Source organism: Phodopus roborovskii, unplaced genomic scaffold, assembly GCF_943737965.1.
Source record: "Phodopus roborovskii unplaced genomic scaffold, PHOROB, whole genome shotgun sequence".
In the NCBI taxonomy this organism is placed as follows: domain Eukaryota; kingdom Metazoa; phylum Chordata; class Mammalia; order Rodentia; family Cricetidae; genus Phodopus; species Phodopus roborovskii.
Window position 1 is genome coordinate 20272969 of NW_026126571.1, and position 128251 is coordinate 20401219.

Consider the following 128251-nt stretch of genomic DNA (forward strand, 5'->3'; position numbering starts at 1 on the left):
CCTGACTCAATGAGCCCAAGGGATCCCTGCATTTCTAATTTGCTCTAAGGGGGCTCAGAAGCCCTACAATAGGCAGCAAGACTGGCTAAAGCATTTGGAGGATTTGAAACTGTTTATCCTAAAACTCGTGCTGAGTTTCAATAAGTCTTTTCTATATTAGGATGGAGAGGTAGTTGCAAGATGAGGTAGGAGTCAAATGGGTAAGAGTGGCAGATGCACTGTTATAGGGGACATTGTCCTTCCTAAACCTGACAAGGGATTTTTGTTGTTGTTTGTTTGATTTTGGTTTGTTGAGACAGGTTTTCTCTGTATAGCCTGACTGTTCTGGAATTTGCTCTATTAGACCTGTTTCTGCCTCCTGAATATTGGTATTGAAGTCAGGCACTACCACAGCCTGACTAAAAAATGACGAGGTTTGAATGTCCACAATATGAGCAGAAAACAAAAGATATGGAAGAGTTAAATTTCTAATATTTATTGTCATTCATTCATATCTACATGGGCAATGTTTTCCTTAGACTTTCTGTCACACTCAGGCAAGCTCAGCACCAGTAGGTTCCTGCATCTCTTCAAGGCTACTAACCAGATGGTAGGAGCAGAAGCAAAAATTGCACTGGTCAGGGTCATGAAGGATTTTCTTGTGTGGAAATCCTGGCTCCCTGGACCACTGGCTGCAACCTAAAAACACTAGCCTCCCTCAGGCCCATGTCCATACTCAAGAGTGTTCTTCTGGTAGGAGCTTTTTCTTGAGAAAAGAAACAGGAACTAATGCCAGGCTGGGCTGTCACGGTAACATCAGCCAAAACAGCATTCACCACTGCCACAGGCACAGCTACAGCACCAACCTCCATGAAGGAGAGAGGGGAGGAAGGGAAGCGATCCTTCATGCTCGTGTAACATGGGGGAGAATCTGGCACAGGAAGGCCACCTCTCCTCTCCTGCTCTGCTTGTTTACCAGCAGTCAAATCCGACATTCGCCATCAAATAAAACAGTCACAAGTGGCGGCCACAGTCACCAGTAGTGAGGACCGATATCACTGGCCCACTATCTAGGTCTACGTGCGATGGCCAGCGAGTGTCACCTGAGAGTCACTTAAGACAGAAAAATGACAGTCCACATTTGCTGGCAGACTCTGAAGTCATTACCAGAGCAGTGCTACAGTGAGTGGCAATGTCACTTGCATTCATGTGCTACCTGATGTGCTAATAGTGAGGAGGAAAGAATCGGGCCGGATGCCCTCCTTCATGAGGCTGGGGGCTCCTCCAATGGAGAGAAATAGGGGTCGCTTGAGGGGAAAAGATGGACAGTTGCATTGGTGACCACATCCCTATCCCAGGGCAGCTGCACTTTGACAGTCCGCTTTAGACATCCCCCATGGACCCACAGGACAGTGACATAAAAGCTGGCCTGGTTTTAAAGATGGGAACACAGAGGTTAAGAAAACTGCAGGAAGCCACATAGCAAGGGATAGGGCAGTCTATCCTACCTGGGGTATTTCTGAGGACCCACAGGGGTCAGCTCTCCTCCTGCTCATTGTGTCTAGCAGAATCTCTGTAGGGAAAGCACCGCCTGGTGTCCCGACCCTCAGCGAGTCCCTCCCTAACTTCCAGCATTTCTGACACATGTAAGTAATGCAGCTTTTTAAAAGTATATACTTTCGGATTATGTGTCTGTGATAGAAAACTTACAGAATAGAGAAAAGAAGAAAATAAAAATCACCCACCATCTGGAAGCTCTTCAGCACATGCCTCCTAGTGGACATTTATTTCTCTATCTCCTTTACAGCCTGTCACCTACCATGTATGGATTTGGTCTTCGGTGAGTTTATTACTTTGCAAAATCTAGTGTTGATAATCTTTTTCTTGACCCCTCCATTACCTTTGAAAAGTCCTTACCTAGCCATATATTTTGGTTAAATGTGTTGAGATCACTTAGCAAAACAAACAAACATTTTTTTTCACTACCAAACCCCTAGATTCACCACATCTAGACCTTACTGTCTCTTTGTACCCACGTTTTGTGTGGTGTCTTCATCCTGTACACACTGACAGTATCATCTGGTTTGGTGCCCACTATGCACAGACATCACCCCCAGCCAAACTGTGCCATTTAATCTTCACTGCTGTTGTTGCTGTGAAGATTAAACAGCTTGGACCTTCATTACGTGTCCTTACCTACAAACGGAGAACCCGAGAAACAGGTTAAATTGAGTAATGCGCTCAGCCAGCAAGGGTCTGGAGTCTGAACCCAAGGAGCCTGCACAAGCAGGTTGAAATACATGAGACAAACAACCTCTCCGGAATATTCCCCCCACAACCCACAGAGTGGAATGAGTGGACAGGGAGAGGGCGCCTCTGCTGGCTCTCTGCCCAGCATCTCACAGGATGCCGGATCCAACACAGGCCCTGCTTTTACCCTGGCTTCCCCACGTTCTGTGGACATTGCTGCTCCTAATCAGTGTTCAGATGACAAAAGCCAAGCATGCTTTGCTGTCCTTTACAAGGCTCTGGCTAGAAATGACTAGTACACTTTGTGGGAAATATGATGAATTGGGGGGGGGGGAAGAATAGGATGGCAGAAAGGAGAAAAAAAAGAATGAAGAGTAACCTTTTCTTCGGAGCTCCAATGGCGCTTTAGTGTGTGTGATTTCAGTGTGTGGAGTGAGGCTCTGTGGTACTTTAGAGCAGGGAGCGCCTGTGAGAGGAAGGAAGGACAGTCCACAGACACAGCTCCAGGCGTGCCTTGAGGTGATTCTGCTCCTCAGGCCACGGCTGCCTTGTGACCAGCTTTAGCAAGGTCAAGCAAACAGGGGCTGGCTGAGGCCCTTGGGACAGCGGAAGGCTACCGAGAGACGAGGCCTTCTCTCCGCGGAGAGATTGCACAGAGCAGTGGCAGGTGACCTTGTGAAAACAACCATGGCCGGAGGGGTGCACACTGCCATTTTAAAGTCCCACATGTGCACCCTACAATGCAGTATCTCAAGGCACAGGGGAAAGCGTTATTTTGGGGGATGCCAGCACGCAGGGCAGATGCAGGGGGAAGGCAGCACGGGCTTCCTGGCTCACAATCCCTCCAAACTGGAGAAAATCTTCTCCGCTGGGCACTCTCAACTAGGACAGCAGCAGCCAGACCCTGCCTGTCCCATCTTTCTAAGCCCAAAGCTCTATACAGAGGTGAACGCAGGGAGACAAAAAAGCAGGTTTCCCCACTGACTCCCCAGGCTGCATTCTACCAGCACCAGGCCCCTGCGTTTCCCCCTGCAGCTCTCCCAGCCCCAGTCTGCCACTGCGAATTTCCTTCACTGCACGCCCAGGAAACCCAGATCCCACCTTTCTCTCGTTTTCTCACACTCTACTTCACTCCAGCAGCGAGGCCAGCTGGGCCTACTTTCCAGGCATCTCCCGCATCCCAGGCTCTCGGTCCACTCTTGCTCTTTTTGAGCTGGCCTCACATCTGCCTGGAAGATGGCGCTGGTTCTCGCTGCTGACGGTCAGTCTGAGCACTCTAGTGAGAGGGAAACTCTCAAAACAGGACATCATCATGGCCCACCTGCCCTAATCTCTTCCAGCTCTCCATGACCGGTAAAGCCAAGTCCTTCCACACCTATGAGACCGGATGTCCTTCTGGACTCCCCTCTCACTGCGCTCTGGTCCCCGACTCCAAACCTCTGTAGCTACATAGATACCTCCTATATCAGGCACATGGGCAATCTCCTGCCCTTAGGCTGTCAGACCTGCTAGTCTTTGTGCCTGGACACCTCAGCCCATCCTCATTGGCTCTCCTTATGATCATTGCTGACTCCAAAATAGCCTTCTCACTGAAGACTCCTAGATCTCTCCCAATAATTTCAGGGTAACACTTCTTACCCCCATTCTTGGTTGACTTCCTGCCTACTTGGCACCTGCTGTGGACACACTGGGTTGTACTTGCTTACCTTGTCTTCTCCTAGGAGATCACAAACTCTTTTTGGCCTCTGGTGTCCACCACCTGATCCCTGTGCTAGGACCAGAGCAGGAAATGGTTCCAATGGCTTGGTGGTCATTCACCACACGCTGACAGCAGACCCGAATGGGACACATGGGCCCTTTAAAGCCAAAGGGGCTCAGAAAATTAGCAAGGAAAATAATAGAAGGCCAGATGAATAGCTGGAATAAGAGAATGTGATGAAAGCCACTGAAATTCCATTTCTCATAATGGTCGACTGAGTAATTTAGAGCCAATGCTTCTACTGAGAACAGCTAAGACATTTTCAAGCATTTCATATGGAAATAGCCTCTTCTGTAGGGTGAGGACTTGGAAGCCAAAGAGGTTTGCCTAATCTGACTGGGAAAGCAAGAAAGTATATTGTATTTTTAGACTGTTCTAAGAACTATGAAGAAGGGAGTCAAAGCCGAGGGCCCTCTCTGGGAACAGACTTCAGCAGGGTCCCCACTTTAGCCTGGAGCCACCCCAACTCTTGCAAAGGCCCACACTCCTGGAACAAAGATGAGCTAAAGAGACAAGATCTGCAGCCCGTCTTTATGTCACCTAGAGTGCCTGGGAAACTGCAAATCAAGAACCGCAGGCTGACAGGGCTCTCAAGTCCCGGCAGGGCCAACAAAAGTCCTTTCTGGAAGGTACTGTCATCTTGGGCCTCAATTTATTCCTAACCACGAACCTGCATTTAGAAAATGCCACACACAACCGCTGGATACCACCAGTGCCAGCCAGGAGGCATGGAAGACTCCAAACGCTTACTAACCTTGAGATGTCAGAAATGCTGTTATGCAACCGACCTCCCTGGACCAGAAAACAAGCTTGAAATGTTTGGTAGAGAAGTAGAAACAGACATTCCACAGCACAGTACCGATTGCATGGAATATATTCACAGTGGGCAGGGAAGCACACTAGGGCATATCATGATGTTATGGATAGCTCTGGGAGAGAGAGGGAAGAAAGGAATCACCAAGCTAAGGATGCACGGTCAGTCACTTCATGCGGCATTAGCTATGAGGGATGCAGACCACCAGGAGGCAAGTTTTATGCAAGTACTTTTGAGAATGGAGACAAGTAAAGAGTCAATATCCAACGCCACCCTTTCCCACAGGCACAAATGTGGACAAGCTTTATCTAGATTTCCGGTCATGTCCCTGATGCAAGCACCACTAGGAGAAAACCAACCAGCTAAAAACCACACTACTTCCAGGAGGATTTGGAGTTTGCTGGGTGAGAAATGGATTACTTCATTGTGTAGAAAAGGCCCTGCTTGCTTTCACCCTGCCAGTACCTCTCAACTCAAGTGATGCTAGAAATAGCCACCATTCCCGCACCAAACAGCCTGTCACATCCCACCTCGGCCGCTGTCTTTATACTGCAGGGCCCAGCAGACAAGAGAAAAACAGTCACCCTGGGTTTGCCCCCTTTCCCACCATCTCTGCTATGGAGGTGCCGTTACGGGGTTACAGGGCGGCTTCAGAAGCCAGGCAGGCAGCACCTACAGGTCTGAAGGACTTGAAGACTTTTTCCAAGACTTCATGGAGCGTCTTCTTGCCGCACGACGAGATGTAATCCTGTGCTAGCTGCAAGAAGGGCAGGCAGTCTTCGCTCTCACTCCACACGTGCTGCGGCCCCGCAAGGGCAAGGAAGAAACGGAGAACACACGCCATTACTCTAGAGTTCTAAAGAATCACGCATGCACAGTCAGCCTGTTACAGAGTGAAACCCACCCACTCGTTCTTCATTTCTTTGCAGGGTAAGGGATCAGAAAACGTCCAGTCCATAGGACGCTCTCAAGCTTCCTGTTCCCAGTCCTAGCTGCTCTGTTTGCCATCTGCTCCCAGGTAACTAGAGAGCAGGAGGCAGACATCACCCCGGCTCACTGTCTCCAACAGGTGCATGGGGGTCATTTTAAAAGAGGAGGGAGGAGAAACCAGAGCCTTGGCCTTCAAATTTCTTTACTTTGCCTTCAGCTACAGCTGAAGAATTAATTAACCATAGTTAGTAATCATGAATTTGGAACAAGGTGTTCCCTCTGCAGGGGTGTTGAAAGGGGGTGCTGGTAAATTTCTTCAGAATGGAACAAACTTGTGAGAAATTGAAACGTCAGCACCAAGTCACTGGGAAGCCAGTTGTCCCTCAGGGCGCATTAGGTGGGCATCCTACCCGAGTTATCACCGAGTCAGCCTAGTGCATGTGGAGAGCAGCCTGCATTTAGGTTTAATGTTGTTCCTGGGGCTGGGGAACATTTCTCTATGTGAGGAAATCCATCTTAGCATGTCTTTAAAACTAAAGCGAGTTTTCCCCATAATGGTCAAAGATCTAGAATAAGCTGGAGAAACAGGCTGGTGAGGTCTGGATGGAGAAGCCCTATTTCTGCAGGGCCAACCAGCCAGGGACACAGGATAGCCCAAGGGTCTGACTCGAGGGTGTCAACCATGTTTGGTGGACTGGAGGAGATGCCGAGGCTAGGCAGTAAGAGACAAGACCTAGTTAGAGAAGGGACCGAAGGGGTCCACGCAACACCCACCACCTGCCTGCTCCTAATTCATGTACATAAGCAGGGCGTCACCCTAGGAAGTCCAGTTTGCCACCCCATGAGTGTATCTCATCACCCTCTTCCTCACTGCAGGAGCTGTGGAGTCTTCTGACACAGCTGGGGTCTAAGTGGGGACATGACAACACCATTTACTAACTGCTAATCATCTTATATCTACTGTCTTTAAAAATAAAAAAGATTTCATTTATTTAAACTTTTTCTTTCCAAAACCTAAGGTATCTAGCAGTGTTGGAATATAAGACGAGATGACCTGAGCCATAAGTATGAAGTGTGTTTATGTGTGTGTGTGTGGGGGGGGAGTGGACAAAAGAAAAATAATAACAAGGAAAGAAACATAAAACCAAGGGTGATGAGAGACAGCAAGCAGTCAGGCTAGAGGGCAGAGACTGCGAGCAGGGTCTGAAGTTCTTTCATACAAAGACAAATGGGTGGGTGGCTGAAGCCCAGAGTCCTGGGAAAACGTTTCAGGCACATATAACCGAGCACCACCCTAGCCAGGGAAAAACTCCAGCAGGGACCGGAGAAGCTGGCCGCAGCCGTAGAAATAGCTCAGCTGGGAGTGTCAGACGGAAGAATCCTAGCTGCTCCCGGGTACAGCCGGTGCTTGGAGCCCATGGGTCCAGTGGGCTGTAGGCCTCCTGGGATGGCAGAAGATGCCAAGGAGGAGGCCAGAAGTGAAATGGAGCAGGGGTTCTCAAGCTTTGGAAGCTTGTTACAGTGCACATTTCCAGGCCCACCTCCCAGCGTGTCTGACAGGAGGTGGGCTGCATTTCACTATTTTTTATGGAGAACTCAGGCAGTTCCAATACTGACCACAGCCATAAGCTGCAGTGAAGTTGGTCCATAACCCACACCCCAAGTGGCCTGCCTCTCCCACAGCAAATGCCCGATGTGAACACTGTGTCATCACAGGCCATCTGTGGTGCCACCACCACACTATGGATCTTCTTCCTGTTACATCCGGCCTGACCTCACCCAGCTGAGACAGCACAAGCAGTCACCCTCAACAGGAAGGGAGCATGTTCCACTTTCTATATAGAGATGACAGGCCCTGGTCATCAAAACCTGACATTAGATCAGCAAGATAACTCAATCCTGCTGAGTTCTTCTTGTCCTGGGAGGGGTTGAGAGGGATGCCACTAGACTTTCTGCTATGAGCTCATGAGGTCAAGACAGTTTGGAGCACACCCCTGACTTTCTGAACACCTGTGCCCTGAACTTTCTCATTGTCATGTAACCAGCCTCCTGTAGTCAGTCACAGGTTCTGAGCCAGGTGTGTGTGACCTAACTAGGGCGGGGATTATCGGAAGGGGAAACAGCATCTGTACTGAACATGCACATTTGTCTGGCATTGTTCCTGAAGAGTATAGAACAATGCACTCCCACTTCACATTCCCACTATTCTGAGCATCCTGAGGAAGACAGTTAAGGCATACAGGGAAATGTGTGTAGGTTTTGTGTAAATGTGTCATTTCACATAACAGCTCTGAGCAGCCTCAGATTTGGGAATCTGAGATAGGTCCTAAAACCAATTTCCCCATGGATGATCTAATATTCGATTCTTGCTCTTTTGGGGGGAGGGGGATGAGGGTGTTGGGTTTTGTTTTTTAGACAGGGTTTCTCTGTGTAACAGCCTTAGTTGTCCTGGAACTTGCTTCTGGCTCTAGTTTTAATTGGTATTCCTTAATCTAAACTGATGTCTGTCCTCAGAGCAGGCAGGACACAAAACCCACGAGCCACCTTGTGACACCAAACTACTTGCACACATAGCATGGTTAGCCAAAACTAAGGCAGCCTTGCGTTGGGGAAGAAACTGAGGCTCAAAAGCTTAAGTAACTGGGCAGCAGAAGGCATAGGGCACCCCACAGAGTTTCTGCATGCACACCCTCAACTGACTCTGTGCAAGCTGCTTAACCGGGTCTTAGCTCAGCCATAGTCAGTCACTGACGACAGTTATACCAGAAGGGATCTGAAGATCATAGGTGTCGGCCTGCAAACGGCCTATCTAGCAGATAATCAGTAACTGCTTGCTCCCCATTGTTTGGACTCATAACACCCCAACTTTACCCTCTTTATGATTAGCTGAATATACAAGTGGCTTTGATCTTCCTTGAAATAACTCTGTGAATCAGGCAGTGCTACTGTGCATATGACTCCTCATACAGTGCTCACAGTGCTAATGGCTTATCGTATGGTCATCCTACTCTGTGAACGGGGAAACCAAAAGTAGCAGGGAAAGAGAAGCTTTTTTTCCTTCACACTGTCACAGAATCACAATGCAGTTCCATTTAAATACACCGAAGAGACGTGCTCACACGTTAGAGCTATGTAGACATACACTTAAGAATTGGCCACAGAGTCCCTCCGTGAGTACTGTTTCTTTAATAATGTGACTTCTTTTTGCTTGGGTTTGAGGGGTGGGGGATGAGACTGCAATAAACATGGACCCAAATGTGTTTCTGATGGGTTGTCAGAAAAGCTGGCACCGCTAGGTAAACAGGGCCCTCCATACAATCAGTGACCTTTTTAAAGGTACCATCTACCATTCTTTTATTATTATTATTATTATTTTATGTACATTGGTATTTTGCTCACATGTGTGTCAGACACTGGAGTTACAGACAGTTGTGAGCTGCCATGTGGGTGCTGGGATTTGAACCCAGGTCCTCTGGAAGAGTAGTCAGTGCTCTTAACTGCTGAGCCATCTCTCCAGCCCCCCACAATCAGTAATTTCTAATCTAGGTGAAAGTGGGCACTCCTCAATTAGTGGACAAGGGAGGGGAGCAGCCAACTGGATACACACCTGCATAGTTGCTCATGCGCATGCACGCGCGCACTCATGTGCGAGCGTGCGCGCGCACACACACAAGCTTACACACACACACACACACACATGCTCACACACACACACACACATGCTCACACACACACACACACACACACACACACACACAGAGTTCTGTCCACCTGGCACCTGAATGGCTGTCTGCCCACATTCCCCTTCTCAGGCCCGATAGCTATCAAGACCTTCTGAGTTGGTAGAAGAGGGTACATTGGCAAGTGGCCTGTGAAATGAGAAGACAACAACGAGCTGCCCAGGGGTGTGGCAATGAAAAGCATCTCTGTCCTTGGGCCTCTGGAGCTACCACAGGCCATTCTTCAGTGAGGGCTATCAGAGTCTCTTACACACTAAGCCTCAGTTTCTTCACCTATAAAATGGGTCTAACATCTACCTCATAGAAAATGTGTGAGGCCCAATAAGAAGTCATCTTTTAGGAATGAGCAGATGGATCAGTGGGTAAAGTGCTTGCTGCACAAGCACAAGGAACTGAGTTCAGATCTCCAGTACCCATGTAAAAACTTATAACCTTAGCAGTGAAGAGTAAGATACCCAGGTCTCACTGCCCTGAGGCAGGAAGTGCCTGTGTTATAGGAATTTAGAAATGCCAGGAGACAGGTCATGTAAAGGCCTGAGGACACCCCACACACCTCTGCCTTCTGAGTGCTGGGCTTACCACCACCACGCCCAGCTCCAGATCATAATTTAGACACTTTAGAGAGACGCTGGTGGACAAAACATGTGAGGGCCCATCCCCAAGTGCCTTTGTAATTACAGAGGGAACGAGAGGGGACTGCATACACTTTCCCCAGGATGCTGGGACAACCCTGACGATCTGGACCCCGGAAGTGGGGAGAGAGGGTAGGAGGGCTTTAGAACTGGGGCCAGGCCCTATCATAAGGATGGCAGTAACTTTCACAGTGATCACGGTAAGCAGGCTTCCAGATAAGAGCACTGAGCATAAGCAGATGTGCTCTCCAGTAGCCCTGCCAGGCACTGACTACAGGGTGTCCCTGGAAGTGACGTAACAGGAGCTCACAGCTGTCTGAGTGGCAGAGCGGGCTGCGTGTTGTCTCCAAGCCCACAGGCAGAAGTGCGAGTTTGAGTGTCTGAGCAGAAGCAGGGCTGACACATGACTTCTGAGCTAGCTAAACGTCCTGACAGCCACAAGGCCATTTGTATGTTGGATAGCCCTGACCCGGGGAAGACCAAACCCTTACAAGTGTTTGTAAGTTTTTCAATGATCTGAAATGCTGTACGTGGAGAGATGCTACGTAACATTCTTACTGTTACCAAAATCTTCAAATAGCAGAGATACCACTTAATTCAAATTTCTTCAAATGCTTTAACAGAAAAATGACAAGACCCAAGAGGTAGGTACTTATCACACCCAGCCCGGTATGGGTTAGAGGAACAATATGTCTAAGAAAACACCTGTGGTTGGCAACTTGTCCCCAGAAACTTTGAGAAAGTGCTAGTGCCCAAGGAATTATCTTCTCTCTTCCTCATCCCCTCCTTCAGAGGGTCAGCCAACACTTTGCTCATGTTAAGAACATGATATGCGCTTACGTGAATCAACAACTTATCTGACTCCACAGTGAACACCCTTCTGTGGTGAGGGATTATTTTTGAAGAGAGTCTCAGGATCCTAGGTTGACTTGGAACTCTCTAGGTAGCTTTCAGAGACCTTGGATTTCCACCCTCTGCTTCCACCTTCTAAGTGTGGGGATCACCCCCCACGTGCACCCCACCTCTGCTTGTGCAGTGCTGGGGATCCAACCCAGGGCTTTACACAAGCTACATAAGAACTCTACAACTGAGCTACAGCCTCAGTTCCAGGTAAGGCTTTTAACCAAAGCGTGTGTTGAACACCTGGTCTCTAAACTTTAAATTTGTAGGACACGTTGTGCATCAGACTACTAGATATGCCTAAACGATCGCCAGAGAACTGGTACTAGGAAACTAATTTTGTAGATAGGCAACTTAAGAGAAGACAAGGGGACAGAACTCCAATCTAGGTGCCACCCAAAGCCAGGAGCATACTGGTCAGGTGTGCACCAGCCTACACTTGTCCGGGTTTGAGAAAGTTCTCCCTGTTTTGACTGTGAACTATTCTATAGGTGAGATTTATGATTTATTTTTTATTTTTGAGATAGGGTCTCACGGATCCTAGGCTGAACTTCCCAAGGATGAGGTGCACCGGGCACGTGGTCCATGCCCAGCTTTGTCACTCCACCTGATGAGCCAAGCCAGTTAATGCACCGCCCCATCTTTCTCGGCAGAAGCAGCAGCAGCAGCGCCTGCTCCAGCCTCAGGCCAGCGACCACAAGATAACCCTCATTCCCAGCTGCCTCCATCTTACATTTGGGGACTATTATTTATAGTGCTTACAAACACTCCATGGCGCGCCTTCCCCGCCTTCCCCGCCCTGCCTCCACGCTTCTCATCACAACCGCGTGCTCTCTGCATCCCCTTCCTAAACTGCCAGAGCCAGGATCACCAGTGGGCGAGACACAGGCTGAAGGTTTGGCCATCATAGTTCTGGTCCCGGTCCTTCTGGGCGGGATGTGTGGGTTCTTCCTCTGAAAAGCTGAAAGGCCTCGGTGGGGCCACAGCAGCCTCATGGCTGGGCAGAACCTGCACAAGGGACACACACTTGCTAGCTACCCATTGAGGAGCTAGGGAAGCGTGGGACCGAGGATAGGCGTGCCCCCCACCCCTCATGAGCGCGAGCGCGTGTGTGCACGCGCAAACATTTTCAAGCTTCAGGGCGTAAATCCGCAAATAGGGTTCAAAAGATCTAGCACTGCGGGTGTAGACAGAGGCTTTGTGTCCTTCCGAGGGATTCGCAGCCTGGGGCTGGGGCCCTTCCGGGAGGGGCGGCTTCAGAGTTGTGTCTGAGATCCCGAGGGAAAAGGACACCTCCCCGGACTGGACTTTGGATATAGACGCAGGGGCTATGCGCCCCGCCCGGCGGATGCCACACAGAGACTCCCTGGGGATGCTCCGAGCCACGCGTCGGGCACAGGGTGGTCCGGGAGGTCGCCACACATCGGCTCCGCGGCCCCGGGCACCCTGTCGCTGTCACTCCGCCCCACCCGACTTCCCTGGAGGGGCTCGGGCGCAGCGGAACTCGCTTTCCCCAGGTACTCACAAAACTGTCACCGCAGCCGTTGTCGGGACACAACACGTAGAAGGATACACCCGGGTCGGCATAGAAGTCCATCCTGCGCTCGGTCTCTTCGGCGGCGATGAGCTCGAAGGGCGTGCTGGAACACCACTTCTCCGCGACATCTGCCAGCTGCTGGAAGTCCATGGCGGCGCCGCCCGCGCCTCCTCCGGGGCTCGCGGCTCCCGGGTCTGTTTACACCGCCCGCTCCGCCTCCGCCCCGCCCCTGCCCCCACCCCTGCCGCCCGTCTTGAAAGGAACCCAAGCACCCGGGGGCCCCGCCAGCCCCGGGCCGCCCCGACTCGTGACGTCACGAGCCCTGGCCAATCCTCGGAGCCAGACCCGGCGCGGCCCCGAGCCTGGTGACGTCAGGACGTGGGCGGGGCGACCGTTTCGGCAGGTGGTGGCGGCGTGGGGCGGGGCTGGCTCTGGACCCTCGGTATGGAGCTAGTGTGGTAGGTAGGCTTGCTCCGGAATCCAGCTCTGAACGCCAGAGTCTAGGAAAACAGCTTTTTTAATCTACAGAAACCAAAATTTTCGGTCCTGCAAGGAACCCTGAATGTGTCTTCCAGACTGAATTGGTTCAGTGCTTTTACAAATATGTTCACTATTATTCTGCTTGAATTTCTGTTGTATGACCTAGAATGGCCAAATGTTTTGTTGGGTGGCTTAGGGGGTTTGGGAGTTTTGGTTTGAGTTCCTGGAGATTAAAACCAGGGTCGTATTCTTTTTATACAGTTGTACTACCACTGAGCTACATCCCTAGCTCGTTGGGAAAGCAGGCAGCCTGACCATTGACCACACCTGTTGAATGTTCAGGATGCTGCGTGTCCAACAAGCACAATGGATTACACTGAACACTCGGCTTCTGGGAGGGACACATTAAATAGCATCCATTCTATAAAGATCCATCAGTGGTTATTTTTAAAGTGTGCCTTGGTAGCTGGGGTTGTAAACATGAGGGGTAGGTCTCTGCCTCAATGAGCAGGAATTCTAGCCAAGTCTTATTCCGGAAAGACCAGAGGTGTTCTTCTACAGTTGTCTGTTTTGACAATTACCGGGACAAGAATTTTCATTCTCTTGGCTCCCCCTAGTCAACTGAAGGCTGTGAGTGAAGGAAGAGACAGTGAGAGGACCAAAGGCACCCTGTACAACACATCTGTCTGGATCCTTTTCTTTTCCTTAGCTTGTCTAGAACTTCACCCAGTGAAACAGCTTCCTGATTTCACCTGTCTTCCTTGAAGCCAGTTTAGTTCAGTGACCAACTGTGGAGTATCTGTTAGGTACCAAAGATGCATGAGGCACAACTTTGCCCTCAAGGAGCATACAACTCTACACAGAACCTAAAAGGCCCACCAATTATCCTGTCAGATACTAATAGACGTGCTGTTCTGCGATTTTGCAGGTGCACTTAAGGCACATAAGATAGAGAGATGATCCTCTGTGAGCCTGGTGAGGTGACCTCTTAAAAAGTGCTGGGTACATTCATGGATTCATCACTAGGGATGGAGGTGGGTACCTGGCTGGGAACAGGTGCTAAGAACAACCCTAGCCAACAACCAGTAAGGAAGCCGACTTCAAGAATAAGTTTAAGTTGACTTTCTCACAAAGTTTCCAGACAAGAATTATACCTAGCTGATGCTCTAGTCTTGAGATACCCCAAGCCAAGAAGCCACGTATGCATGTCTGAGCTGCGCTCAGAACTGTGGACCACTAACTAAGCTTTTGAGTTTGTTTAACTTTCTCCTACAGTAGTAGAAACAATGGAGAGGCAACTAGAGATAGGCAGAACAATTACAAAAATTTGGTAAGTTGTTCTGAATATACTGTTACAAAGTTGCAAAGTGGACAACAGAAGATATCTCAAACATTCTTCTAACTTTACAACATTCTTCTAACTTTACCTGGTTCTGACACTTAAATATGTGTTTATCTGCAGGGCAAAGTCGCCCTCCCTGGAGGCCACAGATGGAGAAAGGGATGCCTGGAGTCAGTTCTGCCTCTGTTGCTTACTGAGCAGTTAACAGCTTGTCCATATATCACAGCCCACATCTGTTCCAGAAAGCATTTCACTTGAACCTTAGTCTCCCTATATGACTGGGAAAGTGACCTCTCTTAGATAAGAGCATCAACCTTCATCAAGCCTCTGCTGCCTTGGGCTGGTCCTGGGGGGTGGGGCAGCCCAAGTATTCCATTTCAAAGGGCAGGATGGTGTCCCCTTCCCAGCTCCTACCAGGCCTTTTGTGTTGTCAGTGGGTGAAGGAACTTCAGGGCCCACAGAACTTTTCTTGTGTTCCCATGAGCCTATTACCATGGTCTGGAAGTAGACCTTTTATCACTACCAGTGAGGAGAGCGTTGAAAGGTCTTCATTGTACTTAGAAAAATATTTCTGCTCAGAAGCCTTGCTGTTTTAAAAAATTACTACCTGGCTTCTGGGAGCTGTGCACTGGGAAAATAGAAAATGCAGATGCACACTTTCAGGCCGGGAGGTCTCAGGAGCTCAGTTTGGAGGAGCAGAGTCTGCCCTACATTCAAGCTAAAGGCAGCTTTCCACTCACCTGACTCTTCAGTCCTCTGGGGTTTTAAATCTCCTTTTGAGTCAAGTTGGCTTTAACACACAAGTGGACCTCCTATTTGCTCCCACGTGGCAAGTCCATTTATTTAGTCTGCTCTTTGGCAAACTCAGCTTTGCCCACACAGCCTCATGATCCCATAGCAGGGGGAGCTAGGAGAGGAGAATGCTGTCTCCATGATCACCTTTGGTCTGAGCCCCAGGCAGGCGCATCCTGTCAGCAGACACTGTCCAGGCAGTTGGTCAGAGGCATTTGTGGTTTGATCCAGCATCTGAGGAGTGACATACAAAAGAGCAACCTAGGAGAAGGAGAGGGCCCCCTGAAAGGCAGTCTGGAGGGGGAGTAGAGGGGCAGTAGAGGGGGAGGGGGAGTAGAGTGTGGGGGACGTGGAGGGACACAAGAGGGTAGGGTTTGCACCAAAGTTCCCCCCCCCCTTGAAAACAAAGTCCGAAGAAAAGTGAAATTGAGAGATGAACAAAAATTAAAATTTACACTAAAGAATCATTTGAAATTTACCCTAAGTGTCTACAAAGCTTAGGGGAGTGAATCTGGTCAACAATCGTATCTTCTAGCTGGGAAAGCTCATTCAGAATGGGGTTTTTGACTATGCCATTGCTAGTTTTCACTTCTGTTGTTGTTGACAGTCCTCTAAAAAGGCTCAGATCTAGGTCCATCCCCAAAGCTGGAGATCAAATCCAGAGCCCCAAATGTGCTAGTATCCCAAAGTAGTGTGTGTGTGTGTCTGGGTCTAATATCAGAGGTGTGAATGGTTTATGTAGGTTCTCAGCCACTGTTCTAGCACCATCCCTGCCTGGCTGCTATCAGGCTTACTGCTGTGCTACTCATGGATTCAACCAACTTTGCTCTGAAACTGTAAGTCCCTGATAAATTCTTCTATTAAAAGAAAGCAAGTTAGCAAGTTGAGAAAGCCATGGGGAACAAGCCATTAAGTATCATTCCTCCAGGGTCTCTGCCTCCATGCTCCTACTTGAGCTCCTGGCTGGACTTCTTTGAGAGCTGTAAGAGAAAATAAACCCTTCCCTCCCTAAGTTGCTTTTGGTCATGCTTTATCACAGCAATGGAAACCCTAAGACTCATCGCGCATTCAGTATTGTAAATAGTTTGGAGGCAATTAAAAGTATACAGGAGACTGTGTATAAATCAAACAAAAATAGTCTACTATTTTATTTAAAAGAGTTGAGCAACCATAGATGTTGGTAATTGACAGAACCCAAAAGCAATTCTTACAGACATCCAGAGGTGATTAGGCAGTTAGTTCAAAGTAGCTTAAGCAAAGAATACCGAACAACCAAGATGGGTAAAGTCACGTGCTGTTAAGCCTGAGGATCTGAATTCCATCCTTAGGATCCCACATGGTGGAAGTGGAGAACCTAATCCTGAAAGTTGTCTTCTGACTTCCATATACTTGCTATGGCATGCTCATATCCTACCACACACCCACCAAAATATAACAACAGCAGCAACAACAATAACAACAGTAAATAGTAAATACAGTGGCGGAAAACGCAAGAGTTAAACAACTACAGCCATGGCTGAATCTAGGTGCCTAAGTAGAGTACCTGTCTCCTTCTATCTCCCAGTGTTCCTCCCAGTGTTGGCCGGCTATTCACAAGCTACCATTTTATTCTGTAACCCAACTATCACACTTACATGACTTGGATCTCAGAAGTGAAAGATTGGTATTTCCCTTTTCTCTCCAATTTTGTTTGTTATTCCCCAAGGCGTTATGTACTTCTTTTCTTCTATCTCCTCTCCTCTCTGGGAATATAATGCAGAAGGCGGCAGTCCCTTAGTGATCAGCCTGCATCTGCAGTACTCCCCATGTTTGATCTGATGGCACTGGATCCACCACACTCCTGGGCCCGATACAAATGTTCAGTGCACCATCAGATCTAAATCCCAGAATCAATGTGAGCCTGGAGCCAGGCTCCTCCCTGGAGCCAGGAATCCATTTACAGCCAAGAGGGTATTGCCATAATCACAAACATGGCTGCCTTATGAAGATGAACATTCTCAGAAATGAGGGTAGAGCTGGGAATGCATTCCATATGGCACCTATTCCAGCAGCTCAGAGAAAGCACACACAGGAGATGGAGACGTGCATCACAAGTGAAGTCCGTCCACAACTCTTCCAGAGGACCTGGGTTTCATTGCTAACACCCATATCAGACAGCTTACAAACTCCTGTAACTCCAGTCCAGTGGATCTGGCACCATCTTCTGGCATCTACGGGCACACACATACACGTGGCACACACATCCATAGATATACAAATAAATCTTTAAAAATTACACACAGGTTCATGACAAACCCATAAAGAAAGAAGAACTTTAAGGCGATGAGACTCAGGATGTTTTAGCAGCAGCAACAGCAGCAGCAGCAGCAGCAAAAAACCCTGGAAGAGGGTGTGTTCTGAACGTGAGTCATAGTAAGCCTTTTAAAGAAATAAAGTAGGGCAATGACACAGTGGGAAATCCAGCTCAAAGTGTGACACACACACAACATTTTAGGGTCTTGCATGATCTGTGTATACTTGGCAACAAGGACCCTGAGAGATCCATATATAGATATGATGGCATTTCTTTCCCAAAGACAACTAGGATAGGCATATGGACCAATTCTTGCAGCAGTTCACAAGCTAGTGTGTTGTGATTCTGCATTTTAGAAGGAAGGTCATTGGATGGAAACTCAGGAAGAATCGGGACTCTCTTGGGTTTGGGGGTCATTGCTCTTCTGTTTCTCTATACAGATTCACTTATGACTGAGATGTCTGCCGCCTGTTGGATCATCATAAATGGAGACTATGTAACTTCAACGATACATCCATATACTAACGTGCTGGATTAATCACCTAGCTCCTAGATGTCAGTGGTTTTCCTTTAGGGGAACAGGGCCAACTGGGAACTGCAGTTTTCAGCACCATTCAGCATAGATGGAAAGATTACACCACATGTCACTAGCTCGGGACTCTTGCTTTCTACTGGATACATGTTGTTCTCCCATCTTCCTTAGGAGAAAGTGTCTAAGCTAGGGGCCATCTGCACATACAGAGAGCAAGGGAGGCATATTGCTTTCTCCTAAGACCCACCTGGCTCAGCCATTTTCCAAAGCTCATAGTAGCTATCTTAGCTAGCTAGATGGAATTCTAAATGGCTTTAAACAGGAAAAATATGAGCACCATTCTGTGGAGCGTAGATGCACAGTGATGAGGCCAGCACTTCTCCTGGGAGCGGCAGTCAGCTACTTTGGATCTTTGACATTGCTTCTTTATTGACTTAGAAACTGAAACATCCTCTCTAAGATCTGCCTCTGAAAAGACAGTCAACGATTAAGCCACAAATGAATGCAGTCAAGGCAAGGAACATAGATAACCCATAAACTCTCCATCCTGTTTGTGTGCCAATCTATTTCAAGTCTGCTTCTGACCACTCTCTTCTGATCATTTTAAGACCAGCTTCCCAGAGAAGGAAATGGAAACACATCCTGGTCCATGAAGAGGCAGGTTGACAGAGGGGGGAAGCTATATGTTTTCCTGGGCAACTTTGCCACTCAAAGCTTCTAAATCTTATCCTAATGTGTAACCTCAACTCTGGGTCTCTGTCTCATTTCCTCTTGGTAAACACACACACACACACACACACACACACACACACACACACACACACACACACTCGACACTGGTAAAGAATGAGACAGAAATTTTATACTCAAGGGGGTGAAACTGAATGGAACAATCTTTGAGGTACAGTTCCAAGAATGAGAAGCTGAAGATGTTCACGGGTAGAAATCTGGGCATAAAAGTTTTGTCTTAAGAATTTTCATGAACTCAGTAAAACCTTAAAAACATACTTTAAATTTTTAAAAATTAAGAGTAACATCTTTTACTCCCTTCATTTCTTCCCCCTATCCTTCTCACACAACCCCCAACTCCCTCTCTAATTCATGGTTACGGTTTTTCCTTTAGTTGTGTGTGTGTGTGTGTGTGTGTGTGTGTTATAGTATTAGTTATGTTATATATATGCACTAATATATAGATTGACCTGCTGGGTCCATTTTTTGTTGCTTGCATGTGCATGATTTCAGAGTTCACAGCTTGGTACTGGATAATCAGTTCAGGGCTTATCCTTGAGGAAGACTAATCCCTGTCTCAGCATTCCTCAGTATCCTGTAGTTCTTTGTCTAGGGGTGGGGCCCAATGCGGCTTCCCCCTTCCACATTAGTGTGTCTTGTCCTTGTTCAGGTCTTGTTTAGGCAGCCACTTTGTTGGTGTGTAATGGGTGAGGCTTCCCTGGCATTTCAAGGATAAAAACAATCTCAGAGCAGATGTATGGTCCTCTGCTTCTCACACCTCTCTGCCCCTCTTCCCCAGGTTTCCTGAGCCCTGTGTGCAGGGATTCTGTTATGGCTGTGCCTTTTGACCACTGTGATTTTCTGTGATGGTCTCTCATCTGCTGCAAAGACAAGCTTCTTTGATGAGGGACAAGAGCGAGGCTCATCTGTGGGTATGAGGGCAAACATTAGGAATTATGCCGGTTTAGTAAAGTAGCAGTAGAAAGTTCTCTATTAACCAGCCTCCAGTAGTTGGCCAGGTTGCAAAGACCAGGCATGATTTCCGTCCTGTTGAGCAGGCCTCAGGTCCAATTAGACCTCTGGTGGTAACTGCTAAGATATGAATGTCACCATTACTCCCTTAGGACTATCCTGTCATGCTGGCTATTGTGAGCTGTGGCTCACAGGTGTCACAGCTGGGTAGGACTTTCTAATCTCATTCATTCACTCATACACTTGAGAAAGAAAACTTGGTTCTCTTGGCAAAGAGGTCCTTTTAGGCATTCCTTAGGAATTATGGGGAAACTGTTGTCTGACAATCATCATTCTCTTTTACAACATTGTAATTGCCTCAAATGAAACTCCCATATCCATTTCATTAGTCATATCCCATTCTCCTCTCTATCAACTCCTGGAAACCACCAACCTGCTTTCCGACTCTGTGGCTTTACCTATAAATGCTTCATACAATATGTGGCCTCTTACATCTGGGTTCTTCTACTAATGTTTTAAGCTCCATGTTGTAGCATATATCAATTGCGTCATTGCTTACTATGGTGGAGTACTACTCCATTGTACAGATACACCACATTTCATTTATCCATTCATCACTTGATGGACACTGAGCTATTTCATTTTTTTGGCAATTGCCATTTGTGTGTGAGCTTTTCTTTGAACATCAGTTTCCAGTTCTTGGGAATCCAGGAATGGAATTGCTGGACCCTATAGCAGTTCTATGTTTAACCCACTGAGGAGTTGCCCAACTGCTTTTCTGTAACAGCTGTGCCGCTTACACTTACTATCCACATGCAAAGGTTCCAGTTTCTCCACATCCTTGCCTTCACTTGTTATTATCTGGTCTTTCACTCTCTAATTATAGCCATCATAGTGAATATGAAGAGGTATCTTATTGTGGTTTTAACTCATGTTTCCCTAATGACTAAGTTCTTGGTTTTTTGAGGTCATAGAAGATTGGGCTCATAACATGGATTGTATTTTAGAGAACTCAGGGCTGAAAATACAGTAGATCAGTGGTTCTCAGCCTTTCTAATGCTAGTGACCCCAACCATAAAATTATTTTCATTGCTACTTCATAACTGCAATTTTGTTATTGCTATGAATTGTAATGTAAATATCTGTGTTTTCTGATGGTCTTAGGCGACTCCTACAAAAGGATCATTTGACCCCCTCAAAGGGGTCGTGACCCACAGGTTGAGAACTGTTGCAGTAGATTATTGCTCATTACCCACTGGCAGTTTTTCTGCAAAGACAGGATGAGCTTTGTAAATCAGCTGAGTACCCCAAACTGTTATACTTGGCTTGGGGAGTCAGGAGATCAGTGCACATGAATACATCCTAAAGGCTAAGACAATGCACTGGTAAGCTAATAAATTTACAGTTCAACCCAAGCCTCTCTAATCCATTATGCTAAATGGTGACTGAAGGTCAGTCACAGCAGAGACCGTCATCACCCACTGTTTTCATCTCCATTTTCACTTTTAATAAAATGTGTCTCGGCAAAAACCTTTCAAGGAAGATGGGTACCCACTTCTCAAGAGGGTTTCGTTGTAATAATGTGAGGAAAGCACTCTGTGATGGTAGGACCGCTGCTGTAATGGGCGGGTGAGAGGCTCTTATTAATAACCTTCCAGGGCTGAGCATTTGCTGTGTGGGATCTTGCTCCAGGCAAGTTATTAGTAGTGAGAATGCACAGCTTGCAGACATTATGTCATTCTTAATAACAGTTCTCTCCACGGCAACAAGCTGATTCTGTCTAGGTTCAGGCCCAAGCTCTGCCACTTGCTAGCGAGCCTCTGGGAGTACCAATTTCATTATCTATAGATATGGAAATTAAAATGCTCATCTCTTAGGGTTGTTTTCAGGGTGTGTGAAGATAACCCATTTAACTTCATATAGTGCTAGATGCATGGGCAAAAGACAACTCGTGTCTGTTACCCTTGGCTTCCCTCAACAGAGGAATTGACCTGACCGATATTCTTCACTTTGTGGCTGGGGAAAGTGAGAGTCTAGTCCCACAGAAGGCACCAATTTTGAGGGTGCCTCCCTAGCTCACAACCATTTCCAGGCAGTTCCCTGATAGCTATGTGCTGACCTAAAGTTAGCACACAGGAGTGACATCAGTGTCCCTCAGGCCACTATTGATTGAGCATGGAGATAAAAATGGGACCTAAGTAGGCCAGCCCCGCTCCTGTCTGAGGATTTGGGAATGAGGTCATAGGACAGATGGCTCAAACTGTATGGAGCTAGTACTATGGCACATGGCTTAGGAATGCTGCCAGTGGGGTCTAGCTTAATGGTGGGACAAATGGAAGTGCACGCTCAGAAAGAGCAGAAGGAAGAGCAAGCAGCAGGGGACATCCAAGAGAGCCAGGAAAGGCCAGCAGCCCCCCGTTCCCAGCACCTGCCTGTCCTGAGGCAGCCCTTGCCCGTCCTGAGGCAGCCCTTGCCCGTCCTGAGGCAGCCCTTGCCCGTCCTGAGGCAGCTCTACTGTTCTCTTTCATCTGGAAGCACAGCCACCTGCTTAGCTATAATAACGGCTTGCAAGGTTGCTTCTCTGATTTGGTGGGCAAGGTTTTCATAGGCCACGGACTTAACCGCGCAAGCAGTTGGGCCTGACTTAATGTCCCATTTGAAACCTCCTTCCATCCAATGGCCGAAAAGCAACCATATCAGCTCCAGATAAACTCAGGCATTTCCAGCTGCCCAGACACCTTAGGGCTCACCCAAATTCAGGGTATTCTCACAGGTGGACTTCTTTCCAGAATAGTACCACAGGGCTTCTTGGGTGCCCTGGAATGGGGGACAGTTAGTCCAGAATCATTCTATTGTTTATAGTACAAATCTTAAGAATCTCACTTGGACTGGGCATGGTGTAATCCCAGAACTTGGGATATGGACACAAGATGATAAGAAGCTGAAGAGCATCCTCAATAATAATAATAATAATAATAATAATAATAATAATTTATATAATAATAATTATTATTATTATAAAGAATATCACTTGGAATTAAATTTGAATGTCAGGACCCAACTTGCATCATCATCATCATTGTCATTGTGGTCATCATCATCATCATCATCATCAAAAACCTGACTCAGAGTCCAAGTATCTTGTTGAGCCATTTCAGTGACAGATGAGGAGGGCCATCATGTGACTTCTAGGCTGTGCATATTTACCATTTATCAGGCTGTATGAGTTTGAATTCATTTCTTGATTGCTAGAACCTGCCTTGAAAGAATGCTTTTCATCTTGCAAACCTACCACCCCGCCATGACTCCAGGATCATCTCCCCCCAGATATTCAGTCTGCACCCCTCAGTAATTCTGTAACCTGGAGGAGACAAAAGGCTGAGCCAATGCTAGGCTGGCATCTACCAGAGCAACTGAAACATGGTGCCCACTGTCTAAAGTAAAGCCAGACTGCTTCTCCGAAGAGGAAAGAAGAGTGCCATTCCATCTAACAAGCTTGTCACTTCTTTCGGGTTATCTTTGTCTTTTGGCCTAGCGGGAAACTTGTTGATCCATTCTAGTCTCTCCCAGCATGTAATGCAGCTAGTTGTAGGCCCACTTCAAACGTCCCAGCCTGGCTGAGCAGTCTCCACCAAGAAAGGAAGACTGGGGGAATATCTAAGTATGGGAGATTTTTAGCACACTGGAAATCAGAAATAATGGTTGAGTTACTCAGGATAATCAATTAAAACCATGTTCTTTGAATTCCACCCTTTAAATAGATGGTGTCTAATGGAGCTCTAGAATGAACTGGAATCACAGGCATATTAACTTGGGCATTTCTTTTTTAAATATCTAAGAGGTGGGTACAGAATAGTATATTTGCAGAAGAGACAAATACATGCCGGAAGCCTCCCATTTATTTATTCTCCTGTTTGTCTGTGTGTTTTGTGTGAGGGGTGTACCCCAAAGTACATATGTGGACATCAGAGAACAACTTGGAGAGTTGGTTTTCTCGTCCCACTACAGGGATTCTGGGATGGAGCTTAGGTGGTCAAGCTATACAGCAGACACCTTTACCTACTCTTTAGGCATCTCAATGGCCTCCATTTATCCACAGTTTTTCTTTCTTATTTTAAAATAAATGTTAAGAAACACACAATGCAATATTAAGTAAAATGACAGATACACTTGTAGACATACAAACCCAGTTGTTATGCATAAATATGCATGCATATACAGACACATAAAATATAAAAAATAAGGAAACATACAGCCATTTTCAGTACTGATTTCTTTTTTTTTCATTTCCTTCTAATAATTTTATGAATGTTCTTGACTTTTTATTAATGTAATAAAAAAGAAAGTTGTTTAAAAGAGCAGAATGGGACTTCTAATTCCCTTTTGCTGTATTGCCTGAGAAAGCTGCACAAAAGCTATCAAAAATATGTTAATACTTGGATGAACTGACAAGATAAAAAGAAGACCCAGGTGTGTGCCTTACAGAGGGAAGGCAGCTGAGAGAATGTGAAACGTTTCTACAGCTGGGCTTGGTTAAAAGCTGCAGTGATGTCTAAAGGGCTATACCAGAAATGAAATATCAGAGAACCATCCCTACCACAGACAGACAGAGAAAAACTTGTATGCTTTTAGTGAAGAAAAATGATCATGTGAAAAACAAATTCTGGTTGGTTTTCTCCCTGAAGGTAGAGTCAAATTTGGAGGGAGTCCAGGACAAGAGGATGAGTGCTCCCTAGATGGTAAGTGACCAAGGAGGTCCAATATCAGATGATGAGTGCTCTTCAAGATGATAAGGGACCAAAAAACGTGGTGCAGAAACCGAGACAATTAGTGTCTCATTAAATGATTAGTAACCACAGAAATGGTCTAGGTGTGGAGATATTTTCTTCAGCAAATGCAAAAAAAAGCTCTTGAGGTACTCATCTTCAGTGCAGGTCATAGGACAGTCTCATTGGGCAAGTTTGCTAAAGATGAGCACACAAAGGAAACAACAAAATGCAGGAGGCCAGCACTAGAAGATCCGGAGGCTGTCACGTGATACAATGATGCCATGAAAGAGATTGTCAAGCCATCATGCTTCGAATAATTGAACCCTAGAATACCTAATGAAAATACTAGAAAAGAAGAAATTGGATGAAAGTTGCTTTAGCATGGGAGCTATGAGCATAAACACTAGAGATCAACTGCTGTGTTTGAAAAGCCCTCACTACCATCTACTGCCCAGGTAGCTGTGGGAGACTCACCTCATAGTTCTGCACTTAGGTTCCTCGCCTGTCAAGTGCAGATATTAACGGTGCCCACAGTGATGGGCTATGAGAATTAAATGCCCCCCGCCCGCTTAGAAAATTGCAAATAGATGGGAACAGGTTGTTGCTATAGTTTGAATGTTAAATATCTCCAAAGGCCCGTGTGTTAGAGGTTGGTCCCCAGAGCTGTGTGGTTAAGAGGCTCTGGAACCAGGAAGAGGAAAGACTGTGTGGGAGGTCTTCAGGTCATTGGCACTGTGCCTTTGAAAGATACTGTGGACCCCAGTCTCCCTCTCTATTTTTCTTCCTAGACATAATGAACACTTTTACCTCACTATGTTTCCAATGTGCCATGATTCTTCAACAAAGGCTAAAGCCAACACGGACAATTAATTATGGATTGGAACCTCCTGGGAGCTAAACCATTTATCTTTATAAGTTATTGCTTTGGGCAGGGGGATGGACACGAGGGAGGGGAAGGGGAAGGGGATGAGGGAGAGAAGGAAGGGGAAGCTGTGGTTGGTATGTACAATGAATGAAAAAAGTTAATTGTTTTAGATATTTTGTTACAGTAAGAGAAAGTTAACCAGCACCATTGTTATTATCAAAAAAACAGGAGGGGGAGAGTTTAAAAAGAAACAGAATGTCTAGAAATGACACTAGAGTCACTGAATTTATTTATCCATTTATTCTGGTAATCAAACCCAGGGCTTCACACATGCTAGGGGGTTGCTCTACCACCGAATCATGACCCAAGGTACTGAAATTAAGAGCAAGCTGATGAAAAAGAAATTGATGAGAGAATTAATAAATTAGAAAGACCATTTGAAGAAATTACACAAGATGTCAAAGAGGGTAAAAAGACAGAAAATGTAAATAGGGTTTCAAAGACACTAAGAATAAGAGGGGTCAGTATATACAGAGGAGCTAATCAAAGCGGCAGTAGGGAGAAGTGAGGAGTCAAACTTCAGAGAGCTGTGAGTGAGAATTCCAGGACCAAAGGAAGAAAAGAATGCTTAGCCTAAGCCAGACATTGGTGGAGCCCACCTTTAGTCCCAGCACTCTGGAGGCAGAGGCAGGTGGATCTCTGTGAGTTTGAGGCCAGCCTGTTCTACAGAGCGAGTTCCAGGACAGGCTCCAAAGCAATACAGAGAAACCCTATTTCAAAAAACAAAACAAACAAACAAAAAAGAATGCTCAGCCTAACGGCACATGATCTAGGGAAAGACCATAGAACTCTATCCTAGACACTGTGTGGGAGAATCACACACAAGAAAGAGCAGAGATGAAAGACTGCCAGCTGCATAACAAGCCAAGTGACAGCGGGTTACGCGCTATTTACAGCAGAGGCAGGAAGACAATGGGACCATACTTTCAAAATCATAGAGGGAAAATAGGCACAATTTACAATTTTGTAACTAGTGGAACCAATCAAAAGTAAGGCAGAAAAAGATATTTTATTTTTTAGGTAAAGTCTGAGGAAGCCCATCACTCATAGACTCTCACAGGAAATATCACTATGGGTAAACTCCAGGGAGAAGGAAACCAAAGTCAGAGGGAAATGGAAGAGAAAAATAATGATCTCCAGAGACAAACAGGCAGGTAAATCTGACCCACCACTGTCTGGCACTGTCATAACGGATGGAAACAACTAAAGAAGCCTAAAACCAAGGTGGACCATTAGTATAGGAAAAACAAGGCACTGTTGAGTGGCGTTGAGTATCCTAAGGTCATATAGCCTTCAAGGAGAAAGACAGAGCTACTGATAAACTTGCAACTGTTGTGTAGTGCAACACATGCTAAAAGTTTTAAGGGTCACTACTGAACCAAAAGAAATAAATGCAGTATTTCCAAACAAAAATAAAGGAGAAGACAGGCCGTGGTGGCATACACCTTTAACCCCAGCACTTGGGAGGCAGAGGCAGGTGCATCTATGTGAGTTTGAGGCCAGTCTGACCTAGAGAACTGGTTCCAGGACAGCTAGCCTGTTACACAAAGAAACCCTGCCTTGAAAACTAAATATAAATAAATAAGGAAATGGGAAAATAAACTTCAACCCAATGCAGAACAGGGAACAAGAAAAAGAAATGGAGTGAAACATGGTAAAAAGAAAGCTATCTCTGGTGTCATAAGTGAACTAAACTTCATGGGTAATTCATATATGAAGACATGTGTGCACACATCTATATGTATACATGTTTAATACACCCACAAAAGTATGAAAAACAAAAACCCAATAATAGCCTTCCGTAATAGGCACATTCAGAATCCAACAATCTATAAAGACTGCAAAATAACAAAATCACACAGTGATTACTCCAAGTGAGAAACCCACAGGGCATCGGGGAGTGGCCACAACAGCAGCCAGAAGATAGTGGAATTATGTTGGTATTAGATAGACTTTTTAAAACTTAGGGATGAAAATGGTTTGTGCCAAAGAGAACTGTTGAGGAGTGAGCATGCTTAGCCCCAAAGGCAGCAACCCTGCCCACTAAAGCTTGAGGCATATGGCTACAGAAACGCTGGGCTGGAGTCAGCGGTGGCTTTCATGCTGTGTGTTAGGAAATGAAACCCAGAAAGATGTTGAAACTAATGCCCACATTATAGTTTTGAGAAAAAATACACAAATCCAAGAATGTATAATCTAGGAAATAGTGACAACGAGAACGAAACTCCATGAAAGGAAAAACTGAGAAATGATAAATGAAAACCACAAACCCAAAGCAGTTATTAAAGAAAAAGCATGATGACACAGAATACCAAAGCAGACTAGAAAAAGAACCATGTTGGGGGACTTTAACCTCCTTTCAAAACTGACCCAAGTCACAGAGACCAAGCTAGTGTGACATGTAAACCGGTATATTGAGGATCAGTCAAACACTGAGGAATTCAGTGTGGGGAGAGGACCTCTTCTTTGCCAATGACACCAGAACATTGCATCACATATAAAAATGGGTCATAAATCCAAAACTGTGAAACCTGTAGAAATCCTCACCAACCCCAAATCTGACAGAGGGCTGATTTCCAAAATATATAAAGAACTCAAGAAACTAGACACGGACAAGCCAAATAATCCAATTAAAAAAATTGGCTGAGAAACACTTAAGGAGATGTTCAACATCCTTAGCCATCAGGGAAAGGCAAATCGAAATGACCCTGAGATTCCATCTCTCACCTGTCAGAGTGGCTAAGATAAAAGAAACGCAAGCAACAGCTGATGCTAGAGAGGGTGTGGAGCAAGGGGAACACCCCTCCATTGTTGGTGGGAGTGCAAACTTACAAAGCCACTTTGGAAGTCAGTGTGGTGGTTTCTCAGACAACTGGGAGCCAACCTACCTCAGGACCCAGCTATACTGCTCTTGGCCATACACCCAAAGGGTGCTCAGCCATACCACAAGGACACTTGCTCAACTCTGTTCATAGCAGCTTTATTTGTAATAGCCAGAACCTGGAAACAATCTAGATGCCACGCAACCAAAGAAAGAATAAAGAAAATTTATACAATGGAGTATTGCTCAGCTGTCAAAAACAAGGACACCAGGAAAACTGAAGGCCAGGAAAGACAAACATGTCAAGTATTCACTCATCAGTGGATATTAACTGTAAAATAAAGGATAACCTTGTTATAATCTACAATCCCAGAGAGACTAGGTAACAAGGAGGGTTCATGGGGGAACACCCAGATCTCCCTGGGAAGGGGAATTAGAAGAGATTTTGTGAGTGGACTGAGGGCAGGTCAGGATGGGAACATGAGTGATCAGTTGGGGGAGGTGGGGACAGAGGGAGTCCTGAAAGGGACTATTGGAAAAGAGGTGCATTTCAGAGTCAGGTAAAAACCCGGCCCAAGGGAATATCCCAGGAATCTACAAGAAACACTCTAATTTAGACTCCCAGCAATAGTAGATATGTATCCTGATCTGGCCATCTCCTATGACCAGATTGGTGCCTAGCCCAATTGTCATCATAAAGGAGACACCCAGCAACTCATAGAAACGGATGCAGAATCACAGCCAAACATCAGGCAGAATCCTGTAGAAGAGGGACAGAAAAGATTGTAGGAGCTAGAGGGATCAAAGACACCACAAGAAAAATCACAAAATCACCTAACCTGGGCTCAAAGGGGCTCAGAGTCTGCACCCACAACCAGGAAGCCTGCATGGGACTAACCTAGGCCCTCTACATATGTATGACAGTTGTGTAGCTTGGTCCTCTTGTGGTACTCCTAACTGTGGGAACAGGGGCTATCTATGAATTTTAATGGCTTTTGGAAACCTACTCCTCATATTGGGTTGCCGTGCCTGCCTTAATACATGGGGAGATGGCTAGTCTTACTGCAGCTTGATATGCTATGTTTTGTTGACACTCATGGGAGACCTGCCCTTTTCTAAACAGAAAAGGAGGAGGTGTGGATTTGGGAGTAGGGGCAGAGGGGGATGGTGGGGATGGACTGGGAGCAGAGGAGGGAGGGGAAATTGTGGCCAGGATGTAAAACAAATAAACACATATATAAAATCTTCATGATCTTTGATAAGACAACGGTGTGTTCTTCCTTCTTTCTCCTCCTCCTCCTCCTTTTCTTCTTCTTTTTTTTTTTTTTTTAAGATGGGGTTTCTCTGTGGCTTTACAGGCTGTCCTGGAACAAGCTAACAAGCTCTTGTAGACCAGGCTGGTCTTGAATCACAGAGCTCCACCTGCCTCTGCCTCCCAAGTGCTGGGATTAAAGGCATGCACCACCAACCTGTGGCCTACAACTTCTTCTTAAACACAATACAAACACACAAGCAAAAACACAGAAATGTCATCAAATTAAAATGTGCTTCAAATAACACCATTAAAAAAGCAAAGAGACAAAAAAGAGAGAGATTAAAAAAGCAAAAAATACAAAACTATTGACTGATAATATGTTGAAAACTACAGATCTGAAAGGGACTTACATCTAAAATGTATTTATGAATTCTTGCAACTCAAAAACAAGAAAACAACTGAGAAATCAGGCAAAAAGATGTGAACAGAACTTTCTCTAAGGAAGATGTACAAAGAGCAAAAGCAAAAAGAGATGCTCAACACCATTAGTCACTAGAGAATACAAGTCAAAATCACAATGGGATGTCACTTTATACTCCCTAGAATGGCTATAATTAGAAGCAATGGACATATAATAACAAGTGTTGATAAAGGCATGGGGAAACCAGAACCAGTATGTATGGTCAATGGACTGAGAAATGGTAAAACCACATCAGAGGTAGGGAAATTCCTGAAATGTTAAACATGAACTTATCATATATGACCTAGCAATTCTGTGTTTAGTATGCATAACAGAAATAGAAACACACATCCACCCAAAACTGGCCCTGAAATTCCCAAGCAGCATTATTAATCAAAAACTGGAAATACTCCAAAGACTCATTAATTAGGAGTGGGTAAATAAACAAACAAACAAAAAAGTATCCGTTTAAGGGAGTAACACACAGCAATAAAAAACTGAATAAAACTGATTTAAATTACAATATGAATGAACCTCAAAAACTTGCTAATTGAAAAAAAATTAGCCATTGAACACCACATATTGCACATCTGCATTTGTACAAGAGGCCTCAGAGAGTCCACACAACGGAGGTAGAAAATCAGCAAGTATTTGAAGCTAGAGAGGGAAGAATCGGTAAGGGCTGTGTAGCAACTACTGTTCTTGCTGTTGTGACGAAATATCTGACTAGAAGCAATGTAAGAATCAAGGGTCTATTTGTTTCCCAGTTTAAAGGAAATAGTCCATCATGGTGGGGAAGGCTAGGGCATGTGAACCCAGATGGTCACAGCCGGAGAGCAAGTGCTCAAATGCCTGTGCTTATAGAGACATTCCCCAGTCACACTGGCCACATCAGGTGCTTAGCAGGTGTGTGGATTCTTTTACCATTAAGGAAGACAGTCAGAAATTATGGTATAGTAATATGATTCTGTGTATGACAGAAACCACGGAATCGGTGAGGTCAGACGGCGCTGGCAAATCTCGCCCAGGATAGCTGGCTTCTGACGCTAGGTTGGGTGGGGTAGAGAGTAAGGGGCGATAGTCGGTGGTGGTGGGAGAAGGAGGAGGCGGCGAATCGCTTATAGATGGCGCCCAAGCAGGACCCGAAGCCCAAATTCCAGGAGGGCAAGAGTGCTGTGCTTTCATGGGCCTCCAAAGTGTGTAAAGGTTGCCATAAAGGACAAACAAGGGAAATACTTTATCCATCACAGTGGTTGGAATAAAAATTGGGATGAATGGGTTCCAGAAAGCAGAGTACTCAAATACGTGGACACCAATGTGCAGAAATAGCGAGAGCGTCAAAAGGCCAATCAGGAACAGTATGCAGAAGGCTCGATGAGAGGGGCTGCTCCAGGAAAGTAGACATCTGGTCTGCGACAGAAAAATGATGAAGTGAAAACACAAAAGAAGAAGCAGAAAAGACCAGAGATGGAGATGGTGGCGGTACCAGTGAGACACCTCGGCCTCCTAGGAAGAATGAGCCCGGGTAGATCCTACTGTTGAAAATGAAGAAACACTCATGAGCAGAGGTGAAGTTAAAGACCCTGAAGAGCTGAAACCATGGCTTGTGGATGACTGGGACTTGATCACTAGACAAAAACAGCTTTTTTATCTTCCTGCCAAGATTGTGGATTCCATTTTGGAGGATTATGCAAATTATAAGAACTATTGAGGAAATACAGGTAAGGGGTATGCTGTCAATGAGGTTGTGGCAGGGATAAAGGAGTACTTCAATGTAATGCTGGGCACTCAGCGACTCTACACATTTGAGAGACCACAGTGTGCGGAGATTCTTGCAGATCACCCTGATGCACCATGTCCCAGGTGTATGGAGCACCACATTTACTGAAATTGTCTGTGCGAATTGGAGCGATGTTGGCCCATACACCTCTAGATGAGGAAAGCCTTTGCTTTATTTACATGATTTCCTCAAATACCTGGGGAAGAATTCTGCATCTTTGGTCAGTGCCAGTGTTTACGAAGTGGCTCCTGAATAACATGGGGAAGCCATGTGAGGGGCGTGCTCTCTCGCTTGTGTTTGGGTCTCTGTAAGCAGCTTGGTTCTTCGTCCTTCTCTTGTACAAATGATGTACTTTGAAGACCATTAGTGTGTAACAGTTTTCTGGTTGTTTTTAAACAGAGAAAGTAAAAGGAGTCAGAGCTCCTTTCTTTCTTTCTTTTCATTTCAAAGTTTCTGCCAGTGTATTCAGTGATGGACAACAGAAAGACATGCTGTAGAGTGTTTTATTGCCTAATTTACAAAGCTGCTTTTGAATGCTGGAGGTTTTGTTCCTTTGACACTCTGAACCTTTATAGTATGTGTTAATGCTCTATGACAAAATGCTCTCTGATTCCTAGTGCCAAAGGTTCACTTCAGTGTATATAACTGAACATTCATCCATCTGTGCTTTTTTTTTTTTTTAATGGTGCTTAAAGAGCCCATCCTTTGCAAGTCATTCATGTTGTTCCTTAGGCATTTTATCTTTGCTTAATTGTTAAAGAATGGTGGCTTATTTCATGGTTTTGTATTTGTGTCTAATGCACGTTTTAACATGATAGCCGTAGCTATAGTTTTATGGAAAAGTCAATCTTCTAGGAGTTGTCTTTAAGATCTTCAGTAATTTTTTTCTTTAAATTTCAAAAAAAGAAGAAAAGAAAAAAGAAAGAAAGAAAGAAAGAAAGAAAAGAAACCATGAAATCACACATTTTAAAAGAGCAAGTGTATAGCATATAATTCTTTAAATGTGGGCTTAGGGAAAGCAAGGTGCCTGTTACACATGGATTCTGCCCACCTTGGCAATTCATTTATGAATCTGAAAGTGTTCTAAACTAAAAGTAAACTGTACCCACTGCAAGCCTTTATTGCACTCTGTTAACAGAGTGATCACACAGTTAGATATGACACGGGCAAACTACAAAGTAGGGAAGTAGCATCACACAGAACTGTGATGCTAAGGGCAGTTCTGTACCAGACTGTGCAGGGACCATCCCTTCATTATCACCAGTTAGGGTTCTTGCTCACGATGAATCCCACAATGTTTCCTGCATTGAGATAAGGAACTGGCTGTGTTGGAGTGAATCTACAACACAAGGGTCAGGACAAAGACACAGGAGGGTGGTCTGAGGTTCTCCATTGCAGAGAGAAGCTCAGAGGCTCAGGGCTACAAGTGAGACAGTAGGCTTCCACTCATGGAGCCATTTTTAGCCATTTTAATAGATTCCTCTGGCTAATCACCCCCCCATCCTCTGCTAATTTTTAAAAACAGGTGTGTATGTGTGAATGAGAAAAATGTTGCATATAGAGGATTTGGTAATATATGCAGACATGAGTCTCCACTGGGAGCCTTGATTTATAAAATCAAATATGTATGTATGTATGTATGTATATGTTCCTGGTGGCGCTTCTGACATTAGGTTGGATGGGGTGGTAGGGGGTGGTAATCAGGGGTGCTGGGAGAAGGAGGAGGCATTCGCCGCAGGACCGGAAGCCCAAATTCTAGGAGGGTGAGAGAGTGCTGTGCTTTAATGGGCCTCTTCTCTATGAAGCAAAGTGTGTAAAGACTGACATAAAGGACAAACAAGGGAAATACTTTATCCATTACAGTGGTTGAATATTGTGGTAAAGTATGCATACATTGGCATAGTTGGACATTTTAGGTGAGCAGCTCAGGGGAATTAAGCACATTGATTTGATGATGCCATGGGAGCAGTGCTAATGTCTAGTTCTAGAACATTTTCATCATTCCAAAGGGAAGCTCTGTAACATTATGTACCTCCCTGTACCTGCCCCCGTAAGTTGACTCCTTTCATAGAAATCTCTTCTTCACTTGAGAGATTTGCAAGGTTCATTCATATTATTGTATTCAACACAAAATTATTGTTTATATAATATTCCCTTGTTTAAGCTATATTTTATTTATGCTGTCATCTGTTGAGGGAATGAAGAAAACACAATACAGCGACACACAGAAGAGCTGGGATCAGGTGGTCTGGACTCTGTGATGGAGGAGCTGCTGCCCCTGGGAAGCTCAGTGTGATTATTACATAGAATTGAACAGAGAGGCGGATTACATAGCATTGAACAGAGAACTGAACAAGGAGCAGGGTATATAGAAAAATAAGAAGGCAGGGTCTATGGCAAGCAGCTAGGTCAAGAAGGTGTCTTTAGCTAACCTCAGTAGGAGCAGTCTCTGTAGAGGAACAGTCTTTGGGTGGTAAATATTTGGGATGGGGAGAAAGCTATGGCGGACATTTTCTGCACACACTCTCAACAACTGCACTTGAACCTCCGAGGAAGGTTTCTCTATCCTTCTAAACTTCATGCCTGGGCTTTGTCATCTTCCCATGGGTCTGAGGCTTTGGGGTCCTTGACATGGCCATGCCCATGTCAACAACACACATTCACTCAGGACATCACCCTCAGGGCTTCCTATAGTCTACGCTTGGCTGTCGTGAGTAGTGGGACTAAGGATCTCGGCATACGAGGGTCTGTGCAAGCCCTGCCCTAAAGCCTATAGGTTTATGCTGAGCCATGCAGTAGTTCTTCTTCTCCTTGAAGGAGTATTTGGGGTCTCTGAGGTGGTACCTTCACCAACCTCATCTTGGAGGTTGGCTATGCCCATTATTAATTAGTCTTTGCTGCAGGAGGTAAGACTTGCGACCCCATCATTAGAAAACACTACTTTGCCTTGGCTATGCACAGTAAGCTTGGCCAAGCCATGGGGAACACCGGTCGGTTCTAAGAGCCTTGGCAGACATTTAGAACAAAGTGATGTTACTCACAAGCTGAGCTTCCTTGGGAGCTCTTGGTTCCCTCTTTCATGCGGTTGTCATCTGACTTCAGGAGACTTGCTAGTGGGCCACAGTAAAAATACCATCTGGGTGTCTGCCCGCCCAGCACATAGGGTAGAATGCCCCGTGATTCGCAGCAGATGCATGTAAGGACCTCTACTCCCTGCTCCACAGTCACAATGTATACTGTCCAGTCCCTGCCTGGACCAGGCCCAGTGCTGGCAGCAGGTCGTCTCTCATGTAACATTCGTATGACCCATCACACTTCCAGATGAGGAAACAGGATCAGCGTGACCTATGCTCTAAATTACAAGGGTAGGGCTGGATCAGTGTGACCCCTAAGTCTCTATTCTTGATTACCTCAGATGACACAGAGACAGAAGACAGAGACAGAGACAGAAGCATGGGGCCAGTGGTAAGGAGTGCCTACTGGAGCCATCTTCCTCTCCCACCATGGTCCCCTCAAGCTCTGTTACTCACCTCGAGCAAAGCAAACAACATTTCTTAAGTCTTCTCACCTCAAAGGCTGTGGCTAATGGCATCCCTTCACAGACATATGTGTCATTTGGAGGCAGAAAACACCAAGAGACTGAGCCAAACTAGCCAAAGGCAAATGTTTTTGAAGTTACTGTAAAACTCAGGCTTATTCTGGTAAGAAGCAAAGAGAAAACAGACTCCAAACGGCCTTCAAATGGAGGATTTACTGACAGCGGAGGACAGTGACGTAGATCTGGCTGCAGGCACTTTGCCCCAGCACTCAATTCTCTATCTTGTTCTCTTGTTGCTGCTGTCCGCTGGCCGCGTTCTCTTCTGCTGCACTGTCCCATGCAACCAGGGGCTGGAAGGTGCAGGCTGTTCCCACTGTCCCAGCTTGGTAACTCTAGAGGACAGGGACACTCTGAATTGCCAGAGAAATATTAGTTGGGGGATGTTTCGTTGCTGTTACTTTTTGCTTTTTTCACAGAACCTTGACATTTTATTCTGGCATCTTAAACTGCTTTATTCAATCAATCCTTGGGTCCCATCCTCCCAACAGCTGAGATGACAGTACATACTGCCACACCCACCAACCCGCCACTCATTTTGTAGTTCTTACCTGTGCGGGACTCTTACTGTTATGATAAAGCCATGGGGAAAGAGAGAAGAAAAGAGAGAGATGAAAGAGAGTGTAAGCAGGCTGGGTCTTTTTTTTTTTTTTTTTTAAAGGGGTCCTTTGCACCTGGGCTGACCAGGGTACTGCCTGAGTGCGTTCTGCCAGATGTCAGGAGCAGGCCAGAATAATACCTGAATCCTTACACTGACCATATAGAATATCTACAGTCTTTGATTTAATCATTGGAACACAATTCGTATGATGACAGTGGGGACGAAAGAGGTGGCTGGCTCCACAGTCCTGTGCCCACCCTTCCATCTGACCAAGAAGAGAATTTAGATCCTTCCTTCCTCCCTCCCTTCCTTCCTTCCCTCCCTCCCTTCCTTCCTTCCCTCCTTCCTTCCTTCTTTCCCACCCTCCTTCCTTCCTCCCTTCCTTCCTCCCTCCCTTCCTTCCCTCCTTCCTTCCTTCCCTCCTTCCTTCTTTCCTTCCCTCCTTCCTTCCCTCCTTCCTTCCCTCCTTCCTTCCCTCCTTCCTCCCTCCCTCCCTGCCTCCCTCCCTGTCTCCCTCCCTCCCTTCTTCCCTTCCTTTTGGTTTTTCAAGACAGGGTTTCCCCCGTGTAACAGTGTCCTGGAATGATCTTTGTAGACCAGGCTGGCCTCAAACTTAGAGATCCAACTTGCCTCTGCTTCCCAAGTGCTGGGATTAAAGGCATGTGCTGCCAGCCACCACAGGATTCCAGATTCTATGAAGTTGCTGTCACATGTGGGTTTCCACCAACGGAATGTTGAGAAGTCCTTACATGAAATGCACCCTGGCTAAAGCAGGATGCTCATCCTCTCACTCGCCATCCCTGGCTGGCCAGTTTCAGCAGCCCAGGCACTGCTGAGCTGCAGCATCCCTGCTGGGTGACTTCTCTCAGGCAGGAAGAAGAGTTGATACTACATTTCCCAAGTCCCAGCAGCACAGAGAAAGTGAGATTTCCCCTCGATAACAGACGGTTAGAGCTCAGGTGGAAACCATGTGCTGTTGAGTCCTGACAGCTCCCTGCACAAGGGTGGCCTCCAGATGGCTTTTCCTGGCTTTCCATTTATTCTTCTGGACTGGGAAACTATCACTGAGTTCAGTTTCCCCCTGAGACATAAAAGAATGTTACAACTCTCCGGAGTTATATAACACGGGCTATTTGGATGACTAATATCTCCCTGTGGGGAAAGGAGTAGCAACGTGTGGTACAAACTTGGTGAGGAAAAGTGGTTGAGAGTGACTTGATCATTTTTACAGTGTCAGCTTCCTGTCACTATGACACAGTGCCTGAGATAAAGACTTAGTTCTAGGTTCATGGTTTCAAGAGGCTCCAATCTGTGGTCACTCGTCTGTGGAGCACAGGGGCAGGGAGCAGTGTTGCTCATTTCCTGGTGTCTGGGAAGAGGGTGGGGGAGGAACAGGTCCCCAGTGACCTAACTTCCTGCACCCAAGCCCCTTCTCTCCTATAGCACATGAGGCCTGTGACCAGGCCTCCAACGCAGGCGATGGGGGACATTTAAGATGTGAGTGACACTATAAAGCCAGTGCCACTATGAGGATCGGTGGACCCCACACCGCCTTTATTTTTAGAGCAATAGCTGCCCTCCTCTTTCCTTCCATGCGTGCTGGGGATGGATGTAAGAGCCTTGTGCACACCCTGAGCTGCACCCCAGTCCTTCTCCATTTGGAAGGAAACATCATTGTTCCAGGCTTTTTCTTTTGGGCCACGGACCAGCTCCCAAATCACAATACAGAGACTTCCTAGTTTTGAATGTTCAGCCTAGCTTAGGCACACTTCTGGCTAGGTCTTTTAACTCAACCTGTTTTTCTTTATCTACCTTTTACCTTTTTCCTGTGTATCTTACTTCCACTGCTTCTCGCGTCTGGCTGGCTTCTGACTCTGGGTGTGTCCCTCATTCTCTCCTTCTTCACTCATTCTTCCCTTCTTTTTTTGAGCCTAGATTTCTCCTCCTATTTATGCTTTCTGCCTGCCAACCCTGCTTATCCTTTCTCTGCCTAGCGATTGGCCATTCTGCTTTTTATTAGACCAATCAGGTGCCTTAGGCAGGCCAGGTGAAACCAGTGCAACACATCTTTACATAGTTAAACACACATGCTGCCATTGTTAAACAAATGCAGCAGAAACAAAAGTAACACACCTTTACACAGTTAAAGTAATATTTTGTGGCATAAACAAATGTGACACATCCTTGCCAAGTTAAAATTCCACAGCGCATCATGGTTTCCAAACAAAAGTAAGCAACATACAAAGTAAAAAGAAAACCATAAATCAACATGGAAACCTACCATCTCTTCACAGGAGTGTCATTTCTAAGTTGTCTCTAACCAGACGTGGAGAGATGGAGAGTATTTTCATAGACGTAGTCACACTTCAAATTTCTCAAATTGACCTTCTAATTACATTACCTCTAAAGAGAAAGGATCCAGCTAACTCACATGCAAACATTTAAAGAAGAGAAACTGAACTGAAGCAATTACTAAACTTTGAGACAGGAGTTCTCTCTCTGTAGGGATGAGGGCCCTGATAGATTATAAACTAGCCATGTAGTTCAAGGCTAAGAAAGGAAAGTAACCTCATCGTGAGCCTACAGAGGAGGTAAAATGAGCTGGAGGAATGGATGGAGGTGAGGACCACCACTCTGCCAACTGTAATGTGTGTTTAGGTTTCTGTTGGACCTAGGTAGCATACAGAGGGTGTGGAGGCCACATACTGCTCTCCCGCACTGCACCTGAAAGGACCCAATCTCAATAAAGATTACTGGAATCTATATCCAATTCCTGCCCCTGCCTTAAGCTTTACGTGGAGTGTCTGTCATTCTCCCTTATAAACCTCCGTCTCTCGGCTCACTCCTTGACTGATTTGACTATCATTCTTGGGCACGAGACAACAAACCCAGAACCCTTGGCTGAGGGTTTTGAGGACTGTGGACCATTTGGCACCCTGGATCCCCAAATTAAGATCACCAAGGCCTTAGAAGGCTGCCTGCACTCACAAAACCTGTTTCATCTCTGTCTGAGCAGTGCGTCGGTGAGTTTTTGTTTTTTTAAATCCATGTAAATGGCTGGAGGAAGCGAGTGCACAGCAGAAATCCCAGCAACAGGAAACTGAGTTAGGAGGATGTGGAATGTGTGCCTGTAAGAAATGAATCAGAATGGAAGAGACTCAGTTCCACCTCAAAACGTCTAGAACAGCCTGAGCGTGAGAGGTTGGTGTCCTCAAACTCTGCAGCTCAGTACCTGACAGGGGAATCATGGTGCAGGGTTTGGGACTTAGCCATTGTAGTGCAGAGTAGAGAGGGGGCTTCCTGAGGCCCAGGGCCTCCGGTGGGTCAGATGGCCTGTTCCTGTGATCTAAAGGCTGGAGGCTGAGAGATAAATCAACTAACCTGTTTTTGCAACCTCCTGCCTCCAGGTCCAGGATGGTGGAGGAGGAGGAAGGCCATTTTCCAGAAGTCCATGGGCAGCAGGTTTCTTGAAACCTGAGTCCTGTTTTGGGCTCCGGTTTTGGATTGGGGCATTTCCTTTAAAGCCACACAGACAGACTTTGTCTCCAAATACAGGACAAGGGTAGAAACAATAAAAATAATAATGTTCTGCTCTAAACACTCCGCCTGGGTGGCAGTAGCTGGACTGGCAGCGCCTGCAGCTGTCCAGTGTTCTCAACTTTGTCTAGAAAGTGGGACACACAAGTTCCTGTGCTGCTGAACTGCTCATTCTATTAAATGGTATACTCCATTGAGAGAATGTATTCCACATGGTGTACTCCATCGAGAGAATACGCTGTCAGCGGTGTACTCCATCGAGAGAATACACTGTGAGCGGTGTTCTCCATCGAGAGAATACACTGTGAGCGGTGTACCCCATCGAGAGAATACACAGTCAGCGGTGTACTCCATCGAGAGAATACACAGTCAGCGGTGTACTCCATCGAGAGAATACGCTGTCAGCGGTGTACTCCATCGAGAGAATACACAGCGGTGTACTCCATCGAGAGAATACACAGTCAGCGGTGTACTCCATCGAGAGAATACACTGTGAGCGGTGTACTCCATCGAGAGAATACACTGTCAGCGGTGTACTCCATCGAGAGAATACGCTGTCAGCGGTGTACTCCATCGAGAGAATACACTGTGAGTGGTGTACTCCGTCGAGAGAATACGCTGTCAGCGGTGTACTCCATCGAGAGAATTCACTGTGAGCGGTGTACTCCATCGAGAGAATACGCTGTGAGCGGTGTACTCATCGAGAGAATACACAGTCAGCGGTGTACTCCATCGAGAGAATACGCTGTCAGCGGTGTACTCCATCGAGAGAATACGCTGTGAGCGGTGTTCTCCATCGAGAGAATACGCTGTCAGCGGTGTACTCCATCGAGAGAATACGCTGTCAGCGGTGTACTCCATCGAGAGAATACGCTGTGAGCGGTGTTCTCCATCGAGAGAATACGCTGTCAGCGGTGTACTCCAAGCCCTCTGCATGCTTACTCAAACTAGGCATTCTGCTTTTCACTTGCCTGCAATCATACATGGCAGCTTTTTTTCTTCTTTTTGTCTACTCAGAACTTTGGAAATGACCCTCTATCGCTTTCTGCTACTAAAGCTTTTAGTTTGCTTGTTTTTTTTTTTTTTTTTTTTTTTTTACTGAATCCAGGCCCCTAATGATTTGCTTTTATGGATCGGTGGTGAAGCAACTTCCTCAGGATATTTGAGTGTCCAGCATTTTCTGGTGGATTTCCTAGAACACAAGCCATTCATTCCTTCATTTATATTAACTTTTGAGTAGCAAACAAAGAATGAGTTTCATTGAGGCATTGCCATGCATGTATTTCATTATAAATTTCCTCTCTCTATTTTCCTTTTGGGGTTTTAGAGACAGGGTCTCTCTATATAGTCCTGGCTGTCCTGGAGGTCAATATGTAGACCAGGCTGGCCTCAAACTCACAGAGGTCCACTTGCCGCTGCCTCCCCAGTGCTGGGATTAAAGGTTTGTGCCACCTCACCTGGCATTACACATTTTCTTCTTCCCCTGCCCTCACATGACTGTCCTTCCATGCAGCCCTCTCCCCATCTTGCTGGGTCTCCCACTTGCTCCCATGACACATATATTCTCCTGTTCTCCCTCTCCCGTCGGACCTCTTCCTTCTTGCTCACGATCCCCTTGCAGAGTTGGTTTATTTTAGCTAACACCCTGATCTCCAGGTCCACCTTGCAAATGTCAGAATTCCGTTCTTCACAGCTGAACAAAATTCCAGTCTACATATGCACTTTCTTCATGGGTTGGTCTGCCGATGGGCACGTAGGCTGGTTCTGTGTCTTCCTATTGTCACTAGTGCAGTGATAAACACGGTGTGCAGCCAGCTCTGGGGTGGGCTGGTGTATAATTCTTTGGAGATACATCCTCCCAGGAGAGGAATAGCTGGACCACATGGTATGTGTAGCTTCGGTTTTTTGAGGGGGTCGCCATGCTGATTTCTATCATGGCTGTACCAGTCCTCACTCCCAATAGCAGAGTATAAGGAAGAACAGAATGCATTCTTCTAATGTGAAGATTCATGTCTTAATTTCAGAGAAAATTTCTGTATTATACCTCTAAGTTATACTTTTTTTTTCTTGGTTCATTACTTTTTAAAATCCTTTTTGCCACCCTAAGCCCTATATTAAAATTTAATTTTAAACATGTTAATATATTTCCTATCTTTTGAGGGGGCAGGGTTTCACTATGTGGATCTATCTTAGGATTCCCACGGCTATGATAAAACATCATGACCAAGGAAACTTGGGAAGGAAGGAGTTTCTTCAGCTTATGTTCCATATCACAATTCATCAGCAAAGGAAGTCAGGTCAGGAACTCAAACAGGGCAGGAACCTGGAGACAGGAGCTGCTGTAGAGGCCATGGAGGGGTGATGCTTACTGGCTTGCTCCTAGTAGCTTTCTCAGCCTGCTTTCTTATAGAGCCCAGGATGAGCAGGCCAGGGATGGTGGCACCCACAATGGACTGGGTCCTCCCCCATCAACCAGTAATTGAGAAAATGTCCTGTTGGCTTGCCTACAACCTCTTCTTGCTGAGGCATTTTCTTAGCTGAGGCTCCCCCCTTTCTCAAGGCTGTAGCTTGTGTCAAGTTGTCATACAACTAGCCAGTACAGGCTCAGACCGGCTTCAAATTCAGGATGCTCTGTCTCTACCTCCGAGGTACTGGGATCATAGGGATGTGCCACCACATCCAGTTCTTTCTAGCTCCTTTATTTCTTCTATGATGTTCTCTGGCTACATTGTTTACTTCTGTAGTCAGTCTTTTTCTCTCTGGTTGCTCCATCTGGTCATGTCTGAATGCGTGTTTTAGGCATTCATGTTCCAAGTTTCTTGGGAGCAGAGTATGCCTGCAGGAACTTCTGCCTCTTGCATGGTCTTTTCTTCTAAATTGGATCCACCTGTTCCCCACACCAGTCCTTCTTGGGACTTAGTTGCCAGATCATTTTGTTTAAAAGTGCTCACACCTGTGTCAAACTACTCCATTCGAGACTGCTTGTTGGTTTCACACAAGGTCGGTGCCATTTGCCTTGTTGTTATATTTACATTCTTGTGTGCCAGCCATTTCTCTTTCCTTGTGAGCTTATACTCTCTGCGTTTTCCTGCAGAGGTTAACACTAAAAATATTCAACAACCAGTATGACACAGCTATTGACCAAGCAGTACAGATGCTGGCCATAGCTCTTGAAAGATCAGAGGCTCCCTGCTAGGTCTCGTGTTACTCCTATAGGTGCTGGTCTGTGGGGTAGCCTTTGCAGGAAGCTTCTGGTGAGAGTGGCTAGGAAAGCCAGACAGTATGAAAATGTTTACTTACCTGCAAGTAGTTTGATGCCATAATGACCAGCATGATCATATACTGTGGTACCAGCCAAACATAAGCCATTCCTGGCAGGGTCTTGTGTCTTCTGCACAGGAAGGATGGGGGAATGAGTAAGCATGTATATAGGTGTGCTAATTAGATTTCTGGCACTGTAATGAAATATCTACATGTCTTAGTTACTGTCATATTGCTGTAAAGAGACACCATGACCAAGGCAACTCTTAAAAAGGAAAACATTTAATTGGGGGGCTTGCTTACAGTTTGAGAGGATTTGTCCATGATCATCATGGCAGCAAGCAGGCAGGCAGGTGTTGGAGCAGTAGCTGAGAGCTTTACATCCTGATCCTCAGCCAGAGGGTGGAGAGACTGAGCTTGGCATGGGCCTTTGATACCTCAGTGCCCACCGCCAGTGATAAATGTCCTCCAACAAGGTCACACCTTCTAATCCTTCCTAAAGAAGCAGGGGCTAAATCAGACGGTACCGCAATGTGGACCTATGTGTGTGGGGGAGGGTGGGGGATGAGGGGGTGAGAGGGTTGGGGAGTAGGGGGATGGACAAGACACATGACAGAAATGATAGATGCCAAAAATGGACACCACAGATATAAAATGTGAAATGAGTGCTCAGATAAAAGGAAAGTGAAATGTGGTAAATCAATCTCAAGAGTAAAATTGATATAATTATAGATATAAAACAAAACATGTTAGTCAAATGATTATATATTTACTTGGGTATATTTTAATAGCCAGGAAAACTGGGGTAAAGCAAAAGCAAGGACAAAAATTTTAGAATTTATAAATTTTGTAAATATACCTCCCCCTACACAGATGTCACCACCACAACTGTCCCAGAGCTGCGTGTGGGCTTTGGGGAAGTGAAGGCGCACCCCATATGCCCTAGGTCAACAGGACATGTGGTGCCTTGGTCTCTGAGCTGCTACAATGGTGGCCATTCACTTTGCAAGCAGCTACAGCCACTGCTGACCTGCAGTGGGCCTGCCCAAGCCCAGAGGGCAAGTGGAGGCCTCTGATTCCCTGTCCCTGGCAAGAAGACCAAGCCTCCAAGCCTACAGCCTTGAAAACTGCCTCCATAGCTGATGCCCAGCCAAATGTATGGAAAATGCTAATTAATACAGCCTGTCAGAAACTGCTTAAGACTTTATCGATAAAAAAGGCAACATACCTAAATTTATTCAAATATTGGACCCTCATACACTCAGGGTTAACTATGTCTGCTGTTTTACAAGGGATTTCAGTTAAGGATGTTTTATTCCAACAAACTAATCATGGCCCAGGGAACAGGAGGCTGAAGAGCCTCCTTGAAATTGCTTTGGATGTAGTCAAGAAGGACACCAGGGCAAACAATGACTTAACAAGAAGGTTTGGCAAGTTGTTCTTCCAACGGCCAGCCCCCAGAGCTGGTCCCCAAGAAACAGCCAAAGCCAACCTGGCCCAAGAGCCCAAAGAGCCTTTTATTACAGAGGCTGGAAAACAAAAATAGGTAAGATCTTTTTGCCTCCAGGTGACCTAAGACAGGTCAGGCATGACAAAATGTGTGTTCCAATGATGGGTAAGGCTGGAAGGTAAAAGAAAACAACCTAAGACAGACACAGTCATCTTTCCTGTGTGACAGAAGCACAGGTATTATTAAATTTTGAAGGGGTAGTTGTTGGGGTCCATAAAAGTGGATTCACTTTCATCTTGGCTTACGGTCAGAGAGTTCAAAACTATCCTTATTCTTCCAAAGTTAAAGTCATAACACTTAAAGGACGAAAGTGTGGCCACCATAGGATGTTTGGTCTTAGGTGTGGATGTCTTATCTAAATAACAAGAGACCTGGTCTAAGGTGTGGTTACTTTTAACCCACAAGGTCAGATAATGAGAGATTTAGTCTACTGAATGTTTGGAAAATTAAGGAAATGTCTTTGTTCCTTCTATCATGATAAAGAATCTCTTGCCTTTTCCCCCTTTCTGGTTTGGGTATATTAGAATTTTGAAGAATTCACTGGATTGCCCTTCTGAGTCTATTCTGTGTCTATCATTTCCTTAGTATCTTTACCTGCCATTTTCTCATCCACACTCCCTCTCTCAGGTATGACTGGGCAAGTTGGCTGGATCTGACTAAAGCACCCCTCCCAAAGTCTGGTTCCCACAGAGGGTCCCTCAATATGGGGCACAACAAAGATGGGTAATATAGACTGGAGCAACAAAACAGGGGCTACTACACTAAACAGTTCCACAAACTGGGGACCAGCATTTAAATATATGACCCTATGGGGGCCATTCTTACTCAGACCATGACACCAAGATAATTGGCTCATAAACAAGAAAGGCTTATTTGTTGTTTATTATGTTAGTATTGCTTGTTTCCATCAAAAATGATCTGGTCCTACTGACTTGGACCTATGGTGAGCCTGCACGTTATGGGGAGAATTGTGTGTGGCAGAGTGAAGCTGCTTATATTACAGGTCAGGGGAGAGTGAGAGTAGGGACAGATGCAGAGGCTGTGGTATGTGTCCCATGATCCCTTTCAGGAGCACACCTCAGTGACTTTGCAGTAGGCCTCACCTTCTACAGATTCCATGGAGGGACCAAGCCTTAGACATTGGGATGTTTGGAGGACAGACTCAATCAAAGAAATACCTTTATACTACAGATATTAGACTTTCTTCTGTCTTCAAATACTTGGTGATAACTCCCACATCTGAGGTAATCTTAAGTGGAGAGGTGTTGGGTGTAGCTTTCCTTTACACATTATGAGCCTGGGCCATCACAGAGTTGAGATTTCTGTGGTGAATTACACAATGACTTGGCCTTGGCTTTGTCACCCATGGCAACAACAGAGCAAAAGTTAACTATGATGATTTCAGCCTTCTACTCTCTCCTGCCCCACCCCCCAGCAGCACGTGGTCTTGGGACAGGTGCTTGAGTATACTGGAAATGGAAAACTTCCTGAAAGAGGAATTTCATGGTACTGCTCTCATGAGGACATCATCTACCATGGGGTAGCACTTTTCAGTGATGTTAGGGGACACCCATGTTCCCTTAAGTAACTCCTTACCATGTTCCTATAAGCAACCCCTCATCCATGCTCCATAAGTAAACCCTCACCCACTGTAGTGGTTTGAAAGATAATGACCCCATAGGGAGTATACTATTAGGAGTTGAGACCTTGTTGGAGTATGTGTGGTCTTGTTGGAGGAAGTGTGTCACTGAGGGGGTGGGCTTCAAAGTCTCCTTTGCTCAAGCTATGGCCACTGTGGAACAGTCTCCTTCTGCCTGTGGATTAAGATGTAGAGCTCTCAGCTACCTTTCCAGAACCATGTCTGCCTACATGCCCCACCATGCTGATAATGAACTAAACCCCTGAAACTGTAAGTGAGCCCCCAATTAAATGTTTTCTTTGTAAGAGTTGCCATGGTCACTGTGTCTCTTCACAGCAAAAGAAACCCTAAGACAAGCCCAACAAACTCATTGATTCACCAAATTGGACTTATGTAAAATCCTTTCTTTGGTCTGTTTAATCTTCCCAGTGAACAGACATTTGATCACACCACCTCAGGAAAAGTAATGCATTGAGAAAAGACATGCTGAGGGATGAGTTTATCTCCTAGTCTTTGTCTCACTCCTACTTCATTCCCATCCCACCTCTGCCCCTCAGTGTCTGCTCAGAGGAAGACAGGATGCCATTACACCAAAAGAGTTTGCTGATTCAGACCACAGCTCCTTCTCTGAAGAGAGTAAGACTAAGTGTAATATAAGCCAGACCTGAGTGACCGTGTCCTGGGGACACTGATTCAGGCTTTCCTGAATGGCAAGTTCTACAGTGGAAGCAGTTACATGAATTTGTAATAACAACAAATCAAGTATTTGCCAACATACTGGTGGGAACACCAGGTAGGTAGTTACAATGGAGTACGGGAATCCCTGTTATGTGCTTCTGGTGCTGTTGGATGACAATCTTAGCTTTGGGGTGATTGGTGGGAACTACAGGTCTGCTTATGACTCGGTGCATTCCAAAGGTTTCCCTGCTAGAAACACATCTGGTCAGATGCACAGGTACATAAGAAATCATGAGGAAACTGAGGACAGCTCAAGATAATCTGGCTCTTCATCTGCAACATCCCAACTCTCCAAAGCCACAGAAGTCCTAAGTGGTCTGTAAAATCAACTTGGGCGAGGCTTTCTCAGGGAACTACAATTCACATTTCTAATCAGCTCCTTTCTAACCCTGAGATTTTAATGAGAGTCTGTGTTTGTCCTCAGTGGCAATGGGGTAAGGAGTTATTCTTTCCCGACAGGAAATCTAGTCTTTTTCTTTGGCTAGCACTCAACTTCAGGGCACAAAGCAAGCCTTGCTCCTCCTACTGCTTGATTGCTGGAAACTTTTAAAGGATTTTTTAAAAATATTTTAAAAATTTTAGTTATTTTGACTGCCATTTTGTTGGATCCTAAGAAGGAAGTTCTAATGATTAGATTCATCCACAGATAGTTGTAAAGAACTGCACCCATAGCTCTGAGGACTGCAGTCGGGGCTGGATGTCAGAATTGTTGAGGAGAGTTTAACAGTAGCAGGGACAGGTCACATTCCTGAGAGCGGCATTCAGGGAGGGGCCCAGACATCAGTATTTTAGACTCCTTAACCAAGTCTGTATGTATGGAGCAGAGAACCATGGACTAGGTGTAATCCTACTGATTCATAATTTGACACATGAAAATATCATTGACACAAACATTTTAGGAATATTAGCAAAGGCCAAATAATATTATACACAAATACACACACACACATAGATAGATAAGACACACTCAGAGTCACATACAGCCACATAAACACACACACACAGAAATATACACACATACACAGAAATAGAGAAGTAAACACAAAGATGCACAGCCACACAGAAACACACACACACACACACACACACACACACACACACACACACACACGCAGAAATACACACATACATAGATGCACAGCCACACAGAAATACAAAATCAGTTTCCCCCTTCTTTCCTCTTGCCCCATCCTCTCCTGGTCCCTCCTCCCCTCCCACCCCACAGCAGCCAGTCTAAGTATTATTTAAATAATCAGGGCAGCAGAGGCAAGCTGCACTGTGTGGGACATTACCTCACATCTATTTTCATCTAGCTGGGCAGCAGAAATAATTCATCTGAAAGAATCAGGAAACACCATTTGAGGTTGACAGCTAGCTTCAAAATCCTTGCAGAGACAGAGAAAGCACCATCCGAGGCGGGGTATACCAACCTCAGAGTCAATGGCAGCTATAGCAATAACTAGACACACACTGAAGAATTAACCCAGTCACTTGGAAGCCATGCTTCCTGTCCCCAAGTCCTACTTGATGTGGTATCATTTAGACATGCAGGAGTGCTGGAAGGGAACAGATGGCTAGGATTTTGTGTCTAGAAGGGATGGAAGTATTTTCTTGGAGTGGGGCTTTCCAAGTTTGTGAAGGGGATTGAGTCAAGGCATGGAGCAAAGGCAGCATTTTCAGGGTGAAAGGAAGAGGACCGAGAGATATTGTAGCAGCTTAGGGAGTGTGGATGTCGAGGCAGGCCTGTACAGCAAAGTGGGCATGGAGAGTGGGGGACAAAGGAGCTGAGGGTATGTATTACCTGAGAAACCAGAGTAATGGTGACAACACTAACTTGCCTGGAAACATTTAAAGGGCAGCAGGTGTGCTATGGGTCTCGGGGGAAGAAAGCTCTACTGAAAGAAAGATGATTAGGAGACAGGTGGGTCTGGGGTGGAGCTGCCAGACCACAGTCAGGTGAATGGAGCTAGAGATGGTGTGCAGGGTGTCCTGTTTCTACAACCATGCAAATATGTAGGGAGGACAGGTATGAATAGGCCTACATCAAAAGCCAGTTTGAGGGCATCCCATGTTCCCCAGGGATTGAGGAAACTTGGAGGCACATGTGGGGGTTGCAATGAAGCCTAATGGTCAGAGGATGGAGAAGGCCAAGGGCTCAGCGTCTAAGCTGATTCATCTATGAAGGATTTCACACATTTAAAAATTTAAAACCATTTCAACAATTCTGATTCTGCAGCCAAACGATAGCCTACAATTGGCCACACATATCAGCAAAGACTTGGCAGCTCTGTTCCCTATGGAGAAAGCTTCACACAGCAGCCTACCTGCAAAGCAACCTGTATCGTCAGTCATCGGGGCCAATGTGAACACCACCATTGCACAGCCTCCCTCCCTTCTGTGCCCCTGGAGCGATGACAGTAATGGATCCTGGTGTGATGTGTGGTGTCATCCTCAGAACAGGCCACGGTATTTCATCTGCTGAGAATGTAAGGACTAACTAACATATCAATTCTCAAGTCCTCCCTTCATCTCCTGTGTGCACTGTGTCCTCTCTGCTTGTTGAATACCCATTTCTAAGGTTCCTTCCTGAGGCAGACAAGGGTCTGGCTTCCCTGGAGTGGAGTCAGAGGAAGAATTTCCCAGGCCCCAGCAGCAGGGCTGGGCCGTGACCTCACTGCTGCTTACACCTCTGAAAACAAACAAGAGAACCACGACTGAATGCCCAGATCACCAGTGCAGAGCCCACCACACCGGCGACGCTGTGCTTGGTGAGATCCTGTAGCAGGGAGCCCTGGGTTCGGAGTCTGTCTCAGTTTTCATCAGCTCTGGGAATCAGGCAAAAGGCTTCCCGGTCTGTGACTCAGTTCTCCCAACTGAAACCTGAGGGTAACTATGGTACCCTCCTTGCAGTTAGTAAGAGAAAAAGTGTAAATATTTGTCAAGGACTGGCATGGCATGGGCATTCCATAAATAATACATATTACTGGCACATAAAATTAAGCAAAACTCATACAAAACCTTTGAAGAACAATAATGAAATACTCTAAAAATATGTTTATTGTAACTAATGAATATAAAAATCTGATAGATGTTTTCAAACATTCTCCAAAGGAAGTAAAACCCTCCCCTGCCCCACTTCCCATGAAATACAGAATAACAACTTGGACAGAGAAGCAGACATATTTGCACACAAAATTTTCACTAAACAATTGGTCCTAAAAGGCTCCAATACATTTCTTAATAAAGGTCCATTAAATTAAGAAGCCACAAGCTCTTTGACGCTTTTGTAGTTTAACTTGCTTCCTATCAGCATTACGATGAGAGACAAGAAGAGGTGACACCGGATTCTGTGACAGATACTCAGAGCATGTGGCTCTATGTAACTACAGACATTCATGAGGGTACAGACTGTGGAATTAAACATTAACATAGAAAGGATTCCAAGAGAATCTATGTATAGTTTAGCCTTTGGCATCTGGTATAACACGTTTCTTCTTCATAGAGACACCACACTGTTCAATTTATTAACCAGAATAAATTTCTCTGAACACATTCCTCATCTAACACAGATTGTCCACAGCCAATTTCACATGAGGTAGTTGGGCTGTTGAATGACATTCTAGTGAAATTCTCATGACACATGGGAATCATACATTACCCATGTCATGAAACTGGCTCATCTGCCATCTAGATCACCCTTCTCTTCACTGACTCCACCGACACCTGTGGACACATACACGGGGTTCTGTGCGGATGAGATCGGCTGTGCAATGAGGTTATCCATGCCAGGATTGATGGAACCATCCACCATGGGGTGAAGGGACCACCCTGCCCAGGGGTACACATAAGGTAAGGTGAGGAGGGTACTGACTACACTTTAAATACACAAGACATTTAAATCAAGCAGGATATTATGCCCCCCACAGCTTGGCTAGAAACACTGTTCACTCTGGAGAGTGACGCAAGGATTTACAATTTACAGGAATTCTGAAAAACTTGCATTGCAGAGTAGTGACATTTGTTCCTTTCCAGTAAAGGCTATATACAGACAATGCAGAAGAGAGATCAATGCACACAAAGCCTGAACCAGAGGCATCACAGGGTGATCACGCCCTAGATTTCTTGAAGGCAGCCTTGCAGCAAGAAACCATGCAAATGGTCTGCAGGATGTTCTAGATGGGGTTGGACTGGGACATTCACAGGGGAGGGCCAATGAAAGGACTCTCAGCTAACATTATACATCTATAAGCTTGTTATGCTAAGTCTTCAAATACCATCGAACAGCTATTGGATACTCATGCTGTTACTGTGAAACCCCTGAGGTTACAAAGGGTCACATGGAAGTAGGACACATGTCTCAATACAGCACTTCATGTGGACTTCTGGGGTCTGCCTCACACAAGCATGTCTATTGTGCAGTGTCACAGAGCATCTCAGATCTGGCTCTCTATGGCCAAACACATTAGATTGCTGAACTTAGAGATGGCTCTACACCAATTGTAGTTACTTAGAAGTTCTATATCTAGAAACCTTCAACTCTGAAAATGTTTGGTAGTGAAATGAAATGAGGGTGGAGATTTGAACTGTTGTAAACCTGTGACTAAACCTGAAGCATGGGTTTGAATCGATGATTTGGAAACAACACGACAGGACCCCGTTCCCCTAGGACATAGTGGTTTAGTGGGAAATTCACCAAAAAAAACTGCTCTTCAGAAAGTTTCCAAAATGTCTTATATCTTTTATTGCTCCAAATCCTCTCACTTCTCTGGTGCTTTATCTGAAAGCTCTCTATATATGTGACCTTTACAACTGGACTAGTTTTCTGTAGGAAAAATTCTTCAGCACTTCTCGCTTCCAAATTTAACAAAGTGTATTGAATTTACCAATCTCACCACACACTTCTCTTACCTAAAACCACTACTACTCAGCAGGTAGAGCGCTGAACACACTGACTGCACACGGGCTAATCAAAGGCAGAGGGTGTACTTCCCAATGGGCACTCGGCTCTCCCACTGACCTCCCCCCTACCTTACAGCTACAAATGTGGACAAGACTTCTGCCCCAGGCTCTGGCAGTTCCAGTAGGTAGGTAACAGATCCTGGACCAGGTGAGCTGCTGCTGAAGAAGGAAACAAGAGCAAAGAGAGGAATCACTGTAGCAAGCTCAGGGTGGGTGGGGGGCAGCTCGCTCACTGTAGCAAGGCTCAGTAGCAGAGAAGAAAAAAGCCCCATGGCTGAACGAGGGGGTACAGGTGATGCTCCCTGTTACGGGAAGTGACATAAAAGTGATGCTGTCATGCTCAGAATGACTTATACATAGTAACAAGCCACTGCATCCCAGAGCACCCTTCTGGTTCCCTTCCAGGCTGCCATGGGAATCACCTCTGCCTCAGTTACAAGCTGGTTCCCACCCTCAAAGGTGGCACATCTCTAAGTTAGTATCTTTCACTACATTTTAGTTACAATCAGATTTGTTTTCAAAACAAAAGGCTTGTCACAATTGAAAAGCCTTTGCTCAGTTTAACACACACTGATGGTAGCCAGTGTGGGCTGGGTGTGAAGAGCAGACTGATGGAGTGGTAGGGAGGCAGTGCTCCGGCAGGGCTCAGCAAATGCTGCTTATTCAATTCTGCTAGTGTTGAGGGAGACACGTTTCCCTACTCTCCAGCTTCTCCCTTACGTTTATGCTAAGAAAATAATCCAAATCCTGTCGCTGGCAATGGAGACAAGGCGAGTACTCTGTTAACACACACACACGCCAGTCTTCACCTGCTGGGGTGAGGGTGGCTCAGGGACTCCAGAGCTCTTGGAAGGGCTCCCAGGAGCACTTTCAGGATCTTTTGTTATTACCCCTTTCTTAGAAAGTAACTAAAAATCAGTAAACAAAACAAAACAAGAACCTAGCTATAACTGAAAGGAGAAACAACCAACAACTATCAATCCAGGTGGCATGAATCTACAAACTCAGACTGCCCTACAAGGCAGCTTTCCTTTGTATGCACTCAGTGCAGACCAAGGTGCTCTGCGAGTGCCCCACCCCTGGTAACCACAGAGGCACCAGAGGCTGCTTAGCACAGCCATGCTTGGCATCATTTTTCTGGTAGTACAGCCCACAGATGCCACACCCACTCTCAGGGACAAGTAGACTAGCTACCTCTTCTTTTTCTGGTCCTAATTCATTATGTCATGGGTGGGAGGTCTAAATTATACCCTAGCCCCTCCCTCAGATTTCCACTAACCAGGGAAGAGGAACCGTATGACGGCCTTGTGGGAGCGAAGCAGCACACTGTCAGTAATTTCAGCTCTTCCTCCTGGTCTTGTTTACTTCTAGAACTTCTCATGAAGGCAAAATGCTTGCTTCACTTAATTATTTTTTCTTAAAAATATTTTTAAGAGGCAAGGCCTTGCTATGTTGCTCTCACACTCCTGAGCAGCTGGGAGGACATGCACCACTGTTTCATTAATCTGCTAAGCTGCTTACAGACAGACAGAAGAAAGAACAAAACAGTGCCTTTCCCTGAACTGAGTTCTCTGCGGAGCCCTAGTGTGTGCCGCAGCAAAAGCGGCACGCACAGCCTCTCCCTTCGCCTGTGCCTGGCAAAGGGCTCACTTTCTTTGGGGTCCGCTCATGCTGGAATGACCTTTGTTAGCAGGAGGGAGTAGCTCTCCTGGGAAAGGCACTCATGGCTTCTCCCCTATGCACACGCTAGGCTGCTTGGCCCATTACTGGGAGACAAGGGCACCTTATCACTTTATATAGAAATGCCACAAGCAATGTTATACAAGCTCTTGGCCTACTCACTCTTCATGTGATTATTTTACTTGAATGATGGCCCCCTTCCTTCTGGGGGTTAAGGGATATATCATTTGGTTCTTGCAGAAGAATTGGAATTCTGAAAACTAGAATTCAACTAGGTAGCTCTTCAACTTTGTGTACTTGAGTACTGCCTGGCAAAGTTATCAGCCAGAAAATTCCTGTTTCACCTCCAGATGTGGGTTCTTCACTTAAGGGCCAGGCCTCTGTTCTTTGAAACAGCACACACATCATGTGACTTCAATACAGGGGTTATCTGGATCACATTTGAAAGATACCTGGCTCTTTTTGCTGAAGAGAGTTCATGAAGCTACGCAAAAAAAATAAATAAATAAAAATAAAATAAAACCAAGAGAAATAAGATACTTCATGAACATGAGCAGACTGTCCTATTATAAACATTACTACTGAAGTATGATAGAAATCCACTTTAGTGTCACTGTTGTTACGATGTCCAATTCAGATAAAACAGAGGAAAGGTATTTTAAAAAGTGGCATGTGATACCCAAACTTACCCACCTCTCTATTCTGTTTTCAAGCATGGGGGTGAGGGGCCATCTCCTTGAGCCACTGTCCCACCTGACAACAGGCATGACAGTCCTTGTTAGTGTTTTTCCACAGCTGTCCCAATGTCTTACTACACAGCCCTCATCAGCAGTCACAGAGAAGGGCCCCACTCAGGAGAGTCTGGGAATAATTGTTACATGGCCAATCCTTCAAACAGGGGCTTACACTCCTGCCAATGCTCAATTTCTAAGCTATTTTAAACACTGGCTTCATATTACAGTACTGCATTCTTCTTAGATTTAGAGGTCCATTGAAACTAATAACTGAAACAGAACAATACAAAATGTGATCCCAACAAATTCATTTGTCAATTTTGCTCTTACTACTTGCTATTCAAGTCTGTGATAGCTATGATTTGGTTTCCAATAGGCCTGTTGAACTGAAATATTTAGCACCTTGATTTTTAAACACACCAAACACATACTCATTAAAACAACTCTATAAAACACTAGATTTCACTTGCTCCTGTCCATCTCCCCAAGGAGAGGAGTTGGAGAGCATCAAAGCTGCTGGAAATTAACTAGGGCAACTCAACACGTTAGCAAACTTTATTCCCTGAAGGTAGGAGGTGCTGTTCTGTAGCTGTCACACCACCTCATCAGACTCTAGCCCGTGGATCTCATATAAAGTGTCCAGTATAGCCAGCTGCTTTTCCATAGCGGGGAGGTAAAGGCTGAGATCCCTCTGCATCCCAGTACTGAAAGCTTCTTTCTGGTGGTCACCTTCTTTTATGGTTAGTGCGGCCACAAAATCTTCATAAGACGGTGCTGCCCTTAGTGCCAACTGCAAAAGAGTTACCTGTGAGGATCTGTAACACAACTGTCACTTGCATATTTATTACTACTACTACTACTCACACACATACACACAGAGTAGGCAGGAGGGAGGAAGGAGAGGGGAACTTAGGAAAGGGTAAACAAATACAAATACCCTTCTAATTTACAGATTGCCTGAAATCATGTTCTAAGCACCAAATCAAGTAACTTCAAGGCTAGAAAAGGCAGGGGTCTACTTGGGCCAATTTAATGATGAACAATGTCATGAATCCTCACAATCAGTATGCACATCTGTCTGTTAGCATGTGTTTATCTAGCCTTCCAGGGCATTTTTATTTTTATCTCATTTGCATGCACATTTCATTTGTCTTCATATCCCCTATTATTTCTCAATATAGACATATTTCCTACAATTCTTTGTATATTTTCAAATAAAGAAGGGAAATTTTGATGGTAATTATTGTTAATTTTACAGGATATAGGTCTTGGAGACAAACTTCTTGGCATGTCTGTAAGCTTCTAAATTGGTTGACTGAGGTAGGAAGACCCACACCATAAATGTGGGTGGCATCATTACATGAGCTAAAGTCCCAGACGGAAGTAAAAGAAGCAAGGAGCCAACCAGTGACTTCACCTCTTTCTTCTGACCATGGATGCAATGTCTGTCTCATGCTCCAGGGTATGGAACTATACCCCCAAAATAAAAGCCAAATTAAACTCTATTTCTTGAACTGCTTTTGTTGGATACTTTTCCTTTAGCAATGCTAAAAGTAACAAATACAAAAATTTGATACCATGAGTGGGGTTGTTACTTAATAAAACTGACCTCTTGTTTCTTGGATCTTTGGAAATGGTTTCTGTAAACAATGCAGAAGAGTTTGGAACTTCAGATTAGAAAAAGCCTTAGCATGCTGTACGCGGAGCTTAGTGGAGTGTTCTAGTGGGTGTTTGGAAGATTGGGATTACAAAAGAACTGTGGGCAGTGGAGGTCCAAGTGATGTGGTTTCAGAGGGAAACAAGAACTCTACTGGGAACTGAATTAGACACCTTTCATGTTATATTATATTCTGGCAAATTGTCTGGCTGCATTCTGCCTATTCCGAGACACTGAATGAGGCTGAACTTAAAAGTAATGTGCTAATCTCTTTGGGAGAAGTTTCAGACAGAAGAGTTGATGGTTTGAAAAAAAAAAAAAAAAAGACTCCCGGAGGTGTAGCTTTGCTGGAACGAGTGTAGCCTTATAGGAAGAAATGTGTCACTGTGGGAGTGGGCTTTGAGGTCTTCCTTGCTCAAACTTCACTCAGTGTGACAGTGTGCTTCCTGTTGCCTTTGGATCAAGATGTAGATTTCTCCAGCACCATGTCTGCCTGCATCACCATGCTCCCTGCCATGATGATAATGAACTAAACTGCTGAAACTGTAAGCCACCAACTCAACTAAATGTTTTCCTTTATAAACATTGCCATGGTCATGGTGTCTCTTCACAGTAATAGAAACTCTAAGACAGATAGCATCCAGGTTGTGGCATTCTCTGGTCCAGTTCTATAGTCAGAGAACAAAAGGGAGAAGAAATGTATTTGAGATGGAAAAGAAATTTAAAGTTGTAGGTTAGGCCAGTATAGAGAAAATACCTAGAATTATATAAAGATTAACACCTTAAAAAATATGAAACAGGAAAGGTACCCTGAGGGAAAATCCTGCCCAACAAAAGCTCTATCTTGTATTAATACAGATTCTTTTGAAAGGAGATCCTGAATTAAGAATATCATCAAAGGGTTTCCCTCGTGAACAACTACCACCTAGGGAAATGTTTCCCCTGGGTCAGCCTGTAAGACACACAGAGACCCATACAACTGGATACTGTGAGGCCAGCTACATCTTACTGCTGACAACAAAATATGGTGGCAGAAGCTTGTGTCATTTGTGCAGACTTGACATGTCTGAGGATTAAAGTTCACTACTTGGTTGGCAAATTAGTTAGATGCCATGGATGAAAAGATGTTTTCTCTGAACAACTGAGATAAGCTAGGTAGTACACTAAAATGCAATAAGCCTTCCAAAATATAGATGATCTGAGGAGTAACTGAGGCTTCAGGGCCAGTGAAGCTCCAGACTCATCTATAGATAGTGTTGTGGTAAAATGCTTGAAATCAGGTACTGCTTAAATACCAGCAACATCAAACCCTGGATACTGTCTAAAACTGTCAAGAACTGCAGATGGGCTATCTCCCTCGGTGTCAGGTCTCTGTCTACAGCAGGGACAGTAAGAGTTATCTCTGTGTTAGGAGGGTAACAACTTTACAGCTCTCAAGCATTCAATAGTACAGGGTAAGTACTCTAAACTGTGAGCTGTAGATACAATGCTTGATATTTGATAGGTAATTCTCTCAGCAATTTACTTTAGGGAAATAAGAACTTTAGTAAAAGAATATGTATGAACAGATTTTGCGCTGCTGCAATGAACAAACTCACAAATAGGGTTTTTTCTCAGACTCTCATGGTATTAAAATGGTCCTAACAGGGATTGGTACAATAGTGCCTGTTGAATATATGAGGCTGGGGGCTTGATCCTTAGCATCACAAACAACAACAAAGTCACAACACAGTCTATTATATATGGATAAAGACTACAGAATTATACTATAGCTAAATAGAAAAAATGAGGATATATATAATTGTGTACATTCTATAAATATGTGAGTATATGAACTACGTATTTAAAGAAGTATATAAATTATATCAGTATTTAAAAGATTAAATCAAAATGTATTTTTAAAAAACTAAGGAGGTGAAACAAAATGCTAGGAAGAAGAAATGGCAGAACACACATACAAGTATCTTCACTGGGATAACAACTGTTTAAGAGAGTACTAGTTCTGCCTGGTGACACATACCCACACAGTTAATATTTGAAGATAAAAATGACAACAAAAATGAACCAAGAGCTGAGAATGAACAGGGCTGACAGAATGGGCAGCAAAGAGGGCTGTTAGCTGGAACTCATAGTGGACTTAATTTCTCCTTGGGGATTTTGAAATCACAGCCCAGCTTCTTATTCTCCCTCAGGAAGACACCCACTTCACAGGCACAACTCCACTATCACGGAAACACTCTTATTCATAAGTCTTTGCTAGTCTTTGTGAGTATTGATACTTTCTATTGCTGACATTTCCACATAAATGAGCTGGCAATTTTTTATTTGTCTCTAAAACTAAAGCAAGCAGAAACACCATGTAAACAAAACACACTTTCCTAGTGACCCAAACTTTAGAGGACAGGAATGACTTACCGCAAAAACCCCTCGAACCACCCAGCCATGGTGTTGCCGCAATGTTTTGCCGTATGCATTATCTTGAAAAGAAAGAGATTTTGTTAGGTGTGAATGGTAGGATGCTGGTGTGATTTGCATAATGCACTATTTACTGTATGCATCCTACTGGATTAGAAATCTAATTCTAAGATCTTATGCCCCAATGTTACAAAGGAAGGAGCACACATGGGCTTCCCCCTCCCCTTCTACTTCTCGCCCTTCTTTTCAAGAAAAACAGTCATTTTCACCTATACTGGGGTCACTGTATCTGAACTTCAGTTTATTACCACAGCAGAAAATTTTTCATATATAAAGCAATAAGTAAACAGAAAAGGATATAGAAAATTATTATTAAATACAATTAGAACTATGCAATTAACTTAAAACACAGTTCTTTGAAATGTAGCCTAAACCTGGGCCAGGCTTATCTATCTTCTCTAATCACCATCTCTCTGTTAGTGAAATAATCTCTAAGTTCTTGCCAATACTAGTGTTTGCTCCTAAAATAGCAAACACTTATCTTAATATCCTATAGCCCTGGATATACAGTATAAAGGCCCCAAACCTCTAAAATGGTATAAAAAGCCATGTATAGTATACACACCTACAGTTCCAGCCAAAAAAATTTGAGGTCAGTCTAGGCAACAGAGGGAGGGTATATCTCAAAACAAAATAGAAAATTCCACAAAACAAAGCAAAACAAAATATCTGGAGAGGATAGCCTGAAGTTAGCTATAAAGTAAGTGTGAAGAATTGTTAGCAAAGTTATTTGCATGCTATATGGTAAAGACAATTGCCTATTATTTTGGTCCCAAGATATTTTAGAACTGGTATATAATTTTAATTAAAAAAAAATCCCAAGAGCAAAGGATGGCATTTTATATAAGAGATATTCCATCGTTTTCACAAAATAGATATATTCTCAGAAGACAATCGGAAGCCCACCATGCACTTTACTTTATAAATTTCATCTTTGTCTACATGTCATCTCCAGGAACTTATGGCATTCTTGGGTTATTTGCACAGAGCATCACAGGGCAGCCTGACCTTTATCTCCATGTTTCGCCTGGGCACATCTTAGTTTTTTATTCCAAACCTATCTAATCCTGTGCTAGTGCAGGTACTAACACTAGTGAAAGTGTAGGTGATACTGTGGTAGGCTATACAATCACGCTTGGCTCTGTACAGGGCAGATGTACAGAAAACAGATACTAGGACTACAAGTCTGAGTTCCTATGTGGAGACCGCAATGCAGAGCATAGGACACAGCACCCTGCTGGTAAGTGCTGAACTGCATGTGGCTGCAGCTTAGAAGCTGTACAGCCTACTACAGCTTTGAAATTATGTAATTTTAGCCAACGTCTATTCCAATATTTTGGATATGGCTTTATTTAAAACTTCAGTGTATATTACCAGTTCTATTTTTCATAATTTAAATTTGTACAAAAATACATTTCTATAAAAGAATGCTTCAATATATGTTACAACATTCTTTAATATATGACTCAGATTTTTAAATACAACAGACTCCCTTGGCTCTCTAGAGTTTGGAATAGGATGAGATAAAAGCACCAGTGTGATAGCTTGTGTAGAAGGGAAAGAAATGAAATGTAAATATGAAGAAAATCTTAGATACAGTTGAAAGGAAAGCCCAAGATTAAATTTACTTTCCCCCCCCTTAGGCATATAGTATGAGTAGGGTAGGACCTGTTAGACACACATATCCTCCATGTAAGCCCAACACTTAGCTGACTCTGGGATGACATGTGGGAAGTTTAGATGGTACCCAGGGCTTTGGTGATGTCTTGAGAAGAGCACTACTGACTCACACAGTACAGAGAGGGTAGCACAGGCAGGCAGTGCCAGACACAGCACTGAGGAAAACCAGTAGGACAGCCACACTTCTAACTCTCTAGGCTATCTGAGGAGCCAACTGGACCAGTAGTTACTGAGAGAAGGTAGTAGGTATCCTTGCTTTCCTGTGACCCTAATCCAGCCCTCAGAGTTCCTGCCTTGTGCCATTTAAGTCAATCATTCCAAACAGTCTGGAAACCCATCTCCATGCAGTCTTTCTAAAGGGCAGGAACTAGAGATGACAAGATTACTTTGAGCCTAAAAACATGGGCAGCTGGCTTAAGTATATTAAATGCCATTATGAAAATCTGCTCTAGTGGTGGTACACTCCTTAATCCTGTCATTTTGAGGCCAGCTTGGTCTACAAAATGAGTTCCAGGACACCATGACTGTTACAAAGTACTGTTACAAAGGGAAACCCTGTCTCGAAAAACCAAAACTAAAACAAACAAAATGTCTGCTCTGGACATCTACAGTGAAAGCTGTTTCATTTAACAAGAACTCGGTATTGATCTGGAAAGCAGTGGATTTTCAGAGAGTTAAACTCAGTCAATCCACTGCCCTTAGAATCTGATGGATCCAGAATGAGCTGGCCTTTTAACACACCATTATCATATAAATGCATTTTTTATGACAAATGATATTATAGTAGCAAAGGAACAGAGAATAACTCAGCCACAGTGAAGCTGCCAGGATTCTCCGGTATCTAGAAGGCTGGGTAGGATATACACAAGGGAAGATGACAGTCACAGAGAGAAAGACTCATGGAATTAATTGGACCAGGCTGCGAAACCAGGAACAGTTCATTGGGACAGGAAAGAAGCTGGGATCAAACACAAAGATCTTTATCCACTAAGTACTGATTCTGAGTTACAACTTTGGCAGGGAACTAACAGGACGAGACTTGTTTCCTTACTGTATATAGCAAACAGTGCTGCTCTGGTCCCAAGCCCTCAGCTACAAAGCCCCTGGCTGGGCAAACTGCTCTGGAGTCCGTGTTCTACCAACTCCTGCGGGCTCATACTTCCTGCATTGTGCCATTTAAACCAACCATTCCAAACACTCTGGAAACCGTTCTCCATGCCCTCCTTCTAAAGAGCAAGAATTACACAAGATTACTGTGAGTCCAAACACATGGCAGCTGGCCTAAGGACAAGGAGACAGGTGCACCACATACCATCTGTATCCAACCACCTGGCACAATCAGAGGATGTGGCTGTTCTTCATGCCTGCACCCACGTGCAAGATGGGGGAGTCTCAAGCTATGATGGAAAAGAGAAGCTACACTTTGGGCTGGGTCCTGATGAAGGCCTAGGAAGGCCATTGATGAAATCCAAAAACCAACAAATAAACTAAAAGTGCATAAAAAGTCAGAAGTTCTTAGCTGATTTCTTGGGCTGCTGCAGTTTCCATGTCAAGCAAGGCTGTATTGAAAGAAGATGGAGTCTAACTTTATCCAGTGTGGTTACACAGAGAAGGTTAAATCCTGGGAAGCACTAATCTTCACTGCAATCCTCTCATTATGAGGCATGCTCTGTAATCTGGCAGTATTTTTTGGCCTCTAAAAGAAATAAATGAACCTGGCATGGTAGTACACACTTCTAATCCCAACACTCAGGAGCCAGAGGCAGGTGGATCTCTCTGAGTTTGAGGCCAATCTGGTCTACATAGCGAGCTCCAGGTCTGTCTCAAGAAATCAAAACTAAAGTAAGAAAGAATCCTCTGACTTCTTGTGAGGCTCTAGTGAGGAAAAATCACATGAGGAAGCACCAATCCAGTAACCAAGAGCAGGTATTGAACAAGCCCCCAGACAAGCTCCATGTTAACTTTGAACAGTCATGAGCAAACTTGTGATAAGGCAACCCTGCCAGTACAAGGCATGCTATGCGTTCCAAAGGTCAGGACTTGACTCCTGCCCCTTCGTGCTTTCATAGCAATTAGTTAGGTTTTGATTTGACATTAAATGTCTGCTTCTGTGTTCTTAGTTCTCCTTGTCTGGGGTGGCCTTTCACTTTAAATACATGACCTGGTATCCTTTGAACTTTTCTTCCTCTTCTGGCCCAGATCTTGGCTGACTTTTATGGAGTTGTTGTGAGTTATGGTGTGTAAATTTGCCTTCCTGCTGAGATACAGTGCAAAGCAGCAAGGACAACGATGCTCGAATGCCAGGGCGGCTTCTGCACATCCACTGCCAAAACTGATTTTCATCTACAAACGATTCGGTCCTAGGGCAAACCATTAACCCTATCTATCACCCGTGATCTCATCCTCCTGAGACGATTTGGAGGGAATGTCAGGAGACACTAACAGCACAGAGCCACTGTTGAATGAGACCACCCAAACTGTTTTGTTCCAAGCTCAAGAGCAAAGGGGGCAGAGTAAGGCCCCAGGTTTCCCTCTGGGTGTTGAGAATTATTCCATACCTTAGTGTAAGAGCACTCTCCTAGCATATGTGAGGTCCTGGTTTTATCCCTAGTACTGCCAGAAAACCAAGCAAACAAAACCAAAAAGCTACTGCTATGGTTATAGTTGGGTACTGTTTAGTAGTAGCTATTATCATGTAAGACAGTTTTAGAATTTAAAGAAGCAAGCTAATTTGCTTAGATGCAACATTTAAATTATACATAGTCTTTAACACTTATGATATATTTATCTTGTGTGTTTATGTACAACAATGTATGTGAAAGTTAGAGGACAACTGTGGGAGTTCTACCATGTGTGTCCCAGGATCAAAATCAGGTCACTGGATTTGCTGGCAAGTGCCTTTACTTGCTGAGCCATCTCACTGCATCCTGTACACACACTCTTCTATCTACATATCCACCTTAACTCAAGTCAGACGAGATACCAGCTCTACCTACGGAGGCTATAATTTTAAATAAAACAAGCAAAGCCATTCTCCCAGAAGAAATCTGTATCAAAGGAGTCTTTAAGGTTGGAACAATTTAATGTAAATGGTCCTTTTAAGGCCTTATTTGCCACGGGTGACCAAGCCTGCTTGGGGTGCCTAAGAACCTTAGCATGCACTGACCAGCTAGAGCTCATACAGTCTGGGCCGGTGACTGCCTTTTCTAAAGCCCTCCTGCTGAACACTGACTTTTATACTTTAAAGGGAAATTCAGAGTGTGAGGAGCATTTGTGGAGAAGGGGTTCAACAGGAGTGGAAGAAGATTAGAGAAGTGTGGATAGAGATGACAACGCACACATAGGTATAAAATAACATGAAAGAAATACACATGTAGGTATGAAATGGCCAAAGAATTAAACATTAAGTCACATCTATTTGCAATTTGTTTGAAGGAGGAGGTGGCTAGGGTATTTTATTTCCTTACACTGAATGGCAACGGAAAATAGGGTTATTACAAAGATACCATTTAAGAACTTTGAAATAAGCCTGAATGTCAGAGTAAAATATCAAATTCACAGCTCCCCGTCCTTTTTCAAGAACAGCACTAACGGGAGAGTAGGGGAGGCAGACATAAAACTGGTTACACTAATTTTCAGTTATATAGCAATCTGCCCTTAAAGTTTCTCTTCACATGGTCAACATCTGGGTCCTCTCTGCAGTTCAGGTGAACGTGCCAGCCAGAGTGCTGCAGGGATGTGTAGCTTGTGGGCAGAGTGCTTGCCTGGCATGTGTGAAGCCCTGAGTTTGAGGCCCCAGCCCCAGCCCCAGCACTGCATGAACCAAGAGTGCTGATATAGGTCTACAATCCCATCACTTGGGAGCTGGAGGCAGGAGGGTATGAAATCCAAGGATATCTTCAGCAGCATACTGAGTTGGAGGCTACCCTGGACTACATGAGCCCCTGCCTCCAATAAACACAAACACAAAATTCCAACTGGAGAAGAAACCAATGCAGAATGGCAATGGAAGGGCTGAGCCTCAAGGTCAAAGCCCTCCTGTTCACGAGCAGAGCCCTGTGAGCATCGGGATCCCTCTCTCCCACGCAGCAAAGAGCACCATCAGCAGGGCCCTGGCTCATGTGTGAGGCCTTCCAGGCACAGGGCGTCACCTCTGGCCCTTTCTACAGTGAAGTCACCCTTCCAAAAGGAAGTTTCCACACTACGAAGCTGGTCTGAAGAGGAATTTCCGGTTTGGCATCTGAAATAAACAAGCTTTCTACTTGTGATTTGGGACAAACAGGGCTCATTTTCGAGCAGTCACCAATGCTGTATGTGATGTGATGACTCTGGGATCTGAAGCAGGTATTTTACTCTCTCCCAAGTTTGGTTGTCTACTGAGTAAAATGGAACAGATGTAGTTAAGCTGTGTCCATTTTTAAAGAGCTACAGAAGTGTCAGCATAATTGTCACATGGCACACCATCAGTTTCTAGCCAGGACAGACTAAGCAAATCTCAAGGGGGCAGAGTCTCTCAGAACTTAGGCCAAGAGGGAAGATACCCCCTAGGAAACCGAAAAAAACACCACAGAAAATACTGTAACCCTCTCCAAAGGCACAGAATTAATTCATCTTTCTGTTTATAACCACAGCTACTTAATACCTGACACTGTAATTATCCAGGCTTTAGAAGAACAAGAATTTCACTCCCTCCAAATACCCCAAGACTTATGCTAGCCTGGTATGCTGGCACTTGCCAATCATTCCAGCACCCAAGAGAATGAGGTGTGGGATTATGTGTTGGAGGCCAGCCTGTCTCAATAACACCAAAAAGACTCATGCAACATGATTTCCACAGGCCCAGAGTGAGAATTCAGCCATGCTGTTATCAGTGCACTGTGAGGATGCTATGAAATGTACTTTGTCAAAACTATTCTGATAGATGCACCAACCCACAGCACACCTACCAGTATTTACTTACTAACAAGTACCTACAATTGTAGTTACCATGCTGTGATAGAAATACAGGTCGGTCTCCTCTCACTCACAAAGGCCTTTCTTACAATCTTGGCTCCTATCACTACAAAATGGACACATGGAAGAGTGCAGGGTGACAGCTGGGCCCTAGTCTCACTCCACAATAAGCTCCTCAGGGTTCCCCCTCCCATTTTCTTCTTCAAATACTGATTCTTGTGGACTCATTTAAGAAACCTGACCTCACGATGAATTAGGATGATAAAATGACTTATTTTTAACAAGTCAGACCTGGATGACCTGGTCACTGCATAGGTACTTTCCTTCCCTCCCTTTATTCTGTTCGTAGAACACAGGGATTGAACCCCGGGCCTCATACATACTAGGTATATGCTCTACTACTAAGCCACATCCTCATAGATCCCTTTTAAAAGAGAGCATATACAAAGCAATGAATAAAAATGAAATTAAAAAAAAGAGAGAGATGAAAATCAAACGCATTGAAGCAGAAATGTCCCCTGTGCTATCCCCCACCTCCAGGATCTCCATCCCAAGTCTAATTGCAGATTATCAGAATATGATGAAGCAAACTTACTCAGTGCTGTCTGGATATCTTTTTCCCCATTTTTCACTTCTGTCAAAAAGCCCTTTAAAAATTTGAGACCTCTAAAATGAAAGAAAGAAGAAATATTATCTTCAAAGTTCAGACGGCAATTGCTAGGTTTTATTTAAGTGTCTCAGGCAAGGCAGGGAGTGGGCAGGATGGACACTTTTGTGACCAGCTTCCTATTAGTAAGCTCTGGATACATTCCTCACCCCCTAAGACTGTGGCTTTAGCACCATCTAGAGTTCATTAGAAATGAAAATTCTAGAACCCCACACAAGATTTAGGGGTCTAGAAACTCTGGTTCTGAGTGCTTTACCAGGCTTTTCCATTGGAGTGGAAAGTCACTCACTTACAGAGAAACTCACTGGTTCCTCTGCCTAGAATTCTGAAATTACAAATACTTCTAATAGTAACAATATCCATCACCATCAAGCTGATGTCCTCATCACCACATTTTCTAGCAGGTGTAACAGCGGGTTAGACCCTTCACTCAAAGGCAACATCTCCACTCAGCCAGGCTTGACTGAGCATGCACTCGCTCCACTAGACTGTCTCACCTCTTCAGCCACAAGAGGGCTTCAGTCGCTGAGTTCCTAACCTGAGCTACATCAGCCTCCACCTCATGCAGCACTATCTTCTGGAGGGTAGTAAACTCTTCCTTGTTGGTTATGTACTTCTGATTTACCTTCTGGAAAACAAAAACAAAAACAAGGACAACTCCTTAAGATGAAACCTGCACATTACCAGTAGTACCAGTACAGTATTCCAATCTATAAGCAAGAGGACTTCTACGAAACCAAAGCCAGACTTTACTATCTTCCTTATGTTTTTAGGGTATTTTAAACATTTCAAAAATTCTGTGAGGTTTTAACTTAGGCCAAGAGCCCCGGGTTTTAAGAAATGTTCTTGGGGTATCTTTGCTCACCTCTAACAGTCATTTGTATGACAGGCTCCAAGGACCTCCCCACCTCTCCAAACACGCCAGGAAAGGTATCCACAGAACTTCCTCAATGTATCATACTTAGTGGTGGGAACTGTGTTTTATTTTATTTTTGAGACAGGGTCTCTCTACATACGCCTGGCTGTCCTGGAACTCACTCTATAGACCAGGCTCACCTTGAACTCACAGAGATCCTCCTGTCTCTGCCACCCAGGTGCTAGGATTTATTATGTACCACCATGCCTGCTTTAACAAGCTATTTAAACCATAGATGTTGGGTGTAATATAAGCATCTCTAGTTTTCTGGAAGGAGGCTCATCCTTCCTGTTGTTGACTCCACAGATGAACCAGGAAGTTGGTCTTTTGAGTCCCAGCAAATGGTAGCTACTGTCAGCGACCTATTTTTGGAGAAATGTTCCTTATTATTGTTGAACCCCAAAATGCATACAATTGTTGCTACCATGAGGACTCTCCTCTGGCCCAGCTTTGCTCTTTAAAGAGACCAGACTACCAAAGCTTGCCTCTGTCACATATCAAGGCTACCTCAGCCATTCTGCCCCTGAAAGTTCCCAGTGTGAATGATTTTCCCCTTTTTTATTTACTCCTGTCAAACACAAAAGCAGTGAAAACAATTCCTTTACAGACAAGTGTCTACAGAGACAAGCCAGTATATTTACCTTGATATTTCCAACAAGATCCATTTTTACAGGTGCAAAAACTGTAGGACCAAGTTTGTCTGAAAGGAAGGATCAGAAGTATTTTTGAAAAAGAATTGCTTTTAAATGTAGGAAACACTTATTAGAAAATATTTACATAGTAATAACACATTTAGAAGATCTTTCCCCCAACATTAACTTCTAAGTAATTTTCTAACATAGGCTTTGGAACTGGATATGGTCACCACCTTGACTCTCTGGTCTATCTGCTCTGAGATGAGTCACAGTAACAAGGTCCTATGTGGCATGTTTGATGAAAATGCCTCATAAACTTAGAGCACCCGTTTGAAATCCTTTAGGTTGGCTTAGCACTGGCAATGTTGTAAAGTCCAAATTGAAATGAATTGAAAGCTTAAAACACACTATCAGATTTTAAAGACTAGCAGCAAAGAATGAAAAACACTCGTTAATGGCTATCTATAACAACTACATGTTAATATGACATTTTACATATGCTGTTTCATAAGATGCATTAATTTTGATTTTACTATTTTAATATACGTTCTATAAACTTAAAATTACATGTTGTTTGCCTACACTACTGAATTTAATTTTGCTAGATCTATCTTCATAATTTTGAATATTTATCTTTATAAAACATAATCTTTACTTTTAAAGTATCATATAAAGCAGCAGAGAAAAAATAATGAATTCTAAAAATTATCTAACTGATCTTAAAAAAAATGATTAAAAAACATACATATAGCTGAAACAACCCCAAATATGAAATAAAATAGCATACTGAAAAACAATAGTTTCACTGGCTCAAAGCCAGGAAATGAGAACCAAATAGACAAAACAGAAAACACAAAATAAGATGGTAGAAACACAGGAAAACAGGAGTGAATGCAAATGAATGTAAAAATGCAGTTCATTATCTAGGTAATTACCAGAAAAACACAAATTTCAATAGCTGCAGAAAAAGCATTTTATAAAATTATTTGATTTCATGGCTATAAAAACAACTACCAGCATATAACAATGAAACTACATTTATTAATACTATATATGCAAAACTCCAAAGTGTATTCCTAATAAAACATAAAGTTATATAAAGCATTGTTTATAGAAAAGAAACACAACTAAAATGTATATATCCATTTACATATGTATATAAAATACATGCATTAAATATATAACACACATATATATCACATTCATGGGCTAGAATATATAATATTGGGTAAGACATTAATTCTCCCCAGGTTGACTTACAAATTCAATGTAGTTTTAATCACATCCCAGAGGCCCTTTAATAGGTAATTTAAAACTAAAATTATACATACCCGTGAAGGACCTAGAATAGTCAAAACAATTATGAAAAGAAACAAAATTGGAAGACTTACAATTTCTGATTTTGAGTTTTACATAATTAACACAATTAAGGAAAGACAGACTAATCATAGAAGCAGAAAAGAGAAACCCATTTTATAGGCCTACAGGTTCTGGAGCAGATGGCCAGAGCAACATAAGAGGATATTAGTGGTTGTTTTTCTTGGCAAATGGCTCTTAAATAGCTAGATTATGATTGAGACAAAAATAATCCTCAATCCTAACATCACAACACATAAAAAAAGGAATTCCAGGAAGAACTATGGGCTGAGAAGATGGCTGGACAGTCCTTGCCTTCAATCCCTAGCACCCACTGATGGGGGGAGGGCATGGTGGCACACACTGACAGTCTCAATATGGATGGGGACACTGGAGAGGTAGACACAGGAAGATCCTTGGTTCACCTTGGCCAGCCAACCTAGCCTATATGTTTATAGTAAAAGACTTTGTCTCAAAAAATGATGTGGGTGACATAAGGAAGGCCACCCAAGAATGTCCTCTAGCCCTCACATGAATGTGTGCTTGTGCACACATGTACTCTAGCACACATGTGCACACACACACACAACACACTCACACACCTATACACACACCATAAATGTAAAAATTTTAAAAATCTAGATAAATGAGAGAGCATCTTTATGACCATTAATAAAAAGTAACCATAAGACAACTGAAAACATTAACATAAAAATCAACTTTGTCAAATTTTGAAACTTACATTTCTAAAAACAAATTTACAAAAAGATATCACAAAGCATAAATAGGCAAGTGAAGAGTCTGTAGAAGAAATATTTTTGATTCATATCTATAATGGGATTTTATTAAGAATATTAAAGAATTCTGAAAATTTAATAATAGGAACATCTCTAGTAATAGCACCCTAAGTAATAAAAATAACCAATTTAGAACATGGGCTAGATCTGGAGAGACAAATACTGCATCGGTAATTATGTGACTAGATACTCAACACCACAGACACAGGTAAATGCAAAGCCACAGAATACACCAAGTTCCTATATCAGCCACCATGAAGAGGTGAAGCATCTAGAATCCCAGCACCAGGCAGCTGTGAGTGTGCAACTGCACAACTGCGCTAAAGACTGTTCCTATGGGCTATCACAAAGTCAAGCTGTTCAGTTACACTGGATATTTCTTGTCCTAGATACCCTAGAGAATGAGGAGCACACACCACAAGCATCAACCTCTAAGCATGCTTAGTGAGAAATGAAAGTGAAAGAATAGATAACAGGGTTCCATTCATACAGACAAGGGAAAAGTAAACTCTGGTGACAGAAATCAGTACCATAGCTGCCTCGAGCTTCATAATGAATTGTGAACCAACCGGCACAAGGGATGTTCTAGGGTGATGAAATGTTCTCTATTTTGACAGGAATATAGAATATCTGAGTAGGTACATTTATCAAAATTGACAATCATAGCACTTAAATTCTAGGTGCAAGTTATACCTCAATTAAAAAGACATGTACAGGGCTTAGGAGATGGCTCAGTGTGTAGAGCACTTGCTGCACAAGTGTGAAAACCAGAATTTCCCAGGACCCATGTCAAAGCTAGGCAGGTGTGGAAACCACCTATAATCACAGCACTTGGAAGGCAGAGGGTCAGACAGAGGATTACTGTATTAAGTGGAGACTGATGGAGGAAAACACCAGACATCAGCCTCTAACCCCTACATATATGTACACAAATTCACCCACTCCCTCATACATATGAACACACATACATGCGTATGTACCATATACTCAAACACATGAGAAACAAGGAAAGACATGCATAGTAGATCAGAGAAAATTTAACACATTAACAGTTTATTTACTTTACACTAAGTATAAATTTATTTTTGAAACTCAATTTATCTTTGAAATAAATTCTTTTGACTGGTAAGTTTGAAGGCCTGTTCCTGAACTACGTCCCCTTTGCTTGTATGTATATTTTCTAGAAAGCAGAATTCCATTTTCATTATACCACTCTAAGATCAAAATATTCACTGATTAGAAACAGAAAGAGAAAATACAAGAGTGTTTAAGTCACACAGTTTTTACTTGTGATACGTGATGTCAAGCGCAAGCTAAGAAGAGTCACCTTACTATAAACATTCAGATTATTTATCATGTGAAATTAACGGTGATAGGAAAAACTAATGGATATAATGCAACTGTAGCAATCTTACCTAGTACTGGAACCACCGCATAACACGATGCCAAGAACGCTTCTGTAGGAATGCCGCTGTCTTCCAGAAGTTCAATGTCGCTAAAGCTGAACAATTTGGTGATATGGAGAACGGAAGATTAAAACCACATCAGCACTCTGCAGTTCAGAGATGTTACAGAAACAGCTTTTTAGGGAAACCATGTCTGATTTCATGAGTAGCCCCAAACGTTTTTTTCTATTATGAAAACAGTCCATTAACATTTTGCAGAGATATACCCTTATAATCCAAATACACCATCACAACTGATTTCTCAGAAGGGGAACTAGGGTCTGATTGCCAGGGAGTTTAAAGGGCCTGGAATACCTGGCACTCATGGCACTAAAGAAAGTCGGGATAACCTCCTCGTTGCCTTCCCGGACGGATTCTGGTGAGCAAACTGAGTCTGATCCAGGTTGTGCCAGCTCACAGTCATGATTCCCCAGATTTTCTTCTCCATCTTCCTTCAGTATCTCACCTTGGACTACAAAGTAAACAACGCCTATCACTAAGTTCATCTAAATTTAGTATAAAAATGAACACATAATCATTAGTGAAAATTTCTAAAACACAGAACAGGAAGTGTACACACACCCACGCACGCACACATGCATATGCATGCGCGCGCGCGCGCACAAACACCTATATATCTTGTTTTCATTTATCAGTGCATCACAATTACTTCACTATTCAGTGCTCTTCAAAAATATGATATATTGTCTTTATATTCATTTATATATTTTGAATATATGTGTGGTCAGAGGACAACTTGGAGGAGATGGCTCTTTCCTCCCACCATATGCATTCTAGTGAATCTAACTGGGATCATCAGGCTTTGTGGCAAGTGCATTTACCCACTGAGCAATCTTGCTGGCCCCTGAAACATGATTTTAGGGAACCCGTGGTACCAGTTATAGCAATATGAGAGGCATTTAGTTTCTAAATTTAGTGGGCATATTCTTTGACTATGGATTTGCCCACTTGCTAACATTTACCTGTGAATCCCAACTCAAGACTCGTGGTGCTTTGTAGGTAGCCCTGGCAGCACAGGAAGGTACAAACTTGTTACCAAGTATGCATGGGCTTAGGTGTTTGTCTTGCTTCACTCTCATACCACTAAAGCCTTTATGTACTACCATGGTTTTTGCATGTATGTGCCGTTTGTTACTAATTTTGCAGTTTAAAAAGTCCCCAGGCAATACTACTGTCTGAGGTGCATAAACACAAGCAGTCTGAGATAGGTCTTCATAGAGACCTGTAACTCATTTAGACATGAGTTACAGTTGATGCCTGATGCCTGTTCTGACTTCAATGTTTATCTAGACCATACAGGAGTTTTTAAATAGAAAGGGGCATTATAGCAATGTTATTCATTGATTGGCTGATCAAAATCACAGCATTGTAGAGAATAAACTTTCCCTTAGAGTACTCACACTATTAGCTAATGTTTGGGTGACTTTATACAGTATAAGCACAACACATGAAAATTGTCTGTCATGTCATAAAGAGTCCCCATTCAAAGGGTTTATCTTACTGATTTGTGACCACAGATTTCTATAGGGAATTTTTAACTCAAGAAATCAGACTTTTAAGGGTTATTATATGCCACTTTTCTCAGATCAACATTTAACAGCTTCTAGGTTTAAAATAATAGTAATAGTAGTAGTAGTAATAAAAACAACTTGACTGGGCTAGAATAATTACAGAATCTTTTATTTTAACACAGCCAGAGACGAAATTAACTTACTTAAGTACTCAGACTTAAAATCATTTAGTAAGCACTTAATACACAACTACAAGTCCTAGTGGTTAATCTGTCCAATATGAAGACAAGGTTTTGTGATTAGTGCCAGTGCAATTAGTAAATTTAAGAGGACATTATTCCCAACTACACAGTTATTACCTGGAATTTGGCTTGATTAACTCACAGGAGTTTGGTGGTGGGTAAACTGTGACATCCTCAGGCCCTACTAGAAACCAGGAGATTGAAACACTTAGCTGCTCTAACGTTACACACCAAGTCTGACATTACAGTCTGGGTTCAAAAGACTTAGATATTGTGAGAGAGTTAGGGAACCACTTACACTCACCTAAACTTAGCCATGAACATCAGCACCAAGAACTCTGGATTTTCTCTAAACATTGGGTTGAATGAGGCAACAGAATGCTGTACATTGCACTATGTAGTGAGCTCTCTTGGATCAGTAGCACAGCGCTTGGAGGCTAATCTGTATCTGTGCCCTCCTGAGTGTTAGGAAGATCCTCACTCAGACTATCATTTAATACAACACACCAAACTTTCTTTTGACATTACCTGTCCCATTAACATCTGTGTTTTCCTCACTTGACATACTGCAATCTACCTCTGTGGATTTCAAATACAAGGAACTCTTGGTTTTCATTAGGATTTCTTCATCACCATTTACTTCCATATTTAAAGATCCATTTTCACAACTGTTCAACTCCATCTGCCTAAAACGAATGGTTTAAGAGAAAACGTGATTTGCCACAGGTTGCCCAGATACTACTCTAAGAGATGGGAAGATCCACAATCACCAAACACTGATTAAAAACAGATTTCTTAAATTAAGCCAAACCTCTCAGTCTCCTGCAGATACCAAGGCAAGTAAAGAAACAAAACCACTAAAGCTGGATGTGGTGGTTTATGCTTCTAATCCTCACACTTAGGAGGCTGAGACAAAAGGATTGCCATCATCTTAGGCTAACCTGGGCTATAAAGTAAGGCCTTCTATAAAAATAAATAAGCAAGCCTTAATGTCCTGATGACATCATCTTAAACTAACCTGGGCTACAGATTAAGACCTTATTTTTTTTTTAAAAAAAAAATAATAAAGAAGCATTAATATCGCTTCCTAAACCATGTGTCCTGGTGACATCATCTTAGGCTAACATGGGCTATAGATTAAGCTCCTCTTTAAAAATAAATAAACAAACAAGGAGCCTTAATGTTGTTTCCTATACTACATGTCCTGGAGACATCATTTTAGGCTAACCTGGGCTATAGATTAAGACCCTATTTTAAAAAGGAATAAAGGAGCCTTAATGGCTTTTGCTGTACCACATGACTCAATCTCCTTGCCTTCCACCAGCATCAGGAAATGCTCAGGGCAGCTCTTTAGTGTGCAATACGCTTTCTCTGGTGCCACATTTAACACTTAGTTGACTTTCATCAACTTCTCCCCAGGAGGCTTTTCCTCATCACTCTGGCTACTTAAACTACTTGCTTATGAAGACTAGCTGTGGCCAGCAGGGAGCTCTCCTGTCAGCAGGAGGATCACAGTGCATCTGAGGGACTGAGTACACAGGGGGCAGCAGAAAAAGCTGTTTAACACTTAAAGAACCAGCTGATTCTGTGAAAGGGATCTTATACCCAGTCAAATAAAGCAGTTAATAGGCCAGCATCCAAGCTCCATAATGATTCTAGCAAAAGAAAAAGAAATATTTCAAATTCATGCACAAATCCACAATTCAAACTGTGGTCACAAATAGAGCCAACGTCTCAAAAGAAATAGAAATCTACAAAAATGTTTCTAGTAAAAATATCTGAAAAGGAAAAAATTATCATTGACCAAATTGAGGACAACCTTTGTAATAAGGAATCAATACACACACACGTGCACACACACACATACCCACCATATATCAACAGCACAAAGGGATGAACTATTAATAATTTAAAAGGATAATGTGCACCATGTCAGTAAAGACCCTGACAACTGTGTAAAGGAGCCTTTCCTTTCTTGGTGGTACTGCAGATCAGGCTCAAGGCCACATCTATGCTAGGTAAGCATCACACCATTGAGCTACACAAACTTGCACCCATGGATACATTTTTTTTAAAATCAAAGAATCATTTAGCGTACCAGTACTAGTTTAGGTTTTGCTAGCAAGTTATCTTCAATTTAATTAAGATTCTCATTTCTAAATAAAATAGAGAAGCAGCACTAGTTTTTTTTCTGGGAAAAAAAAAAACACTGCAGCCAACATTGAGTTCCTCTACAACACAAGTTCTAACTTTCAGCAACTCTAGACAGACTTTAGTAGACATTTGTGATGACAAGACTTGATTTCCTAGGGAAATGGCCACATCTTCCCAATTCTGCCAAACCCATTTGTAGTCTAGCTTCACACAGAGGGAAGATAGGTGGTTTGTTTCTAGTACCATCTCAAAAATCACCATACTACACCACTGCTCTTTAAAAGTAAGGAACACAGTGTATAGATTTCTAACTTTAAGAAGGAAGAAAAAGAAGAATTACTATACCTTTCCAATGAATTATGAATTGGTATGATAGGATGTTTCATCTTGAAAAAAAAGCAAAGAAATGAAAGTTCATGTGTTAAATTGCAACAGTGTTATTTAGACTATCAACACATAGGAAAGTGGTCAATATAGCTGTAATACATATTGTCCTACTCAAGGAAAGAATTTAAGGTCATGAAGTGCATCCAAATAGGAAAGAAAGCTGAAGTTTTAAAAGATCTCATTATCATAGCCAAATTCCTAACGACTAGCTTTCGTTGTAATTTGTTAGCCTTATTCAGCATTAATAGATAGTAAATTATGGTGAAACATTATATCCAATACTGGAGGCATGATGGTAAGCATTACGGACATTCCTGCTCTTAAGCCAACTTCAACAGAAGTTAGGGAAATAGGGGAGTGAATGAGAGGAAGTCCTCTTAGTTCAATGTAGGGCCTGAGGGAAGACAAAGGGAAGATGAGGAAGGGCTAAGCTGGGAGAGAAGCCGAGAGAATATTCCCTGCAGTGGAATATGGCATAAGCAACAGCACATTCAAGTTAGGCACTGTTGGGGGGGGCAGGTGATACAGGAAAGGGCCACAAAGTTTTAGCCTTAGCTTATAGTCCATGAATGAATGATTGCAAGGTTTAAATAAAATCCAATTTATACTTCATTACTGTTGGCTAATGGAAGGGCCAGGCTGACCATGACTAGTAAGGATAACAGTATTCTAGGGAAGACTCCTTGGAGTTATAGAGAAAAGGTTACAGTAGAGAACTGTATGGGGAGTCAACAGCTAAAAACAACCAACTAGACATAGGGGACATAGGGCAGATACAAAAGTGTAAATAAAGCTGCTTACAAACAGTATTAGTCATGAAAGGATGTGTCCTTAAACTTTTAATGTTCCACAATTCTTGGGGAGAGAAATTGAGCTGGGTGGGTTTTTACCTTGCTGGACTTAAGCACCGCTAGCTGAGGGGATCCTGGGGGTGTATGGTAAAGCAGCTCAGAGGTGAAGGCTGCATTTGCAATCTGCATGCATTCCTCCAAGGTCTTCAGGAAAGTGTTGCAGGTTGATTTCAGCAGAGTTCCCACATCAATTCCCTCCTACATAACAACCAGAAGAAGAGTCTTTTGTCTTGCTACAAGATGAAAACCTCAATTGTGCTGTCTCTTGAGAGGTTTATATTCACAAAACAATAGTAATGTAACCAATTAGGATGTTGCTGGCTAAATATGCGCATCAGTGATAAACAACAGAAATGAACCAACCCAAGTTATCTGATATCATAGTTCTAACTTTCAGCAACTCTAGACATACTAATTTAGCAGACATATGTGATGGCAAGACTTTTCACACATAGCCTAGCAGATCTTTTTCTGATGCTTTGAGACGACTAAATGGCAACTTTATTAACAAATGGTGGCACATGTCTACAATCCCAGCACTCAGAAAGCTTCAGTTGGAAGGTTTGGAGTTCAAAACTAGCCTAGGCTGAATAGTGAGATCCTATTTCCAGACAAACAAACCAACCAACCCACAATCCTTGCTGGTGATGGTGGATCAAAGCCATGCCTCCACTTCTGAAAGCATGGGGCACATATACTGTGACAGATACAGTCCTGTCAGTCTCACCAAGGGTGACAGACATATAGCACTGACAGACACCATGCTGACTTCTTAGGAGGCACATGTAAAGAAATAGTAAAGTTAGACAGGTGAGGCGAGCTACTTAGAAAGCTGTACAAATGGGGGAAAGCGCACTTCAGTAAGGTCATTCTTGTTTTTCTTAGCACTAAAGGTAAAAATCTCCCAAATTATGGGACTTTTATGGATTAATCCTAAAATTCTTCAAAGATGAGAAATTGTGTGCTTCCAAGCACTGCAATGCATGCATTTCTGTGTGCAATTCTGCCACTTTCCAAGAGAGTCGGGAATCATCAGAGAATAAATGCTCACAGGCAATCTGACATTACTGTTCTGTGTCATGTCAGTAACGTCACTGAAACAGTACTTTACCTCAGAGGCAGCACCACCAGATGTGGCCACTTCCTTCGTTTTATCTACTTGCTGAACAAGGAGATCACAGTACAGCCTTAGTTCCGACATTTTGGTTTTCAAGTTTTCAGTGTTTTCTGCAAATTCTAAGTTAACAACAACGAGAAAAGGTAAAGTAGTAACCAGAAGAAAGAGCCATTTCCTAGTTAGTAGCTGCACAGAAGTGAAGGAAGTATCTAATGCCTCAAATCAGGGTTATGTATGTGTTTTACATGAGATAGGTAAAGGTATGGGAAGAACAATAGTAGAAAGAGGGTGTGTCCCAGGTATTTCCTGAGACAAAGTACTGAACAATCACAGGTTCACAAAGAGAAGAGTCTGGGGAGCCCTTCTCCTGAGAACTGGGAGCAGAGTCAGAGCTCAGCGCTCTGGTCTCAGTCCGCCTCTGTAATATGGAATCAGTGATCTGTCTGAGCTGAGCAACAGCATTCTGTCTGAGGACTGGCTCTACATGTGCCTATCAGGGTCAATGCCCCTAACTGTTACCAGCAAGGCTCTGCTGCCATCTTGGTGGGAGGGATCAGAAGCAAATGCTGCCACTGTTGTTTCTTATCACCTGTTTTGAGTTTAGCCACCAGATTTGATAATTTGTTCCTGATTTAGCAGCATAACAACCAACAAAGAGGCCATTTTATTGGATCTCCTTAAGAGTCAGGGACTTCTCCATCTGTCACATGCAAGCTTCCCTCAGCACAGCCAATCTCTTCGAGTGTACACACAGGTTTGTGGAGCTCTGACAGTAGCAACCAGGGGCCAGGAAGCAAGCCTTGACAACACTCTCAGCCAGCACAACCAGTCTCTCTAGGAAGGCCCGCCATTGTGCTCAGACCAAGTGATATTAACCAGCATTAAGCAGCAGCAATGTGGAAATTAAGTATCCACCCTCAGCAGGGGAGAGTGGAAAGCAGGTGTATACTGCCGAGAACACCCTGACCCCAGACTTCTCAGGCTCACCCATTCTTCACCAAATTTTGTGATACCATTTCATGTTATCACAAGACCTCACAGCCATCCTTCCAACACAGAAATCATCACCTTTCCAAAGATCAGGTGAATGAAGCTCAGAAAAATTAAGTGACCTATGGCAGCTGTGAAGTACTGATACATCATTCAAGACAGGTGTGTCTGGCTCCAAACTCTTCATGTTTTCTAGCATGCTAAGGAAGCAGAATTTGAACTAGGTAGGGACCCTGGTGCAAGATCTGCTTAGAAACAGCATTTCAATAATACAAAATGCTGGGTGAGGGAACCCAGAGATGCCTCTGGGTAATTCCCAAGTTCTCAGACAAGAGGACCATCAGTACTTGCCTTTTTCTTTCTGGGTCCTACTATCTGTCAGGCAGGCCTTAGCAGACCCCAGGGCCACCAGCCATCTCTGTCTCTCTGCCACACTTCTGGCTTTTAAGTAGAAATACTGTTCCCCAGGGATGATCAGATCCATGCGAGTGTTATCCACAGAATGAACTAGGAGCAAGGAAGGAGAGGGTCAGACTAGATAAGATTTATTTATTTATTTAATCTGTGTGCTTATATGTGCACGTGTGTGTGTGTGGGGGATTGTATACCTCTGTGTGTATGGCAAGGCCAGAAGAGGCCAGCTAGTCTCCTCTATCACTTTCCAACTGTTCCTTTAAGGCAGAGACTCTCCCTGAGTGAGTGTTCTCATAGTTAGGTAGAAGCCAGCAAACCCCAGAGACCCTCCTTTCTCTGTCCTCCTCAGATCTGGGGTTACAGGATTGTGTTTATTACCTGGGTGGGATCAAAATGCCAGTCCCTATGATTGGGCAGAAAGTGCCTTTAACCACTGAGCCATCTCTCCAGCCTCCTGAAAGCTTCTTCAGAGAGAGGGGCCAGACCTCACCAACTCTTCTAATGACACTAAGTTCTGTCCATTTATCTTCCTAAACAGCTTTGCTGATAAAGAAGGGAAACCTTGCAGGGGGTAGTGGCATACACCTTTAATCCTAGCACTTGGGAGGTAATTACACAGTTCTCATCGGGTTCTGATTAGTACTCCAGGGGTGTCATTATACATAACAAAGGCTCCTCCCTGGTTTCTCTGGCTTCCTGTGTATCATCATGATGCCATCTAGCATAGTGTGACCTACCCAGTGTGCCCTTACCCGTTGTAGCACTCTTCTATCTTAAACTTTCACATTCTAGTGGCAGTAGCTAAATATGGAGTATTTTATTACGGCAACAGAAAACAGACTAATATGCCTGCTAACGAGCAAGGGTACAATCTTTATCTTCATGGAGTTACTGGGAAACAATTAGAACACATTCCACCTTTCTACTTCCCTTGAGCAGACAGATCAAAGGTCTTAGAACCCTTCCAGAGAAGAAACTAGCAGAACACATTCTCCTTCATCTTCACCAAATTCCCACTGAATCATTTTCTTCTCAGCCACACATCTCATTGTCCAAGATTCTAAATCTAAGAAGTAAAGGCTATTTGTTGGTCCTGTAGGCATTTGCTTCTTTTGACTGGGAGGTGGGAATGGGCAGATGGGTATGTATTCTGATCCTGATTTAAGCACAAAACCATTTGATGTTACAGTAAAATCACCAAAGCCTTGCAAACAATCTCTGGTCCCAGGTAAGCAGGTAAGGAATGGGTACTCTCTGAGTGTGAAGACAATGCTCTCATTATTCTGACCCTTAACCCAGCCTGACAAAGTTGGCTGCAGTTTAGATTTCTTCCCAAGGCTCTATTGCAAGAACACTGTACCTCATACCCCAGTGTGTACTGCAGGAACAGCAGAGGAAGTCATGTAGGGGCCTTTTTATTCTTTTAAGAAGGTACAAAGAAAAATAAAATGTGCAAGTTGCTTGTCACTCACCTTGAATCTCACAGACTGCCATCTGGATGCTCCCTTTACAACCCTTCCAGGCATCTTCAGGAGAATCGTAATAGGATAGTATTCCCCCACAAAGAAGGAACCATCGAGGCTGCCAACCTAAAAATGGGAAAAGTCATCACAATTACTGGTGTGTAAACTGTCAGCCCAGGCATAAAAATAGGACCCAATAATGTAGGGTACAAAGAAGCAGGTTAGAAAAAACTTGTCCATTTGATCCTATTCTTATAAAATTAGAAACAGTCCTGATGGGGGATATCCGTCTGTATGCTGTGAATATATGTTTCTCTTATTGGTTGATGAATAAAGCTGTTTTGGCCAATGGACAGGCAGGATTTGGCCAGGTGGGAAATCCAAACAGGGACAGAGAAAGGTAGTAGGCAGAGTCAAGGAGACATCATGTAGCTCCTGGAAAGACAGGATGCCCAGACATTCTACAGTAAGCCAAGACCATGTGAAGATATGTAGATGAATAGAAATGGGTTAATTAATTAAGAGAGCTAGACAATAAGAAGCCTGAGCCATGGGCCAAACTGTTTATAGTTAATATAAGCCTCTGTGTGTTTATTTGGAACTAAACAGCTTCAGGGACTAGGCGGGACAGAAAAATCCATATACACAGTCCTACAGGCATATACTTTAGTCACATGAGATACAGAAGTTGGGAAGGATCAAGGGTAGAGAAGTGATGGTAAAGCTGGGCAGTTGTAGCATTTGGGAGGCAGGGGAAAGCAGTTCTCTTTGAGTTCCAGGTCAACAAGGACTACAAAGGGAGTTCCAGGACAGCCAGGGCTACACAGAGATACCCTGTCTCAAAAAAAAAAAAAAAAAAAAAAAAAAAAAGTGATGGTGATATGTAATAGGACTTACCCATATTGTTATTTTCAGCCCCCCCTTTAAACAGCTCAAGTAATCTGTGATTTTGTCTAAGAATTATCAGGAACTTAGAAATTGTGCAGCAAAGATTACGATGACATCTCAGCAAAGGCTATGCAGTATTCAGACTGATGAGCCTACCTAGAAGCATAGCTCTTGGGACAGTTTTCTCTGACCATTTAGTATTAGCCAACCAAAGCACAGCAATCTTTAAACCCTCAAGATTTAGCTCTAATCACATCAACATCTGGGTATGGGGACAAGATATATACAGTAGAAGCTGGCATCTTAGCTAGTCTTCTCACATGCTCTGTAATTCCAAACAAACCAAACTGATCTGCTACGAATCAAGCTTCTCATTCCTCATAAAATGCCCTCACTGACTATTGCTACTTTACCCATGCACGCACACACAGAGTATGCATTTTCAGTTAGGCATAGTTTTCTCCTCTTTGTAGTGCCACATTATCTTTCCTTCATGTGATTCTGCTGGGGCAGAGGCATCCAGAAAGAAGGTTGTGGGGACTTTGAGCAGAGCTCCAAGTAGATTAAGCAGACACAGATATCTATTCAGTGGGTTTTGGGGGATTGTATAAACCATGTTGGTAGGGGCTAGAGGGTAAGGAGCACTTGTTGTTCTTGTAGAGGATCATAGTTTGGTTTCCAGCACTCACAAGGTGGCTAATATAACTATTCGAGGGTCCAATGCCCAAGCAATGCCCAGGGAAGGAGTTGGGAAATGTTCTTCCTATTCACTAGTGCCTGCTCTTCTAGGAACCACAAGACACAAGCCTATCAAGAAACATGTCTCGCATTTCCTTCAATAAAACTAGATGAACACTAATTCTCAACATCTACTCTTCAATAATACCTGAACTGAAATATGATTTTTTCTCACCAAAGATAAATATATTTTTTAAAAAATTGCAGCTACTCCTCTTGTCACACTCTCTGTATAGAAAGCTTCTGTGTAGAGAGGAAGACCCTTTATTGACTGTAAGAAGCCCTATGGTCGTATGGGCCCAGCCCACAATTCTAGCAACTGTATTGAAATAAATTCATAAATATGTTTATATTGGAGGAGAATACTTTGTAATCTCAACTTCAAGTTCTATGGACACACAAACTTGATGACCACCATCAACACCACCTAGCAGCCTGTCACTCATCAGAGTACAATGCTATCATCCTGGTGTCAGACACCACTGACGCATTACAACACCTTCGCAAAGAATCTAATTATTTACACACTATTTAGGACAGTTCACCCTTATTGAAGCAAACAGTTTCCCAGAAGCTGAAAATGGAAGAAGTCTTTGAAATCACCCAAGTCAATCTGTTCAATTTATTGATTAAGAAACCTATCCTAAGACATAGTCTGTATACAAGAGAACCAAGGAGAAAATTATGTCTTTCTCTATTGTCCTTGTGGGCACAAAAACTCCCAAGCCTTAGCTCCCTGCTGGTAGAAAGCCATCTCCATACAGAACAGTCTTTTCACTCATGGCTCAACTCCTGCCACCCTGACTTGTGTGGATGCTCCCTGCCCCAGAATAATCCACACACATATATATAAAGCATTGGAGACATACCTGATAACTATTTCATCAAGTTTAGGATTGGCTTGCTTGCTTTAGCAGTCTCCAAGAAAAAGAAGCAATAGGGTCACATACTGACATACAAAGTAAATTACTATAAAGAAACAGCTCATCCTAAGATCTGCAGTCAGCAAGCTGGGGCCCATGGAGTTGGTTTCAATGAAGGCCAATGTCCTACCCCATTCATTCTAGCTAGGCAGTGAAGTCCCTTCTTACTCAGCTTTTTTGTTTTATTCTAGTCTTTAAGCAGGTAGTCCCTATAAATATGACTGGAGGAGCATTCTATTTACTTGATCTACCAATTCAAGGGCTAATCTTACCTAAAAAATACTCTATAGAGTGTTTCCTCAAATGTCTGAGGCTCTGAGTACCTCAACTTTCCATTACTATGACATGAATCCTAAGATAAATCAATTTGCAAGGAGGAAAGATTTTGGCTCAGTATTTTACCAGATGTTTTAAGTCATGGTCATTGGGACTCCACTGCCTTTGGACTGTGGTGAAGTGGTACGTGATGGTAGTGGCCAAGAGCTTAGCGACATAAGATGCTCACCTCATGGAAGCTAGGAAGCAGGAAAGAAACCAGCATCCAACTTTTTCAGAGTATGCCCTCAGTAACCCACTTCCTTTTTCTGGCTCCTCACAGAGTTGCTGCCTCCTGCCAACAGTATGAGCTGAGGACCAAAGCTGAATCCCACATGGGCCTTTGAGGAGCATCCCATATCCCTGACACTATAAACCACTACATCAATTTCAAGACCATTTTTTAACATAGCACAGCATTTTCAAAAGCCTGCCAACTAAACAAAGACAAACACTAATCACAATGTGATTCCAGATTCTCTAATAATAATAAAAATCTTGAAATTAAAAAGGAATGTACAAAGCTAGCTTTCTCTTACAGGAACCCTAAAATGCTGAAAGTCCTCCACTGTCTGCACAGCCCAGCTGCAGTGAGCTTTGAGGGTGGCTGGTGACCTGTGCTGTTGGGGGCACAGAAGCCTTTGGTCTCACAGAGAAGCACTGAGAACCAGGAATGTTAATCACACAGGCATGTCTCCTCAATGGAGGAGATACAAATCAAATACCCACATTCCACCCAGAAAGCTAGCTGAGAGTGGAGGTTGCTAAGGACCTGGTGACCTTTTCCCTATCTAAAGGGACAGATGTCACCCTAGTTCCCCAGAATGATTATCCCAGACTCTTCCCTCTCTAGATCACTGTCCATTCTCGGGGGAAATGTCACATGTACTTTATGGCAGGCTCATCTCTATGCTATTGGTCAGAGACCACACTAGATGCTAGGCCCTTTGGCCACCCTCATGGTCACATGGTACTTTGTAAAGGAGTCTCCACGTAGTCACACCTTAAGCTTCATTGTGAACCTGGAATTGGACTGACTGTTGCATGTAAACCTTTCCCCGAATTGTACTGAATTTTAAACATGCTGACAATGAACCTCCTGGCATTAGACTCCCTGAAGTCTGATTCAGGCTGACAAAGTCAGTCTGCACCAGGCTTTCATTCTCGGACACCTGCAGGAACCCCTCACTGCACTAATGACTGAAGCAACTCCTTCCTTGCTGTAAGTTGTGCTTACCTGGGGGAGGTATAATTATTCAAGGGAATTTCAGTATGCCACCATTTTATTCTTTAACTTGGAACTTCAGAAACTATGACAAAGGAGCTTCCTTAGAAGCTCAAGATTCTTGAAGTCTCAAAAGACACATTAAGAAACTCCATTCCTGTTAGATTAGATTAAATGTTGTGATGAAAAGTCCGGTTGTGTTGGACACACTGTTCTTTTTAATGCCCAATGCTGAGAAACTTGGCTACAGCCCAGCAACAATGGACTGTACAAGAAAAGATGCATGGATGGTGAGGTGGTTATTGATTTACTTCATGTTTCAAGATATTCTTCAGATAGCCTGGAAATGAGAGATGATAAAAGACTCAAGGTAATAAAAGAACTGGTAGAAACTACAGGTCTGTACCATTCATTCTGTCCTCCTTAGCCTGCCAACTAACTGACTTATCTTCCTGTCCAACCCAAGCCCCTTTTTGCTAACCTCTATTAAGGAGGAAACCTGTTTCAAACTATATACATGAAAGGATGAGCCAAGAAACTCTAGAGTTTTAGCTTATACCCTGTTTCACCAGAGATGGTGACATTCAGGGGGAAAACAGTATGTAAATGCAAATTTATGCTTTGTATAATCCTGGATTATATCACTTTGGAAAGTATATGTGACATTTATTTTGTGGAAATTCAGCATCCACTCTGCACATTTCCATTGCTATAGACTCCTTTCTCCACACTTCATGTAATTTGGCTGGAGCTGCCCAGTTTCAGGATAGGTATATATATATGCAATACAGGTATCACTGGAGTTTCACATACTCCATCCTCAGTGAGTTCCAGAAAGAGCAACTGGCCCTTTGAGCCAGTGAGCATTCTGGGATCTTCCTCTAGGATCAGAGAAAGACAGAAATTACTGGAGAGAGTCCCTTTTTTCCTTGACCCTAAGGATTTGTGGCAGCTATTTTGCTATCACAAGGTACCTAAGCATGACTGCTACATAAGCGGGGAATGGAGGTAAAAGATTTGAGGGGCAGAGAGAGAAGAGGGGAAATCTGGATGCTGTTCAATCAGAGCATGTCATGTCTGAGGGAAGTCAGGCTTGGATTTCCAGATAAGTGAGGTAAAGTAATCAATGTCCTGGTTGTTGCTGTTATTATTTGTTGTGTTTTGCAAGCTTGCTAAATAGGAACTTACTTCAAACAAGAGTTCTAAAGAATCAACTCACCAAACATACAAAAAGCACTTGACAAAAATCTAAAGTTCTTTCTTGATTAAAAAATAAAAAGACAAGCAAAACCAAAACTAAGACTATAAAGGGCTTTCCCACAGTCAACACACCCAACAGTGAGAGATGGAGAGCTTTTTCCCCTAACATAGGGTTCCTGCTCTCTCCATTTCTACTGAACAGTGCACAGGAGGTTTTAGACAGGATAATGAATGAGAAAATGGAATAAATGCTATCCTTTTGAGACAGGAAAAAACAAATCTAGTCTACTTAGAAATATGCTTGAATAAGCCAGTTCAGCAATATTCAATGTACAAACATCAACTGAACTTCTTTCTGTATAGAAGCAATGAACAATTTGAAAACGAAATTCAAGAACAATTTACTGTAACTTCAAATAAATTACTCAGAGAAACAATAGCATTAAAATTTTGTTAAAGTTGCTGTGTGTGGTGATGCAGGCCTTTAATCTCAGAATTTGGGTAGCAGGTGTCAGTTCAAGACCATCCTGGTCTACATCATGCGTTCCTGGACAGCTAGGGCTAAACAGTAAGACTCTGTCTCAAAAATAAACAAAACAAAGCAAAACAAAACAAAACTAAACTAAACAATAAAGTGTTAAAGTCCTATATACCACCACGCCCAAACTACAGTCTGCTGTCCCTTCCTCACACAGCAGATGTTTTCTACACTTAATCATCAGACAACCATTTGAAGAATTCATTCTTCACTCCTTCTGGAAGACAGGGGTTTGCTGTACTGATCAGGCTACCTCAAAATCCCCAAGTTCAATGAATCCTTCTGCCTTGCCTTCCAGAGTATCCGGAACTACACATGCCACCATATCTGGCTAAATAATCCACCTTATTATTAATCAAAAAGCTTTTCAACTCAATTAATATTGAAATACACACACACACACACTCACACACGACCATAATTTTCTTTGAAATATGTACTTATATTTGGATGTAAACTTATAGTACTCGTGTTAATTGGGTATTAAATTTTCTTTATAACATTCTAACACTTTAAACTCCAAATTTCTAAACAAAAATGTTCTTACTTCTTTAAAGGATCAAACTAAAGAAAAAACACATGAGCCATGTCCATGTAACAAGTGGAGACAAGTACACTGTACTACATGACAAGCAGCTCATCTGGACCACTCTGAGGACCACTCTGAGGAAGGGGATGGCTCATTAAACAAGCACCTGAAATACTTGAATATGTCTATCAAGTAAAATTTATGCTTTGGGAAACAATTTCAAGTTTCAACAAATGAACAGGCCTCTAATAGCATAACAGTCAAGGGACAAACACTGTCCCTTCCAAGATTTTCTTGGGCTCTTTATGGTCAAGTCTCCCTGGTGTCTTAGTCACTGCCCTGTCACTCACTGTTCTGTTGCTCTGAGGAGACACCACAAGCAAGGGAACTCATTTTTAAAAAGCATTTAATCGGAGGCATGCTTAGTTTCAGAAGATTAGTCTATCATCATCATGGCAGGAAACATGGTAGCTAGTAGGCATGCAGCTGATCTACAGGCATTCAGGCAGAGGGAGAAAGAGACATGGGCTTTTAAAATCTCAAGGCTCCTCCAACAAAAGCCATACCTCCTAATCCAGATCATTCTCATTTTAAACCATTACATCTGGCCTGCTACTTGAAGTGTTTTTCATTTTGACTTCGAAAGTATTTTCCAATTTAATTGAAGACTTCCTTTTTTGATCTGGTTTATGTTACGTTAAAGTATAACATTTGGGGATCTCTACATCCTTTTGGTTATTGATACAGAGTAATTTCCATTAAGGGCACATGACATTCTTTTGATGCCACTTGGTAAGGTTGAGTGCTATGGCCCAGTATGTGGCCGACTGTGGTAAGTATTCATGGGCATTTGAACAGCTGTTGCATTTTGCTTTCTTTTCCACATTAACCATGGGAGTGGGTTTAAAGGGTTTAAAGGTGGCTCCTTCTTCTTGGCCCAATAATGATTCTCTTAAACAAGTGACGGCAGAATGCCACCAGGTGAAATAGCTGCTTTATGCTAAGGCAAGGGTTCTTATACTTCCACTTATGATCTCTTTTTAAATGTGACTTTAGCATTTACTGATAATAAGTCATTAAGAAGTCCATTTTAAAGCAAGTGTTTTAGTATACATATAATCCTACCATTAAAGGTGAGAAGTAAATTTACATAGTAAGAAGAGATATATACTGGATTCTTTTTCTATAAATGTGATCTTGGCTAAATATATGAAACTACAGGACAAAGCATCCTCAACATTTTCGGAGTTAATTACTTATTTTTGTTTGTTTGTTTGTTTGTTTTTGAGATAGGGTCTTACCATGTAACTCTAACTACCTAGAACTAGCTATAACTAGCTATGTAGATCTGGACAGCCTGAAACTCACAGATACCACCTGCCTCTGCCTCCTGAGTACTGGAGTCAAAGGCATACCCCACTATGTACTCAACTTATTTTGCTTTTATAACAGTCAATTCAGAGAATGCCATTTTGGGTAAACACATAGTACAAAATGGCAGAAGTGTTTCAGACCCATTTTTAGAGACTGCTGAAAATGCCATTCTACTATCAAGCCGAAATGCATTGACTGGATTTTATGAAACTCAAGTTAGGAACTCAAATAGGAATTTTGAAAATCTGGGGCTAGAGAAATGGCTCAGTAGTTAAGAGCATTGACTGTTCTTCCAAAGGAACTGGGTTCAATTCTCAGCACCCACATAGAAGCTTACAATCATCTGTAACTTCATTTCCAGGAAATCTGACACCCACTTCTGATCTCCCCAGGCACCAGGCACTTACGCCCATACAATATAAAAAATATATTTCAATATAAAACAATCCAAAAATAATACTAATTTGACACATACAGGCTGAGGAATGACAGTAGGAGAAGAATCAAGTCACTATGTATTTTTAATGTTTTTATTTATTCTTTGAATTTGAAAGTTCATGAATTCATATTGTGTATTTTGATCATATCAACCACCTTTCCCTCCAATTACCCTTAGTGCTCCCACGTTTCTCTCCAAACTTCATGTCTTCCATGTTTGGTTGTTATTGATAACCTCAGAGTCCAAATAGTGCTTCTCACATGGGCATGGGTGTGGGGCCATTCACTGAGGCTTAGGCAACCTAGTAGCAGCCATGTCCCCAGAGGAGCATGATTTTGCATCCCTTAGCGGCTATCCACTATATTCTTAAAGAGCAGAATATTTGATATGTCTAGCAAAAGCACTCTAGTTCCTGGTGCACACTAGTGTTAAATCTAGGCAGAGACGTTTCAGGCAGCATTTGTAGACAATATGTGGCATGGCAACACCTAGAATAAGTGCACATGTAAGTTCAGAACCAAATCTGTGATGAAGGTCTGACATGCAACACAGGTGAGTGCATTTGATTTTGAACTGATTCTTGGACTGTGTAAAAACCCTTTTACTTTGGTTGCAACCCCCTCACATTCAATTATAGGATTCCCTACAAAGCTGCGACCCACAGTTTTAAAATCTGGGTGCTTGAGCACCCCAGTTATTCTGTCTATCAACTCACCAGAGCACCTTAAAAATCAATTGAGGTGTTAATGGGAACCAAATTGATGGGAGATGACAAACTGCCAATACAGGTGGACAGTTTGAAGTTTCCTGCTTTGCTGAGGAGTCTGCCAGACACACTATGGCCTATGGGCTGAAGATGGATGTGCCAATTTACAGAACTTTGGATGACTGTTGAGGTAGCAAGATGTCTCTGTCATTTCTAGAATTTATATACTATCCTTCTGTGGTCTTTGATGGAGTTGAAGACAGAGAGTTATGGTTATAGTTTTCCTTAGTTATGATTAACAATAAGTTACACAGGACAGATGATAGAATATTTTCTTTAATTCCTGATAATGTTAGTGGACTAAATATTGTTAACTATAGTTCTTATTTGGTAACTGTTTTGTTATATATTTTACTATGTTAAGCTAAAGCCTTTCTTTTTATTTAGACAGAAAAGAGATGATGGGAGATGTCATTCTGTAAATATGTTTCTCTTATTGGTTCATGAATACAGCCCTGTTGGCCAACAGAAAAACAAAATAGGCAGGACTAGGAGACAAGGAAAATTCTGGGAGATGTAGTAGAGGGGAGTCAAGATGTAGGAAATGAGAGAAGTAAGGTGTCCAGACCCTTTCTCCAGTAAGATAAGACCACACGGAAACACTTAGATAGATAGAAATTAGTTAATATTTAAGACAGGGTCATCTAATAAGAAATGCTAGTAACTAGTCAACAGTTTCATAATTAATACACTGTCTCTGTGTGTTACTTTGGGACTGACGTGGCTCTGGGATCAGGTTGGTGGGAAACTGGTCATAACACCAAGTGTCTATAAACTCGTCATTAGCAGGGAAGAATCATAAAAAGAAAACATTGATTTACTGTGAGTTTTTAAATTCACAAGAAATGCTGCTGTACAGAAATTTAGTGGGGAAAAAACAGAAGAGCATTATTTAAATCCTTTCCTGAAAATAAAGCTAAAACTAGAAAAATGTGAAGGAAGTGTACTTTTTGATCAATAAAAGGGAAGGCCAGTGACTACAATAAATGGGCAAGACTGGTGGAGCAAAAAGCAGCAAAGCCCCTCAACTAACCTGAGCCCCTCAACTAACCTCCTGAGCCCCTTAACTAACCTCTTGAGCCCCTCAACTAACTCCTGGGCCCCTCAACTAACCTCCTGAGCCCCTTAACTAACCTCTTGAGCTCCTTAGCTAACCCCTTGAGCCCCTTAACTAACCTCCCATGCCTCTTAACTAATCTCCTGAACCCCTCAATTAACCTCTTGAGCTATTTACTAACTTTAATTTTAGTTTTTCCCACAAAACTACCATGTGAGTTTGAATGTTTCCCAGAAGTTGCTGCAAGCTTTTAAAATGTGTAAATCTCACCATCATAGAGAAAAACAGCTTTTCCCCAGATCATGGAAGGTCAAGTAACTAATGTTAATAAAATAAACTGAAACAAAAATTCTTAAAGGATTGACAAATTTTCTTAAGTAGTAGGTCAAAATTTAACTTTTACCACAAAACTATAGTTTGTTTTTAATCCATGTTATAAAATAATGTTGGAATGGTTCGAATAAGAATGGTCCCTATAGGCTGACATATTTGAATGCTTACTCATCGGGGAATGGAACTATTTGAGAAGGATTAGGAGGTGTTGCCTTGTTGGAGGAAGTGTGCTGGAGAGATGGGGTTGTAGACTTCAAAAAGCTCACCCCAGGCCCAGTGTCTCTGTCTGCTGCCTACAAATTAGGATGCAGTTTTCAGCTACGGCTCTAGTGTGCTGCCATGCTCCCACCATGCTCCTCCACCATGACAACAGACTAATTCTCCCAAAGTGTACACAAGCTCCATTAAATGCTTTGTTTCATAAGTGTTTCCTTGGTCACAGTGTCCCTTCATAGCAGCAGAACAGTGGAACATATATTGTATAAATGTATTAAGAAAGAATCATTTGAAATTGAAGCAAAGCATTTACTGATCTCAAGAACCCTGACCTCCACAACAACCTTAATGGTTTGTAAGTCCAGCCTGGCACTCATACCAGATCTCTTCAGAGCCCACCTCTACCTCAATAACTCTAGCAGAGCCCCAAACAGGAAGTGGCTAGCAAAGCCTTGGACTCCTGTGCCAGGTCCGTCAGTAACTGATGAGAAGGAAGAAATGCCCTTTATCATAACAGGTAAGTTGTGATTAGTCAAATTATAGGCTTTTCAGTTGACATCAATTAATCCACAGAGAGTGTTTTTAGCAGTTAAAATCGTCAGGCTTAGAGTCTAGAGTAAAGATCCCAGACCTCAATAAGAGATGGGGCTTGTAGAGAGTGGGAATGCAAGTAATGAGGGCTAGGATAATCACAATTATTCAAAACTCTCTGGAGCCTCCTGTAGGGTCTACTCTAAGTTACCTCTCTTGTATACAATAAGCAAACAGACTGCATATGTATTTACCATGTACTACATGCTTTTTTGCATATACCACTAGACTAGAGTGAGGATATTTTGGCACAAGTTGAGACTTCGGACATACAGGAAGAGTAATTGTTGCACACCACTCAGTTGCTCTGATCTTTCTTTGCAATTACTTAGTAGAGGCAAACTAAATAGTTTCAAAGTTTGCTTGCAAGCTGAGCACATCATCTTCCCTGTCACTTGGTGTCTCTCTGAAGAGATCAGGTATCATCATCCAATCCTGCCTCATTTGCCAGTCCAGTCACTGAGCCCCCCACTCTTGACATTTTTATGTGTTTTCAACATCCCATTATACCACACTGGGACATGCAGTGTAAGGTCACAGACAGATGGTAATGCTGAACTGTGTCTGTTATTTATCATGTGAGCCCTGGCTTCCTCACCAGTGACACCAGAAGTCTGCCCTTCTCCCCACCTCCACTCTAGCTCTCCTGTCATGTCCAGCCATGGCAGCCTTCCTTGAAGACTGTTTTTACCTTTCTTCCTATTTGAAGTTCTGAGTGACTACCTACAGTACAAACTTCACTTTCTAGCTCCACTTAATAATCTCTCTCCTCACACCTCACTAATATTTCTTTCTTCTAGAAAAGAATATTGTTTTGGTCCTGATTTCTCCATTGAAAACAATTTTGGCTCCTTTCCCTGTCCACACCAATACTATCCACAGTTCCATCTTACCTCTTTCAAGAAGCTTTTCCTTTATCACTGCTAAAAAGAGGTTCTTAAAAGGGGGTTCTTAACATTTTTCTTGACAAAACTGGCCTGTCTCTTTTACCTAATTTTATAATTTCCTCTCTATTTTTTTTCTTCCTATTCTCTGGCTGCTTACATTGGCATCACAGTAGGGCTGATCTCTACTTCAGAGGTGAATATAGGCCAAAAGAAAGAAGGAACAAAAGTCACCTGCAATCCCAACCCAGACAGCCCCAAATGCTAACAGTTTAGCCCATCAGAGGATGTTAAATCTCAGTAAATACTAACACTAGAGTGAAAGGGACACTTAACCTCCTCTAGAGACAGCTGTATAAAATATGATCCTCTAAGACATGTGAAGTCACAGCCCTGGGCAGCCACATGAAAGTGGAAGTGAGTTTCCAAGATTGAAAGGGTCCTTTGTCAGACTATAATCACTTGAGCACAAAGACTCTGTCCTGCTCCAAAAAGGGGTTCTAGCGCTCTCAAAGGGTCTGATGGATGAGAAACTCAAGCTCAATAAGGGTTTCTCAGATGCATAAATGAAAAGGGGATAATAGTGTTGAAACAAGATTTGTGAAATCATTTCTCTCATATTTAAAAATAAGGGCAGCTTCTTGTCTTAGAACATTATAGCTGAATGAAATGGTGTGTATTTTCAAGCAAATATTGTTTTCTGTGATATGGCAGGAAACCAGGAACATTTAGCTCTCTGTAGCAGTATTCTCCTATATTTTGCATTTCTTGATCTTGTCAGGTGCCGCCACATACTCCACAAGTTTGACCCAGGATCCAAGAAAACACCCAGGCAGTGACCACCATAGCTTGTTTTCTCATCTATCTTAAATTTGGTTCTAATGGAACTTGGCTGACTTTTGTTCAATCTAAACAAAACCAAAGTGATGGTTTTGGAAGTGGTAAGGAATAAACATCAAGAATGAAACCTGAGAAAAATGACACCCAGTCTTCTTCAGTTCACAGATCTAAGTCTAGATCACTCCTAATATATTCAAACATATCACATAGCAAAACGAGAGAGTGTGTGGCACTCCTGATGGGGAGATCACTACCACACATCTACTAGCTTTACTGTTAGGCTTATTTTGTTATGACAGTTGTATGCCTGGAGTAAAGAGCCATACTGGAAAGGCACTACTGGGAAACTGAAAACTGTCAGAGGTGTGGTCTAGTGGGGCATTTCCAGGACACAGAAATGTCCCTTTAGAGGACTGTAGGACTGGACAAGTCCCCTTGCTGTTGTTTCCTAGCCTTGAAGTTAAGTGTCTGCTCTTCCACACACCTGCACGATGATGTGCTACCACAGCCCCAAAACAACGGGACCAACAGATCACAGACCAGAACCTCCAATATTACAGGCCGTTTTCTTTATAGGGTTAATTATCACATGGATTTCACCATAGTAGCAAGAACTGAACAACACACTGTTACTGAATCCAAAATTCTCTGTGTAAAAGTTAATCATTGGATATCTACGTGTGAAAGGAGTTGCACTGCAACTCACATCAGACATGAAAGCTAATTCAAAATGAACCAGAGATCTAAAGAACAAAAACTATAAGGAAAAAGATACAACTGCACCTTCATGGCCTGGGGTTAGGCAACAGTTTGGTGTCAATGGTTATGCTATCAGACATATACAAAAGAAAATATCTGATAAAATAATTATCTGAAAATTAAAACATTTGTGCTATCAATGACACCCTTAAAAAATGAAAAAGACAACCCACAGAATAAGTATTTAAATCCATACAACTGATAAGAAACTGACATCTACACTAAAGAACTATTACAACTCCATAAGGAGAAAGACACCCAATTAGCAAGTGAGCAAAGATGTAAATAACATTTCTAGATGGTTTATAAACAAATAAAAAGATGGTCGACAGCTATAGTTAGGGAAGCATAAATCAATTCATGTAGCATAAATCAAATCAGTAGGGTTACCTATAACATGAAATAAAACAAGAAGTAGCAGCTAGGATGTAAAGAAACCAGACCTTAATTGCTAGCAAAAATGTAATGTTGTGTGAAGACTCGAAAACAACTGTTAAAAAAGAATTTTTGTACAACTCAACAAATCCACTTCTAGACATACACATACAGAAGTCTTACACACAAATGTTCACTACAGTATTATTCATAATAGCCCTATATGCACTAATCCCAAAGCCCACTTATTGAAGAACAGATATGCAAAACACAGTACTCAATGAAGTATTATTTAGCAGTAAGAAATAAATCAATACATGCCAGGACACAGGTAAACAACAACAATAAAAGTGCCAAAATTGCGTGGTTAATCACGTGGTTTGTTTAAACAGTCAGAATCCAGCTGTTCAAACTGTTCTGAGAGGTTGTAGAACCTTCTGGATGGGACCTTGCTAGCAGAGGTGAGGCTTGAGGATTATGGGCAAGCTGCACTTTTGATCCAAGCTTTCTGCTTCTCTACTGCCTGGCAATGTCACCAGCTGCAGCATGCTCTTGATGCCACAACTAGGGCTGCTCACACTGCCATACCTCTCCAGGCATGACATACTGTGTTTCCTAAGCTGTTAGCCCAAGTAAGTCCTTTCTGTAAGTTGTTTCTGCAGGTATTCTGTCAATGACAAGGAAAGTAAATGACATAGAAAATAGCTAGACTAGGCAACTCTATTCAAATGCAATGGAGACTGCCAAGGAAGGACAGGAGAAGGCAGAGCTGTGAAATGCTCTAAAATCGACAGTAGTAATGGCTGCACTGTGTGTGTGCACACACAAGCTGCTGATTTGTTCATTTTAAATGGGTGAATTTTAAGGCATCTGAATTATTATTTCAATAAGGATGTTACAATTACAACAACAGAAAATGTGAGCAAGTAGCTGTGAGACCATGACTCCTACACTGGTTACCGTGCTCTAGATGTCCTCTCCACATAAAGGTGCAGGAGAGGTAGCACAGTGCCTCCTCACTGGCAGCCACCTGGCCAGCATGATGTAAGCTTTTGTTGTTTCTGGAATGCAGCCCCACATGTTTGTGCCTAACCTGCTCAAGGAACTTGCGACTGGTTAGAGCTTGAGGCAATAGCCCTCCTGTCTGCTAAGTGACAGGAAGATTGGCAAAGTAGAAAGCACAGCTGGAAACTTTCTGTGGTATTCCAAGGATTCCATACACAAAGCTTCCCTCACTCCTCAACTCCTCCCCAGTTCCTCCCTCAAATAGTCCTGCATTCTAGGTCAAACATGCTTCAAATATAGGTACATTATGAATCAGCGGCCATTATATAATGATCAAGCAGGACGGATCTTTGGCAACATTATGTAATGTAGTGATGAATCTGGAGCCACTTATTAACTGTGTGACCTTAAGCCCAATAATCCAATGCTGTGATTCAATGCCTTCATCTCAAAAGTGGAAATGATAAAGGCTTCTCAAGGTTGGTGTAAGGTTCAAATGCAAAATGTTCAGAATAGCAGGTAACACGTTGTAAGTGCTGATGCATTTTTAAGTAGTCTTAGAATAAAACTAATAAACCATCCATTTTATGGGGAGGACACTGAAGTTCAAAAGGGGCCAAGTTGATTGGCACAGGCAGTGATGGAGCTGCTGTCCAAGTCCAGCTCTCAGTGACCTTAGCTAATAGCCCTGCTTGGAAGACACTGACTACATTTTAGGTTTTAAAAGGTATAAACAGTGAGAAAATAGTGCCTAGCAGTTGTATAACTGTATAACGTGCATATAACAAGATATATTATTGATTCCTATTAAATATCCCAAATTAGCTGGGTGGTGGTGGAGCATGTCTTTAATCCCAGTACTCAGGAGGCAGAGGCAGGCAGATTTCTGGTGCATTTGAGGCCAACCTGATCTACAGAGCAAGTCCCAGGACAGCCAGGGCTATACAGAAACCCTGTCTTAAAAACAAAAATATCAATAAATATCCCAAATTTAATTTTTAAATTCTGAAAATAAATTTCAACAACAAATCCAAGAATGTCTAATATTCTATACTTCAAAGACCAACGCTTTTCATTTTTTCATTGAAGAAGCACATGGAGCATTGACTAAGACTGGTAACTGAGTGAAAGAGACCTTCTCTTCTGTTCCTGTTTTTTTGAGTTACACTCATGCTAGAAATTTGTATGCTTCTAACTTTCAGTAACAGATATCTATAAAATAACCACATTGCTGCCAAAACACAGTAAGTGCTGTAGACATATGTAGAGAGAAAAGGTCTTACTATGCACCCCAGGCTCTCAGCATCCTGAGTGCTAGGAGTACAGGCATGTGCCACTAGGATGCCTGGCAAAAACAAAACACTTGAATCTTTTCTTTAGGCAAGCTTTTCCACAGAGCAACGACCCCAGACCTGAAACTGGAAAACTGTATGCTGCAAGCACAGCACCTCATTTAAATTTCACACACATGCACACTTGTGCATGTATAAACACCCACACCACCCACACCACACACCATACACACTACACCTCACCACACCCACACCTCACCACACACACCACACTATATACACTATACCTCACCACACACACCTCACCACACACACCATACCACACGGCTTACACGGGCCAATGGCCAAAGGCTTCCCAAATGTCCTAGCATATCTGCTGTCTCCAGTCAGATGTGTCCTCATCTCTCCAGACTCCTGGTCCCTATCCTGTTTGAAGCCCTCACACTTCACTCCTGTGTCACAAATTCTCCTGCATTGCCTTCTACTGCAAGCTGTCTTGGCCCACATGCCTACTTAGGCTGACTTACCTTCTGATCTTATTTACTACAGTTTTCCCCAGCAGCCCAGACCAACCTCCTAGCTGTCCAAGCCCATCACACACATTTGGAACCTGCTTCTAACTAATCCGGTCTTTGAACTGGCTACACAGTAGGCACAAGCAGGCCAGGAGAGCTGTCTGCTGTTCAACACTGCTTCCCCTGTTCCTAGCATAATGCCTATGAACAAGCAGTTGGCAAATGGAATCATCATCAGGGTTACAGGTGGTAAGAGCATGTACCCAGCAACATAAGGCCTGGGTTGACCCCTAGTACTACAAAAGAGAAATGAATACATTCTCCATAGATTCAGTGGGTGAAAGTTTTCCACTCAGATTCGACATCTCCTTCTTTTTGTTTGTTTGTCTGAGGCAGCATTCCACTATATAGCTATGGCTGTCCTGGAACTCACAAAGATTCACCTGTGTCTGCCTCCTGACGCCTGGGATTAAAGGTGTTCATTTCCACACCCTCTGTTAGAAACCTAATATCTCTTATCAGGCTTTTCACAAGCAGAAATATACAAGCTACATAAAAGGGACAAGTTATGAGATCTTTTGAGAGAAAACTTCAGAAGAAACCTCTGGATATATCTTTTAAAGTAACTATATGCAAACTATAAGCAAAAAGTTTTCAAATTAAGCTTCATACACCACATATTGGAGTCATAGAACACAGTAATCATACTGGTACTCAACCTCATCTCTACTGGCTAGCTTTCCTACTGCTGGAAGGTGCCATGCATGCTAGTAGGGGGGAAATGTAATCTTCAATCTCACTCAGCTGTGACTCCCTATGAGCTACAGTAACCACTGGCTTGACAAGATATGCCCACTGGTACAACAGTGGCATGAACGCTATGAACATAACTAACGACGTTCTGATTGCATCTAAAGCCTGCTCTGTGAAATGGAACCCATTCCTGGCACTGTTAACAGGGCCAAGAATTCTGAGAACTGTTATTCTGCTAAATGGACATAACATTAAACCAACTTTTAATTACTTATTCCTATACCCATAGATCAGTGCATTGCTTAATACTTATCAGAGAAGTAAGTCTCTCATCATTGTGGATAGCAATTAATACAGAGACCCTCAACTGGTTGATATGCAGAAAATTAAGAGACTGGAGTGCTCAGTCCTAAAGGGAACAAACACATCACACTCTATTCCTAAGCCCCAGGGATCTTAGTGGAAGAGTAGGTGAAAAGACTATCAAACCCAAGGGTGGTAGATAACATCAAGGACATAAATGTTTTCTGGACACAACAGGACAATTGCTCATATGCACTCAGTGATTGTGAAAACATCCAAAAGACTTGTGCAAGCTAAAGCCAGACACATTCCCAGCAGAATTGGGGCAGGGCATGAACTCCCAGCACTGAGGAACTACTTGCATTTGATAGTTGCTAGGAGAGTGAGAGTCAGTTTTCCTTAATGGTGTGATGCCTGGGAGGCCAGGCCCCCTCTGGAGAGTATGTGGGAGACACTAGCTGGAAGAGAAGGAAGAATGGGGTGGATATAGGAGGAATTAGAGAAGGGGAAACATGATCAAAATAAACTGTGTGGCGTTCTCAAAAAATAAACATAGTTTAAATACAAAAGTTTCAGGAGAAAAAAAGTAGTAGTGTCTCCTCCAAAGCTCATCACTCAGGCTTCAACAGCTCTTTGAGGGAGACTGACAAGCAAAGGAGAGCAGAGGAAACAGGGTCTGTATAACCTTCCTGAGCTAGTGCCATTCTCTTCCAAAGTCAGATCATTTTCTAATGAAAGACAATGTGCTGGACCACATCTCTCAGCATATCCAGAAGAGTCACCAGGAGAGTGGGGCTCTTAGATGAAGGGCAAGTAACATGCCCATGTTTAGGATTCACCCAGGAATCTCTCAACATTACTAAGCTCTTACTCGGGGAAGAAAAAAGTAGATTCAACCTCAAAATAGATGGTATGGGCACCCCAGAACAAAAATTCCCAAAGACTCTTCTAGGAAAAAAATTATGAAGGTTACAGAAGACGGGGGAGGGAGTATTTTCCTATCAAAATTTCCCATACTAAAAGGGGAGGGAAAGGAAGAAGGAAATTAAGTTGGGGCTGGAGAAGTGGTGTGTGTGTGTGTGTGTGTGTGTGTGTGTGTGTGTGTGTGTGTGTGTGTATGTGTGTGTGTTGGGGGGGGGTCTGTGTGACAGCGGGAATGACTCAAGGTTTTACAATTAAGATGCAGACCTGTCTCTCAGAGTTTAGGACAACCTCAAAAGGAGTATGGCCTGGTCAAGCATCCTCTCTTCACATAAGCAGCATGCTAATAGGCTCCTAGAATTCAACAAGCTGAAGCCCAGCTTTGAGTAATCCACATCAAACCTAATCTCTACTGGCATCACCACCAATCCTTGTAGAGAAGGCCAGGTCTTTTTAAGGGAAACACCTCCCATCACTCCCTCCGGAAGTGAGTGAAGTTAAAAGAAATAACTCAGTGCCAATTACCACCCAGACAGAGATTTCAGGAACACGCTGACAGGTGTACTTCGGCCTATACAGTGCTGTAACCTCCTCAAAGGTACTGTGCCAACTCTTCCCAGCCAAGGCAGTCCTTACAAAAGAACTGTCCCGTCAAAGGGCGCGGAAACTCCAACTCTAGCTGGGCAGATTTCTGGTTTCTGCATTCTCACTGACACATTCAGTATCAACCCGTTTCCAATTTAAAATAAAAATGTTGAACTTTAAGAACGCACCCAGCACAGTTCACATAGCATGTAATGTATTAAACACTGGCTGCTCAGAAGCTCACTGAGAACCATCTTCACAGCTGAGGAATAGTTCTAACTTCTCGATAGTTGAAGAACGTGGCTTCCAGACGCTAGAAGGGGAGCAGGGTGCTATTTTAAGCTATTGTGCTGGACAAGGCAAGGGCACCGTTGTTAATATCTGCATTCATTTTTATGACAGAGTCTGAAACAATGGAAATATTCGGAGTAAAAAAAAAAAGTCTGAACGTTAGTGCACACTTCGGGGGTTTTGGACTGCAGAGCTAGATAGAGCTCCACTACCTTGGTCTGCAGGGGGATGACCCTGAAGGTGCATAGGGAGAGTGTCTGCGTAGAGACTGTAGAATAGCAGGGGCTGCTGGCACTCCCTCGGCACCCTGCAACTGGCCTAGGGCCCAGGTAAGGCCGCCCCCGACCCCGTTCCCCTCATCCCCGCGCGCCCAATTCGCGACATTGACGTGGACCCCGCGGCGGGCCCGGGCTGCCGGCTGCACCCCAATCTCGGCCCGGGCCGCGAGCCGGCGGAGGGCGCCGCCTGGCGCACCGCGCACACGGAGGCCGGCACTCACCGCTCAGGTAGTTGGTCCACTTGTACAGCACGCCCTCCATGGCGCCCGCGGGCCCCTCGCCGCCCCGGCCCGCCGCGGAGACACCGGACCGGCCTCACATCCTGGGCCCGGGGGCGGGGTCACCGGGACAGCCGAGGAGCACCGGCTTCTGATCGGGGGTCTGCGCCTGCGCCAGGCGCGGTCGCTGTGAACTAGGCGGAGCGGCCGGCGGAGCCGGGCGAGGGAGGCGCGGCCCCGGAGGCGACGGTCGCGGGCGCCTTTACCTCGGCCGGCCGCGGAGCTCGCAGCGCCCGCCCCGGCGCGCTCGCGCATGCCCACTGCGCCGCGCGCACGCTCCCAAATCCACGCTGAGGTTGGGCCGCCGCGCCGTGGGGCTGGGAGGGCGGGGCGCGGATGCGGACGTGGGGAGCGGATGAGCCCTGGGTTCTAGCCTTCAGGGGTCCAGCTTTTGTTATCAAGCTTGTCAGTGTAGACTGATTCGACCTGAGAGCGGGAACCCTCGGATGAGGCAAGTCTGTAGTGCGTTTCCGGATGCACTCCAGTGTAAGGCGCTATTCAAACTGCAGAGCCTCTCGAATGGAAGCTTGGGCTTTGGACCGCTGGCATTGGCTTCATCTGGGGTTCTGTTAAAAATACAGTCTCGCCCGGGTTCCGGACCTTTTGGATCAAAACCTGCATTTTTCACAAGCTCTCCAAGGGGAATTTCTCTATGCATGAAAGTGCGAAAACGCACTGTTGTTAGCATTTTTAGCCAAGAAAGTGTTAATCACGCGTTAAGTGGAAGGAAAATATCGAGAAAGAGCACAGTACAATTTAATATAACCCAAATGGCACAGAAACATACTCTGAAGTGCTGAAGTGTGGGCATTTTCTTTTCTCTCGATGTAAGGTTGGCAGGTTTAATAATTATTTACCCGAACTGCACACCTTGCTTAATGCCTTGTTTGCTTTAAGTTTAATCCAGATATCTTCTTTTGGTAATTCTCAGTTTCCTCTCAATCTGCTACAATGGGCTACGTCTGAAATTAAGGCAACCGTGTGGAACTAGGAGCTTTAAGCTGTGTAATTCTTAAATACTAATGCCATTTCCTCTTTAAAGAGACGTCCTTAGCCATTATTTACACTAAGGAACATTCAGATGATGAATCATTAACAGTCATTAACAGTGATGTTTGTAGAATGAATCAGGTTTAGTCTTAAGGCGGAGCGCAAATTCTTCGCACCAAGTGACCTTAAACAGGACACTAACTTCTAGCCTCAATTTGCTCATCTTTGGTCCTGGCTAGTTTTATGCCAAGATAAAATAATTTGGAAAGATGAGCTCTGAACAATAATAAAATTTGTCTGTAGGTAAGTCTGTGGTGCATTTTTTTAAATACTGATTGATGTGGGAGGGTCCAGCCCATTGCGAGTGGTGCCATACCTGGTCACTTGCGCCTGGGCACTAATAGGAAAGCAGGCTGAGCAAGCCAGTAATCAGCATCCTTCCATGGCCTTCCTACCAATTCCTGCCTCCAGACTCCTGTTTGAGTTCCTGTCCTGACTTCCCTGGACGATGTGATAGGAAGTGTAATGGATAGAAATCCTCCCTCCAAGTTGCTATTGGTCGTGATGTTTTAACCCTGGAATGGAAAGCCTAAGACACCATCTAAATGGGAAAAAAATAACCACGTTAAGTTAGTGAAGATCTTGTACCAGAAGTGCCTTGTGAACCCTAAAGCATCCTTGTTCGTTCTTAGAGTTTATGTTCTAAAATAGTAAGCCACAGTTCTGAGCCATCCTTTGTGGTATCTTGGAGGGGGGTGCTCTCCAGTATCCAGTCTTCCCAAAAAAAACCAGTGTCACCTGGCTTCAGGCTCTTCTGTGGCTCAGCTGGAGTTCTTCACAGAGGCAAGATCCTCCCTGAAGGAGTTTCCTGTTAGCTGTACACCCAGCTGCCTTCCCAAGGTGGGAGACTTTCTAAACCCGCGGGCTCTAGGACTACTCCGACTGGCTGGAACCGTCTGTCTGACTCAACACGACACAGGAGCACTACTCTGTTGGAATGCCATTGGCTGGAGAGGAGGCTGAGTGACAGCACCATCAGCCAATGGAAGGCAGCCCTTCCCAAGCAGCCGCCTTCTCAAAGCCAATCATGTTAGGATGGGGCTTTAACTCTTTAAAGGAGAGTTCGCAGTGTGTGCGAAAGTTGGTGGTAGTAAAAGTGCCACGTCTTCCTGGGAGTCCTGAACCTACCCGAAGCTGCCGTCGCTTTCCGCATATTTTTAACTCTATGAAGTCAGGGACCCTTTCTCTGCTTTGGTAACATGAGGTTTTTCTTTTGGAACGCGATCTTGACACTGTGGGTCACGGCTGTGAGTTCAGCTTTGATCCCTGAGCCAGAAGTGAAAATCGAAGTTCTCCAGAAGCCGTTCATCTGCCATCGCAAGACCAAGGGAGGGGACCTGATGCTGGTCCACTACGAGGGCTATTTAGAAAAGGACGGCTCTCTGTTCCACTCCACGTAAGTAATTTTGTCTTGCAAATGTTTGCCTGCAGAATACAGGACCCACCCAGTCACACCAGCCCTCCTGCTGTAAAGCTAACAGTTCCTTTACCTCTAAAAACAGAAACACACTGAAACATCTGCTTATCTTTGGGGAAAGAAAATTGTCAAAAGCCAGTTCTAGAGACAAAGCCTGGAAAGGACGTCCCGGAAACACGTAGTCTTGATAAGTCAAATTCCTTATAATTTTATTCTATATAAAGTTAAAACTACAATATTTGAAGTTTTACAGAAATACATAATAGTTATAATTAAGCAGAAAGTAGAAAAGGTTTAACAGAATTTTATATCTCAAACTCCATTCCTTAGGTAAAATATTTGATTCCACTTTTAATTGGGCATAAGAGATGTTAAAATGTATCGTTTTTTCTTCAATGGCAAAATGCATAAACATCTATTTGCCTGCTTCTAAAAGATGTACAAATGCTGTTTCATTGACCTATCTAACTTTCTGGCAGGTGGCATTTTGATCAAAGCACAGGATGGTGAGTTCAGGAGTAATCCCTTCTAGAAAGTCAGGCTTCATTGATAGAGGAGGTGTGGTTATAGAAGCCATAGTGGAAAGGTTTCCAGTTGCTTTACAAGGCGGCAGATAATGTTCACAAGTGTAGTGATTTCCATGAGCCCTTCCTTAGGGACATTGGGAAAGTTCAGCTTCTCACCACCTACATCCACTCTTTCATCTATCCCGTGAGTGAAACACTCATTGAAAACCCCATTTCTGGCCCTGAAGATGCAACATTTACTAAAAACAAGTTCTGGTCCTCCAGCACACTCCATGTGCAGAGGGGTGGATAGGAAAGGGCTCAATGGATGGAGGTACATAGGGAGCCTGTGGTCAGGGTGCTGGGGGGAGGGTAAGACTCCATAACAGAGCAGCCTGCAAAGTGCTGAGTGGAGAGTATCTAGGCACAGCTGGAGGGGGATATGAGCTCAAGCTTTAGGCTTTAGCTCAGCTCAGGTCCTTAGATTTTTGTTCTAATAAATTGCTTTGAGAGATGGTCTTTGTGAATGACACTCCTCTCTGAACACTGTTTGCTGTGGTAAAAGTTTCCAAAAGTAGGCTGGTGTGCATATCTTTAATCGCAGCACCCGGGAGGCAGAGGCAGGTGGTTCTCTGCAAGTTCCAGGATAGGCTCCAAAAGCTACACAGAGACAGAGAAACCCTGTCTCAAAAAACAGTTTGTCATAGATTTACCCTTGCTAGAAAGACCAGTGCAGGGCAGATAGTAACAAATACTAAGACAATGGCACTTCAAAATTTCAGTTACATTCTTGCTTTCAGCCTGATCTCTTTCATAACTAAACTAATTTCTTTCCCATCTCAAGGCCAACAGCCTGTGCAGATATTTTGTAGCAGTTCACTGCTAATGTTCTGGTATTTGGGGAGGGGAGAGTTGTCATGCAGACTTTGTGTAAAATCTTAGGCCTGGCTGACTGGGTATAATGATAATGAAGAAATATCATTAAATAAGTCTGCAAAGAGCATTTTGCGTGGAACCGTCATCTGTATAATGACTAGCTTAGCTGTAATAAGAAATGTGACCAAAAGTACTTAGTGAAAATGATTGCTGCTTCTCCATTCTTTATGCCCTATGATCATGAAGGAACATGCAGTAGAGAAGGAATGTCATTTACCCAGATTTTGTAACCATGGTACCCATAAGCCCAGCACAGGGACATTTTATTCACACTAAGAGTTATCCTGGAAATAGGGCACTTGCCTTGCTCTCTAGTGGTTGGACTAAACTGGTCTCAGGATGCTAGCATATCTTCCTGTTCCTTTCCATTGAGGGGCTACTGCTCCAGGATTTTCTGAGTAGCCCCACAGTAGATATTTGCAGAGGGTCTGGGTATAAGTGGAGATTTAGAGTGAAACAGCCTTTTCCATGCATCAGAGCCACCAGTAAACTGTATATCAGGGAGGCTTGTGGACAGGAAGTAAGATTATCCTGTCTGTCTGGGTGTAAAAAGACTTTCACATTTTAGCAGCAATTCTCCTAGCCTTTTGCCTTCCTTCTCAAACTCAAGACATTCCTGGAGATTTCCCTTGGTCTGTATCCCTCCTGGGAAAGTATAATTTTGTTCCTAAGACTTTGAACTTAGAGGTTCAAATACTAATCAAATACTAGTACACTTAATTTCCATTTTCTCTGTCCAACAGGTTAATATTGGTATAGCTGGCCCCTGTTTGCAGGTTCTGTGTCCCTTGATTAAAATCAAGATCCAGCATATTTGATGTCTATTTATATAACATTACATTATAGTATGTATAATTGAAAAATGATTTAATGTATACAGTAGGTTATGTGCAACTACTGAAGATTTGAGCTCCTTGTGGTTTGAGAGACAGAGGATCAAATCCTGAGGACAATCTTCCATCCAAGAAGACCTATCAATAACAGGATTATCACTGAAGTTATAGACAAATGTGCAATAATAATTGTTTTAAAGTACATGTTCAAATTAATTAATTTTTTTACTACTTTTTCTGTCCTTCTCAAGATGACTCAATTTATGAATTTCACATCAAGAAAAGTGATCAGGGAATTGAATTGGTATGAAGTAGACTTAGGTGTGTGTGTTTCCAATCCAAAAATTGCTGTTTTCTTTAGTTTCCGGCTTCATAAGCTTAACCACTAATGGGTAGGAAAAGTGAGGCCCAGCACTGATGTTTGTTTTAAAGTCACTAAAATTTTCTCTGATGTATGGAGTGTTTACCTAGCTTTCATGGGACTCCAGTTTCAATTCCTAAAGTCACTAAAAATAGCTCTAATGTTTGGAATGCTTACATAGCATTCACGGCACTCTGGCTTCAATTCCTAGTGGGGATACAACCTAATTATTTGAATTCTGTTGTGTTTTCTTTTTGGTAGTCACAAACATAACAATGGTCAGCCCATCTGGTTTACCCTGGGCATCTTGGAGGCTCTCAAAGGCTGGGACCAAGGCTTGAAGGGGATGTGTGTGGGAGAGAAGAGAAAGCTCATCATTCCTCCGGCCTTGGGCTATGGCAAAGAAGGAAAAGGTAAAATTGTGTAACTATCCCTCCAAAAGTCCCACCAACTCACTTTAACAACGCAACAAGAAAGGCCATCCAGCAAAAGCGTCTTGATGATTTGAACATTTGGAATATACATCATTGGATACAATTTATATGTGTGGTCATGTGTGTATGTATGTATGTAGTTTACAGCCAGGAAGACTTCCACACTGTAGATCTCATTTAGAGTCCTTTTTTTCTTGCTTTTAAACGCTATTTGTACAGTTATCTTATTTTAATTTTGCTTATTTATTTTTGTGTTTTCAAAACAGGGTTTCTCTGTTAGCCCTGGCTATCCTAGAACTTGATCTGTAAACCAGGCTAGACTTCTAACTCAGAGATCTGCCTGATTCCTCCTTGTGGGTGTTAGGATTAAAGGTGTGTGCCATCACTGTCCAGCTCAATAGTTTATTTTAAGATAATTCATTGACCTGTATTAAAAATAATTCTCCCTGTGCAAGCTGGCTGGCTGGTCCACACAGCTTTTATTGCCAGTTTGTTCCAAAACACAGATACACCTGCTAATTAAGCTGAATCCCTGTAGCTTCTCTGAGGGCTGCTTGATGCTTATCAGCTGGCCCAGATGTAGTCTCTTCACTGAAATCTGCTCTAAGCCAATGGCCAGATCTGGAGACAGGTTAGTGAACCAAGATGTCTACCACTGTGTTGTTTCTTATATTAAAACAGTTGGTACCAACCCAAGTGTGTTATCAGAGGTTAGCCAAATAAAAATTATATGTGAAATGTGTGTGATGTAAAAGAAGCAAATAGATTTTCTATGTGTCTAGCTTTCCCCATTAGTAAAATGGGGGGGGGGATGTTAATATGAGTGTTGAAGTATATCACGATAAATAAAATATTCATAGTATACTGTGATTCTGAGAATTATATTCATGTCTGATTCTATCTTCCAAATTCTTTATGGAGAAAAATGTAGTATTTATACAGTGAAGAAAAAACTGTAAGAAGCTATCAGAAGCAGATGGAGAATCACTCTGATGAGGTTTAGATAGCTTTCACACCATTCTTCAGCAAAGCATAGCCGTTGGCAAAGTAGGGGTCAAGATTTCCTTGCCCCTGTTACCTAAGGAGGTAAAGATATAGATGTGATGTACTCCAAAGTAGGACTAGCTATCTAAGCTATGTTCTACAGGCTTGCTTATTGACCAAACTCAATTCTAATTACGTCTTTTACAGAAAGAAATCCAGTATCTAGGAAAAGTTTCTCTAATGCTCAGATGTAATCTTTCTTTCCAGTGTCTCTGTTCCTTAACTGTTAACTCAGTGCAGTGTGGTAGTAGTTGTCCAGGACATATTTAACTAGCTTTACTTCATAGCATGCAGAGTCATTTCCTTGAGTGTCATGAAACTAATTCTTCTAATATGTATTTGCCACTAGTTTTGTAGTGTCTTAGTGCACGCTTGCATGCCTCCTTGGAAAGACCAGCTTTCCCACCGACCTAGTGCATGTCCCTTTCCTGTCTTCATCACAATGGTAAGCTTTGCCTCTTAGAAACTTACTACTGCCCTTTCATGGAACTTTGAGGGGCTGGGGACATAGAGCTAAGACTTGCTTAATGAATGTGCCCAGACCTTTTATTAAACAGAGCAGCTATAAGAAAGCAAGTTTAGGGAAAATAATTGCCAAAAATTCCAAGAAGTGTTTGTTTCTTTGATTATTAGTTGGGCTTTTTGTTTGTGTTCTGATATTTTAACAAAGTTTTCTTCTTATTCTTTAATATTTGTTAGTTTCCTTTACAGAGTGTATTTAGATTTTCCCTTCTTGATGAAATGTCCTCAACAAATGCATAAGTTCTATGTCAAGAAGGTATTTTCTAAGTTGTTGAAAATTTTCAATATTCCCTTATCATTTTTGAGATCCCTAAGAAAATTGTATCACACACTTACTATTTTTCAAGAATAACACTGAGGATTTTATTTTTTCATGCATTTTCCCCCTTTATCCTTCCGGTGGATTCCTAAGGTAGAAAATGTTATCGATCTCATTTTGCAGACAGGGAAGGAATTGATTCCCCGGGGTGGCAGAAGTTAACAGATCTCAGGCTAGTATACACTGCCTCCCAGTGGCAGTAGACTCTGCCTCCCAGTAGTAAACACAGCAGCGCCGAACCAATGTATTTGAAGGTCAAAACTTTCTAATCTAAATTAATAAATCTCTTGTAATATAATTAAGTCTGAATTACTCAAAGCCCTTTAAAAGTCATTCTTGACATATAATGTGAAGGATTAATTGTACTTGAAATTTAGCATCGAGACTTTTAGGAACATCTGCATATGTGCCTGTATTTTATTGCCACTCCAAACTAGAGTGCTTTTGTTCTGCCAGTTTGGGTTATTCCTCCTTTTGGTCTACTTTTCCTTCCTGGGTAAAGTGTAAGTATAGAACAAGTGATTTCCACCATCTGTGACAGCCACAGTGTCTGTTTGCTTAATGTAGCTAAAATGTTTGTTACCATAATTGGTTTTGTTAGAATCTTCTAAGTAGATTTTCTAAATAAAAATTTCCCTATCTCTCCATATCAGGAAAAATCCCCCCAGAGAGCACACTGATATTCAACATTGACCTCCTGGAGATTCGAAATGGCCCAAGGTCCCATGAATCATTTCAAGAAATGGACCTGAATGACGACTGGAAGCTCTCTAAGCATGAGGTGACCCTGCCCTCTGCCTCTGTGCTGTTTTTCTTCTACTTTTTTTGTTTTCAAAGCTCACCTTTTCAGAAATTCATTAGCTGCTGGGAGATGGAAAATCAGTTTTCTGCAATGGTTTGACACTGGGTATGTTAGCCACACTCCAGAGCATGATCCACATTCAGAAGTAGTGGCCAACACAAATTGGACTCTGTGGTTTTTAGTTACTTTTTTCTTTTTAAAGAAGAGAAGGAACATGAAATTGGGTGGAGGGGAGAATCTTAGATGAGTTAGGGATTAGGAAAAATAGGATAAAATATCCTATATAAATTCTTAAAGAATAAATATGTAATAAGGAAAATTTATTTTTATTTCAGTGAAATTTTATTCATAGCTTTTCCTAAAGTGCCTCGAAGATCGTTTTTTTTTTTTTTCTTTTGTGGGAACCATTGCTCAGGAGAGAACTGTGTTGACTGAGAAAGTATGTCCAGTCTCTTACCACTTCCTTCTTCACCTATGCTTAAAGATGACTCTGTCTCTGCTTTACCGTTGCATCTTGGAAAGCTTCCTTTTTTTGTGTGACAGTTCTGAATACATGAGAAACCCATAAGGTCTGAGAAGCTTCTCATGTGGACAGTTCCTGTTCAAGGTGGCACACTGGCTGCTGGGTGTGTTTCACAGTCCTCTCCGACAAGCAGTTTACGTGACCCAGTTCCTGGAGGAGGGGCTTTCTGGATTTTCCTCAGCAGGACCTTCCTCAGTCCTAATATTTGGGGTGGGAAGAGGAGAAAGGGTCCCTCTACATCTTGTACCTTCACGGCCATCGCTGGCTTTTGTAGCGAAAGAGGTGGAGACAGACACACACCCTGTGGTTCTTACCTACAGTCCCCAGTCTGCCATGCCCAGGCGATGCTCAGTCATTTTTAATGTTTTGGTGAGTTTCACGCTAAGAGTCGGGAAAAGGTGGTGTCTCAGACAAAGCTGTGGGAACAAGGGATCTTTATGGACACAAGTGGGTTTGTTTCTGTGTGGTTTTGTTGTGTTGTTTTGATTGAGACAGGAGCTCCCTGTGGTCAGGCATGCCTTGACTTGGTGAACCTTCTGCCTCAGCTTCCCAAGCACTGGGATTTAGAGTCCGTGTCACCGGGTTTCATATATTGTGGTGTTAACAGTTATATTCCTCCCCCATATCCAAGATAAATTGTAATTCTCTCGCCAAAAATTATGTAATATATTCTTGTGATGTTAAAAACATCAACTGATATAAATGAATATATGTTAAGAAGTCAGGCTGGGTGGCACAAGCCTTTAAACCCAGCACTCAGGAGGCACTCTGTGAGTTCGAGACCATCCTGGTCTACAAGAGCTAGTTCCAGGACAGCCTCCAAAGCCACAGAGAAACCCTGTCTCGGGGGGAAAAAATAAAAGAAAAAGAAGTCAGTCTGGGCGAGTAACTCAATTAGTCAAGCACTGGCTTAGAATGTGCAAGGCTCTGAGACCGGTCTTCAGCATCTTGGAAAACAAACAAAAGTGTTCATTGTATCCATGCCATCTTCATCCTTCACTGGATCCCTCTGGCCCATCCACATTTATCAGGTTCTAATGTATTTTTCTGGTGTTTAGGCAGTTATCATTAGTTGACTTTTTCTTACACAAAAGTCGGGAAAGAGAAAAATACTATTTAGTAGTTTCCTTTATTCACAGAACATAGCCTGAGCCGGAGTCTACAATAATTGATAAAAGAACTTCTGTTTCCTCCTCCTTGCTCCCTTTCCCTCCCTGGCCCTCCCCTCCTTATGTTCGTTCCAAGTGCATTACATCACTTTACCTTAAGTAAATAGCGTATGCTTACATGTCAGTTTGTGAAGGGAGGACTGAGCTCTCTGGTCCAAACTGGTGAAGTGGGGATGTGATGGCAAATGATGATACAGGATGGGTTGTGTTTTAATGATTCATTTGTGTGTGTGGGGGGGGTGGTTGTATATAAGATGCAGCCTATAAAGTGTTGCAGTATATACATGTATGAGTATATATAGAGAGGCCAGAAGAGCAGAACATTGGGTGTCTTCCCATATTGCTGTCTACCTTCTTGCCTTGGGATTCTTGCTGAACCTTCAGCTAGGCTGGCTGGTTAGCAAGCTCTGAGATCTCCATTTTTTCCTCTCCACAAAGCTGAAGTTTCAGGCACGTGCACTTTCTATTGTGCTGGGGATTTGCACTTGGGCCCTCATGCTTACACAGCAAATGGTCTTATCCACTGAGACATCTCCCCAGTCCTTGATTAAGTGTTTAAAGACAATAGAAAATCATCGCATCGACACTCATAAGACTCTGCTCTGATTTTCAGGGTTACAGGGTCCTGATTAGACCGCCGGTGTGACATGGTCACAGCCAGGTACACGGTTTTTCTACTCTGAGGGTTCAGATGAAAAGGGAGAACATAAACTTATTTTAAGAGGAATGTCTGGAATTATGACTCTTCCTAGAAAGAATCCCGATTGAAGCCAGTGTGTCTCAAGACAGCCATCCTGCAGGCATAGGATGCAGTTTTGTTTGCATTCTGGCAGGAGCAGGCAATATGCACTGTTGACCCCAGCTGGCCAAGGAACACGGCTACAGGATGGTTTGTCCCAGTGGCCACTCCGTAGGCCACGCTGCTGCCTGTGCCCTCTTTGCTTATTTAGTCCATCAGAGAAAGCTCTGTTCCTTGGCAGCCACTTTGGACAAAGCTCTGGTTATTTGCAGTGAATTTTGGAGAAAGGTCTATTGAAGGAAAGCCAGAAATACTTGCAAGATCTCTGGGGAGAATACTGGAAGTTACAAAATATTTTTTTTACAACTGTTGTACAAGCATTAGGTGAACTTCAGACAAGCTCTTTGTCACACTTGACTTGTTGCAAGAGGTTCTGTGACAGGGTCAGAAAAGCATAGATTTGCGGCACCCATACACATGCTTTGGGGATCCCTAAGTTGAGAACTTTGGAGAAATCTCAAATGGATATTGCTTTCAAAATAAATTTCCCTATAGGCCGAGTTGTGTATTAGCATGTGCATTCTGCTGGTTAGAATGGATACATCGTCTTCACCGCCATGCTTCAGAGCTTCAGAGCTTCAGGGACACAGTGGCACCTATGGGGTACTGCCTTGCCTGCGTGTAGCCTGTGCAGACAGTGCTCTGCTGAGCTTTCTGCGCCTGCGTGTGGCCTGTGCAGACAGTGCTCTGCTGAGCTTTCTGCGCCTGCGTGTAGCCTGTGCAGACAGTGCTCTGCTGAGCTTTCTGTAGTGCCTGCGTGTAGCCTGTGCAGACAGTGCTCTGCTGAGCTTTCTGTAGTGCCTGCGTGTAGCCTGTGCAGACAGTGCTCTGCTGAGCTTTCTGTAGATAAGTACATTTTAGAAACTGGAACTGAGTAAGCAGTGGGAGAATTTGATGAGCGGTGATAGTTAGAGGACAGAAGGGGAGGGGCGAAAGCACAGGAGTGACTTCTGAGGTGAGCCGCTTAGAAATAACTCCTGGACAGACATAGATAGAGCACAGATGTAAAGAAAAGTTGCCTCTGTTAAGTATGTATTTTTCTTCTAAAAATAAACCTTTTGTTTGTAAAAGTTTAGAACCTTTCTAAGAGCATTTTCATATATATGTGTGTGTATGTATGTATGTATGTATATACACACACATAAATACACACAACGCATATATATATATACCTGTGTTTATATATATATATACATATATATATATACATATATATATTTAAAACTATTAGCTTTTGATTAGTATAATATTTCCTTTTTGTATTTGTTTTGTGTTGTTGTTTTTGAGAAAGGGTTTCTCTATGTAGCTAGCCCTGGCTGGCCTAAACTTACTATGTAGACCAGGAAAGGGTTTCTCTATGTAGCTAGCCCTGGCTGGCCTAAACTTACTATGTAGACCAGGCTGGCTTCAAATTCAGAGAGCTGCCTGCTTTTTCTGGCATCAAAGGCATGCACTATCATGCCTGGCAGTATAGTATTTCTTATTACACACTTATTTCTTAGTTTCAGCAAAGTGAATTATAGCATTCAAGTAAGCCAGGAAACATGTAGCATAATTTGTTTCAAGTTTTCTTTGGTTATTGAGACTCGAAAAAGAAAAATGAGTTCACAAGAATGTTCCTCTTGGGATAGAGATATGTCTCTGTGATTAAGAGCACTGGCTGCTCCTCCAGAGAACACAGATTCATTTCCCAGCACTCATATGGCCCCCTCCTGTCTGTAACTCCAGTTCCAGTTGATTCACTGCCCAGTGACCTCTGTTGGCCTCTTCAGCACCAGACACACATTGGGGCACATACAAACATGCAGGTAAACACCCATAAAATAAAAACAAATCTTAAAAAACTTTCCTCTTCTGTAAGTTAAACTTTAAAAGAACATTTTAAAAAAAAAAATCAAATCTCACAAACTTCTGGAAGATTTTTTTGATGCTAATAATTCCTTTAAAGTATATTTTATTTAGCAGTTTTAGTATAATGCTATGAAAATATTGGCCAAACCTAGCAAACAATGCAATTTGCATGCCATGTTTAAACATTTAAAAAGATATGTTCTGTCAACACCTTAAAATTGCCCTAATGTTGTTTTGAATCCTACATTTTAATTTTCAATTAAATCAGTGTAACAGCCAACTTGAAAACAAAATAAAAAAGCATGAAGTTAAACTTGAAATGTCATAAAACTCAATGTCCTGTTTCCCCTACTGTCACCCTCAGTTATTCTTCAGTGAGTGAATGAGTACAGTTACTGTAGGCATCCGGAGGCAAGCAGATCAGTCAAGCTTGTTTACCACCATCCCTGATTCTCTTGAGGACTTCACACAGAATGCTGTGTCAGGGGGACTGTACTCTGTGGAGTTAATAAATATACCATTTCTCACTGGAAGAATAGTAATTTAGACAATATGGGTATATAATCCAGGAACTGAAAATGCTTATAGATGAGAGATGAGGAGACAGCTTTCAGTGACGTGCTTGCCATTCAAAGCATGATAACTCGAGTTCCAGACCCCAGAATCCAAGGTGGGAAAAAGGTTGGATGTGGAAGTGTGTACGTGTAAGCTGGCAGATTGAGACCAGCAGATCCCCGATGATTGCTTGGCTGTTCAAATGGCCTACTCTGCAGTTCCAGGTGAGAGGCCATATCTCCAAAAACAAGACTCTGAGAAGTGATATCTGAGATTGACTTCTGGCCTCAATATACATGCATACATACATACGTGCATACATGCACAACCCCACACAAACATGTAAGCACACCTGACAACTCACACCAATTTAAATGAGCTGTTAGGTGTTGACTTCCTAATGTGAAACTAAGAATTAAAGCAAATCCAGCTTTAAACAGGCAAACGGGCTGGGGAGATAGCTCAGTGCATTAAGTGCTTGCCATGAGGACCCGAGTTAAGATCCTTAGTGCCATGCAAAAAGCAGAGTGTGAGTACATGCCTGCAGTCCTAGCACTGGGAAGACAGAGATAGGGAGCTCCCTGGGACTTGTTAGCCAGCTAGGGTGGCAATCAGTGAGCTCCAGGTTCAATGAGAGGCCTCATCTCAAGCAATGAGGGTTAAGAGAATTGAAGGGACAAACACACACATACTTTTTAAAAAGGCAGGTAATAGGTTTTAATAAAAACCTTATATTTGATACGAAGATTATTTTTGTGAGTATATATGTACATGTATGCATGATATAAGAAATATTTTCACTTCTGAAAACTATTTGGTGTACCCATAAAGCAAAGACTGTTTTAATTGCTTTAGGAAAGGGCCCAGAGTTTTGTCCTTGCTCTGTATCGTTGTGATGTGGATTATTAATGAGAGCTGTTATTTTGTAGGTTAAAGTGTACCTAAAGAAGGAGTTTGAGAAGCACGGTGCAGTGGTGAATGAGAGTCACCATGATGCTTTGGTGGAAGATATTTTTGATAAAGAAGATGAAGACAAAGATGGATTTATATCTGCTAGAGAATTTACATATGTGCATGACGAATTGTAGGGATGGGCCTGCCATTTTATATGTGTCCATCTGTAAAGGGAAGACAGCACCTTTAAAGAAAGTTGTAGTTCTTAACAGCATTCTGTTCTCATTTTGTTTGTTTTTGGTTTTATATTATTTTCTGTTATTTAAGAAACCCCATAGACTTTGTAAATATCCATATCTTTCTTTCTGGTAAGTTATTGGGAAAACACAGTCATCTTTAAGTGGAAGATTTCTGGTCCATTTCCACTTTCATATGAAGCTTGTTTGCTTGCTTCCTTCTAATGGTAACCTATAGCTACTGGAAACATGCCACAGCATATGAACAGATTGTAGTGTGCCCTGCATGTCTGCCTTCTTCTGCTTCCTCTAAGCAGACATATTTGAAGGCTTTTACAGTAGTCCATGGCTTGCTACTTTCATGTTATAGTGAACTAGTTTTTCTTTATCTGACTTTGAGTATCTGCTTGAGAAGGCATATGGTGGGCCTGACTCCTTTACAGTTATGGCCTCACTGTGGAGATGTGCAATGTTGGATGAATAGGTGTGCATTGAAACATCTGCCAAGACTTCATAGTGGCTAATGGCCTAGTGAAATAAGTCAGAGAAATCATTTATGTGTTTGTTTCCTTGTAATCAATGCTTCAAAATTTGGTAACATGGTAGAGAGTTGTATTTATAGTCAGTGTTTACTTTTAAGGTTACCAATTACAGCCTCCTGGTTTTTCAGTGAATGAAGTTTACAGCTAGTATATTACTTTGCAGTAACACTGAATCATGAGAGAAGTTAATGAATCAACTAGACTTTCCCCATTTGTGACTCATCAAAAATGAGGTCAACCTATACCAGCTGTTATCAATACTTACCCTGGGTTTGAAAATTTATCATTTTATCTCAAATTGGCTTCTAAACAGGATGAAGAATTCTGTTTTTAAAATTGATTTTAATCAAATTGGCTGTTACTTTAAGTACTTAAAATAGACTTTCCAGGTCTCCATTTGTTAGTGATAGTTTCTCATAGTTCATAAAAATGAATCAAGTGCATTGTTGTGTGACTGTTGTTCTGATACCCATGGGGAGCCGCTGCATCTTACGGTACCTCTTTATGGATGAGGGGTGCTGTTTGGAGGTTGCCTGATGAGTCCAGTGCTGGTGGTTAAGCTGTAGGTGCATTTTCAGTCCCTGAGTTCGCTTTTCTACTTTCCTGCTGAGAAAGAAGCAGCGAGTTTGGTGTACCTGCTGGGCCCTGGTTCCTTTTGCATCTTTACCTCTGTGGACAGTGTCTGGCAGACCACAGCTCTCCTCAGGATTCAGGAATGCCTGTGTTCTCATAGAATAACTTTCACATTTGCTCTGAATCCTCAATCACCCTCCCTGTGAGCAGTGAGAAGGGCCAGATATAAGCCTTAGTTCACCCATTCCTGTCACCTCTTTGTTGTTTGTAGAAATTAGATTACTTCACTAATTATGCATTGACATTTTCCTCAGCAAAACATGTTATCAGGAAGAATATACTCTAAGACCTGTTCTTGAAGATGTCAGGTACAACTGTAAAATGGTTGTCAGTACTGACAGTTTTCTGGACCTGGGGAGGTTGGAAGAAGGCCGTCATGAGAGGACAGTGGTGTGTCTCAAAGCCTGCTTTGCACCGAAGCTACTGCCACCATCTGTGCTGGAGCAAGAACCTTGATTATTGTATAAATCTGTATCAGTGCTCGGCTAAACATTCAAACAAGTATGGAAAAAAGGGCAAATCAGTAATAATGGTTTGTTTGAGCCATCTGCTTTTTGGTATAGCAATATCTTTGCACCCTCCCATGAGCAGGAATAAACAAACACCAACTGTGACTTCACATGTATGTAATTTGACCCATAACTCTTCATGTGTCATATTTACATTTCCATGTCTATTATGATATTCTTTTTGATAATAAAGTTTATTTGGGAAATAATTGGTATTGTAAAAAATGTTTTTCATATGTACACGTGTTTTGTATGTGTATGTGTATTCACATATATTGGGGGCACAGATGTGTGTCTTTCTGGAGGCAGGATTTTTCACTGAACCTGGGGCTCTTCATTTTGGCTCTGCAGCTTGCATCAAGAGTTCTGTCCCTACGTCCCATGCAGTGGGGTTGCACCTAAGCCACTTTGCCCACTGGCCTTTTTATGTGGGTTCTGGGATGCTGATGTGCAAGGCAGATGCTTTACCCTCATTCATTCCCTCAACCCTGACTTCATGAAAAAAGAACAATATTAAATAAATCAGCTCTGTAGTTCCCTCCCTCCCAGCTTTTTATTTTCTTGTTTCCATGCCAAGGACTGAGCCTTCTGTATGCTAAGCCCCTGGCCTACACCCATAGTTCCTCTCTAATTTGATTCTAGGTTTCATGATAGAGTGCAAGGGATGGAGTGGCAGTGGCAGGAGATGGATAGAATGATGCGGTCTATCTCTAGGTAGCTGCTCTGTTGTGGTTTGCCAGGAAAGCTGTTGCTTCAAATTAGCATTAAACCTTGAGCATTAATGGCAGTAGTTGACAGTGAATTTCACACGGGGCTTGTGAGTAGGGGAAGACAGGAGAGTGGTTGTTGTCACTGTTGTTTAGGTTTGGCACTTGATTGTGTGTGTAGCAGGTGGACATGGTCTCTGCCTATTGAGTGATTAGTGTTATCAAATGCCTTATGTATTACATGGAATGCCTGAGCTGAGACGAATAACAAGAAACAATAATTTCTGCTTCAGATGAAGCAATTAGCTGTTGGGACTTTGTGCAAATGAACTGTACTTGTTCATGATGTAAATTACATCCATGCTGCTGTTTATAGAGTTCTGCATGCTCCCTCTCTCCACAGAACTAAACAGTGTGTGGGGGTGGGAAGGGGGGGACCATGTTTGAATATTCCAAGAAGGGAAAGAGTTGATTTGATGATGTGTTATAGGGGGAATTCCTCTCACCGTTTATTTAAAAAGAAAAGTAGCACTGTCATGAAAACCCTAGGGAAAAATAACTTCTTTTCCAAAGACACAGAACACTTACAGGTGGTCTTTTTGTTTTGATTTCTGCTTTTTACCCTCTTTAGCTTGAATTGCAATCTTCACTTGTCAGCCATTATTTTAAATGCCTGTTCCTATATGAAACACGTATGCTCTGCACGAGACCATCCTGAAGCTAAATAGCTGCAACCTTCCAGAGTCCAACTGGGCCTGCCAACCAAATATCATCACAGTTGGACTTGTTGACTGTTACCTACCTTCCCGCTTGGAAGGATGGGGCAGGAGGATCATGCAAGCCTCACCTAACTATCCAGCCATCACCCATAACCAGTTGTATGCCATTATAACCTAACTGAATGTGGCCTTCGTGTCTCTGGAAGGGGCTAGAGGATAAAGGTCGGGAAGGATGAGGGGAGGAGGTTTCATCTATGTGGCTTGCAGAAGCCATTATCCTTTCTGGGTGCACATCTCCAGTGTGGCTGCTTTAAAGTCATCATGCTCCTGCCTGTAGCTACTCACCCATTGCTTTGTAAGCCAGTCTAATAAACTCATTGGTACCTGGGTGAACTCTGTTGGAATTGTACCTCAGATTGTCATTTGGACTTAGGAGGAGGGGTACATGCTCTGTATGTCTCTCCCTAAGGGAAGGAATTTTAGCAACATGCTTCCCTCCCTGGCTACCTGTAGCATTCATATGAATATGATTTCTGCATTCCCTTTTAGTAGAATAAAATCCACAAGCTAACGTATATAACAGTATGAGTTTGGAGTCTATTTGGTGGAACGCTCTTTTTCTGTTGTCTGGGGGGAGGGGGTAGGATTGGGGACAGCTGAGAAGCAGAATGCTTTCATGGCATGGATAGGGCCTTGGGTTCCATCTCTGGAAGTACAAAGAGTTACACAATGATATTTTTCTGCTTTCCTCTTTACTCCTGTTCCTTTGGGTTCCTTGCCCCAGAACTGCAGAAAGAGCCTGGTTTCAAAGCTCGGTCTTCATTATGCTGAAAGGCACCCTTACTTCCTAAAGATGGCAGGAATCTAACAGTGGCTCTTTCCTTTGGTGTACATTAGAATCATAAGTGGCATTTTAAAAGCAGCCATCGCTGATTCCTCTCCTCAGGATTCTGACTAATTCCTGCATCTGAATTTTAAACCCCTTGCTAGCTGATCCCAATGAAGAAAATCCACAAACATTAACTGGGGACTGTGAACTTTACCAGACTCCCCTGCCCTTGAATGTAGATCAGATTTTTCTCTCCTACAAACAATTTTTCTCATATTTAGAAGGCAGTATTCAGATAATTGTCCTGAGAATCAACAGATAGCCAAAAAGATAAGCTATGTAGAGCTAAAAAATGTGTTCTACATTTCTAAAGTGAAATTTGGATGGCCATGGAGAAAAAAAAAAAAGATGATCAGAAAATGATTTTGTGAGCATCTTTCCTACAGGAGACAGTACCAAGCACTGGGCTTTCCTGACATTCTTTAATACTCTTTTTGAAATTATCTACAGACGCACATCTCTAGAAGAATGCATAGTCAGATTAACAGAAAAGTGAATTATTCTCTTAATGTGGGGTATGTATGTGCATGTGTGTGTGTGTGTGTGTGTGTGTGTGTGTGTGTGTGTGTGTATGAGTATGTAATATGATGGTAAAAAGTTTAGGACTTGGAGCATTTGGGCTTTTCAGGTTAGGAATGCTCAACTGGTAAAGACTTTGGCAATGTTTAAGATTTATTTCTTTTTTATTTTATGCATATGTAGGTGTGCTTTGCCTGTATGTGTGTCTGTCTATGCACCATAAGTGTGCTTGGCACGCTCAGAGTCCAAAAGAGGCCATCAGATTCCCTGCAACTGGAGTTGGAGTTAGAGACTATTGTGAGCCACCAACCATGTGGCTGTTGGGATCCAAACCTGGGTCCTCTGGAAGAGCAGCCAGTGCTCTTAACCCCTGAGCCATCTGCTCAGCCCCTTTACAATGACCCATGAAAGCTGAAATACCTCAGATCTAGAGCACTTCAAGAAAGGATAGCCAACCTGTAATGTGCAACAAGCATGGCATTTTACACCGAATATGATAATGGGCTTTCCTCTTTCGTGCATGATTCCCTCTCTCTGAAAAGGTGTCCTTATTATTCAGTGAAAATTCCTTGTGTTCCTTAGCATCTATCATTCCATACTTGGCCAATATTTCTGTGTTTTAATCACACATAGATTATGCTAGAAGCAGTTGCTTTCCTTCTGATGCCAGCGATGACTTTGCTCCCTTAGCTAGAGCTGCACTGAAGGGACTTAGTGCAGTGACTTAGATTATTGTCAAAGAAAGGGTTAAAGTCATTTGGAACACTGAGAGATTCACTAAGCAATTGCCCAGGGGAACCTTTGTTTACCAGTTCTGTGTTCAGTGCTGCTGGTAAAATTTCTCATATAAAATGGATGGTTCAGGACATTGAGTCAGCCAGTAATATATAAGCCAACCTTAGGTGCCTGCAAGCTAGACTAACATCAGTTTTGTTTTAATGGTCTGAAGAGAAATGACACGAGACCTTTGCTGAGTTGTTTTTGTGCCCCCACCCCCAGCCATTCAGAGTAAAGTAAATGGGGTCCCATTAGTCTCTGGTAACAACTAATTATCCCCTACTCTGGTGACAGCTAAATTATCCCCCAGTAGGGGATTTCTGGGAATTTATAAGTCATTTCATTAATTGAAAATTCCACGCTATAGTAGGAAACTGATACTTTCTTAAACGGTTGCAGTAAGATGGGCCTGGGCACAATGTGAAACGAGGTACTGAGGGCCAGTTTCATTATCACAAAGAAGGGAAGGGTACGAACACCCTTCATGGTAAGTTCCAACTTCTTATATAGCATCTTCACTGATTTGCTGTCTCCATCCTTGCAAGATGCATGCTATGCTCACGTAACCCCTTTTGCCTCTGGCTAGAAGATCAGAGTGTAATGGTCCACTCTGTATTTGTGGCTCCTTCTCATATGATCATGTGTGTTCTGGAATTGTTGTGCAATTATTTTTCTGCCAAATACAATCTGTTCAAGGTAATTTTCGGGTGGCCCTTGAGCAGCTAAATTTAGTTAAGTAAACAATTAAATGGGGGCTCGATGAATAAAAAGCTTACTGGGCAAGCCTGCAGACCTAAGTTTGGGTCTCCAACACTCACGTGAAGGTATGGTAACATATGCATATCTGCAGCACCTGCATTAAGAGAGGGCAGAGACAGGTGGATTCCGGGGGCTGGCTGCAGCCAATCTAGTCAAAAGGGTCAGCTCCAGGTTCAGAGAGAGACTTACCTCCAAAAATAAAGTGGGGAGCAATAAAGACCCAAAATTGACCAGTGATCTCCACACCAGTATACATGGGCAGGCACAGCCCCCAACAACACACACACACACACACACACACACACAGAGAGAGAGAGAGAGAAAGAGAGAGAGAGAGAGAGAGAGAGAGAGAGAGAGAGAGAGAGAGAGAGAATGCTAACAGTGATTAAACTGTGTAGAATAACCAGGAGAAATAACAGTACAAAACTAAGATTTCCCTTTAAGAAAGGGAACATTTTACATGCAGAGAAACTTCGAAAAGATCTTGCAATGCAATTCCCATCTGTAATTCCTGAGGATAGGTGTTAGTTCTTCTGTCAGTGTTCTTTGAGAATTACTTACTGAAGTTTTCCCCTGCTGTATTATTTTGGCTGAGTTTTATAAAGTACAGTGTCTTCCACAAGATGCCCTACATTTTCCCCCTTGCCTCCTATGGCAGTAGACAAAGCTTTCTGCTTTGTGTCCTAGTCTTTAAAGAGAATTAAGCAGCTTGCTGGAGTTAATTGATTCTTACATTAACACTGAGCAGTAAATCAACTCTGCCTGAATTTTTTCTAACGTTTTTATCGCTATGGCAACAGTATCTCCAAAGCTATTAACTCTTAGTGGTTTATTTCCTCTGACCCAGGCAATGCTCATTAGTTTTCTAATATTTCTTTTCTGGAGAGTTGAGTCACTTTTAGTAAAGTTAATATGTACTACATTACCCCCCCCCCCCAATGCTGGGTGCATTACTCCACTGTCCTTGTTTTATTCTAATTAGTTTGACAATCTCATACATGTATATAATGCATTCTATTCACACTCATCCCTCCACCCTTTTATCTTCTCACCCCCCCTTCTTCCCACCCAGGGAGGTAGTGGTGTGGATGGGGGAGGGGGTCTACTGGAGGACAAGAAGTCATTGTCTTTAGTTATACAGGACTGAGGAGTTACATTTCTCAGGCCAGCTTTACAACTGTGCCCATGTGAGTGCCCTTTATTAAATCAAATGGGTGACAAAACAAAAGCAGCCTTTTTGTGTGACAGGATCTTGCTATATAGCTCAGGTGGCTTTGAAATCACAACCTTCCTGCTTCTACCTCCTAAGTACGGGATTAGAAGTGAGTACTGCCATTCAGGTGGTGAGACTTCAAATAGAACGATCAGCTTCAGGATAGCTACATAACTCTATAACCTTCAGCACAGTTATAGGACATTTTATTTTCTCTCCTCAAAAACAAAGCCCCACACATTTTCAGCTCCTTTTCCACTTCTATAGATTGCCCCCCCCAGACTAAGCAGCACCAACCCGATCTTTCTGTAGATTTCAAACATTTACAATAATTCTTAAAGTTAAACCCTTTCTTTCTATTCAAAGTAAAGATAGATTTTCTAATAAACCCATTCAATGGTAATTTCTATTTTAAACTTTATTTTGAAATAAGTACTATCTGAAATTCAAAGGTGAGCTAGCTATGAATCCCAACCTTAAGGAATAAATCACTCCACACAATTGAAATGTCAGACTGTGAATATATAAGGACCTATGGTCCATGGGTACAGCATGAATAGCGAAAACCCAGGCCTAGGTTTATATTCAGGGTCAAGGGCAATGAAAAGGGGACTAAAGAGTAACAAGGAACTATAAACTAAAAATTGCTATGAATACACATTTCTTCCAGTTCTAAGAGAGCTAGGCAATTCATCCAACATGACATTAAATGCTACCTTTTTTAAATGTTTCTTTCCTTTTGGATTTTTTTTTTGTTTGTTTGTTTGTTTTCATGGTTTTGGAAAACTAAATAGTATGCAAACAGAATTCTTTTTCTAATGTTAGAGAAAGTTCATAATTCTCTCAACAATGGAGTCACTGTTCAGTCATTCAGAGCAAGAAAGAAGTGTTCCTTTAGTGAAGCCAAAATTCCTACAGCAGTTTAGACCAACTGTTTGGTTGTCTGAAGGACTGGAAAATAACTAATGTCATCTCCATGTAAAGTGACTTTGTAAGTGAGCGGTGTTAATACCACAGGTTGAAAAACATTGGGTGAGCCTTAGCTATTAAAAATAGTTTGCAGTGGTTGGAGTAGTGGCTCAGCAGTTAAGTACATGGGCTGTTCTTCCACAGGACCTGGGTTCAGTTCCCAGCAATCACATGACTGCTTCTAATACCTGCTGCTCTCCAGTTTCAGGGGATCAGATGTCCTCTTCTGGCCTCCAAGAGCATCAGGCACTCACGGGCTACACATATGTACATGAAGTTAAAACACTCATACACATAAAAAAATAAATCTTAAAAATGGTTTCAAGTATCGCTAGAATATTAAACAATAAATTTGTATTTAAGCTGTATATAATACGGCATGGACCATTTCCATGCATGGAAATCTGGAAAAAAAAATCTATCTACACACACACATATATACACACACACACACTCACACACACACACACACACACACACACACACACACACACACTTACTTTATGCCAGCAAGGAAGGGTTAGGATAAAACTTGAAGTCTGATTTTAAGTTTGACTGGGTTTTGATTATTGGAAGACCAGCTCTTAACAGCATCCCTTCAAAACATCTGTACAGTTAGCCAAATTCATGAATGATGACTCCTGTGGTGTTTTGAATAAAACTTGTCTCCTGTAGGTTCATGTATTGGAACACTTGTCCCCAGCTGGTGGCGCTGTTTGTGGGACCTTTAGAAGGTAGAGCCTGGCTGGAGGCAGAACATCACTGAGGATGTGCCAGCACGCAGTGTAACTTGCAACTTAGAAACCTGACTAGAGCTGTGAGGGAATGAAGCAATGATAGACAGACAGGGAATATTGGAGTCAAGTGGTCAGTGAGCTCTGATGGAGCCACACCTACTACTTCCGCAAAGAAGTTCCCCAGTGTGTTTATTCTGTACAGTGCAGGGGAGGGAGGGGCTAGCTAGACTTGGTCTCTGCAGGTGAGCCATCTCAGTCTGTAAACATCCAGAAGGAAGAAGCTGCAGTTGCTGGTTTTTGTTTAAGAACTGGTCAGTCTTTTGTAAACACTGGTGTTTGGAACAGAGGAAGACCATTTTCAAGCCTGACCCTTACAGGGAAAGGCGTGGCCTATTTCCCATGTGTCTGAGGCTTTGGTCCATGTCATGACTGTGCCCATTTCGCCAATACAAGTTCACTTAGGACTTTACTTGCTCAGGTCTTCTGCTCCTTACAGGGTGGGTTCTGAGAGTCTATGGCTTTACGCCACGTCCTGTTTGCTCTTTTGGCTCCCTGCATGTGGATGAAGATGTGACCCCTCAGCTTCCCGTTCCAGCCACCTGCTGCCTCCCCTTCCATTATGGATGCTTCTGAAACCCCAAGGTCAACTAAACTCTTTCTTCTGGAAGTTGCCGTCAGTCGTGGTATTTTATCACAGCAACAAAAAGAAACTGACACCACCCCTAAAGGCGAAGCAGGTTAACAAGTGTGTTTTTAAAGCTAGGCCCAGAATATTTATGAACTGTATTTTGTTTTAAATTAATTATGAACCATTGATCAAAATCCGTCCCTTTGCCCAATGCAATTTATGTCTTTAAAAAAAAGGCTTGATGGATTATTTAATTCCTAAATGTGATTAAAATAGAGTTTAACAACAAGCACTTGTGTTCCCTGTGTTCAATGTGCACAGTAATTCTGTAAATTGCTTTAAGGGCATCCTGAAGGTCTGTTACTATGGTAACCTTCTAAGCATGGTCCTAAGTGTGATGGTGATGAGATGAAGATGGGTGGCTCCTGAATGCTGCCTAATGCTATTCTTTCTCATCTTCCCATGCTCCACTGTCAGCCCCCTCTGAGCCACTGAGCACATTCACAGGGCAATTGTGACATGGCTTTCTTGCTTGCACGTAAGTGTTGCCTTGACGTTAAATCATCTGGCTCATCCCTGTCAGATTTGCACAGTGACAGGTCTATTTCTACCCCCTGTTATTATACATAAAGGAAGTGCTGAGCAGAAAAGACCCTTACATGCATTGTTCTAAATGTGTTTCTAACTTGCCCGTATTTCAGGTAAAATTAGATAAGAAAAGACCAAGTTGCTGGGGATAATTTTTAAATAGTCTGTTTGGGTACTCGTAATTTATAACCATCTTTTTATTTAAATTTAGAAACAATCATTTTATGTATCAATCTCCCCTCCCTTCTCCCTCCCATCCTCCCATGCCCCCTACCAACCTCCCCAACCCACCCCCAATCCATTCCCCAAGGACGGTGAGGCCTTCCGTGGGGGATCATCCATCAGAGTCTGTCATATCGTTTGGGGGAGGACCTAGGCCCTCCTCCGTATATCTGGGCTGAAATAGTATCCTCCATAGGGAATGGGCTCCTGTGCTCTATGGATAAATACTGGTTCCACCTTTAGAGGTTCCATAGACTGCCCAGGCCCACAGTCAGAGGTTTGGCTCAGTCCAGTGCTGGTTCCCCAGCTTTACGACTGTGGTCCCTGTCAGGTCATCTGTTCCTGTGGGTTCATCCAGCAAGGTCTTGACCCCTTTGCTCATCTCTCCTCCCTCTCTACAACTAGATTCCAGGCTCAGTGCTTAGCTGTGGGTACCTGCTTCTGCTTGCATCAACTACTGGATGGAGGCTCTAGGATGGCAGTTAAGGTAGTCATTAGAGAGGAAGGGCATCTAAGGCGGCCTCCCCACTACTGCCTAGATTCAGGGTTGTTGTCATCTTTGTGGATCTCTGGACATTTCCCTAGTGCCAGATTTCTCTTTAAACCTATACTGGCTCCCTCTTATTAAAGTATCTCTTTTTCTCTCTCTCCTCTATTCCTCTCTTGTCAGAAAAGAGTGCTTCCTTGACTGGGAATCGAACCCGGGACACAGTGGTGAAAGTGCCAAATCTTAACCACTAGACCACCAGGGAGCATCTATGACCATCTTTTGAACTTGTTTATATTTCTCAATATACTGGAACAATATACTTGTCTACGTATAACCCTTATATTCCCCAAATAGCACATACAGTAAATACATGCATACAAAGAGCCTCTGTGTCCTTAGGCTTCACATCTGTGGACTCAAATTAACAAGGGTACATTATTCTCTTTGATTCGTTTATGTCCAATTTCTCTCATGGTGTGTGTTTCCTTCTAAATTCCTAAACACATTCATACTCTTCTAATACTGGTTTTAAAGTACTTCATATGCCAACTCCATGGTTTCTTTCGGTTTTAGTCTGCTTTGTCGATTAGTATGTTTTCTCTTTGTAATTTTAGATGCTTGATTTGTTTTATGTTGAATTTTATGCTGGGAGCAGTTAACAATTAAAACTTCTTTAAGAGGTTCAGGACTTTGCTAGCCTCCATGGCTTTGTTATTCTTGGGACTAAAGTGCCCTGCAGGCAGATCTCTAGTGACTGTTCTGTGTCATCCATAGGAGGAACATGTTTTGTGGACATTTGTGACTTATTTAGGCTCCCCAGTAAATGGCTTTCCTTCTCAAGCAACTCTATGCCCACCCTGTGAATTTCACTTCCTGCATACACCGGGGATGTCCAGTCAGTTACTCCCAGGGAGCTTACTCAGTTTCCAAAGTTCTCCCTCTAATTTTCTCTTCCTCAGCAAATCCTAGTTGCCCTGACCTCCCTGAACCTGTTCCTTCAAACCCACCCAGGCTACAAGACTGCTCTTCTCCTCTACACCCCCATGGACCCTCTTTCCCTCTCCCCCTCCCATCCCTTCCCCATCTCCTTTCTTTCTTCCTCTCCCCTTCCTCCCCTCCCTGCTTCCTTTCTAACAAGGTCTCACTCTCTCGCCCAGTCCAGCCTTTAATTTATGAGCTAAAGCAGTTCATCTGCTGTACCTCTTGAGAAGCTACAGTGTGCCCGGCTCTTTCCTTCTTATCTGTCCCTAAGTAGAAAGCTAGAGTATTTTTTTCTCACACACATTACGTTCCTACTTTGTCTGCTGTCCAATATCTGAAAACATCGGGTTCACATATTTTGCCTGGTTTTCTAGTTGCTTGCCATGGTTAGTTTGCCCCGACCCACAGGGTCAGTGGACAGGGACCCTGAGGGAAGGAAGGGGGAATGAGGAGACAAGAGATTCAAGAGATGGAGACAGTATTCTGATCAAACCTCGTTTAATGAATATAACCACAGGGTTTAAGTAGTGGAGAAATGAGGGAATGGGCCAAAGGGAGGATGTGAGGGAGGCAGAATGTCCTGACAAGCAGAATGCAGCTGTTCTGCTATAAGACAAGTTGCTGTAGGATAAGCCTGCAGCCGGGACTCTTCCAGGGTCAGGCTGCATCGTATGCGTAACAGGAGAACAGTCGTAGGAGAATGGAAAATAGCCAGTATCTTAGTATCTAAGAGAGTAATAGGAAAGATGGCTGTTAAGATGCTAACTTTGCTCTGGGGTTCCCCACATTAGTTGGTCTGGAGTTTCCCTTCATGAGCAAGTGTGAAAGTTAGGAACACTAATCTTAATGCCTCTAAGGAATTCAACATCCCCAAGTAGACTCAACTAGAGCTATTATTTTAAGAATATCCTCAACCTGACAATTCAACAGGAAGGGTTTATGTAACACCTACACTGGGGACTACCTCCTCGACTAATGGAGTCAAATAAGTAGCCATGGATCGGCACTTTGAAGCCATGATTCAAAGTAAAACTTTCTTTTCACGCCAAAGTAAAAATTTCTTTTCACGTGTTATTTATGTTGGTATTTTGTCACAGTGATGAAGTTCTGACTAACAGGAGAAGTGGAAACGATCTTCCTTGTGTGAATGTGAAGGTCTAGCCCAATCTCTCCCGAATAGCAGGAATGTCATTTCTGACTAATCTCCAGCCTGCATGTGCTTGATCTTTGAGTAATAGGAGCCACTAGAAGGGACTGGCATTATTGCTTCCACTGCTCCTCTTTAGCATTGTTAAGGAGGCTCTGGCCAAAGCAGTAGCAGATGGAAGAGAACTCAAAAGCATCTGCATCAGAAAGGAAGTACTACAATGTGTTTGAGTTCACCATAACTTCACATAGAGAGAATGTCAATGAGTGACATAAAGTGTAGGTGGTAACAAGGTTGCAGTTTGCTTTGTGCTGGTTTTTGTCAACTTGACACAAGCCTAGACTCATCTGAGAAGAGGGAATCTCAATTTAGAAGGTGTCTGCATAAGCAAGTCTATCAGGGGCATTTTATTGACTAATGAATGATTGATGCAGGGGTCCAGCCCACTGTGGGTGGTGCCACCCCAGCTTAGGTGGTCCTGAGTGATATAAGAAAGAAGTCTGAGCAAATCATAAGGAGCAATCTAGTAAACAGTGCTCCTCTATGGCCTCTGTTCAGGCCCTGCCTCCAGTTCCTGCCTTGAGTTCCTGCCCTAACTTCTCTCAGCCATGGAGTTTGACCTGGGAGTTGTAAGATAAAATAAACCATTTGCTCCCCAAGTTGCTTTTGGTCATGGTATTTTATCAGAACAATAGAAATCCTATGGAAGACAGACCATAAGGAAGAAAGTCTATCAGAGAGGGAAGTCAGAGCAGGAACCTAGAGACAAGTTCTAAAGGCAAGACCATAGCGGAATGGTCTCTTTTTGGTTTTGCATCCTATTAGATCACAATTCATTATGTTTGGAAGCAAGCTAGAAAATACAATGATCATTAATCAAGAAAATACCCCCAACAGGCCAAAAGATCTTTTCAATACCTCATCTGAGGCCTCCCTCTTCACAGATGACTTCAGCTTCCGTTAAGTCGATAAAAAGCTAACCAGTGCAGTATAGTCCTTCACAATAGTTTGAGCTGAGTATTTGTTTGTTTGTTTTTGTTTTGTTTGTTTTTGAGACAGAGACTCATTGTATAGCTCTGCCATT

The 128251-nt window shown here is 43.1% G+C and overlaps 3 protein-coding genes and 1 pseudogene across 3 annotated transcripts in view; 2 read left to right on the forward strand and 2 right to left on the reverse strand.

Annotated features, from left to right (window-relative positions):
* Mturn (maturin, neural progenitor differentiation regulator homolog) overlaps positions 1-12779 on the reverse strand; it is a 16801-nt gene extending 4022 nt beyond the window's left edge. Inside the window, exons 1-2 of the mRNA XM_051202952.1 lie at positions 12530-12779; positions 5479-5601 (exon numbers count right to left, since the gene is read on the reverse strand). Of these exons, the coding sequence (XP_051058909.1) occupies positions 5479-5601; positions 12530-12691 (285 nt within the window). The 5' untranslated portion in view covers positions 12692-12779. The remainder of the gene's footprint in view (positions 1-5478; positions 5602-12529) is intronic.
* Positions 12780-31035: 18256 nt separating this feature from the next.
* On the forward strand, positions 31036-31965 carry LOC127235607 (mortality factor 4-like protein 1; annotated as a pseudogene).
* A 22519-nt stretch (positions 31966-54484) lies between these two features.
* Positions 54485-100112, reverse strand: Plekha8 (pleckstrin homology domain containing A8). The gene is made up of 14 exons (XM_051202812.1): positions 99831-100112; positions 79686-79802; positions 78151-78306; positions 76804-76928; positions 75732-75890; positions 74800-74840; positions 72829-72986; positions 70842-70998; positions 70497-70582; positions 66935-66993; positions 65875-66005; positions 65306-65376; positions 58018-58079; positions 54485-54735 (listed from the first exon to the last, which is right to left on the reverse strand). The coding sequence occupies exons 1-14, from the start codon at positions 99868-99870 to the stop codon at positions 54538-54540; spliced, it is 1560 nt and encodes a 519-aa protein (XP_051058769.1). The 5' UTR covers positions 99871-100112; the 3' UTR covers positions 54485-54537.
* A 1946-nt stretch (positions 100113-102058) lies between these two features.
* Fkbp14 (FKBP prolyl isomerase 14) lies at positions 102059-116031 on the forward strand. The gene is made up of 4 exons (XM_051202981.1): positions 102059-102333; positions 105252-105403; positions 107963-108090; positions 113938-116031. Exons 1-4 carry the CDS (start codon positions 102137-102139, stop codon positions 114094-114096), a joined length of 636 nt encoding a protein of 211 aa, XP_051058938.1. The 5' UTR covers positions 102059-102136; the 3' UTR covers positions 114097-116031.
* Positions 116032-128251: the final 12220 nt, after the last annotated feature.

What these genes read in the sequence shown, in the direction of transcription:
- Fkbp14 (XM_051202981.1), top strand. Translation starts at nt 102,137, where the DNA reads ATGAGGTTTTTCTTTTGGAACGCGATCTTGACACTGTGGGTCACGGCT. An exon ending in GGCTCTCTGTTCCACTCCAC is followed by an intron (nt 102,334 to 105,251) that starts GTAAGTAATTTT and finishes TCTTTTTGGTAG; the next exon opens with TCACAAACATAACAATGGTC. An exon ending in GGAAGCTCTCTAAGCATGAG is followed by an intron (nt 108,091 to 113,937) that starts GTGACCCTGCCC and finishes GTTATTTTGTAG; the next exon opens with GTTAAAGTGTACCTAAAGAA.
- Plekha8 (XM_051202812.1), bottom strand. Translation starts at nt 99,870, where the DNA reads ATGGAGGGCGTGCTGTACAAGTGGACCAACTACCTGAGCG. An exon ending in TAGGACCCAGAAAGAAAAAG is followed by an intron (nt 76,929 to 78,150) that starts GCAAGTACTGAT and finishes TTGTTAACTTAG; the next exon opens with AATTTGCAGAAAACACTGAA. An exon ending in AGATATCCAGACAGCACTGA is followed by an intron (nt 58,080 to 65,305) that starts GTAAGTTTGCTT and finishes TTTCTTTTCAAG; the next exon opens with ATAATGCATACGGCAAAACA.